The sequence below is a fragment of the Lissotriton vulgaris genome, chromosome 5, assembly GCF_964263255.1.
Source record: "Lissotriton vulgaris chromosome 5, aLisVul1.2, whole genome shotgun sequence".
NCBI classification, from domain to species: Eukaryota; Metazoa; Chordata; class Amphibia; order Caudata; family Salamandridae; genus Lissotriton; species Lissotriton vulgaris.
This window is the reverse complement of record NC_141693.1, coordinates 207,947,734-208,091,912: the sequence shown is the minus strand read 5'-3', so window position 1 is coordinate 208,091,912 and position 144,179 is coordinate 207,947,734. Positions and strand designations below refer to the sequence as shown.

The following is a 144,179-nucleotide window of genomic DNA, read 5'->3' as shown; positions in this document are numbered from 1 at the left end:
TCAAATTTAAGGCTCTCTTCCTCTCCCACAAAGTCTTGCACAGAGTTGGCCCGGATTTTGTTAAGCAATCCTTTGAATGGTATGTTCTGGATAGATGCCTACACTCTGTTGGGATCTCAAAAACTTGTAATAAATAGATTCAGGAATACCAACTGGGGAGTTTTATGTTATTTACAGCCAAATAATGGAGTGCATTAGAACAATCCCAGATCTTCTTCAGTTTAGGAAGAACCTCAAAACATGACTGTTTCCATAAATCATCACATCTCAATCTCTACTTTTTTAGATCAAAGCGCCTTGACACCTCCGGATAATTGTTTGCGCTGAATAAATCCCTATGAAAATAACATAACATAACATAACATAACATAACATAACATAACATAACATAACATAACATAACATAACAAGAGTGGAACAAATAAAGAGTGTTGGGTAAGTTCCATGCAGACACCGTCGTAGCAGTGTCAGCCAGCTGAGCTGGAAGCCTGCTAGCCATTCAGTCACCCATTGGAGTTGGTAGGCAAGGAAGTACAAAACAGTCAGCAAAGCGTTTGAGCATCAAAGCAAATTGAGTGTACATCTCTAAGATAAAGGAGCAGGTCGTCAGCAAAAGAGAGATGGAGTGGATTCCGTCACCCAGGGCAATGCCCCAGTCACCACTGTGCTGCTGAAGTGCAATTGCCAGTGGCACTATTGCCATGGGAGAAGATCAGTGGGGAGAGCAGACAGCCCTGATGGGTGCATCTGCATATGTGAACTGCCTCTGAGATAAGGGGGCCTATTTTACCCTGGCTAGTGGCTGGGTGTATAGCAATGTAACCAATTGAATCAAGGAATGCTCAATACCAAAGTGCGGCAGCGTTTGAAACAGGAAGGCCCACTCCAGAGAGTCAAAGGCCTTCTAAAGGTCCAGGCTGCCGGCCAGGGTCATTTATGTGGAGAGTACTTCAGGACACGAAAGAAATACCTTAGATTAAGAGTGGTGTTGTGGGCCAGGACAAACCCGTTCTGATCCAGATAAATGAGTGCGGGGACTAGGTCAGCTGGCCGATCTGTGAGGATTTTGGCCAGCACTTTATAAACCATATTAAGCAGCACCAAGGGTCTATACAAGCCCAGTGCAGAAGGATCTCTGTCCGGCTTGGAGAAGGAAATGAATAGCACTTGGCGGAGGGCGGAAGGGAGGCATGAGACTGATAAGACCTCTTCATACAGTGTTTGCAGATGAGGCACAAGGATTGGGGTATATACTTTGTAGAATTCAAAAGGCAGAAGATCCAGGCCCGGGGCCCTGCATGTGGCAAGGGCACATATTGCTTCTTGTAGTTGAAAGACTGTAATGGGATCTTCAAGTTCTGTCTGTTGGTACGGCGTGATGCAGGACATGGAAACAGAAGAAAGGAAGGAACCGATGTAGCTGAGGTTGACATTGGATACTGACTGGTATAGTGAGGTATACTGGCACGTTAGATCATTGTGTATGTCACGCTGAGTGTAGAGCAGAGTTTTCAGCAGCAGATCTCAGCACCATGATAGGGTGCCTCGGTTGGTCTTGGTGTGTAAAATGTCAACTAGCTGCCAGTGCTGAAACCAGTCCTGTAGCACCTAGCTGTTGAAGGTTGCGGTTGTGCGAGACAATGGAGGGAATAAATGATCAAGGTCAGTGCTCAATATGCAGTTGAGGTTGGACCCTAAATGTCACTGAACCCCACTCCAGGGGGACAGTATCTCACACAGGCTGTAGAGAAACAAGACTTGGCCCGTGTTAGGTGCACATATAGTGCCTATGAGGATATGGCGACCATCTAAATGACCCTTTACTTATACAAAGGAGCCCTCTGTGTCTACAACAACACCATCTGTCGTGACAGGGACCCCTGTTTTGACCCTTATCAGTACCCCGCTGGCATAGGAGGAGAAATTGGTGGCTAGCCCCTGACCGCGCCACCGGCTTTGGAGCTTTGTTGCTTCAGTGAGTGTAAAGTGTTTTTCTTCCAATATCGCTACGTGGGTGGGGTGACTTTTGAGATATGAGTAAACAGCATATCGGCAGGAGGGGTGTGCATTTCTCACAAATTCCAGGGGATAACGTTAGTGCAGGTTATGTTGTTGATGGAGGAGTATGCAATGGTCAGCCAACTCACACAGGGCAATAGGCCAACACATGGGCTATGCTAGCAACATTTAGGTGTGAGAGACGGTGTTGAGTGCCACAGCCCAGAAAAAATTAACTTAGAAGAAAACCAGGAAAGAACAATGAATACCATCAGAGCAGAGCGACAACATGTGTCCACCCAAATTGCTGAACAATATGAGTCAAAAATGGCAATACATACTGCGATGAGGGGGCAAGGAGGCAAGGTGCAGCAACCGAAGATGGGGTACTCAATGTGATGAGGATGTGCATGCATCAGCTAGTGTTGGGTGAACAGTTCTCTGTCAGGACGTCGTGGTGGTGTACAGGCTAATTACATTACATTAGCAAAACATGAAAAAGAAGCACAGAAACAGTTCAACCACATGCCAGCTGTAAAGAAATAGAGGTTGGATGAAATACAGGTGAGTGCACAGTAGGCAACAGATATTGCAGATCTGTTGGGTGAGATCCAAAGGGTTTTTCAAAGTGTAGTTCAGATAATATTGTCAGCCATCTGTGGGGGTCTCATCAGGGGAAGGGAACTGCTGAGTCCACCACAGAGAACCATGTAAGAGAGAAGCAGTTGTTGCTGAGGGCCTTGGTGGAGTCGTCATCGAGTTCTGAGTTCTGGGTAGCCTCTCAGATCGTGGCTGCCATCTGTAAAACATGGCACCTTTCTAGTATTAATTTCTCCAGATTGGGGGCACTTTTGGGCTGAGGAGAGCGTTGTGGTTGGCGTCAGCTCCGTGACTGAAATCTCCAGTGGGCTTGCCAGGCATTGTTGTTTCCAGTGGAGATTGGTAAATAATTGCAGGTTTAGATGACTCCAGCAAGTCCCAGGCATCCCTCAAGGATTTGAAAAAGTGCTTTGTCCCCTCAGCAACAACCCGAAGGCGTGGAGGATACAGGAATGAGTATTGTAAGTTCAAGTCACATAGATAATGTTTGACAGTCAAGAAGCAGTTCCTTTGTTGTTGTACGGCCATGGTGTAATCATCGGAAAAAACTTAATGCGGGCATTGTCAACCGTGTCCCGAAATGTCACTGTTTCCCATAAGATGGAGTCAGAGTAATGAAAAGGCAGAACAATAGTGGTCTAAGATTATATCCGGGTGGGGGGTTTACATTTCGGACACGGTGGGCCTGTTCGATTGAGAAAAACTGTAAGAGGGAAATTGGAGGGAGCAGGCCGCGCAGCCAGTTCTTCACATATGCAGCAGCATTTTGCCCCTCTACGCCCTCAGGGAGGCCAGCCATGCGGACATTGTTTGTCCTGGAGCAGCCCTCAGGGATCTGTACTCCAGAATGTGCACTTGATCCACTAGTGAATTTAGAGACATTCCACCTTCGGCTGAAGTTTGGCAGGAGCTTGTTCTACAGCCTTGATCTTGTCAGCAAGTTTGTGGTGGTCTGCGTCATGCAGTGTGAGGTTCGCTGCCACATTATCAGTCTTGCCTTCTTGAGAAGCACGATGGCTCTCCAGGTAAGCCTGGGGTCTGTTTACAGCTTCCAAGATGATGTCCAACTTGTCCCAAATAAACTGGGGATGACTGGAGAGGTCCGAAGGGTCAGGCTGCTAGCTGCAATGTTGTTCGTAGAAGAAGGGAATGAAGTTGTGTTCTGGATGTCCGAGTGAAGGTGCTCCATGGTGGGACAGTGTTGACCCATGTATGATCCTTGATCTTCACTGCTTTGTATGTATCCCAGGAATTCCCAATCACTGTGCCCTAACATTTTGATTGAATTAAAGAAAACTGCATAAGTAATTTATTCATTTTTGGGTAATTCGTTTTCATGCTGAGACAAGATTAATCAAATGTATATTGTATTTTCTTTTTCAAATGGAACTCAAATGAGTTCAAGAGAATTGGAAGGAGTTAAATGTATACCGATCTTCATATTACTAGATTTAAAGTGTATTGAAGAACCACACCAGCCAACTATAGCTCCATCTGAGCTGATACTGTTTGCAGTTTCTCCCGGGTAAGGACAACTGTACGAAACATGGAAAGTGACATTTCTGGCTAATGCGTGTTGCCCAGTATAGGGAAGTGTTTTTTTTTTATGGTCACCCCCCACTTTTGCCTTCAGTGCTGATGGTTTTGACTCTGAAAAGCACACTGGAGCTGATGCCCATTGCCAGTGACCTGTCCCTTAAACTGTTAAATGTGAATTGGTAATCCCAATTGGCAGAGGACTTTAACCCCCTTAAAAGTCCCTAGTATATGGTACCAGTGGTACCTAGGGCATGGATGTTAAAGGAGTCACCAGGGACTGAAGCACTGCTTGTGCCAGACTGATTAAATTTATGGAAGCAGGCCTGCCATTGCAGACTGCATGAGCAGTGCAAACTGCTCAAACTCTACATTGCCCTCACCATGTGTGGCAAAGTCAATGCACTATTTTTAAGCTATGCCAGTCACCCCTAATGACGGCCTTCTAAAGCCCAGGAGGCAAGGTGCATTATATTAAAGGTGTGGACATGTAAGTGCAAGCTTAGTTGTACCTATAGTGGCCTTTACCAGTAAAGGACACTATAAGCGATAGACAGTCCATAGAATAACATGGGCTGGCACCCAAGCAAAGTCAAGGTTGGTAGCTCCATTATGGCACTGCATACATTTGTCATCTTTGATTGCAAACAACATGACACGAATCTAATGTTGAGAACGATGTGGCATACACCCAGGTTGCTACCTTAGAGGTTGTCCACCTTTTTGTCCCAGACTTCCTGTGCTTTGGCTGGTAGCAGCAACCAGGTTTTAACCCCCTGCCAGGAGGTGTGAACTCTCCCAGGGCTCAGAAACAATGACCTGGATGGGAAGGAAGTCACACCTACTTTCTTGAAAGGCTGGCTACTAAAGGAGCACATCAAGGCAGTGAGCTTCATAGACTTCACCGCCTGTGATATGCAACCGGGCTGCTTCCCAAAGAAGGAAACAACCCTACACCTGCCTGTGGCACATTTGTACCTGGGCAGGCTGGAATATTATGTAGCCAGGAGGTGTACACCCTCAGAAGACTAGGTACATCTCTAGGGTGTGCTACCTGGTCTGTACAGCTGAAAAAGACTTTGGCCATTTTCAAAAGTTTTAGAATAGTGGGTTCTAGGTAGAAAAGGTGACTTACACCCCTGGATGTGGTAACTTCAGGGGTGGATTAGCCGCTGGGGCTACTGCCCATTGGCCACTTGCACCCACACCCCTAATGACTAGAAACCTAGGATTTAAGGGCTACACCAGAACCTCAGTTCTATTCCAACTTGCCTCAGAGAGGACAAAGAAGAGACCCAAGTCTGGTTTGACAGGGCTTGCCCAACCCAAAAGAAGGAGACTCCACATCTGTGGCAAAACTCCTGGAACTGCACAATTGAGGCTCATCCTAGGCTTAAGGTTAGTACCCCCAGTGAGACGGACCCCTATGAGAACCAGAAGCAACCTAGAATCCCTTGGACTAGTAGCACTAGTTCCCTGCATACAATGCTGCATACTTGAAGAATTTGCGGCCTTCAGGCCCTCCGGAGGATCACCCAAATCCAGATGGTCTAGGGCATTGCCAGAACTGTAGTCCCGCCCTCCACGAAGTTTCAGGGAGCTACTGTGTTCCCCAGGAACTCTTGACCATCGAAGTAACTATCTGCTGTGCTTAACTCTGCCAAGACTTGTAGTCACCAGTGCGGAAACACACCCCTTCACTCTACGCAGCTTCAAGACGGAGCTCCATACAACTTTCGTCCGACGTCAGCAGCGGTTCAGTTGTTGATATTTTACACCCTGTTCCCCGCAGCAAAGTACCGGGTAAAAGCAGCTCTCCCGCGGCTCCCTTTTGAGCACCGGGGACATCCGAGAGAAATCTGCATCCGGCTCCACGGGCCAATAAAAATTTGACTGACTGTTGTGGCTTGGTCCTGGGACTTGCATCCCCTTTACCTTCATGGGTACCACACAACTTGCCCTGCAAATGACCTATTGTCACAAGAGGTTTTTACCATTGACCGCAATGATAAAGGTTCACTGTATTATTTTGCACTGATTTTATATTGCTTCTGAGATGAATAACTGGTTATATGTATCTGATTCCATTTGTTTTGGTGTCTGAATTAACCCCTCCCATGCTCATGACGGAGCCGCTCCGTCATGAGCATCGGCTGAGCTGTGCTCATGATGGAGCTGTTCCGTCATGGCCCTGCCGCCGCGCCTGCGCGGCGCGTTCTATTGAGCGGGCGGGGCCATGACGGAACCGCTCCGTCACGAGCGCAGCTCAACCGCGGCTCGTGACGGAGCGGCTCCGTCACGAGCATGCGAGTGCTGCTCGGCCCCCCCGCCCTCCCTAGCGCTGCGGCGGACTTGCCGCCGCAGCGAAGGGGTTAAGATAAAAATCTGCTTTGTTTTCATAAATTGGTGTTGGATTTCTTTCGAGTCATGTCAATTACTTCTCGTCCATGTTGGTATTCTGAAATGCTTAACACATCTCACTCTAGTAATGCATGACTGCTCTTTGTCACACTATCAGGGCTGAGATAAATATTTAATATTGTGAATCCAAGATACCTATTTGGGGTTTGTGAGAGTATTGCATGGTGAGGCCTAGCCAGCATCATCACATACTACTTCACCTTCCTACACCCAGAATAACCCCATCCTCTTTTCTTTAAATATAAAACAAACATAAGTTGGGATACAAATCACTTCCTTTGAATGGACCATGATTATTCTGTTCACTCAGTCTCAAAAAAGTTTCCTTTTTGTAGAAACACTAATTTGAGAAACTGGCTTAAAATAATTTGACTAGTCAATAATGATCAGGTATCGATCCCCTTAAATTTTAAAACCTCAGTTGGGGACTTTAGATCTGAGCATGATGTTTCCTTTGAAACCCCTTGCATGCGGGTTAATTCCCCCCGCTGTGCTAGGGGAGGAGGGGCGCGCATAGCCCCCCGTGCTCATGACGAGCTCAGCTTGTCATGAGCCACGGTGACGCTGGCACAGCAGGGGAATTAGCCCAACGTGCAAGCGTTCCAACGGTCATGACGAGCTCAGCTTGTCATGAGCACACAAGCACCGTGGCTCATGACGAGCTGAGCTCGTCATGAGCGTTAAAGGTGTTAAGAGGGGATAAAAAGCTAATACCCATAGGGCCTATCGTTGCCCATTCACAGATGGTGGCTAACTGGAAGTCCGCCCATATCCTCTAGGGTTCTTGCTGGGTGGTGATGGTGAAACAATATATTGCTTCCTAGAATATCATCAACTAGAATATTGATTTCTTCTGAGATATTCAAAGAATATGGGATAATCTGCACCTAGCAATCCTCTGGACAACTATTTAATTTATTAATCCATCATGGGTAAGCATTGGTCTATTCAAATTCTTAAAGAATGGAGTTAATAATTTGACTAATATATTGACATAGTTGTATATGTTGTGTTTATGTATTTTTATATTCTTGCATTAATGTAATTGTACCTTTCCTTAAAAATTATGAAAAAAAAATTCCAAGGTTGATTCTTCCAAAACATACAGAGATGCAGAGCTGCATGCCCTCTATAATGATAATGATCATTACATCTTATAAAACAGTTGAACTGACGAAAAACTGGCTATGGACAAGGAAGCAGTCCAAACTATTCTGGATGCTACTAATCAGTTAACCAGATATCTTGAAGATTTCAACTCAGTATCTTCTGTTACCAAAGATTTGTGGAAGCCTTCTGAGTCTTAGTTGAACTTGCTTGAACATGCTATCAACATTTGGTGACTTGGAAACTTTGCGAATTTCCCAAAACAGTCATACAGACAATTACCAAGACCTTGGCAGTATCAGTGGCTCCAATAAACCAGTTCACAATCATAATAACCATTGTTTCTGCCTTCTATGAAATAGAAGCACACATTGCACACATGTACAACTGCTATTACCAACCTTCAAGGCCCTCTTACCACTCTTGACATAGTGAATTCTCACACTGAAACCTAATTTTTGAGGCTGATATAGAACCACCAGATATGTCTGATGAAACATTGCCTATTTCCTCTGAATCACTTGACAATGCTCTTTCTCCATGTAGAACACCTCGTAGACCAATGAATTCCAATGCACATCACCCCCATGTTATGAATCATCTAGAGATCTGTTCAACATAGTAAACTAACATAAATACAATGAAGACATAATTCGAACAAAGACTTGTAATCTACCACCTCTTTACTTCATACTAGACCTCACAACAGAGACTGTGATGAATTTGAGGAAGGGGAGCGTGACTTTCTGGAAAACAATGTACACTTACTCAAATAATGTTACTGCACATGCATGGTGGGATCTGGGGTGCAACTGGATACATGACATTAAATAAATCTACATTTCAAGTTAATGTTTAATAAATACATGTGTTGTCATGAAGGTATTATGTGTTATCTTATTCATATGTAAAAACATTGCCATTGTGTAAATTTGGTGTACTAATTATTATTGTATTAAAATAATTCATATTTGCTGAAGAGTTTCATTTCTATGAGAAGTAGGTATAGAATGATGACGTATGGCAGATTTATTTCCATTGAAGTCTCTAGAGGCATCGACATAAACACAGGACTGAGGATAACGATAAGAAATTAATTCATGAGAGAACCACTTGTTTGTCCACTTTTAGTCTAAGTCGAGTCTCCTACATTGTTTTCGGAAGGTTTCTGAGGACATCAGAAAAAGAAGCCAAGGACAGGGACAATGCAGCCTGTGTTCCCAGAAGAGATTAACAGTGTGCTATTCACTGAGTATGTGTGTGCCTACACTGAAAGAAGACTCTGGGCCCTTAGCTGCTTTGCAGAACCTTGCTTCGTCAGGGCCACAGAGAAAAATACTCCGTTGCCCTGATGGAGGTGCCACTTGCCAAACTTAGAAATGTCCACCAGCCCAGCAAACATTTCTTGCAGGAACCGCAGTCAAAGTGCTTCCTGTCAATGCTTTCTGAGTTTCACGGACATCTCCGTCAATATGATGAAGCCGTACTGTAAACGTACTTTTTTTTTTGTTTTCAAAGAGAACATCCCAAAGCGGGATTTTCTTTCTTTTTGAAAAAAAAATGCCACCCTCACCATGGGAGTTGCCTTTAAGCACTTTTCAATTCCCCTTACGGCCAAGTTTTGCCCGGCAGCAATAGGCATTGAACATCAAGTGTATGTACACCCATCTAAATTAGATGGACGGACATATGGACAAACCTCCAATGGCCCTTACTCCATCGGGCCATCTTCAAACCTATGGTCTTCCTGATTCAAAATCGGGTTGGCGGACCATAATGTTGGTGGGGAGAGAACTATTTCACCATTGCCAAAGTTCTATCTCTGCCAACATTTCAATCAGGCGCCCTCTCAGCAATGTGCAATGTTTAAGCACATGACCACAATCTGTTTGTTTAGAGAACTGATATGAGAATATTTAGCTCTTTGTTGATTTGTGATCCCCAAGACTGTAGCCTGCAGTGACATTTCAAACCAAATTGTTCCAAGAAAGATAAATAATTATATCTAATAGTATTAAGGTTAATCTATACTACTATTATAAAGAGAGAACTGTGTCCTTTGAGGCAAGGTAAACTCGAAAAGTACACCACCAATCCAAACACCCAATACATCTTTGAAAACGTCAGAGCAAGCAGATGGACATAGGCTATATAAGAAAAAAATATATATGTTAGAAGGGAAAAGTAATTTTTAAGGAAAAGTAGTCCCTTCGAAGTAGTGCCAGCTAACGACGTGCGTGCTGACATCACGGGTCGGCGGCCAGGAGCGCGGAAGCCGGAAGCAACACCCTGCGAGGGCCGGAGTGCGGAAGTGACACCCTGCGAGGAGCGGACAGGAGTGCCGAAGCAACACCCTGCAAGGTTCGGAGCGCAGAAGACACACCCTGTGAAGAGCGCCCAGGAGAAAGAAAGCGACACCCTGCGAGGTCCGGAGCGCGTAGGAGCGGCCAGGAGCGCGGGGAGGACCGTCGACATCGACATGTCCAGGGGAGCGCGGAGTAAAAGCGGTTAGGAGCGTGGGCAGAAGCGGCCAGGAGCAAGAAAACGGGAGCAAGGAAACAACACCTGCGCACGTGATGCTGGTGAGTACGCTCTGCTGCTCCCGCTGCTGGCCGCTCTGCTGCGCGTCTCCTGCTGCGGTGCTGCCCCCAGCCCCCTTCTGCCCCGGACAACGTCGGGACGGGCTGCTAGTACTGTACAATTGACTGTACTCTCCAGGCCGGTAGCTGGCTGGTTTGGTCTTCACACCGGAACTATGTTGGAGCAGCTTCCAACAACCCATATCTTTCCCTGCTGGAGAGTGAAGTTTTTTATTTATTTATTTGAAAAGTTTTATATAGCGCGAACAAGATCTTTACAGATATCAGAGCGCTTTACAAGACAAGGGGGTGATAGAATAGTAGTACGTAATAGTTGAGGTAGTTAGGTACAGGTGCATAGTTACATAGGTATGTCACAATACAAGAGGTAGGTCAAAATAGAGGTAGTGTAGGTACAAGGTGCATAGTTAACAGGTGCGCCACTAATATAAAAGTACAAAAAGAAGGAGCATATACTTGTTTAAGCGTTCTCAAAATGCTTTTGGAAATAGCAAAAAGGTAGGAATAGTTGAGGTAGGTGAGTACAGGGAGCATAGTCATACAGGTGGATCAGTAATACAAGAGTAGGAATAGTTGAGGTGGTGTAGGTACAGTATGCAGAGTCAGACAGGTGCGTCAATAATATGGAGGAATACAAAGAGGGAACGTATACAATCAAGTAAGTCGATAATACAAGAAATACACAAAGTCCAAGGGGTCGGGCAGGTAGTAGGAGCTGATTCTTGAGAAATACCGAATAGTAGATCATGTGTATTTAGCCATTAGAACCGCTTTTACTTCTTTCTTAAAAAGTTTGTTGGAGGAGATAAGCCTGGTTTCAGGAGGGTGTGAGTTCCAGATCCTGGGCGCCATTCCTGAGAAGGAGCGTTTATATGTTTTTTCCTTCCGAAATCTACGAGGCTTCAACAGTAGATTGTTTGTGCTTCTAGTAGTTCTAGAGCCACCAGAGATTGTCAGCTTTTGAGTGAGGTAGGCGGGTGAGTTCATGTGTACAGCCTTCTGTGTTATGCAGGCGATTTTCAGATGTATTCTGGCTTCAAAAGGTAGCCAGTTCAGGGATTTAAAGTCAGGGGAAATATGCAAGTGTTTTTTTGAGCCAGTGATGAGTCTCGCTGCAGCGTTAAGGGACGCTCTTAGGGGTGCCGTTGTAGTTAGTGGGAGTCCGAAGAGGGCGGTGTTTCCGTATTCTATGTGCGGGACAACTATGGATTGTACCGCAGTTTGGAAGTCTTTGGCTGGAAGGAAGGGTTTAAGGTTTCTCAAGGTATTGATTTGGAAATTCGCTCCTTTGGTTGCCTTGCTGATGTGCTGCTGCATGTTGAGATTGGCGTCAAGTGTTATGCCTAACGATTTTGCTGAGTCTACGATGATAGGTTGTACATTTAGAGCAGTTAGGTGATTAAACCATGTTTGAGCGGTAGAGATTTTTGCGGGAGGTGCGATCAGGAGGAACTCGGTCTTCAGCGCATTGAGTTTGAGGTGATTCTCGGCAAGCCAGGATTGGGTGTTTCTGATCGTGGTGTTCAGAAGCATGATGTCCTTGGGAGATTGTATTTTGAGATAAAGTTGGGTGTCATCGCCATACATGTGGAAGTGCACGTTGGATGCTTGTAACAAGGTAGTGAGAGGTTCCATGACTAGATTGAACAGTGTTGGGGAGAGGGAGGATCCTTGAGGGACACCTAGCGAAACAGGTACCGGAGAGGACATCAGGTTGTTGCTTTTGAATCTCTGAGACCGGTTGTGTAGAAAGGAAGTGAACCATTTGAGAACAGTTCCAGAAATGCCCATTCTTGTGTTTAGTAGTTCGAGTAGGTTCTCATGTTTAACTGTGTCGAATGCTGAAGAGAGATCAAGAAGGATGAGGAGGCAGGTATCGTTTTGGTCTAGGATTTGGAGAGCGTCGTCAACTATGTGGGTCATAGCAGTTTCGGTACTGTGCCCTGCTCGGAAGCCTGATTGATGAGTGTTGAGGAGATCAAACTTATCTATGTGTTTAGACAGTTGCAGCTGTACGCATTTTTCCAACAGTTTAGCGAGGGTGGGAATATTTGTAATAGGACGGTAATTGTTTAGATCAGAGGGGTCTGCTGTTGTTTTTTTTAGTAGCGGTGTGACTTGACCGACTTTGAGGGCGTTCGGGATGGATCCTTGTTGAAGAGAGCTATTGATAATCTTAGTCCAGAGTGGGAGGAGCAAAGGGATAAAGTCTTTTACAGCGTTAGTAGGGAGGGGGTCAGTGAGGTGATTGGATGGTTTCAGGGTGCTGAGCAATCTGCTGATTTCTTCTTCGGAGAAGGTGCCAAAGGATGACCAAGTAGCATTATTCTTTGGTTCAGACATTGCTGTGTGTTGGGGGTTGGAGTAAAGGATTGCGTCATTGAGGAGATCGCTTCTTATGTTGTCTGTTTTTTGGTTAAAGAAGGCAGAGAAGTCTTCACAGGAAGGTGTAACGTCCATGGTACTAAGTGTCTGGGTTTGTTCTTTGGATTGTGTTCTGATTAGCTCAAACAGTTTTCTTGGGCGGTTTTTTGCTTGGGCGAGCTGGAGGCTGAAGAACTCTCTTTTTGAGCGTTTTCTTTTCCTGAAGTAGGCGTTTCTCTGTTTCTTCAGGGTTTTTAGGTGCAGTGCAGAGGGGGCTGATCTCCAGGTGCGCTCTGCCATTCGCATGGCCCTTCTATCTTCATTGAGGCTTCCGTCATACCATGGGTTGGAGATCTTGGACGAAACTCTTTTCAGTTGCATGGGTGCGGCCTCATCGATTATTGTGGTCATAGCATTGATATAGTGGTCAGTCAGGAGTTGAACGTCCATAGCACCGGAAGGGGGAAGTAGGAGATTGCAGCTGTTAGGCGGTAAGGAGTTTGGGTTGAGTTTCTTCATATCTCTTTTCCAAACTTTGGGCTTAGAGGGTTGAACTGGGTTAAATTTAACCTTTTCATTGATAAGGAAGGAGATAATATGATGATCTGACCAGTCACAAGGTTGGATTGACTCAAGTTGAATAGCGTCCTCTTTGGAGATGATGAGGTCGAGGATAGAGCCTTTCTCATGGGTCGGGCTATTGCATATTTGGGTGAGATCAAGGGCGATGAGGAAGTTTTTGAGGCTCTTTACCACTGTGTCGCTGCTGTCATTCCAATGGAGATTGTAGTCGCCAAGGAAAATTTGGGTGTTTTGCCGTCCTGAGTTGGTTGAGATTGTGTCCATGAGTTGTTGGGAGAAGGAGAGCTTGTCCCCAGGTGGGTGGTATATGATGTGTAGTGAGCATACCGGTTTGCTTTCGCTGATGACATCCAGACAGAGGTATTCACAGGAAGTAAGGGAGGGGGCGGACGCTCTAGTAACTGAGAGGTTGCTTCTGTAAATACAGGCAATTCCACCGCCTGTCTTTTTGGACCTGTCAAGTCTAATGATGCAGTAGTTGGGGGGGACTAGGATATCCATGATAGGTGTAGAAGAATCAGACAACCATGTTTCAGTCAGAATGGCTAGGTCCGGTTCTAGAGAAATGATGAGATCGGCGACCCCCGCAGAATGTCTTTGGGCCGATCTGCAATTGAGAAGTATGCATTTGAGTCTAGGGGTGTAGAGGGTGGTGGAAGGTTCTATAGTGAGGGGTACATTTGTGAGGTTGTTGGGGATGGAGCCTCTGTTGTTATGCGTATGGTGCCTGAGGGGGTTGGGGATAATCATTGGGATGGACAGATGGTTGGTGGCTAGGCGAGTTTGGGGAGCCGGGACGTACGAGTGGAGAAGGGTGTGTATGTCATGGTCTGAGACCGTGTTGGTGGTGCGTCTGGGGCGGTTGGTGGTATTGCGAGCGGGGATAGAGGTCCAGCGTGGGGGGTGTTGTGTGATGAGGCGAGTAGGAGGTGAGGAGGAAGTGTTGTTAGGTGTAAAGGTGGTATTTCGATTGGTGGTATTGCGATTGCGATTGGTATTGCGATTGGTGGTATTGCGAGCGGGGATAGAGGTCCCGTGTGGGGAGTGTTGTGTGGTAAGGCGAGTAGTAGGTGATGGGGGCGTGTTGTTAGGTGTACAGGTGGTGGTGGGAGGGGGGTGTCTGGGGTGTGTGGGGTGTGTGATGAGCAACTCTTTGATGGTGTGTAGTTCTTCTTTCATTTGTGTGCCAATTTGTGGGGTATGGCGATTAGTAGGTGATGGGGGCGTGTTGTTAGGCGTACAGGTGGTGGTGGGAGGGGGGTGTCTGGGGTGTGTGGGATGTGTGATGAGCAACTCTTTGATGGTGTGTAGTTCTTCTTTCATTTGGAGAAGAGTGGACATAATCATGTCCAGCGTAGTGTTGGGTGCGGAGTTGGGGAAGGGTACTGATGGTGAACAGGCGTGTAGGTTACTGGGGACGGGGGGGAGCCGAGGTGGAGAGGTGGAGCTGGTGAGGGGGTTGGCAGTGTTAGAGCGAGGATTGATGTTAGGGTTGGTGTTGGCGTTGTTGGGCAGGGCATCAGTGCAAAGAGGGAGGGGTAAATGGGGGAGGTGTGGAGGCTGGGGGTTGCGGGGGTGGAGGTGGGATAGTGGGGAGTGAGAGTGGGGGGTGAGAGGTTGAAGGAGGGGTGAAGGCTAGGCGTGACGGGAGTGCTAAGTGTGGGGGGGGAGATAGGCGGAGAGAGAGTCATGTTGTGTGGGGTGCAGTTGGGGGAGGAGGGGTATGCTGAGAAGATTGGTGTGAAGGATGGGTCGGGAATGCATTGTGTGGGGGGGATATGGGAGGAGAGAGAGTCATGTTGCGTTGGGAGCAGTTAAGTGAGGCGGAGTGTTTTGAGAAGCTAGTTGGAGGTGTGAATGTAGGGTTATATGGGGGAGGGGACGAGGCAGTGGCGATGTGGGGGACGCTAGAGGAGGTGGTTTCGGCGTCTAAGATTGGAGGGTGTGAGATGTCTGTAGATGGTGGGCGAAAGAGGAGAGTAATGGGGGGAGTGAGGAGGTGCGTGTTAGCATTAGTCGGTGCTGTGGGGTCCAGGGTGTCGGGGGTAGAGTTAGGGGGTGCTGTGGAGTCCAGGATGTTGGGAGTGAAGATGGGAGGGTGTGAGCTCTGAGATTTAGAGAGGTATTCTTTGAAGGTGGGGAGCAGGATGTCTAGTAGGTCTAGGTTTCTATCTGTGGATTGGAATAGGATGGTGCCGTTGTTGTAGATGGTGATGGTTGCTCTAGCAGGATAGCGTTGTGATGGTGTGATTGAGAGTGTTACACCATAGGCATTTTTCCTGGTGGTCGAAACGGTGAGTAGGGTAAGGAGTGCTTTTCTCCATTGTGCTCTGCGTGTCGTGTATAGGATGATATCAGTGTTCTTTGTACCATTGTTGGGGGAGAAGTAGGTGTCTACAAAGGGGGTTTCAGGGTGGGACGTCAAGAAGTTGTGCTTAAACTTTTTTGCGTTTTTTTTGGTGAGCCCGGGGGGGTACTTTATTTTATATGTGTGTTTGCCCAAGGGTTCCATGTTGGGAGTAGGGGGGGAGGTGGGTAAGGGGGTATGCGTGGATGGATGTGGGAAAGGCGCTAAGGTGTGAGCGAGGAAGGAGTGGGTGCAATCGTAAAGGCGTGTGAGCGGAGGGGTGGTTATTTAGACTAGTCTGGTATGGCCGCTTCATTAGGCATCATGCGGTGATGAGGATTAACTAGCCTAAGATGGTTTGAGCGTGTAGATATAGTACCGTGCTGTGGAGATAAGATAAAATAGTAATAGTAGTATCACCAAAGAGGGAGACTAGCTAGTCAAAGATGGCCTCCAAAAAGGAGAAGGGGAAACAGGCATAGAATTCCTCTGTCTGTTGTAGTTACAGTTTAGTTTCCCTTTCCAGTCTGAGGCAGGTCGAGTTAATCCTGTTGCTAGGGGGGGGAGGAGAAAGTCTTATCTGTTATTGGAGAACCCTGGCCGAGATGTTTGTGCAGCCCCGTGGACATCTGGAGGCCATGGTGGTGATTTATAGCTCCCGGTTTATGGCCACGGCCATTTTGGGCGGTAGAGAGGGGGAATATAGAGTCAGTCAGCAGATACAGTTTGAAAGCGCATACCTTATATTCTTAAAGATTCCAAACACGATGAACCAGATCCACAGTGTTGAACCAGGCTGTAGATCTGTGCAGCAGGCAGGTGCCCCCATCCACTCCGCATTTCAGGCACTCCAGCAGCAGCGCTGCACAGTGGTTACTCAATCCTGGAAATAATGTTGTCGAGGGGATGAGGGACACCACGTGACCTGTGTTTTCAGCCACCGTGCATTTTAAACTCAAACTGAAAACCAAAATGCCAGAGTGAGGCTTGCTGATGGCTACAACCCCACTACTGGCAAGCGATGTCACATACGGCATGGAAACACTCTTGGCAGTTAGGACAGAACGGGGGCTGTAGAATCTGCAACATCTGATGTTACAGCTATTCTCATGAAAACAGTACTGTTTAAGACATCATTAGTGCGACCATGGATGCTTTCCTCATAGGGTTTACACGCCGATAGAAAGAACCTCTCACGGGGTCATTCGAGGTTATTTCCAAGCTCCTACGGTTTGCGTTCCACTGCAGCGGCCATTTTTATTTTTTTAAGATGTTCGGTGGAACGCATGCCGTGGCTGCTCTTTTCCTTCTTTCCTGAACATTTACCCTGGTGCTTGTCCCCACTTACAGCAGCGATAGGTTGTCGGCGGGTAATTGATGGGCCCAGGATGAAGGGAGGAAATGCTGTCGTCCAGAATCCGGCAGCCGATGGAGCTAGGGCGATGGTGTCGGCTTCGGGAGCAGGAGCCCTTTACGATATGCACAGACCGGTACAGGGGGGGGGTGAGCTTCAGATCGCCGACCCTCCCGAGGCTCGTCGGGAACAGGAGCCCTTCAAGGAATCCACAACTCCGGTGCAGGGGGGGGGGGGTGAGCTTCAGATCGCTCATCGACCCACCGTAGGCACAAGACTCGTCGGGAGCAAGAGCCCTTCCCAGGATCCACAGACCGGTGTAGGGGGGGGGGAGCTTCAGAACGCCGACCCGCCGTAGGCTCCGTAGGAATCCACAACTCCGGAGCAGGGGGTCGGGGGGTGAGCTTCAGATCGCAACTCCGGTGCAGGGGGGGTGGGGTGAGCTTCAGATCGCTCATTGACCCACCGTAGGCACAAAACTCGTCGGGAGCCACAATCCGGTGCAGGGAGGGGGGTGAGCTTCAGAGCGCCGACCCTCTGTAGGCTCCGTATGCCCAAGACATCCGAAACGATGATCAGCAGTCGTCCGTTGAGGGTGGTGATGTCTCCAGGTGACCCGGATCGAGACGAGTGGCTAGCAGGCTCCAACCATCCGCCGGACAAGGTAGGAAGAGATAAAAAGATGCTGGTTACAATCCTGTTACTTTTCGATAGTTCGGTTCCATGGAGCGGTGGGTGGTGACAGGGATAAATCCAACAAAAGGGATCCCAAGCACTGGGAGCTCTTAGTGAGCTCCTGCTCCGGCGGCCATCTTAAGAGTTAGTTCTATTGCAGTCTTTGCAAGCTGAGAGGAGCTGAGAGTTGCTGGTGAGGACATTGGAGGTTGGCAAGGGACTCGCTCTCCCAGAATCCTGTGTTGCCACAGCTGTCATTCCTGCACCGTGCACTTAAAAGTACTTTACACCTCCCGCAGGAGACAGGAGGAGGCTGGGCTGGGCCACTTCCTTTGGTCTTCGGTCTTTAGCCCTGGCAACATTTACCAGCTGAGAGGAGCAGATTCTGGAGCACGAAGGAAGGATCCAGGAACTTTGGAACCCCCTGCTGAGGCAGGTAAGGACTCTACTGCCTTTTTTTCTCTATCTCGGGTTACTCTGGATGTTATACTGCTGTGGTGTTAGCATCAGCATAAGCATATTCCATGTTTGACTATTGGGGGCCTTTTTTACCCTTAAATTTTCTTCATCTGCCCTACTGCTTATGGCACAGCACCATCTGGCAACTTCTTATCCAAGCCATATCAAGCTTTACAGGGATTGGAGTTAACCCTTTAGTATATAGTTGTAATCCATTGTGGCCCGATTGGCAAATAATCATGGGGAAGCAAAAGGCAGCAGGAGGAACTTCCAAAACACCCATGAACACAGTGTTAACCATGGACGCTTTTTTACAAAGAGCTGTCAGCGTCTTGAATAAGGGTATCCAGCTAGCTTCCCGACGTCTTTCCCTTTCCCCCGTAAACCATGTACTCAATGCCCCCCGAGTGCCTCTACCCTCACATCTCCAGATCATTCTAAAACCACTGCAGTCCAAGACCAGTTGTTCATCGACTTGATTGAGGGCAGGGGAACTGGTTCACATGCAGATCAAGGTACCTTTCAGATATTGGACCGGGGGTAGGCTCAGCGACTTCTGCGCAGGTTCCTGAGGTGGGCAAGGGACCAATAGCTAAAAGGAAGTGCTCTGCAATCGGAAGTAGCACCAAACAGTGTAAGAGTAATGGAGTGCACCCCAGCTCACCTGACACCCCGGTTATAGCTAAACCTGATCTTATTGCCATGTTGTAGCCCTTTGTGGCCTCCTTTACAGCTGTTCTGGCCTTTAAATTTGATCCTATTGTCCAACGTCTTTCAGCATTAGAAAGGTACCTTATCACCTTGAACACATCCCTTAGAGTTGACCCTGGGGAAGGAGGTGAAGGGACCTTGGCTACAACTGCTTCATCCATCCCAGTGTGTTGCAGTGTGCAGGTGCGTGACATCAGGAGCCGCGGCCCCAGCTCCAGCCCAAGTTCTTATTGGAGTCGGGATTGGATGGCATCACAAATCGTACACGCTTATCTTCACTGCCTGCACACCCATTGACCTTGGCTACAATCCTGAAAGAGGGGCCACTTCCTAGCCTAGGTGCAATTTGGGAGATGTCATGAGCTGAGCAGTTACAACGTCCTGAGGAGAGGTAAACAACTTTTGTCATGAAGCATCCAACAACCCTACCTCGTGTTCAACCTCTCTATACCTGCCACCTGAAGCTACACATTTCGTAGTGATCCTAGCAAATGTCCCAGTTCTCCATGCAGGAGCAAAGGAAGATTTTGGCCAACTCAATAACAAAGTGGAGCATTGGTTGAACTCCAACTCTGCCCCAGGTTTGGCAGTGGAAAGTCAAATCATTATGTTGTGGAGTGTAAGCTGGGTGGGAAGGGCCAAGAAGGTTTGGAACAGTGGTTATATTGTCATTACCTTTAACAATCCCCAAGTTGTGGACTAGATATTTGCATTGACCTTGCAGCCCTACAGTATTGGATCTACTTTGGTCATTATGGCCCTCACCCTGGGTTACTTCTACAGGTCCGTGACCTACCCATTCTTCTCCAGTGCCAGGAATTTGTGTAAACCCAATGATCTGGACCAGGAGTCAAGGCAGGACTGTGCCTCCGGCATTGACATATACCACAGGTTTGCACAATTGGGATCCCTAGACTGTTACGACGGACTGCCTGCCAGAGCCTTATCAGAATCTGAGTCCCTTTTAACCCGGAAGTAAAATGGGTCCCTGGGGCAGGTCATCCCAGCTTTATCCGAATGCAAATGTATCCATCCAAACTGGATAATTTATATAAAACGGTACAATGTAATATGCCTGCAGGAAACATGGGCCACCGTCAACAGCTTCTTTATGGAACGCTTTAAGACATTCTCTGTACCGGTTACTCCCTATAGTGTGTTCAGGGCTCAAGGGGTTCTGGTCAGTTTCATCTCCTTGGCTGTCTGTAGCAGTCTTGTCGTGGTGCCCACATATCTGTCCACTTTGCAGGCATTGTTGTTTTCCTAGGGGACCAATACGTTGTGGGTCATGAATATTTATAATGCTGTACCCTCCCTTGCTGAAGATTGTAACATCTCTCAGTTGATACTTTTCTGATAAACCAGTGCTTGAAAAAAACTGAGTTATACTAACTTTGCCATTGCTGGATATTGTAATATCCACTTTTGTGGGGACTTGAAGCGTGAAGCGATCAAAAACATGGGATGTGCATAATTGTCCGGCCAGCATATGGAGCATACGTTACAGAGTAACTTACTCAATACCATTGGAAATGAGTTTGAATTAACATTAGCCATGAACAAGGTGCTCCCAGAGACTAAGGACATTAACCCCAATTTCACTGGTAGAGGGTGCAAGTAATTTGTCTGCACTCCCTTTTTTCCTCGCATCTTGGACTTCTCCAACCAGGAGAGTGTGAATAGTGACCATAACCCAGTATGTATGTCTATTTCTTGGCGGCCTCCAGCTGCCAAACTCAACAGGGCGTTACCCAGGGGGTCATTGACAATGACGGGTGGTTTGATGGGACTGAAGTGGATATAGATTTCCCCAGCCCAGTTCTATGAGTCTCTCAGTATCAAAGGGAGTTTGCAACCTGCACAGGCTGCATTGTACTCACCAGGTTCTCTAATTGAGCCGATGACAGATGACAATAACATTCTGTTAGATGCCCAATTTGGTTTTCGCCCTTGTTGTTCCATGGTGGACCAGAGTTTAAACCTCTACATGGTTCTTAACAAGTGCACTGATGCGCAACCCGCACTGTTCACCTAGCCTTAATGTCTCTGCCTTCAGGATTCAACCTTGTCAACAGATCAAAGCTTTGGCAGATCATATTGCCTCTAGGAGTTAGCCCAGACCTTGTCTGTTTTTTTAGGGATCTACGCAGAGTCACTAAGGCGGTGGTACAAAATTCCAAAGATCTGAGAGTCACCTGCCAGTTTTCAATTGAGAGAGGGGTCTGACAGTAGTGTATCCTAGCCCCCTTTCCTTTTAACCTGTGCATCAATAATTTGGAGCCGACCCTCTGGAAGTTCAAAACTGACTGTTCACAGGAAGGTCGGAGGAGTCTGCCAGTACAATTGTACACACACAATGCCGTCCTCATGGCTAGGACAGCTAGGGGACTGCAACTCTTACTGAACTACTTTGCCCACTTTATTGAGGACTTGGAATTGCTGGTCAACAACAACAAATATTTAGTAATGCAAGTAGGTTCACGCTCTAGTAAACCTTACACTTTTGTGTGAAGTTGACGCTGGTTCCTAAGACTGATGTCTTTTCATATTTGGGGGTAGTGTTTTACGCCACTGTGAGCTGGCGTCCCCTTATCAGCAGAAAAAAGTGGACTTTGTTAGGGCCAAAATCTTCATTTTCAATTTTGCATCTAGATTGGGCAATAGACCCATCAGGGCACTCCTGCAGATCTATAAGGTCAAGTGTATCACTAAGGTGGCCCACGGTAGTCTGATCTGGGGGTATATGGAGCAAGAGGAACTTCAAACTGTTGAAAACATTTTATTAAAATGTATTTTATGCTTACTGCAGTGTATCCCCTTTATTGTAGTCCATGAAGAACTGGGGATGGTCTTTCTTTCTGACTTGCTATCTTACCGCTTCCTATCACCGTGGATGAACTTGTTGTTCAGGGAGGGAATCGCTCTACGCAAAGATATTTTAACTGACTACCTTCCTCTGGATCAATATTACCATATTCCCTGGCTCAAGTTTGTGAGGGATTGATTCACAGATTTGGGAAGGGTCAACCTATTTACCAACACTGGACCCGATTCACAGAACTAACTTAAGACAAAATCCTAAACTTACTACTTTTGGTATTCACACAAGTTAGGATTTTGTCTTAAGTTTGTCTTAAGACAGACTTAAGACAGACTTCAAGACAAATCCTAACTTAAGTCTGTCTAAAGGCTGTCTTAAGTCTGTCTTAAGACAAACTTAAGACAAAATCCTAACTTCTGTGAATACCAAAAGTAGTACGTTTAGGATCTTGTCTTAAGTTAGTTCTGTGAATCGGGTCCCCAGAGAGTATGTGTAAAAGACACAAGTACTAGGTAAAGGAGAGCTTCTTTAAAAATCGCAGCTGGACAAGAACGAATGGGAGCTGAGGAAGCCCAGTGTGAGTAGGTACTTTTTATTGAAAACTGTGCCATCTACTGAGCCATATCTTCTATGGCTTCAAAGTATGACCACTTTTTACTGACAAGTTTCCCCTTGGCCCACCCGGGACTCATAGAGACCAGAGTCTCCCACCCATGTGGCTGTGATGGGAAGTCTACACAGGACATGATGCATTTTTTAAAAAATGTTTTGCAGTTTTTATGAGGCCCCAAAGAAAGCAAACTTTAGACTGGTTAGACCTGCTTTTATTTTTTTTTACAAATGCTTTCCAATAATTCTGTGTTATGTATCCTTAGCTTCTTGAGGATGGCGGTCAGGTTTAGATCTAGTTCTGACTAAGCTAAATGGCTGTGGCTATTAAGGAACTGTGGTGAATGTTGTATATGATTGTTGTAGTTTGTGTCATAGTCTGCTGTATTATTCCTGTAATCTAGGGGGCCAGCGTCAATGAACTGTATCCCTCAAGGCATTTTGGGGCATATTTTCAATGGCCAGCGATAATTATCGCTGGCCGTGCTTAGCGATAATTTTATTATATCAGGCTATCTCGGGAATTTATCACCCTGGTAGCGCGTTACTGCAGAGATATCGAGGTTATCACCCTTTTGCAGGGAACATCGCTAGTTTTCCAGCGATGTTCTCTGCAAAACAGCGATAATCTTGCTGATACGATCCACAAGGTCGTATCATCATAATCCACCCCAATGTCAGGGATAGGTAAGTCTGCATTTTAGCAGACGTTAGTTTTTGGAGGAAACAGCGGTTTTCTCCAAAAACTAACGTGTGCTAAAATGCTGGGGCAGCCTTGTAAATATCCCGATGTGAACATCAGCGATATTTGCAAGGTTGTCCATCCGGGGTACGCCCAGTGACGCCCACTTTACATCTCATTAGAGATACAAAGGGAGGCATGGGAAAAAGGGTGCTAACATGCGAATATGATAATGATGATAATGATAATGATATTGACATTTATAAAGCGCACGAATACCAAAACGGTGTCTTGGCGCTGAATGCATGTTAGCGCCCTCTTGTAAATAGGGTGATAGTTTTATCTCCATTTTTTTTTGTCTTTCTAAGCCAAAAAAGCGGAGATAAAGCCCTTGTAAATATGCCCCTTAGATCCTAACCTATCATTGGCTCTACTTTTTTGGATATAGACCAGCACATAATTTGTGTAAATTGTTGGATATGGTAAACAATGTGTACCACTACAAGTCTTTTATATGCTGTTTACTGTGTGGTTTTAACTTAACACATTTTTGTTTTCCTTTTTTGTCGTAAACATTGTACATGGTTTCAAATGAATTTGATGATCTTAAGAGAAATGTGGGTAGGTATAACTGTACAGCAGACTCCTAGCTGAGGTTTTCGTTTTTCCCCTTCAATTTAGACCTTAGCTCGAAATGTAAAACTATTACTAGGATGTCTTAGAAAGGAGTGTGATGAAAGGTTTAATATCATCATTTTATGAAGAATTTTTATAATGTACTGGAAATTATATTGTCATCTATTTATTTTATTGCAATATTTTTTCTTTCTTTGCACTTTTATGGTCTATTTTGATAAATATAATAGCGTTAATTATGATGATGACTATCCTCAGCAACCCAAGTAGTTCAACCATTGGGCCGGCGACAGCCATCTTGTTGTAGAAGTGAACGTCAACACATCTTAATATCTAGGAAGTGATAGCACTTTGCAGTTGAGAGGGATACTGGAACATTTGGCATATGCATCATTTGTCAGTCAGTCCACTGTATGTAGCACTCACTCATTAATCAGACACAAAAGAATAAGACACAAAGATAGAGCTTTGATTTTAATTTAGATATTGTTAGCACCGTGCAGATATATCACTTCAGGCAGTTGGTAACGGGATGAAAATAAGCATGCATATCAGCGGTTGTCAGCAGTAGTAATAGTAGTGAAGGTTTAAGAAAGGGGCCTTTGTGCCTTTCAGATCATTCTTGCCAGCTCATGAAGGCGGTCTTGGCTCGTTCACATCCCCTGCAAGAGAAATAGGTTGATTGTAGTAGGGAAGTGCAGAGCTGACCCCTTTTCTCAAAATGTCCCTGTCCAGTTGACTGGTTGGAAATGGTTTCTAGTGGCTCCATTGGGTGAAGAATAATGTTTAGCTCTGGCTTGACTGTGCAGCTGTCTGTCTGCATGACCTATTGTTCCTAGTTCTTTAAAGTATAAGTAGATAAAGAATGGGCTTTGACTCTTCACAGGAAAGTATTGCTCTCTTGCTTCATGCTATTGCCTGTTTAGTGTACCATTCCACCTTCTGTATAGTGCCTAAATTACTATGCATGAGTGACTATTTTACATCTCAAAAGTACATTGGTTTGTCAATTATTAAATTATTTCTTTCATAGATGCATTCTATATGGAACCTCATAATTGTATGTGTTATTTCCACTGCAAGATCTGTTTATTCTTGCTTTTAGTTCATATACATAGGAATTCGCTTACCCGTCAGGTACTGGTAGACAGAACGGGCATTACCTGTGCAGTTCCATCTACCAATTGAAACACCTAATATTAAAATGTTTTTGCTTTACCATGCCAATTCTTGTTCAGCAATACCATTTGTAGTTTTTAATGTCAGTTACGTGCATCTTCGATAGATTGGTAAAAAGCAGAGCAGATGCTTGAGCTTTACAAGCTCTCTTTTTAACTGGTTGTTGTTTTGTGGCTTAAGGCCAGTCTAGTGCCATCCACGTGTGGGCATAAACTTACCTAGAATTCTCCAGGGACGCAGTCCACTGAAAGAAAACAGAGCAGAAAAGATATTAAATGTTCTGTCTCCATCACCCTCTCAACTCAGACAGACATACAATAAATAGAGCATTTCCACCCACCAGATGAGATGGCTCTGAGTGCTGGGAGCGGGGGAGTGCAAAGTACCCTGAGCATTATGGGTGTGTGGGTTGGCAGGTGTGGGGTTGAGGTACTGACGGTGAAGCACATGCAAAAATCTTTTGTGGCCTACTTTTAGAATGTGATGCAAATGATAGAACACCACCAATACATCAAGATCACTACTTCAAGAGGCGCTATATCATTGGGCATTACATTTGTTAGTAATTCATCAGGGGTAAGTAATGAGGAAACAAAGGAAGGACAACTTAAGTAAATACACTGGTTTTTTTTTTAAATAAGAAGGGTGGGGCTCCTATACCCTCAAAAGACGTAATGTCTCGCAATGTGGTGGTGATGATGGAGTGTACTATAGGTTAATGGTACTTAATATAGTGATGTTCAACCTTCTCCCTTTCACGTATAAACATAAGGAATATGGAAGTTGAAAATGCAATCCTTAGGAACCTGCCTTCTCAACTGCAGAAAGTGGTGCAGACCAAGCACCCATCCTAAAACACCTGACTCAACTGGGGGCAGCGGACGCAAAGGAAGATGCCAGCATGAAGAACCTAGGGGGACAGAGTATGGGCCCCAGCCGACATTCATGGAAGTCCTTCCACAGAATATGGTGTGGTTTAGGCTCCTAGGACCTATAGATTCTCTGGTAAAGGAATTGCCAAAGATATCTGTGTCACAACAGAAGCCCCATTTACTAGTAAACAAACCATTTAAGATATCATTTCCCAAATGCTGAGTGAGCTGTGACATAGCCTAAGGTTTGCAGTGTATTTCAGTATATTCCGATCTCATTGCAAGACCGGAGGCTACCATTATGTATTATTCTTTTAATGCAGCCTTTTTAAAGGTACATCACAAGCAAAGCTCTAGAGTGTACAATGTTACGAAGGCAACAGGAACACACAGATCTGCTTCTTTTAAATGCGTCTTCGAGCAGATAAGTTGTCTTCTCCTTAATCTCTATGCCTTCTATTGTTATTTGGCAACACCCTTCATTCGCATCTCTTCCTGGTGATCTTGCTTAGCAACGTTTTACATCAACAGCTGTCCTCCCTCCTGACGGTTTACTGATGATCGGACGATCAGATTTGCTTCCTTCTCCATTTCAAATTTGTGTTTTCTGGCTCCTTCTCCAATCCAACTGATTTCTAGGCTACCATTTACAATCCCTGACTCCTTTAACCTAAAATCTAAAGAGAAAAAAAAGACATTCTTTAACCTAGATCTACTTCTATTATCTCCTTTTAACCCCTTTTACCTTGGGTCTTCGGACCTTTTTTTGCTTGATTTAACCTAATTAGTGGTTATTTCCTTTTTTCTTATATGTCTGATGTCGAATCTGACAACTCTCAGGCCCAGGCCCCTGCTCCTAATACTAATGAGGAGCTCATTAGGAAAATAATCCAAAAGGAGATGCATTTTTGTATGAGCGAGACTATAAGTAAAATTGTTGCTGGTAAGAGATCCTTTCCCGATCCTAATAACCCCACTGCTCTCCACGGAGGGCACATTGATGAGATTAAAAAATGTGGGGGTAAAAGATTAAGATAAAGCAACAATTTGGAATGAGAGAGCACACTAGGAGGTCCAAGCCCCTCAAATCTATTGGGAGGTTTACGCACCTCACAAACTTAAGGAGGACTAAGCGCCTCAAATACTAAGAGAGGCCTACACGCCCCAAAAAGATCATGTGTCCATAACGGCACAACTTATTCGGATGCCCTAAACAGCTCACACTTTCCAAGTGCTCTAACTGATTCCCTCTTAATTGATGATGAACATGTTACAAATTAATCCTTGGATGAATATATTTTTTACTTAGACCAAGTCGATAACAACAACGATTTTGACCTCTCGGAAGAGGAACTAACCTCCTCCCCTAAAGAGATTATTTATGATCCCATAGGCTGGGAAATGTTATCCCTGATAATATTTAACATCCTAGGAGTTCCCAATGGTGGCCCCAAAAACACATGGCCAAGTTTATCAAGAGGTGGATAAGGAACGCCCTTGAAAGAGAGGCAAGGAACATCCTGAAGGCAGAATGCCCAAGACCTATGGTCTAAGATACATTTTGTCTCACTCCTAATTTGGACACTGAACTTATCAAGTTCTTATTCAAAATGGGAAGGGACCCTAGGAAAGGGATGGCGCTCTCCCTCAAAAACTGGCAAGATCGAAGGCTTGACATGCTTGGCCCTTTATGCCAAATGATCAACCTAATCGAGGAGAGCTACATCAATGGTTCTTCACCCAACATTGATTTTTTAAGAGGATGGAGCCAGAGAACATTTATCCTCCTTGGTAATACAGAGAGAAGGAAAGTAGTTTTTATCAAAACCAAGCCCAAGCTCTGCGACAAGGCAGAGAAAGAATCAACAACCAATTCCAATGGCTTCTTCTTTGGGAAGGATATGATCAAAGGATTGGGTAAATATGTGGCAACCTTCACAGCTTTGGATAGAGCACAAGCTACCATGCGCAGAGTCTTTAATTTGAGAGTTTTTGGTAGGGCTGGCAGAAGGGTTCGCTCTGCCGGCTGCCACTACCAAAGACCCTTCTTTAGGCAACAAATTTTCAAGCCAAACTTAATGATTCAACAATTAAGAGAAACATAAATTGTATATATATTTGTGCTTAAAAATATTGGCTTGTTGTTGTGAATATTGAAATTCCAACTTTTTGTGATTTATATATATTTCTTTGTGGTTGTTTGTATTGGTTTGAGTGAGAATGAATGTGGATTGAATGGTGAATCAAAATGTCTTTTTTGTAAATACAAGTTGTGAGTTTTGATAAATAATCTAATTGTGTTGTGTACACCAGATTTTTTAAATTTGTATAAATAATTCAAAAAGTAATCACTAAAATAGAAGTGATCAACTGTAACTTAAAAAGAATAAAAAAGAATAAAAAGTCAGATTAATAAACATACTGTCTTATCCGTATGTCTTGACCAAATAATTGTCTTATTTAGAAATAGCGACATTGGCATTTTTTCTGTTTATTACTAATGAGTTTCAAAGAATCACTTCAGGGGAGGTCAGTCATTTTCAAAATGGACAATATGTCGGCCGTTGCCTACATAAATCATCTAGTGGGCACCAGGTTAACAACATCTATATACATCTCTGTATAGTAGTTTTTCTATGACTAAGCAGGGTAATTAACAGGTTACTTTTAACTAGTCTAATGGTGCTCATTTCCACCTCATCAACAGAATCAGGGATTGAGGTGGCTGGCTCTGAAAATCACCGCCGAAGCCATCAGCGATTGTTCAACTCAACAAACCAACTTCTCTGATTAGATGGAATTTTATTAAGTAATCAATAACTGGTCCAGGATTGTTAGTGTGACGGATTGGTATTTACTACCACTGGCCTTCAGTAAATGGGCAAGGGCCATAGAGAAATTCCCAGCATGCATTGCACTTACCGGTTCTTGGCGGGTAAGTGATGTAGCCCTCGCCGAGCCCCACTGTTTGTACCAAACTCTTAAAGTCTTCTAAACCGGAGGTCGGGATTTCTGGCTTTCTGGCTGCAAGCAGAATTCAGAAAGACAGACAAAAGAACTGATGACAACGGGGTTCAGTCATAGAGGGTGCTATTACCATGTGTTTTAACACGTCACTTTAACTTACAACGCACAAAGAAAGCCATTGGATGTTTTACATTTTACATTCTGATTCACAAAATTAGAATTAGATGAATCTTTGTATCTAAAAGTGCACCATCAACAGAAAATGTGCCAGCACTAGAGGCTTTCCACAGTTGTAAATTTAGAGTCGGGGGCTTATTAACATAATCAATCTGAGATAAAATCCTAACGTTACTACTTTTGGTATTCACAGAAGGCCTTTAGTCATAGCAAAGTTAGGACTCCTAACTTTGCTACTTCTAAACTCAGATAAAATCCTAAATGTACTACTACTCGTATTCACAGAAGGCATTTAGTAGTAGTAAAGTTAGGACTCCTAACTTTACTTCTACTAAATGCCTTTTGTGAATACCGAAACTCGTAAAGTTAGGATTTTGTATCAGTTTAGTAGTAGTAAAGTTAGGAGTCCTAATTTTACTACCACTAAATGCCTTCTGTGAATACCAAAAGTAGTAAGTTTAGCATTTTATCTCACATTAGTTCTGTGATTCGGTCCCAGGGAGGCTTATGGGGCAGCGTTCTGGGGAGTGTGAATAACAGATTGTGAGTAATCATAAGCAGTCTGTTAGTAGTTTCCAACCCTGCTAATGCACACAAAATTGCAGGAGTTAGGCATCCGGAGGTTGGGCAAGGAATAGGTACACCCTATAAATACACATTTGTATTACGCTTACTCAAAGTGGAATGTTTACCAAACGGAAAATCAGCTTGCATAGACATGGGACCGGGTGTCATACATGTCCATGAACTCGATTGAGGTGGGATTTGTCTCTGTTTCTTTATAATTCAATGGGAAAAATAAATTTCCCATTTTTTTTCTGAAAATCTCCCACTTTCCTGTTCCAAACAGTTGGCATGTATGCGGAGCGTACATAAAAATTTGATTTAAGCGCATCGTCCCTTCAAGTTCCATGAATGCCTGACAATTTTGAAATTATGAAAATTGCTGGGGTTGATCTACGCTTCAATAATGTACCTAGGGCCCGATGTAGGTAAATCCCATTTACCGATTTTGAAATACCGAATTTTACCGATTCAGTATTTCAAAATCGGTAAATGGGATGTAGGTCCCAACATCTGGATTCGTTACCGAATCCTTAACAATTCTTTAATTACCGATTCGGTAAATACCGAATCGGTAATGCCCATTCATTCCTATGGGCTTTGAAGCCCATAGGAATGATTAGGCATTACCGATTCGGTATTTACCGAATCGGTAATTAAAGAATTCACAAGGGTGCAGGGGGTGTCACTTTGACACCCTCTAGCACCCCCAAAACGGGCATGTGTGCAATGTGGCACACAGACATGCCCTAAGGGCACGTCTGTCTGTCACATGGCACATGTGTACATGCACAGATGTGCATGTACACAGGAATCGGTATTTTACCATGGATTTGTATTCCATGATAAAATACCGATTCTGTAAGCCATGTGCCAATAGAAAATTGGCTACCCACATAGCATTTTCGGTAATTTTACCGAATCGGTAAATATTACCGAATCGGTAAATATTACCGATTCGGTAATTATTACCGAATCGGTACTTATTACCGATTCGGTAATAATAACGATTCGGTAAAATTACCGAATATGTGCACCTACATCTCCCTAGCCCTTTACCGATCGGAAACGGCCGAAAATCAGTATTTTCGGCCGATTCCGATCGGTAAAGGGCTACCTACATCTGGCCCCTAATGAGCAAATTGTCAAGGAACAGTCTGTGAACAGGGCTCAGAATTTGGAGTGGAAAGAGAGAGAAGTTAGTAAGGCTTCTGCAGTGACGCACAGAAATAAAGGTTATATGACAGGACTGAAGAATTAAGGGGTGTTTGATGAAATCCCGAAACTAAAGAACGTGAAATGAAACTGAGAAAAAGTGTAACCTAGGACTCATGCCCTCTGACCTCTGCCACGCACATTCCCCATGATACACCGTCCTTCATCTGTTTTCTTCAAATACCTGTATGCAGTGCTTAATTTGAGCCAGTGGTTTCTGGATCAGCGAAACCAGCAGGCAATTCACAACACCTGCACTTAAGGCAGTCTGCCACATGGTGTTGATGTTTGTCTAATTTAGAGATGAGCACAACTATAGTTGTTCTTTTGATTCTATAAACATCGACAATGTCTAATACCTGCCACCTACACCAGTCTTACAGCTTTGGGGACCTGCAATAGTCTGAATTGTCACACTTGTAGGAGTGTGATGCTTAGTAGTTGTGTTGGTACTGTCATTGGCAGCGCTGGCAGGGGAAAGGGTGGTGCAAGCTGCAGTGGCCTCCTGACGAGGGCCCTGGCACTTATTTCTTTTTACACATTAATCACTGCTTGTCTGTTTCAAAATGCATCATCTTTCTATGTTCAGAAGGAATTGACAGTGCTGAGGATAAGCTGAAAAGTGAAATTTGGGCTCAATGTACAACAACCAAATTAACAGATTTGGGACTCCAAAACTCGGGCATGAAGGGGCATGGCAGGCGAGTGCAGGTGATTGTTTTACATATATTTGGAGAGCACTTTTTTAAGGAAACAATTTATAAAACCTTGGATTAGTTCAGCTGAAATTTAATGCTATTGGGTGGAAAATGGTTTACCGCAAGGGTCTCCAACCTTTTCTGTAATGAGAGCCACTTTTGATCACTGAAAATTGTCAGAACCCACTTCAGAGGGCCACATGGCAAGCAGAAACTACTAGACACAATTGTGGGGTTTGATGTCTTTTCCCGATGTCCCAGACCCAACATACTGTGGGTCCGGAGCAACTGGGCCAAGTACCCCTTTAGCACTTGATTCTCAGTTGTGGCGCGGGTCGATAATAGCTGCCAAGTTATCAGATTGCTTATGTGTGACATTTCCCTGGTTTCAATGCCCTTATGAGTGACATCGAACGGCCATTTGTATGACACTCAGAATGACAACTCCTTGTCAGTAAAATCAAGCCATAAACTGCATTTAAAGAGTTGAATAACAAAATGACAGCATTTTGAGCAACAAGAAGCTCTCAAAATAGATTGAAACAAATGCAAAACTCCTGAAATGAAAGGTCACTGACCTCCAGCCTCTTTCTAAGATCACAGTACTGCAAAACAACTGCGGCATCATCATTCTTTGCATAAAGACACACCATGAGTTCACAAGGGGCATTTGTAGCCACATGCTTGGACATGAATCGTGTGTTAAAAATATTCAATTAGCACTGAGTAAGTTGTAGAGATCAGTGTGTCTCAAAGTATAATGAAATTTTGAAAAACTTGCTGCTGTCTTTCAAAACCATATAACACTGGAAAGGCAGCCTAGCAGGTTAATTGGCATGCTGCAGAGGTGAATGAGGTTCAGTGCAGAGAAAGCACACTACTCACCTGACTAGATAGTGCCACTAGAAGTATCTAGGGAGTATGCCTGCCAGGATCAGTGCTTGCCCACAGTGTTTTCCAAGGTCTCTGCCTGGTACGGGCAGAGGGGGCACCAGGCTATATTAACAGTCAGATTTATGTAAGCAGATGATCTGCAGGTGGTCCATTCCTAAACTGTCAGAAAGCTCACCTGTGTCTGCCAGCCAACCAGACCAGAAAGGAAATATCCCCGATGCCAGGTGCCCCGAATAGGACAGAATATAGGCCTGTCACCAAAATAAAAGGGGCCCCCATTAACAACTGAAACATCTAAAAGAGTGGCCCACATTTGCAAATTGAGGCAATTTTGAACTTGTCAAAACACTTTAACCCCTTGCGTGCCTATGACGAGCCCAGCTCGTCATGAGGCACAGTGGAGCTGTGCTCATGACAAGCTGGGCTCGTCATAACAGCCGCGCCACTCCCCCGCACGGCCAATTCCACACCTGTGAGGACCTTCTACTGGAGTGGGCGGAGTCATGATGAGCCCAGCTCGTCATGAGCACAGCTCCCTGTGCCTCATGACAAGCTGGGCTCGTCATGAGCTGTACGGCGCCGCGCGCGGCCACTCCCCCCGCGCCGTGGGGGGATTACCCCCACGGCGAAGGGGTTAAATAGGTGTTTTTTAAGGTACAGGATTGTGGTAATGTCATGGAAATCAACAGTAAAACCCGGCATACCAGACCCAACAAGCTCACAGGTAGCTAAAAAAAATCAGTATACTCTCTGACCTGTTACACCTCCCCTTTAGAGACAGTACTTGTGGCTAGCGAGGCAAGTAAAAAGAAACTTACCGCCTGTCACCTCATAAGCTTTAGGGGTTTTGCAAGGTATGAGAGACTACGTGTATTTAAGGCTGCTGCAGTTAGGGTTTGTTGTTTTATCTGGAAATTAGCAGTAAAACTTGGTGCACCAGAATCAATAGACATACAAACAGCCCAAAAATTCAGCCCATACACTGACCTGCAAAGCTACCCCTCGGGACTCTACTGCACAGGTGGCGGGCATTACAATGAAAAACGAAGCTGCCGCCCGTCACCTCATTTCCTCTATATATGTTTTGCAAGGTATTGGTGACGTCATCTTTGTACATTTAAGCTTGCTGAGGCATGTTCTGTATTGCAGAGAAATCAGCAGTAACACCTGACGCACCAGACCTAATGAGCCCACAAATAGATAAAACAAATCAGCTCACACTCTAACTGCCTCAGAGGACAGTCTTGGCAGCAGGAGAGGCAATGAAAAAGAAAGCTGCCTCCTGCCACTTCATAAACTGTATGGGAGTTTTGCAATCACTCTGTGTGTTTGTGCTTGCTGCAGGCAAGGACCAGCTTGGTGTAATATCAGGGAAAGTAGCAGTAAAGCCCGGTGCACCAGCCCCAACAGGGCCACAAACAGCCAAAAAAACAGCCCACACTCTGACTGGTCACACCAAACTCTCTAGACTGCACTACACCGGTGTCACGTGAGGCAATGAAAAAGATAGCTGCTGCCCACCACCTCAATGTCTGTGAGGCCAATCGACATACTCCATTGTCACAGCAAAGTGTTTAGGTCGAGCCTATAGCGTCAGCGCGCATGCACTGCTCTCTCTGCGAGGCATACAGCAATGGAGTATGCAGTGGAAACTCTGCCCACTCTCCGCCCATGTTTTAAATTGGCTTGTGTCATTGTCTTTCATAAATGCTGCCTTCTGATTGATTATGAGACTTGTTAGTCCCTCCTTATTATGGCCATGCCATCATTTGTGCCCTCCCATGGTTACTGCCCCCTTTACTTCAAGTATTACAAGGTAGGGTACAAGTTATTTAGACTGTGAGCACTACTTTGTCTGTGCCTTCTCGCCCCTTTCTCCCCCTCATGCCGCCCGCACTCCTGTTTTCCGTGCCCCCCCCCTCTCGTTGTCTGTGATACAATGCAATAGGTCTTGCGTAAATGTAAGTCCTATTGCATTGCACATGCTTGTTTTTGAAGCAATGGAAATGCTTCAACGTCTGATTTTTCCAGTTCAGCTGCAATTTAGTTTTTTGGCCGGATCGCCCCTTTATGCAGCAACAGTAGTTTTAGAATGTATAATGTGCCCGCCAGGACATACATTCTTTAAAGCTTTCAGTTTTCAATAAGATCATGCATGCATTTCTGTGAAAACTCTTGTACTGCCTGGATCGGTAGCAATTTGTTTTTTTTTAAGTTCAAGTTTATTGAAACCAAATCCAAAGAGAAGTACAACATGGCAGCATTTGGTCTGATGCTTAGTTTTCAATACGATCATGCATGTATTTATGTGACAACTCTTGTGCTGCGTACAATGCTGGGATCAGTAGCACATTTTTATTAATCGGTGTATTGGTAACATTGGTCTGATGCTTAGTAACAAGAAAATTCACTGTGCATTCTATGTATTAAAATGTGTACAATGCTAAATGCATAACCTGAAAGATTGACTGCATTTAGTACCAGTAGTATTCGGGTTTCCTTGTTAGATAGAACGTGGTGATTGGCTCGAAAAAAACGTGGTGTTTGTATCCGAAAAAACTGATATTCTGTAAAGTATTTTTGCAGGAAAGTTGTAATTTGTTTTCAGTGGATCACTAATTTAAATTTTTTTAGGATGAGGTGAAAATAGATGGTAGCGATAAGAAACCTGGTAAATATGCAATAAGTTGCCACCAATCAGCTAATATACACGTAATAGCAGTTCGTGGTTTCTGAGTTACTGTTTGGGCTGTACGTAGACTTTTCCCTACAATTGTTTTTCTTCTCTTTGCTGATGAAGTTTGTCTCACTGTCAGATATGCCCGTTTGTACTCTCGAGCCTCTGAAATCTTTTAACCCTGATAGTGAACTTCCTTTGCCTTACCTCACCACTATGTTATCCCAGTAAGTTTCACCTTTAATGATTAAGACTCAAGCACGAAACTCTCTTGCTTTTTTGCTTTTTTCCATGGCATTTTTGTCTACCAAATACATCAGTGCCATTTTGTTAATTCTCATTCTGTTTCTTCTTCTTTACATTGCAGTCAAACTTCTCTTCTGGCTAGACATTGTCTTCGCTCTTTCTTTACTGCGGATGACTTTTGGCTGCCGTTTCTACAATTATAATGATCTTTCCCCCACATGCATCATTGTTTCATTTTGCACTTCCTAATTTGCGATTTTTAGGGAATCGTAAATTTGGAAATGCAAAATGGGATGCATGTACATTTGTGCAAAATATTTGAGAATCAGTAAAAATCGCAATTTTTACCGATTCTCAAATATTATGCGAATTCCAAAGTGCGAATTCGCACTTCCCATTGTTTCCTATGGGCTAAAAGGCCCATAGGGATCAATGGGAAGGCTTTAACAAATTGCGATTTTCATTTTGAAAATCGCAATTTGTTAATGCATTTCATGGGTGCAGGGGGGGGGTCCAAAGGACCCCCCCCCTGCACCCCTGAAATGTATTTTTCGCATCATGTTACACACACACATGTCCTAAGGACATGTGTGTCCGTAACATGACTGCTTAAAAAAAGCATTTTTAAGCATTTTTACACCTTTTCCAAATTTACCAAGTGGTTCAACCACTCAGTAAATTTAACCCCCTAATTGCGAATTCGCAATTTGAAAAATATTCATGCATTGCTTTTAAGAAATCGCATATTTGCGATTTCTTAAAAGCAAATGCAATTTTAGAAATCGCAAAAATGATGCAAATTCTAAAATTGAATGATGCATTCCAAAAAGCTATTTTGGAGTCGCAAACGGCCGATTTTAAGGAATCGCACCGTTTGCGAATCCAAAATACATACAGCCTGATTCATCAATCTTCCGTTTTGCGAGCCCCTAATAGCGATTCATAAGGAATCGCTATTAAGACCTTGCAAAACGGGATTCATGTAGGAATTGCTAAATAAATAGCGATTCCTACACAATCCTTATTTGCGAGTAGCAAATTGCTAATCGCAAATAAGGAATACTCCCCTTTCATTCCTATGAGCCAAAAGGCCCATAGGAATGAATGGGGAGTATTCCTTATTTGCGATTAGCAATTTGCTACTCGCAAATAAGATAGCGATTTAAAGGGTGCCAGGGGTGTCCAAAGGACACCCTGTAGCACCCCTTAAATGCAAATTGAAACAGGTGTTGCGCACACACATGTCCAAAGGACATGTGTGTGTGCAACATGCAACTTAGAAAAATGCTTTTAAAAGCATTTTTCTAAGTTTATGCTATTTACCGAGAGGTCTGATCTCTCGGTAAATAGCGGCCCGAAATTGCGAATTAGCAATTTAAAAATGGTTGATGAATTGCATTTAAGGAATCTCAAATAGAGATTCCTTAAATGTAATTCCTCGCAATTTAGCGAATTAGCAATTACCGATTTTTGCATTTGGGATGATGAATCCCAAATGCAAAAATAGCGCTCGCAAAGGGCCAGATTCTCAGAATCTGACCCTTTGCGAGCCGATTTCGGCTTGATGAATCAGGCTGTTTGATGCATGTGGGGGAATGTTCTTTTGCACCATCAACATCATTTAATTTCTTATTCCTTCCTTTTCTCCTTGCCTGTTTTCATCCAATCTGGTGATTTTTTTTCTCCTACAAGTCTAAGCTTCTTCTGCTGACCATCTAAAATCATCTGTTATTAACTGTCTAACCAAAATGTATTCCCTTTTTTTTTTATTTCGAGGCTAGAGTCAGCTCGCATGCGCTGCTGTGCGAGAGTTGCAGTATTTACTCTATGGGCATTGATAACACCCCTGGCTTCCCTTCCCATTGGTTAAGTGTGCTTTTAGAAAGCCCCTTCCTTTCAGTGGCTAATTTTATCATTTGTCCTGCCTTGCTGTGGGCGGTTCCCATCCCTGGCGTCTGGCCCTGTTACTGTAGAATTGCTCCTCATTTTTATTCCATTAGGTCGTTTGACTTCTTTTTCTTTCTGTTTCCTTGTTTTTAATTGTAAACAGTTCTTCATGCACGTTCTTGCATTTCCCTTTCCAGCGTGGCACCCCAATTCATCCTTAAAATACACTGCACGTATGCGTCACACAGCGAGGAAAGTGTGCACAGCGCTGATAATTCCAAATGCCAGCTGGTATATTGATGACATCAATTGTATACACGCATGTGAGTAAAAATATCATTTGTGGTTGTGTTAGATTTGAATAGTGTCCATAACTTTGAGAGCACTGAGAACCATGCTCACCTCGAGGCTCTTATGTTTATCGTTACTTATGCTTACAGTCTGCGCTACGGGGACGTCACGTCCTGCGGACAGAGTTGTGGTTATTGGTTTGTGGGAAATCATGCGCTCGCAGCCAGTGCTGCTTGCTCTCACCGTGGTTCAGTCAGCTGCAGTGAATCAATGATCCCCTGCCTCCACCGCGAAAACAAATGGTGAGGGACACGAAGTGACTACTGTCACTGGACAGGACTCACTGAGGAGGTGGGCGGCAACCTAAATTGCTGTGCTGGCTCGCAGCCTATTCCTGCCTCTCGTAGTCGAACCTCTGCGAATTGGAAAGTAAGTCAGACAGTCTACAGTGGTGAGTGCAAACACTCAAGTGTGTATGTTCATTCAATTTGAAATTCAGGCAGTACACGATTAGGGTGCAGGCGTTTCCTTGAGCGGGCGGGGCCGCATCGGCCGTTGGACGCGTGCAGCACTACGAAGGTAGTGCAGGCGACGGCCAACGGCAGCACGCAACAAGTTAAACATCAGACATCCGTTGCCCCACAGGTACGTGCACACATGATGTCAAGTACTTTTGGTGAGCGCAGCCAGCTTTCTGGCGGCTGTGTTTGGGGCTTGGTAAAGTGTTTCCTTCTATCATAGGTACAAGGCATTGTGAGCACCAATTAGATAGCTATGATAATTAAGTTTAAATGTAATTATAACATGCATCTTGTTCGTTTTCCATTCTTTTTTTTACCTGAAAAGTACCTGCCACGGGACCATGAATTTGCTCTCCTTGCAATTCGCGACTGGATAGCGACTGAGCCTAGCACATCCCAGTGATTTTATTCTTCTGGGTCTGAAAATGTTTTTCTTGCCACAATTATTCTACCGGCTTTTGGTTCTTCATCAACCTCTTAACATCACTGAATGGGCTTCCTTACTCCAACGCGGTCTCCTACTGATATAGGTATTCAGTCGCGAATTGCAAGGAGATCAAATTCATGGTCCCATGGCAGGTACTTTTCAGTTCCTACTTTATAAACACAACGCACTCCAACGAAGGTCTCTTTAAATTTTGAATCCATTACACATTTGTATTTACCCTTGATGATAGTTTTATGAAATTTCTGAAAGCCTATCCAAAAAGAATCCGGTCCACATATATTGAAAGTGACAACCGATGTTAGACCGTTGATTGAGATTAAGAGAGAAAACTGTCCTGAAGAAGGTAATCATCTGTATGAAATCACCGAAACGCAGCGTCAACCTTTGTTTTCTTGAATTATGTACTGTATTGATGATTGCTAATGAAATGTTTTAATGTGTAATTTGTTTTTAAAACTTTGTGTAATAAATTGCTTCATAATTATTTCTACAAACCATACTTTACTGTATTTTGTTGTTTGAGTGACCCTTTATATTTAAATGTATATTGCACATTTATAATGTATTTGAAGTACTTGACAGAAGTTAGAGCAGAACCAGGCAAAATCCAGTGCGAAATACAATCTTGCGCGAGCTCTAGATCACTTCCTCCCAATTTTCGTCATCCAAATCACTGAGGTCCCCCCCAGTCCTCCAGCACCGTCATTAAAGGATCAGGGAGTTGTTTATCAATTTCCAGTAGATAGTAGAGATTGCCTTAACTGAGATATGGTCTGTTAAGAGTCAGTCCTCTAGATGTGTATCCTTTGGAAGCTGCTCTCCTTCCTCTAAGTGTCTCCGGAGGGCATGGCCCAATTGGATACATCTGTACCTCTCTGAGTCCTGTAACTTAAATTTTTGACTTGAGGCATCAAAAGTTATAAAGGCCTGATTAAGCCAGACATTCCCCAGTTATTCTATACCTATTAACTCCATTTAGGGAAGTTTGTCAGACCGCCTTTCTCATGGAGTAGGTAGCTGTGCCATTGTGGTGTCATATTTGTGAGTTTCCCAACCCAGCCCCGAAAAACCTGTGGCCTCCTTCCATATGTGGACCACCATATGAGTGTGATGTAGCAACTAGGGGTGGGTGAAGTGGGTGTAGCGGGGCAATGCAGATTGCCACGGAGACGGAACCATTCTCCGCACACTCTGCGTAGCTTCACTACATGCCACCCGCCGCCTGCCTACCTCCTGCCCGCACTATTAAAACATTATAAATAAGAATTTAAAACACCTTTCTTTAGCGGTGGCATCCCTGGGCTTCCCTCCTTTTCCATCGCGCCTTCTTCTGGGAAACTGTGCATGCGCAGGCACCTGCTCATGCGCTTTCCTCGTGAGAAATGCGCATACGTGGGCGCCAGTGCATGCCAAGTTTTCAAGAAAAAGTCGCAATGGAGGAGAGAAGTCTGGGGACGCCGCTGATAAGGTAAGGTGTTTTAAATTCTTATTTATAATGTTTTAATAGTGCAGGCGATAGGCGGGTGGGAGGCCAACTCCACTTCGCCCGAGTATGCGGAGATTTGCCTGTTCCGCCTACTTCGCGGATCGAGGAACAGACAAAATTCTGCACATTCTGTGGGCGGAACGGAGTTGCCTGCCCACCCTGAGTGGCAACCCTCCTCTCCTCCCCCTATGGAATAGTAGTTGAACAGTGGTAATGTGTGCCAGTGCCTGACATCACCTCTACAATTGGGGAAGGAGATTAGTGTTCAAGAATTCCTTTGGGTTCCAGGTTATTTGTATACCCATATATTAGAAACCTGCCCGCACAATTGGTGCCCCTACAAGACCATGGGAAAAATCAACAACTCTGACCAATTAATACAATAGCCCTGATAACTACCAAATAGGTAAAACATTTGCAATACCCTATGAATGGAGGAAGTTGAGTTCGTCAAATAAAAGATAATATTGTCCGCTTACAGAGATATATGCATTCCTCTCAGTCGCCTACACGGTGTACCCCCTCCAAAAGCAGGTCTTGCCGAATCCAAACAGCAAGTGGCTCCAAGGCCAAGGCAAATATCATGGGAGAGAGGGGACAGCCCTGCCTTGTGCCCTTCTGTAAGAGAAAAACCAGAGCGACCACTCCATTGACTCATACCTTATCCAAGGGCTCTTGATACAGGAGTCAGGCCCATGCACAGAATGTTGGGCCAAAGCTAAAACGTGTCAGGAGAGCAAATAAGTAATCCCATTCAATACTATCAAATGCCATTCTGGCATCCAATTACATTTCCAATGCCGGATCTGCACCCGGCGGCCAGTAACTGACAACACACCACATGAGCGGAGGAGAATTTGACAGGTGCTCCTACATGGCATAAAGCCCGACTGGTCCGGGTGTACAATCGGTGTTATGACTAAATATAGTCTGGATGCCAATACTTTTGCCAGCACCTTTACTTCAACACTAAGTAGGAACATGGGTCTGTACGAATAACAATCCACTGCTGGCTTGCCTTTTTTATGGAGAACTACAATCATGGCTGTCCTCTGGTCCTGGACCTTACGCGCTTTACCAAATATGGCTTGCATATGTAGGACTATCTTATCAGTCATTCCTTTAAACAGTTCTATAGAAAGTCCATTCTGCCCCTTGCCTTCCCGGACTGTACATCCCTGAATGCAGTAGTGAGCTAGCTCTCGGTGAGATCTGCCTCCAGTGCTTCCTTTTCTTTCCAACTTAACATATCTAGCGGCATGTTCCCAAGGAACTCTGCACAATCTGTGGTAGATCTAGGCACAGTGAACCAGATTCATCATTGAGTAGTTTTGCGAGTCTGAAATAGCGATAAATAAGGAATCGCTATTCCAGACTCGCAAAACGTGATTCATGTATGATTCGCAATATTTTTTGCGAGTCCTACTGATTCCTTATTTGCGATTAGCTAATTGCTAATCGCAAATAAGGAATAACTCCCCATTCAGTCCTATGGGCCTAAAGGCCTAAAGGTCTAAAGGCCTAAAGGTAAGACTCAGCAAAAGAAGAAGAGAATAGGAATCAATGTAGTGGTAAGACTGATTGTAAGCTTCTTATTCGGAGACACCTCAAACCAACATTAAGAGGAGACAAAATGTGATAATTAGCAGGAGAAGGAACATCTAGAGAAGGTTCCTTCCGTTTAGGGAGATGGTGGCACAATTATAATAGCCAGGAAAAGTACCAGACAAGAGTAAAAGGTGTTGGGAAAGAGGCAAACATGAAGAGCCAGATAGAGACAATGGGACACGCAGAGGATATTGCAGTCCAATAGAGAATGAAGATGTGGACTCAGAGGAGAGAGTAGAGGAAAGTGAATTGCAAAATAAAGAATTTTGCAAAGTCGGAAGGTAGATAGGATCAGATGTGCGTTAGGTGCACATAGAGCTGTCTGATAGTGCTTTGAATGTTCTAGGATGTTCCTCTGGGATGCTTCCCAACATACGTACCAAACAGTCTCACCATCAGGCAAGCAGTGCCGAAATCCGAGGTTCCTTGCGTGTACTCTATGAGGCTATCATGTAAGTCCCCCTTAACGAATCGGATGTCACTCTTCTCGATAACTGAAAATAAGACAAGAGCTACTTACTTGCAAGAAGTTTGGAGGAAATGGTTTGCACATTTCATTACATTTTTGAGACAACATTGAATTGCAGGTAAAAATAAATCTGCGAAGTAGGTTAAATGAAATCAATAACAGTATTAAAATTTCTAATTTCTTAAACATGCTAAAAATAATACTGTTCGTGTGCAGAAATAAAAGAAAATTAAGAAGGTTGACGGCACATAGTGAACGTGAAGTCTAAAAAAGAAAGTAATTATGGAAGCACTGCTTTTCAATAATGCCAATCAGATCAAACAAGTATTTACTCCTAACTTAATATGCAGATATGTTCGAGACAAACTGGGAAATATCTTATACTACCACAGTCAGAAGAGCATCTTACAGTTAGTCGTACCTGTATCGAGATTTGCATGGGTAGGACTCTGTTGTGGTGTATAATACAAACTTATCTTGTTGGTTTTGACTAAGTCAAGTGGAGCATGAACAAGGCAGGGATGACGGAAGATGCAAGGGTAGGCCAGGCATGAGCATGTGTGGTTTATAGCCCCGTTGATGATGGTCGGCCTGGAGTTAATTGTGGGAGTATTGGGCTGGAAAGTATATGTTTTCTTACTGCTTTGAAAACAGAGACAGAAGATGGTCCTGAGATGAGCATAATGAGAAATGTTTCTAGTGAAATGTGAGGTGCAAGTTGACAGACACATTTATGATCAATTCATAAAACATGAAACCTTGGGATGCTCAACATTAAGCCATGTGCTTATCCACAACAATTTCACTTTTTGAGATGAAAGCTGCATCCCTTTCCACACCACAGAGCTTTTTGCTTATAATGGTACACAAAAGCCATGTTCATGGGGGTATGCGAACACGTCTGTTATTATTTATCGAAACTTGCCTCCTTCTACCTCTCCACACACAAAAAAATACTTGATAAAGTTATGGCAAGTACAAAAGCTCTTCCTATTTTAAACCGCCTACTGCTCGTCATTGCTCCAAATGCAGTAACCGAAGGACCTTCTACAAGCGGTCACTGGCCCGGCCATGCTTGGTATGAGGGCTCCATTCTGTCCAGCTTATGAAGCTTTCTGTGATTTACCATAACCTCATCCTCCTAAACATGATTAGAAGTCTCTTGGCAACCTTATGATCATGAATAAAATCAATAACCTATGAGGTATTATAACTGAACTGAAGAAACAACGTGCTGTTGTTATAATCCATGTTATGAAGAAATTATTCAGAGCCTCCTATAGGGGGTCTTCAATTTTTTTTAAGTGTCAGGTAAGGGCCAGTACAAGGGTCGCACCTAGGCTCCACTCCATTCAGGGCCCTTCTCTGTTATAATTATACATATTTAGATACCACAAGGATGGACTAGCTTGCTGGTGTGATATGTTCTTTAAGAAGCAGGCAACGTGGTCTGATAAGCTGAAACTATTGTGATGTGTGTCCCTAGATATTGTTAACTTTCCGAATTGTGTGATGACTTTGGCCAGCTGGATTGAAGGTAATTGCCTGAAACTTAATTCCAGTAAGACTGAGAGCCTGCTGTTTGGAAAGCACACCCAATCCTGGAGAGATCATTCATGGAGGGAAAGCCAGAGGCTCACTCCCTCACCTAAATCATCTCTAAAAACTTGAATATTTGGTTGGACGATTCCCTTAGCTTTGAGATCCAAGTGAGTACTCTTGCTGGCACCTGTTTTGGCCTTAAACCAATTATCGTTTTTTTCCAACCTCACATTCAACAGCTGATCATTCATTCACTTATCCTGTCGGGCCTGGACTACTGTAACATTCTATATTTATGTGGCAATAAATCAACCTTAAAGAGGCTGCAGTCAGTCCAATATGCTGCAGCCAGATTACTGTTCTCCCTCCCTGAGTTTTGTCCTGCCTTTGGGCCCCTTCAGAAGCTCCACTGGTTGCCTGTTGAGTGTATTCAATTTAAAGTTCTTTGTACTGAACACAAGGGGCCCGATTCACAGAACTAACTTAAGACAAAATCCTAAACTTATTACTATTTTGGTATTCACAGAAGTTAGGATTTTGACTTAAGTTTGTCTTAAGACAGATTTAAGACAAGATCCTAACTTAAGTCTGTTTTAAGTCTGACTTAAGTCTGTTTTAAGACAAACATAAAACAAAATCCTAACTACTGTGAATACCAAAAGTAGTAAGTTTAGGATTTTGTCTTAAGTTAGTTCTGTGAATCGGGCCCAAGATTACTAATGCTTCAGGTGCCCCAATCCTTTCTGCGCTTATGCAGCCCTATCTTCACACCAGAGCCCTCTGCTCTGCTGAGTGAGGCCTGTCTGCGACCCCTCATTTAAGAAGAAGAAGACCAGGAGGTCGCTCTGGCTCTTGCTCTTAGGAACAGTCTGCCCCCCTGAACTAAGGAACATGCAGATTCACCTTTGCTTCAGGAAAAAAACGTAAGACCTGGGGCAGCTATGCCCTCTAAAATTTGTATTAACGTAGCACGAGACATCATTTGTATGTTAATTTTCCATGATCTGCCCAAGCTACCAGTAAACCAGGGCCCTCATAATGTTTAGGACCCAGGCCCCAGAGAAGCTTGCCAGAAGCTATGCACTTTGCTATGCACCTTGCTCAACCTTTATTTCTACAATGTCTAGACTTGGAATCACTGGTGGACCTGGTGTAGTAAAAACATTCCACACACTGACATCACAAGCTCCATGCACTCACTCACTCACTCATAAAGACAATAGGGAAACACTGGACTCCACAGCTATGTTTGTGTTTCCACAGATATTGGTAACATCACTGCTTGACCCCGCCCTTCCAAGTGATACCATGCCGGCCTGGTGCATTGCATGAAAAGGTGTTTACTGTGGACAGTTGATACTTACCGCTTTTAGTGTATTGACCGGGTTTGATTGTGTAGTAGGTCATGTCCTTACCCAAGCATTGCAAAATTCTGGAAAAGAACACAGATAAGTATGCATATTCATTAGCAAACGTATTACAGACGAAGAATACATTCCTTCTTTCTTTGGCACATGTCTTAGGAGATATGTGAGTGCTTGCTCTCTAGGCGTAATGAATACAATTCTGTGGACGTATGTTTCCATGTGCTCACCCTTCACAGTAAATAAGTGTGACATTTCTTATTAGGCCCTGTGATTATTTGTATACCTAGTATACCGGGTAACAAGTCCTGGTAAGTGAGTATGCACTTACTCATTACTCCTAAAAGAGAGTACTTACTCACAGATCACACTGGTATAACTTGCATGTACTCAACAGCTATAGTCAATTAGTGTGCTTATGGTCAACAAATTCCTCTAGATAGGTGTGCACATTCACCCTAATTTCCACAAATGGTTGTGTTCTTCGCAATGCAACCAATATATAGTTGTGTATCTACTCATGAGTGCCCGTGGGTAAGGGTATGTGTGGTCATTAATCTTAATGAACATGTACACACATGCTCTCAGTGCTCACGTTTATATATACCTACTCATTTATCCATGTGGTTAATCTGTGCCTACTCATTATTACCGGTAGATCATTTTATTTACTTAATATTTTTTTTATGTAGGGCACACCTCACCTTCGCAGGTTTCGAAGCACTTTACTTGGTATAGTATAGAAGGCATTGTGAATAAAGTATATATCATTTTCTAAATGATTATATACTTACAGTGACTCTGGAAAACTGTGTAAAGGTTGGAGAGCCATAACTTTACATTTAATTTAAAATACACATTTTTAGCATTGCCTTTAAGGTGCAGAAGAAAAAGTGCACGTATTTACATCCTTATATTCCTGCTTAACAGATACGATTATCGAAGAGAGATTCGCAAGACAGGTAAGACTGACCCAAGCATAAAAGGTGAAAGGAACCCTAGATAAAAGTCTAAATACCACAGCATTTTCAACATAAGATTGATTTCCAGGTCTATGAAGGTGATTTGGTAAATATTTTACAGGAGAAAGATCTGTGGGGATAGTTACCCCGAAATTCATAGTTGGGGTTTCAAATCTCTCACATTGCAGTATTATGGGGAACAGTTGTAATTGTAATTGCACAAAATAGCGCCTACTACCCCTGACGAAGTGCTTCTCGGAGCGTAGTACCCTACTCAGGAACCCAAAAAGGACTATTGGTGAATTAGTATAGGGAGATATGAAATTATCTGGGGTGGACATGTGAGATTGTTATTTGAATTGAAAAAGGATAGTGGAGGGAAAGAAATGGAACAGGTTTGCATTTATATAGCGCTAGCTACCCCTGATGCAGTGCCAAATCACTTTTTCGCAGGTAGCAAGCTTCCCTGGATTCCAAACAGGATTAGTGGGTAATTAAGGTAGGGAAATATGAAATTATTTGAGCGGTAGACATGTAAATATGTTAGTTGGATTAAAAACTATAGTGGACGGATAGAAGAGGGAAGGGTCAGGAAAGTCTTTCCTGGAAATCGTAGTAGTAGTAGGAGGTTTGGGGTGAGAAAATGGGAGGAGAAGGGGCAAGAGTCAGAGGGAAGGGTTTAGAAAGGCTTGTTTGGGAGATAGTAAAAAAAGTTTGAGAGGAATCAAGGAGGGGGGGGAGAGGGAAGAGTCTAGAAAGAGTTGTTTTGTAAATCATTGTAGTAGAATGGGGTTTGGGATGAGTCAGAGAGTGAAGGTAGAGGATAAATTAGGAGAGGTATATGGTGAGAAATAGGGTAGTACATTGGCGAGAGTAGTAGAATGGGGTTTGGGATGTGTCAGAGAGTGAAGGATATATTGAGAGAGGAATAGGGTGCGATATAGGGTAGTAATAGGAAATGCTGAATTAGAAGTAAAGTAATAAATATAAAGATGCATCAGTACATGGAAAGTATATATGTATAAGGAAGGTAATATATGTAGATTTAAGTTGTATTTAATATTCTTAGACTTTCAAGTGTTGCAGTACTTTAAGATAATTTATTTGTTTTTATAAATTATATTTTTTTGTCAAATTCAATAGTGAAGCAATCGTAGATAGATAGCTATGATAAAAATTGACTTATTTAAGCAGTGACCTATATACTAGGCCTGGGAGTGAAACTCTGCTTTGCTCACAGAGTTTGAGGAATTTGGACGCGGTGGAGCACGGGGTTCCTGGCTTCTGCCTTTCAGGCGTGAAGTAAAGTTTTTTGTTTTGTTTTCCACTCAAGATTTGGTTTGGCACTCACTCGCGATCGCCACAAGACTTCAAGCTCGCTCACACCACCGGCTAACTCTCGTGAGACTTAGCGCTTACTCACATAGTTCTGGCCGCGCAGATCGCAAACTAAGCACTCGAGTGGCTTTTGTGCTTGAGAAGCAGCTGAGAGGCTTTTCCAGTGGATTTTCTTCCGCAACTGGCCGTTGGAATTGTATTTTTTGTGCAAGAAGCCTTTTTTTCTACTCATTTTTCCAACAGGAAGGAAGTGTCCCAGAGACTCCCTGTTCCTGTCTAGAAGGCTCCTCACAGTGCTTTGCCTATCTACTGGTCACATTTCATTGGGATTTGGAACTGGAAGGATCACTCTCCTTGTCGGCTGCATATATACCATTGAATTTAAGGATTTTTTGTATTTGAGATTTCACAAATAAGGGGCAGATTATTTATGATGTCATTCAGAAACTCCTCTGACTGAACCGGTTACGGAATAGTTTTCGGCTGAATCATGTTCTGCGTGTCTGATTGACCTTTTACAATGCTTCCCAACATCGTTCGGTCAGACTTGCATTTACTTCAATGGGAGCCTGTGTTCAGAAAGAGAACACAGGCTCCCATTGAAAAAAAGGGGTGGTTGGGGAAAACCTTGCACCATGTGTCAGGTACCCCATGGTGCTTGCCACATTGTGCAAGGTTGGAAAGAGGGGTTCCCCCATGGGTCTCATCCGAAGGCCTCAGGGTGAAGGGGGCCTGCAACGGGCCCCCAAAGTCAGATTCAGACAGCCGTTTCGTGTTAGGAAGACCGAACTGGAACAGCTGTCCGAATCGGTCTGTATAATTTGAAACCGTGTCCATAGAGCTGTACGTTTCGGCTCAGAAAGACCCGGCCTGTCGAAATGCCTTTCGGAACCAAATCAGACAGCCCGAATGGTTTCCAGGCATCGTAATCAGATGGTTGGAAAGGTGTACGATTCGGTTGGAAACATTGCTTCCAAATCGAATTCTGAATTCTAAATCCCATTTGGAGCCTTTCCGAACTACATCATAATCGGCCCCTAAGTTGAAAAACTGGTATATAAGGGTGTTGTATGTTTGATTGGGGGCATGCACCTGGATTTATTTGCACTTTTATTAAATTTTTACATTTATTGCGGTGGGTGGCCTGCAGTTTCAGTAAGGGCTAGTTATTTTTTTGCATGTCATTTTTGGTTTTTTTGTAAAGGAAATATATTGCATAGTTTATCACATGTTCTTCATGTTTTTATATAAATTAGCAATATTCATTCAGTTCACTATGTGGCCTAGTCTGCCAATGGCCATCAAGTCAGTAAACCCAGTAGTAGTTATGAGTGGATGAAACAACATTTCTGCTGTGTCTGTTGAATCATTTAGGCCATGGATGGCATTGAATTAAATTATAAAATGGTATGGTTTTTGGGGGAATTTCATATTTTTTTTCTGCAAACAGTGTATAGGCGGGGTAATCATATTTGATGCCTTTAAAAGATGTGTGTTATTGTAAAATTTCTTAGCCCAGTTAATTTTTGTTTTTGGTATTGCTGAATTCATGCTCTTTTTCCTGTGTTACCATGCCTCCTTTGTCTGGCCAGTGTGTTTGCCATTGGCCACCATTTGTTTTTGTTTCCCATGCCACGTGGCCAGGGGCCATTTTTAGGCAGAGTATATGAGATCTCTTGTATATACTTTAGTATATACGTATATGTGTATGTTCTTTGTGGGCTCTGAAGATCAGCGCTAGGACTTGTCTTCTTCCACTTAGGGGCTTTTTTTCTGTTCAACTGCCTCTATTTAACTGTCTTGATAGAGAACGACCAGTAGATGTCAGTAAAATACCAAAATTGCTTTCTGCTTGTTCAACTGCCTCTATTTAACTGTCTTGATAGAAAACGACCAGTAGAGGCCATCAAAATACCAGAATTGCTTTCTGCTGAGGGACTTTATTTTTAAAACATTTCTGGCAACTGCCTCTATTTATCTTTCTTAATAGAAAACAACCAGCAGAGGTCAGGAAAATACCAGAATCACTTCAGCATTCTCTCGATTCTTGTCCATAGAAATTGTCTTCCACAAGCACCCGTAGACAATAATATTTTTTTCAAATCTTGTATATAACTACCAAAGGCCCTGATTTCATATTAAAAACAGAGCTTTGGAACATACCATTTCCAGCTGAAAGGCAATATTTCTCTCCTTGTGTTCCCATACCTCGCGTGTCATGCAGTTTAGTGCTCATTTTCCCTCCATGTTAAAGAACAGTAGACAGTAGAAGTTTCAGCACCCAGGCTAATGTGCTGCATAGCTAAATACCTATAAGGTCCCAAAGGTGAGACCGATTGCATTGCAAATGCTTGTTTTGTATAGTCCAAGTCCATAGGACTGTATGTGTTCTTTTTTGTGGCCATTAGGCCTGGGCGGAAAACTACGCTACGCTCGTGGAGTGTGCGTAGTTCACGCAACTACGCGCTACGCGAATTGCATGTAGCACAGTGCAAAAATGCTTTGTGGGCATTTTTTGCTCACTCGCAGTCCTCAACGTCAATTTGGTGACCACGAGTGAGCAAAATCAACATCCCGGCGAGACTTTTTCCTCATTTGTGAACGGCAACATCAAGTTGCCGATCGTGAGTGTAGAAAATAAACCTCCTGGAGAGATTCTTAACGCGGGAAGGTCAGGTTTCTCGCAATGAGAAACTACCAGTCCGCCTTGAGAAAGCTGCTGTTCGAGTACATATCTACTTGAGCGGCAGAAAGCGACCACTCACACTGTGCATTATGCCGTTTGCAATGATTGCACAGCGTGGACAAGCATCCGGCACCGTGCAATCAATGCGAACAGCATTTTCCCTACCACACTACGCAGTTCGCGTAGCTACGCGTACCTTGCGTAGTACGAAACACGCTTCGCCTAGCTACTCGTAGCGCTACCACACAAATTACTCCCAGGGTTAGTGGCCATGTGCTTTTGCTATAGGCCTTCATGTGTTCTTTTTTTCCAGGCCTACTTATCGGGGCAAACTGGGACGAAGAATGTTGGAACGGATTCTTCTCTCTGCTAGGCTCGCAAAGGCAGCTGGAACCCAACATTCCCCGGAAACCATCCGATGAACACTGAACCAGAGACACCAGTGCTCATCCGATGACCTCAAGGGAAGGGGGTTTGGGAAAACACAATAAACTATAATAAGAAATTAAAATAAGAAGGTAAAATAAAGAAGGAAACAACTGGTGCACGTTCGTGATGGTGGAGAAGCAAACTCTAGGTCACAGAATCGGCTGGGACTCTTGCCTCAATAGGAGACGGAGAGGAGACCAGCTTCTATTGTGATTGAATGAACAGTCAAAGCTATAAACAACAAACAAATGACAAGTCATGCATTAGCTTCTGTATTATGTCTGATGATGCCTTAACTTGAGGCAGAAAAAGCAGGAAAGACACACACACACACCTTGCAAGTTATAACTCTTTGTTGTAGTACCATGCATGGCTTGGGAGCGTTACCAAGACCTTATTACAACGGCACCACAGCGATATCAGTGAGCAATTTAAAAGAAACAACAAATATAAGCATGGGCTGAAAATTCATTCCGCTCGCTGAATTTGCGGATTTTACGCGATTTCGCAATCCACAAATCTCGCGAAATCGCGGTAAAATCCGCGAATCAGCGGGACGAATTTTCAGCCAAGCACTTACAGGGTTACAGCAGCAGGTGCAAAAGTTGAAGCTAATTTTTTGTAACCGTTTATAAAAGGGTTACAAAGAAATTAACTTCAACTTGGGAACCTGCTGCTGTAAGCCTGTAAGTGCTTCCTGGCGCCTCGAAGGGTAAACTTATACAAGGGGCATCGGATGCAGGGCGTGGTGTGGCAGGCAGTGTATGGTCGTGGCTGCCTCGGTGGGGGACTGATCCATAGGGGTTGTGACGGGGCATGGTAGATAATCAAGGCTGTAAGAAAAGATGGGCCGGTGTCAGGAAAACCGTGTCCATAGGCGACCCTAGGGCGGCAGAAGAGGGTGTAAAAATTTGAAGGTAGGTTGAACTTACCAAAAACGGGTAAGGCTTGGCATGAAGTAGAGGCCTGTTGTGGCTGCCTGGGTCGGACAACCGATCCACAGCAGTAGATAGAAGGTAGTGACTCATTGGGGATGGTTACCTGGCCGGAACTCTAAAAGAAGGTCAGAGTCAGGGAAATTATGCAAGGGAGGAGAAGGGGCAACATGGCCAATATTAGCGGCGTACACACCACATCCTGACATTGAAACAATGCCGAGGATGCAAAAAAGGGGGTTGCTGCACTGTTCCTGTATAGGGACAGTGCAGCAACCCCCTTTTTTGCATCCTCTGTACTAGATACGGACACAAGCTGTTACTGGACCTTCCACCACTCTGAGTGGTAATCAGTGTCCGCTGATCAAGTGATCTATTTTCCTCCTTCCTATTTGATAAAAATTGAAACAATGCCACCAGGAGACTTACTCACACAACACAAATAATTGTTTAAAATCTGTAGAAATTTGACGCAATTCGTCATGAGGACATTTACAGTCCAACCAGCATCCAATGGAACTCAAGCTCAGGGTACAGCAACTAAAATCACACCACAAACATTACACACGGTAATGGGCAAAATGCCCATGAAATGTGAACAAATGCCATTATGGGTAGCTCAGAAAATAACTCAGCTTGAGGCAGTATTTACTAATACTACCCCGTATGAAAAACACAGAATGCTAACAATCTGCGTGCCCATGGAGATAACACCACAAGTAGAGGGTTGTACCACTTGGGGTACAGTCTTTGCTTCCATATATATCAGAACTCATGGTATTCCTTCATTAGCAGTGATACCAGCTGTATTAAGACAAATACAAAGTGAGTACAGAGCAGAACCTGCACTGAACTTAGGGATGAAGTTACTAGGTAATTATGCCCCAGTATCAGCTATAACATTAGCTAATATTGGGGGGTAAGCAGCTTCAGTGGCAATTCGCCAATGCCTAAGGGATTTCAGTCCTTTAGAACAGAACATGAACTACGCAAAATGATTGAAACTGCATATGCAGAATTAGGCAGAGACAGTTTGGGTAGGAAAGCTTTAAAACTACAACTGATGGGCAGTTCTGAAAAGGACATTTCCAAGCAGACACCTACTTCAACTAATAGAAGTGCGATAATAAAAACAACAACACTTTAATGGAATCAGATCTCAATCCCAAGGTAGATCTCCTTCATAGGAGCCCTCCAAAAAGAGGTAAAACCTTAGGAATAGGGATAACATTAGGAAACCTGACAGGTATCAGGATCCTGATACACATGTCTCTCGTTCCTTTCAGGGTTCATCGAAATACTCCAAGAGCGTACAAAGTCCAAAGACAAGCATCACGCTCATGAATGCACTTCTAAAAAAGAAGAAAAGCCAAAGCAAAAGCCACAGTTCAAAAAGAAGAAAGTTGCAAGTCTAAAGATCAGACATGCCCAGAATTCTGAGGACTCGACTACTGAATGGGGAATGGGCTCTGACAATGCTAGACGGTGCGGCAGAAGTAACAATAGCCCACCAGACCCTGATGGAACTTCTGGTGACAGTGGATTTGAATGATTTTATCATGGTGGAACCACCTGATACTAGGGTGAGTGTCCCACTAAAAGTATATGAAATAACGCTCCAGATGGAGGGGGAGAAAGGAAAGTGAGAGGTATCTTTTGGGAGAACCTTACATTTGGCTATGACATTTTGTTAGCTGAACAAGATTGGCCGCCAGCATTTGTCATGGATTGCCCAAAAAGAGAAACAGTAATTATGCCGGCATTCTCAAACTTTAATCCCAGGCACTTGCAACACACATATGCGCAGGAGTGGGTGGTAGCCCAGGCTCCAGCCTTATCCAAAAACCATGTTGGATGGGATGAGGATTAAATCCACCACATAATTCCTTTAAAAAATACTCCAATTGCACAGAGGCAATATACAGTAAAGCAAGAAGCTAAAGAAACAGGTCAGGGAGATCTTACATGATCAACTTGAATACCAAGGGGTGATTGAAACGTTCACCTCTATAATGAGCAATCCTTTGAGATCTGACAATACATATTGCTTAGTTTTAGATTACAGACATTTAAACACTTGCACTAAGACATTTGCAGTCCAAAATGCACACAGTGCTGCATTAATGAATAACATTGTGCTCAAAAAATATAAAACAACACTTGATATCTCAAATCCTGCCAAAATATAGCACCTGAAAGCAGGTATTTGACAGCCTTCTAAGCCCTAGGGACCCAGCGTCAATTTTGTTGACCACCCCAGGGGTGTAAGAACAGCCTGAGGTTGTTTTTCGGCCAGAGTAACTTAGTTACTCCAAATTTGGATGAAGAAGAGGCATTATCTTATGTGGATGATATTCCTTTAACAGACGATGACCTAGAGGAACACTTGAACAGAGTGAATACCATAATTTTGGGATTTGCATCTGAGGGCTACAAATGTAACTTTAAACAATAAAAAAATGCCCACCTTTAGAATATGAGCTTTTAAGTGACGGGAAAAGCCTAGCAGCCAGATTTTTAGAAAAATTCTTGCTGCTCCAACCTCCAAAATCATTGAAAATTTTACAATCAATCCTGGGATTCCTAAATTTTGGTAGAACATACGTTTCCGATTACACAGCAAGAGTAACACCTTTCTAAGACTTAATGGAACCTGATTGGTTACAGGAACACACTGATACACTTCGTCCCATACAAGCTGACATGATTGCTTCAAAACGCTTACAGACACATGTAAATGTACGCAACCTGGTGATCGGGATAATTGTGGGTCAATCTGGGTACACCTAACTAACATATAATGAACTTCAAACAGTACCAATTGCAAACAAATTACAGTTGTACACAAATGCTGAGATGAGCTTTGCATCTACAGAAAACATTCTAACAGCAGTACAGACTGCTGTAGTGAGAGAAAGAGCACTGGCTCAGGGGAAACAAATATTAGTAGTGACTCCAGTTCCGGCCTTAGAAGCTACAACAAAGGCTAGTGTTCCTAACGCTAAATCCTTACATCCGAGATAGATACAATGGGCCAATTCTCTCACAAGCATTCCTGCAATACAAACAGGAATATCCTCTACCAAATGAACTAATGCCTCTAGATCAGTATGAATATATCATTTAACTGACAGATCTGCTCAACCAGCCATAGGGAATAAACAACAATGTAGCGCTGCTTGTGCAATCGTTAAAGGTTGCATGCAGGATGGAAAGTTCCGCCCCAGCTGCACAAAAACACAGTCCCTAGCTCACTTAATTTCCACTATGGCCCCCAGGGCCTTGATACCCATAAGGGTGAGTAGTTTGCGCTTTACAAAAAAATATAGATATACATTATGTGACTGATACTAAGTAGTAAGCCATGTGGACTCCAAAGTAGCAGACGCCCTCCTCTCTCTACATACAATTCAAGAATGAAATGTCTACATCCACATGCCTCAGCAAAAGCAAACTATGATTTCAACAAATTCTGATGCAATTCCAACAATTGATTTGTTTTCTTTGGATCCAAATGAATCTGAAACGACGCCAGCCCAGAAATTTAGTTAAGTTATGTTAAAGACTTTCTGAACTTTCTCAAAAAGACTCACCTAGTATCACCTTGGTTAGAACTATGGAAAATTACTGGGGTGCTTTTCTTTCTTTTCTGGTTAGGCTTAGTAATAGTTTTATCATTCGTATTAGAGACTTATCATCAGTGAACATTACAGCAGTTCCTATACCTTATGGTATAGTTTGGGCACAATGTTGATTTCGATGTATTTGGCCCGACCAAACTTTTAAAGATTCTACATTCATTTAAAATATCATTAAGTGATATCATTACCTCAAGTACATTTTCCAATGATTGGGATTTTGAAACTGTAAATAACATGTTGCCTGATTTAGAAAAATCTTTTGCATTTTCCAATAGTGAAACATTGGAAGGAACATCAGATTATGAATCTATGTTTTGTTTTAAACATTATGGTCATCATTTTTTTGCATAAATCTGCTAATCCTAGAAGTGGGTTCACATATCACTAGTGGGAACATTGTCCAACACCGCCGAAGGGCAGTTCAAAAACGTTTACACAAAAGTTTCCATATTTTTCAGGGCTTAATATGTCTGACCCAGCCTCATATTATTATAAGGTTGCACCAACATCAGCAAAGAAAAATATGCTAACAAATACCAAGGAAATGTACTCTGCATCCTTTACTGCCCAGTTGTCCGAACAAGGTTTCAACTTATTGAAAGACACAATAGACTTAAAATCAGTCTGGGGTACAAGAGAATGGCAAGTGCAGGGAACGGAAGCTTTATTTAAAGCATGCCTCATACCTCAACAGATCATGTTTTTGAATGAGACAGTCTTGCCTTGGACTAGTCGAAGAAAAAAGACTTGAACACACCTCGGCTGCCAACACCATCACTGACCGAGGGTAATGAAACATCATAAGAAGGGATTGCAATAGATGACATCATGCAAAACAACAGATCAGACCCCGATTGAAAGAAATGGTTGATTTGGCCCACAGAAACCAATAGTTGTCAGTCAAGATTCATGGGTAAAACGGAAGGGTTTAGTATCCATAGGCCAGATCCACGTTATGTACAAAGACAACATCCAGGAGAAGTAACATCCTACAGTGTTGGGAAGTTGTGCCTCGATTGGCTAAAAACCTCAACACTCACACAGGTGAAACAACACTTATCCTTACTCACACAGGATGTAGATCTTAGGGAAACAACATCAGAAATGTTTCATGTATGCTGGTATTTATGTTGCCTACAATGAAGTATGGAAAATATAACAACAAAAGGCAGCAGAGAGATTATGGTAAATAGACCGTATAAACCTAGAAAAATCTCTAGCAGTGGTAGACAATGGGTTAACAACATTGACCTCAGGGATACATTCCTTATGGAACATTGTATCTTCTGCGAAATACTGGAACAAGATTTGGCCATATTACAACACTGGCAATCTCAATTACGTTCTATCATGTTGTTAAGTTGGCCACTGCAATCTTTGCAGGCTATGTTCCTTGGCCTTTTATCAACAGTACATCTCTGTTTTCTGAATGCAATCTAACAGATAAGCAGATAGAAATGGCACAAAGGGGAGCAAAATATACAATGCTGCGCAATGTAAAACTGGATAGGTTACCATTTACAGTGGCGTAATCACCGTCCACGGAATGGCTAATCCATGGCCCCATAACTCTACCGGTCACTATTTTTCAGTTTCAGTATTGCCTTAAACAAAAGCAGGCAGGCAGATATGAAAAAATGGGTAAGGGCTACAAAAAGGAATCATGGGAATTTCCATACAGATTTTGATGCCGAAGTGGGAACCGAGAGGTGTTTCTTAGTGGTGGAAACTGTGAAAGTGCTTTAAGTGGATCACTCATATGTCAGGATATATTGCTGCACAGAGTTTGTAATGGTTCTGTAGCAAACTTGTCCTGTCATCTGAAGGGTGCCCCAGATGCAGTGATTACTCCAGCATTCAGGCTACTTTCAAATGGGATTTACTTGATGTTGAACAATCAAAGCTGCTGCAGAATGCTCCCCGGCATCGCATATCTGTTAACCGTGTCCGCCAAGGTTACTTGTATGCTAGTACTGTTTCCACAGACACATACAGTCAGTGAGGGGTCGTTATGGCCTTCACAGAATGTTTCTTTAATCTGGTTTGGTACTCTAAGTAGAATGAAAGCCATGCTTTTACAGAAGTCTGTGCCCTTAGCCTCCGCTCGAGAGACTTTTGATCTCCAGATCGTAAGGTCTTCAGCAGAGATACAGGCTCTTATTCATAGTAACTGCCCTTCTTAATTGTGCAGAAATTATAAATCCTATCTTTAATATGACTGATACGAGTGGCATTGTTCACTTATTTAACACCATAGGTTCTGGACTTTTAAGCACATTTCAGACGGTACTTGGAATTATACCAAACTTCATACACTCCGTATTTGGAAGCATCTTTGGAGGACTTCCGCTGATCCTGTTTCTAATAGCAGGTATCCTGATTATCTTCTATCTGCTATGCAATGGATGTCCAGTCACCAAGGAGATGAAAAAAAGCACTCCTAGAGCGGAAATACCGTGATCGCATGGTACAAAATCTAGGCACCCCTCACCTAAGAGAACTAAGTGCATCTTGGTTCTTGACATTTTGACCGGTCTGGATGGACTCTATCCTACCTGTCCTCTGATGCTTGTTTTGCAGAGAAGAATTCATGTTAGACCTTTGTTTGACACTCCCATCATGTGAGCAACTGGACGTGAATGCTCTACTGGACCCGATAACGACCCATGTCCTGCAATGTCCTCAGCATATTCCATTGTTGATGGTGGCATTCCTTGAGCCACCACAGGCAGTAACTGCACCTGTTGGTATGGACACCAACTCCTCCACTGACACCCAGGCTTTGGACGGCACCCAGGCTGCCCCAGCACCGGCTGCGGACAGCGTGGAACATCATCTGTGCTCAATTGACGTTCTCTGCGAGGTGCTACAGGGGCCGTCTACGGTGGAAGCAAGCAATGGAAATGTTGCGTCTACCAGCCAGGACCCATAAATATGTGACTCATTTGGCTGGACATGTGCTGGGAAGAAATTCACCCTTTTCTAAACAACCTCAAATTTGAAACTCAAAACAAAATTGACATTCCTTTTATTTATTGGGCATATATGGCTTTCTAATGCTTATAGTGCATCAGACCATAAATACAAACATTTCAAAGCTAGGGCTTGCATTATTTTTTACATTTTTTAGTTTTTAGAAATGTCATACAAGTCTTTAAACATTTTAGCACAATTAATGTTTTTAAAGACTTTCTTTGAGGATGCGTACCACTGTCTAGTTAAGATTAGCTATACGTTTCTTAGTTAAATATGTCGTCCAGCCGGAAGCGGTGTGGGTGTTATATTTCATATAGGTACCCTATATAGACTCGGGTGACATTATAACCTTTCACTTATATCCTTCCCTACATTACATACATAACGGTTCTTGGGGACTGACCTTTTACCCAGATATGACATTGCAGTCGGAACTTGGGATTTCCATAGATCGATTCTCATACATTATGCATGAGGCTTCTTGGAATAACAGCAGGACTAACAGCATGATTACTATCTCCTGTATAATATCTCTGTATAAAGTTCAGGACCAAAGTTATCCTTTAGGCCGACACAGTAACACAGCAAGGTAGGACCCCTGGGGAGCCCTATGGGTATACATACATCACCTCTTGCTTAGGAAGATAGAGGAGACTGTGAATTCCCGGTTGACACACTGACTAGAGACACTGAGGTTCCTGCATGCAGACGCTCCAGCTAGCAGTGGTCTAACATCCCTCATGGGGTGTCCAACTCGAGACCAGGATGGGGTCCCATATTCTCTCATTCTCAGGTAATGGGTTGGACTACATCCTAGAGGGATTCTTGGAATAACACCTACATAGATGCTAGGTACATTTAGGGACATCTAGTTAGGGAATCATTGTAGGAGTATGCACCTTTTATCATGTGTTCCATATATTTGCATGTATTCATGATTATTGCAAGATGGTAGAGCTATCACATCTGTTTACTTTCCTAGTGCTTCTATTCATATATTTATGCTACTTTCTAATGGTTGTTGCAGCTCATATATTGTACACTAGAATAGAAACTGTTCAATAAATCCTTATTGAAATGCCCAGCCTGTTTTTTCCATGTATCTCTGAGACAAACTAGGTGAGCTCGAGTGACTGAGCTAAAAGTAGTATATTGTTTCCACGATCCAGGGGGATCAGGGTTGTCATGTTCTGAGGTTGCCAAGAACTATTCTTTACCTGATAAGAGGAGATTCTAGTGGCATTGTGAGCTAGCTGATACAGACAGGCTAACGTATCTGGTAGGGGTGCTTGGAATAAGTCTGCCACCAATCCCACAGTTTATGTTATCCAAACGCGCAGATCCTGTATCTATACTACTATTATAAAGCGAGAACTGTGTCCTTTGAGCCAGGTAAACTTGAAAAGTACACCATCAATCCAAACACCCAAGACATCTTTGAAACCCTCAGGGCAAGCAGAAGGACATAGGCTATATAAATTAAAAAAATAAATGTTATTTACAAAATTTATATTAAAAAAAAGTAGTCCCTCCAAAGTAGCTCCGGCAGCGACGTGCGTGCTCACGTCAGGAGCACTGGGAGGAGCGGCATACGAGGAGCAGCGGACATGGTGAGGGGGAGAAGCGGTCACCTGAGGAGCAGCGGACAGGCCAGCGGCGGAGAGGTGGACTTGGCGCGGGGGAGGAGCGGCGGCGGACAGGCGGTGAGGAGCAGAGCGGCGGCTGAGGTAAGGCTCCGGGGACAATGTCGGGGCAGGCGGGTGTCGGGCCAGGCGGGGGACGAGGAATTACAACAACACAGGCGGTGAGGAGCAGAGCGGCGAGGAGTGGTGAACTAAGGAGCGGCGGCTGAGGTAAGGCTCCGGGGACAATGTAGGGGCAGGCGGGTGTCGGGCCAGGCGGGGGACGGGGAGTTACAACAACACACATCGGCTGAGGAAAGGCAATGTCAGGGCAGGCGGGGGTCGGGCAGGCAGGGGACAGGGACTAACAAGGTGACGGGTGGAACATTTTGAAGGCAGTACTGTCCGACCTCCATTGACTCAGGCCAGGCGGGGGTCGGGCCAGGCGGGAAAACAGATTGGCTGAAGAAAGGCAATGTCGGGGCAGGCAGGGGTCGGGGCAGGCAGGGGTTGGGGCGGGCGGGGGCACGGGCTGCTTGCCAATGTCGGGGCAGCGGGGGTAGGTGAAGCCTGAATGCTCCCGGACAAGGTCGGGACGGGCTGCTAGTAGGGTATATAGGAACTACACAACTAAAGAAAAAACTGAAATTCCTAAGATACAAGCAAGATTACGCCCAAGGAAGGATACTGACATTAGGAAGGAAATTCGATGATGCAATCCGCTAATACAAAAAAGTGGGAGTACTTAGAAAGCGGGAGCTGGCAACATCAGAATCAGGATCAGACAACTACTCAGATTTGAAACAAGCTTCCGAGGACCGTTTTTTTGGCATTCCAGCCGTCAGGGTCAGACTGATTTGCATATGGCCATGTCTGAACTTGGGTGGTGTGGAGTGCAAAAAAACGATGGATTTAGGCCCAGATCTCTGTACTTGGGTGAATGTATGACATTGTTCTGCATTCTGTTCATCAACTGTGATTTTTGCATTTGTCACCCAGAGTGGGATGGGTATACTCAGACGTGAGTCCCATGCTCTCCACACCACTGGATTCAAGCAAGCCGGGCTGAAGACGGCTGGAATGCCAGAAACCGGTCCTCGGAAGCGTGTTTCCGGTCCAGGGAAGGCATGGCTTGGCAGTTCGGGCTGGACTGTTCCCATGAGGCACAGGGTCAGACTGATTTGCATATGGCCATGTCTGAACTGGGGTGGTGTGGAGTGCAAAACAACGATGGATTTAGGCCCAGATCTCTGTACTGGGGTGAATATATGACATTGTTCGGCATTCTGTCCATCAACTGTGGTTTTTGCATATATATATATATTTTTTTTTTGCAGAAAACATATCCCCTCTCGAAATCGGAACAAAACCAAAAAAAAACACAAAACGAGGAGAGGTAGAAGAAGGAAACGCAATGGCAGCTACTCCAATGGTCACCCGCAGCAAAGGCAGGAGGGAGCATTGGTAAACTGTGACAAAACGATCAGTAATCTCTCCGATAGAAAATCAACATCAGATGGAGAAAAAGTACTTAAAAAAGGCTTGACATTTTGTCCCACTGCCAAATTTGATTTAGTCCAGACAAGAATAGATTTATTCAAGTATGTTCGAAAGCTTAAAGTCCAGAAAATGTTCGCACTACATGCCAAAAATGAAGCCACAACTGGAGATGGAGTAAATGTTAAGGGACAGTGACTTAGATACCTTAATGACGGTACAGACACTGGCTGATACAGAGGATATTCCAAACTCCATTGAGGGCTTGAGAGTCGCAGGAATTCAACAACAAAGAGACCCAAGCAATTGGAAGAAAAAATCAAGGGTTCTACCTCAAACTCCTTATGATGCAGTGGACGTATTCAATGAAGCGGTCCTAATGGACTTACAGAAATTGCCACTAAAAACAACGGAAATGGACACAAAGAACTCAAACATCACAAGGAAAGAATGGAAGGCCATCAAATCCCTCAAGTCCGACCCATACATCAAAATAAAACCTTCGGACAAAGGGGGAAATGTAGTGGTGTTCAATAAAGAAAAATATAAGGAAGAGGCAATGAGACAGCTAATGAACAGGGACTGTTACAAAACAATATTAAGGACAGAATACGTGAAATGTACCCTGAAGTATCAGAATCTGTTGGAAGGGTGGAGGGATGAAGGGATGCTAAATAAAAATGAATTTGAATATCTATGCTGTGAGACACCAGTGATCCCCACCTTCTACCACCTTCTGAAGGTGCATAAAGATTCAAGAAGTCGTCCTGGCAGACCCATAGTCTCCTCAATCAGTAGTCTCCTGGAGAACACTTCTAGGTTTATAGATACTTATTTAGCTCCATTTGTTAAAGATGTATCCTCTTACGTTAGGGACACCCAGGACTTCCTAAGATTGATTAACAACATTACGTGGGAGTCAGACATGCTTCTAATAACCTTGAATGTAGCCAATTTATATACATGCATAGGCCACAAGGATGGCATTTCAGCCGCCACCTGGTTTCTGAGCATCAAACCCTTAAAGTACCATCAACACAACCACATGCTCATAACGATGACAGAATTCTGCCTTGAAAATAATATTTTTCTATTCTCAGGGACTCTGTACAGACAGACACGTGGGACAGCCATGGGCACGTGCTTCACCCCTAGTTACGCGAACATTTTCGTTGGCTGGTGGGAGAAGCACGTGACCTGGGGTGAGGCAATGAAGGCTGGTTGAACAAGATTATGATTTGGGCAAGGTACATTGACGATCTCTTTGTCATTTGGCGTGGTGACCGGGCCTCTACTGAGGAATATGTTGCCGCGCTGAACGACAATGAGTTCAATTTGAGATTTACCAGCAACATAAGCAACACCTCAGTGAACTATTTGGATTTAGAGGTCTATGTTACAGGAAATGCTCTACAAACACGACTATACAGAAAGCCCACAGCGGGAAATGCTGTGCTGCATGCAGCAAGTCACCATCCCAAAAGTTTGATACGAAACATACCTTTTGGAGAACTGCCCCATCTTAAGCGAAACTGCTCAGGCGGGGGGGACTTCAAAAAATCTAAGGATGAGGCCTATGCAAGATTTCAAGAAAGGGGCTATTCAAAAGCAATATTCACTGATGCTGCCAAAAGGGAAGAGAAAATAGACAGGAAAGATCTACTGGTGGACAAAGTGAAACAGGAAATGGAGGGTTCTACACGGATGATTACCAATTTTAACATCAGGTCATGGGTACTAGTGCAGGTGTTCAACAAAAATTGGCATATCTTATAAATAGATGCCACCCTGAGAAGAGTCCTACCAGCACATCCGTCTATAACATATAGACATTGTCAATGACTAGGTGATCACCTAGTACGAATCCATTTTGAGAGTCCAGCCAAACCAACAGCGATGACAACCATAAAAGGTTTTTATCCATGCCTTCGATGTAAGGCCTGTAAATATAGCAAAAAAGATTCAAATATGAGGGAAGACCGAACAATCCACGTCCCACAAGAGAAATGTCCAAATTTCTCAACTGCAATACAGACTTCACGGTGTACTGCTTGGAATGCCCTTGCTCCAAGAGATACATCGGGAGTACTATCCACCCAACGAAGAAACGCGTATTAGAGCACATGCGTGCCATAACAAATCGGGACAAAACATATCCTGTGGCACACCATTTTGAGACACCTCAAGGAAGTGACAGGGACCTTCTTACATTCTTCTGTCTGGACCAGGTAGACAAAAGAGAAAGAGGGGGTGATTGTGTTTTAGAATATAAATACATCATTGATTTGCAGAGTAAATGGCCCATAGGGCTTAATAATGATGACAAGCTATGGATTCATCTGTAAATCGGCTTCAATAAACAAAGAGAATTAGGATGCTAGCACAGAAAGGAGGAGCGGACACCTACAGTAGAAGGGACCATAACATAACAGAAACAGGAAATGTAGAAACAACTTCCCTCTACTCCAAGTGTGGCTACGCTCTTAGAAGTGATTAAATAATATCTCTCTTTTGCACAATATGCAAATATGGGAAAGCCCAAACAGGGCAAAAAAACAGCTGAGCAAGCCCATACAGGGCGGGATATATGGGGAACGGTTTGCTGACAAGCATTTATATATATATATAGATGTATTTATCAGCAATGGTATCTATACTTTTGCTAATTTAGTCTTTTTTGCATGGTATATTATAATTATTTATATCCATAGGATTGGTATTACTAGTGCATAAAGACATACATCTTAATGTTGTTTAAAGAAAATTAATAGCTTTTTTTCTTTTTTCTCCCCGTAATGAAATTGTCTTTTTGAAATTTTTAACACTTGCACTTGCACTTTTTTTTATCATTTTATATAACACAATGACCCAGTAAAAACATGCTGTAAGATGGCCGCCATATTGGCATTCATGCTAGTAGTCCACTTTCACTGTTCACTGGATGTCCGTGTAATTGCATGAAATAAAATGGTCGTTTTCTTTTGCACACACCAACACTGACGAAGCCGTGAGGCGAAACGAGTCTGTTGGAGGGGTAGGAGGTCTGTAATAAACACTTTGGAAACCAGAGACCTGCGTGCTTTCCTTTTGCAACATCGTAATGGATGCTGATGTGTTTGAAATATGAGGAAAATATAATTACAATGAATATTTGTAAATTAAGTTAAAATTTATATATGTGTACATCAACATACACAAATACATATGTATGTGTCTGTGTGTGTATTTAAATAAGAACATTTATATATATATACATATAAATATTATTTAGCACCTTGGCTACTAGGGGGTTTTCCCGCTGGGTGCGGAGGATCCTTGATACCCATTGTTCATGACAAGGTCAACTCGTCATAAGCACAGGGCAGGTAAAACCCATGACGAGTTGACTTTGTCATGAGCACTGAAGGGGTTAAACATTAAATTAACCCATTAATGTTACAAGTTAAAATGTTTACTATTTCTAACGATCTATACCTATCTATCTATCTATCTATCTATCTATCTATCTATCTATCTATCTATCTATCTATCTATCTATCTATCTATATGTGTGTGTGTGAACAATATTTTTGTATATATATTTTCCATATCAGTGTATAACAATTTTTTCCCCATATTTTTGTACCTGCCATTACATGTATAAAAAACGATATTTGTGATCGATTTTTTTTACTCAATATTTTGGTAGCACGGTTTTTATTGTTTACTTTAGATATTCTGTCAGTGAACCCCTGTGGATACTCTTCCAGGAAGAAGGACTACTGTTCTGCTACAAGGACTCTGCTAGACTCCTGCTCTAGAGGAACTGCTGCACTAACCTGCTGCCTGCTGCCCTCTTGCCTGTGGAAGAAGAACTGGACCTGAAATTTCATCTTGAACTGAGGACCCCAGAGTGTCTCCAAGGACTAGCCTGCTGCCCTCTTGATCTGAGCCTCAGGGGAATAAAAGGTTCCCCAACCAGCTCCTTTACCCATCAGCAGCAGGTCCCTGACATCCAAATGGTGACCCTCTGACCCCGGGGTCCTTGGTGGGGCTCAGTGAGCTTAAATCAAGCTTTTGGGCTCTTTGTTACAGCAAACGGGAAACATCTATGACAACGCCGGCATTACAACGTAGTGCCTTTACAACACAGTCAGTACCACTGTGACATTACCATGATTTCCATTAGAACGCAAGTCATTACAACAACTTGCTTTAGGAAATGCAGTGCTTAACTGGTGTTGGATTTTAAGTCCAACACCTTCCCTACTGATACACCAACTGGAGTTGAAATAGTAATTTAAACTATTCCAAAGTCCAGCACTTCCCTAAAGCAACTTGCGTTGTAATGGAACTCATGGTAACAACACAGTCGTGGTATTGACTGTGTTGTTATGCCACGTGTTGTTTTGGCATGTGTGGTACCAGATGCTATCCCCACAGATAGGCCTGTTCTCACCGAGACCATGCCGCTCACACTGAAGCCCAGCATGAGCTGCTGCCAGCCCTTCTCTTTGCACAGCAGCATCAACCGCCCGTGGATCACAACATGAAGTTCCTGCCCGCCCAACAGCGGGTACATAACAGTGGGCTGAAGAGTGGAATTTGCTCTCTTTTTAATTGAGACTTCAATATGAACACTCAAAGTTCAGTGAAAACGGCTGCTTACCAATAAAAATAATAAAATGAAACTATGTTTAGCTCACTGTTAACTAAATTTGTCATAGGGCTAAATATATAGGGCCCGATTCACAGAACTAACTTAAGACAAAATCCTAAACTTACTACTTTTGGCATTCACAGAAGTTAAAGTTTTGTCTTAAGTTTGTCTTAAGACAGACTTAAGACAAAATCCTAACTTAAGTCTGTCTTAAGTCTGTCTTAAGTCTGTCTTAAGACAAACTTAAGACAAAATCCTAACTTCTGTAAATACCAAAAGTAGTACGTTTAGGATTATGTCTTAAATTAGTTCTGTGAATCGGGCCCTACGGGCCTGAATTATAGTTTAACAGATGGCATACTCTGTCACAAACGTATTATCTTCTATATCACTTGTAATATGATTCCCAGGATATCCGTCACTGTCATTTTTGTAGTGAAATATCTTAATCTGCCATACTGTAAATCAGGTCCATACAGTATAGCAAATGACAAAGCACTACGCTCTAACCAAATGAGCATTGCTATTCTTATGAAGGAATACTGATTAAGGGACACTGAGAGAGGGAATACATTCAACAGAATAGCACCTGTTTGTGTGAAGGGGCAACCACCCATATGGGTGAGTCTGAAATGTGGAACTTACAGGTAGGACATGGTGGAAGACCTAAGCAGTCATGATTGTGTATATTGTAGAAATTCTTCCTGAAGAGGCTTGTGCTCACTGGTGTGTCTATATCTAGAAATAAAAGCTTAAAGCAATTCTTTTCATATTGGAAACTGGTGTAATTTAGTCAAGTGGGATAAATAAAATTCAGAAAATTTGAGGGATCCTAGATACATGGTATTCCCATAATACTGCCTAACTGAGAGTGTTGCGTGGATATCCAACTTATTGCCAAGTGATTGTATGGAAGGAAGAGCTTTTGTGAGCGTTTGCAAAACAAGGAATCATGCGGCAGTCAGCTTGTTGATCTGGTATACAAGATATACTAGTCAAACACAATGCCCAGCTGACAGAGCAAGCCCCCAGTGATGGGGGTTTGCCTGAAATTTTCGAGTCACCAGACAGAGGTTAAGAGTTAGAGGAGCCACCCAGAGGCAACACATCTGACTTTTCAGCGTTCAGTTTTAAAGAGTTAGCTAACATCCACTGGCCTATGAGAGAGACACAAAAATCAAGAATGTATTTACTATCACTATCCACCATGATCCTGCTATCCTCTAAGGCTGTAACTAAACCTGCCAAACTGCAAAATATATAGATATATTTTGTAAGCATTGTGGTTTGTGGAGAAAGAAGGGAGATAGGGTGAAAGGTTTTCTATACATGTGCATCATCATTGCTTTTTAATAAACGCAATACACAAGAGGTAATCAAAATAAGAGCTTGAACAGAGGAATTGAGAACTTGACAAACCACTGAAGCAATTATGGAGTTGGAGGGGAGAGCCTTTTTTGTTGTTCAGGCTAACAGTGCAATTGGCTAAGTAATTACTGTGAAAAGCTGTATTGTTGGCTGACTGTGGTGTTAGCCCTGGTCAAGCAGAAACCACAATCCTTGTCAAATTAAAGCACAGGCAAACTCCAAATTGGACTGTGCTGAACCCCTTGGTAGCTTGGCACAGAGCAGTCTGGTTTAACTAAGAGGCAATGTGTAAAATATTGGTGCAACGATTCAAAGAGTAAAACGGTGAAAACATCATATGAAAAGGATCTCACCCCAAGTAGAGAAATCCAATCAGTAGAACTGGGGTAATGCATTTTTAAATAATAAAGTGTAGAATAGCCTCCACATCTATCTGGTCATGCTCGACTGGGTCAAAGTCAAACGTTCAGGCCGCCCACGATGGCGTGCTGGTCAGATACAGTCCTAGATTAGTCTTGCAAAGAGTTCCGTTCATGTTGGAGAGGGCCCCAAGGAGCAGGGAGAGTGTTATGGGAGGCTGTTGGTGTGGTGCTAAGAGCTGGTCCAATTTGGTGTTTTCCTGTGCCTGTGCCTTAACCACAATCCTTGTCAGATATTTCTGAAAGCCCGATATTGTTACCTACAGGTAAACCACCTCACGTTTGCACAAGTGATTCTGCTTTTAAATATCTAACTCATTTCTGCACAATTTATTGTTTGTGAGCCTCCCATGGCATGATTAGCATGTCTTATCCAAAGAGGAGCTTTTGTATCGCAAGAATCAAGCATTGCTCCAATAAAGTGGTGAAGAGACTTACCGCTGGGACAGAGGGGAGCAGCAGGCTACAGCTAAGATTATAAGGATATTGGGATAGTTAGCTGAAATACATTTAATAACCATGAATCTATGCTAACAATTTCTGAAACTTTACTCAGAGCAAAAGGTTGAATTGTTAATCAGTTAATGGGGCTTATCAGTCGTGGAAGCTATACTCAATGCAAACGTTTGAATCGTATAGATTTATAGAAATGTTAAAACTTTCACATAAAATTAGTTGTATCAAATGTCCACCAATGTGTACAGGTTCAAATTAGTTTTGACATGCATGCACATCTAAAACTGAAAACATTACGCTCTTAAAAAAAACCCTCTCAGCCCCCTTTATAGGCATACCCATTGATCATTGCCTAGCCAATAGGCTGCTAGCTCTGTTCAGTGCTTTGACCAACACTTACACATAATAGCCAGTGGCAGCAAACACGTCCCCGTTATCAAGCAAGGAGAAATTGGTGATGGGCATCCTCAGCATTGCCTTGAACATATTTACTTCTGGACAGTCTGATGCTACTGCAACATTGTACCATTTACCTAGAAACTGAAAGACAGAGAATAATCAAAGGCTGCAGAATATAGACAAACAAAAGCTTGCGGGGCAAGAACCCCCTCTACCGGTGCTCATAAAACCAGCAAGAAAAGTGCTTCATATTGAGGGCATGGCAGAGTTATGAACTGGCAGTATTCTAAACACTGCTTCAATAAATTAGCACAAAGAATCTGCATTGCTTCAAAGTTACTTTACATGGTTCTCCTTGGATGGATCTGCACAAGATTTGCCATGCTGAACCCAAATTAAATGAGCATTGCTTTTCATAAGTGTAGCGAGTCTTGCACTTTATTTGAAGCTATAGTAGATTCGAACTTGAACGGGATAGTTGTAAAAACGTCTGTTCTCTCCCTTGATGAGATTCTTGGTCTTTTGCACTATTGTATAGATTGACACTAATGTCTCTTATTGACGTACATTTTTGTAATGAGGCGGAAAGAGAAAAACAGGGGTGCAAATGCCAAATTCATAGGGGACTAATCGATAACCAAGGGGCACATCTTGGTTGCACTTTAGCAAATGTTGTTTTGTGGAATATTATGACAAACATAGGTTCAAACATTGGGTAGCACAAAATCACCTTTTACGTTCTATAAATAAAATAAAAAATGAATTAGCAAAAAAAGTGAAAAAAGAAAAGATATTAAAATACACAAACCAAGGAATTATGAGCAAATGGAGAAAAGAAAAAGTAACAGAATGCGAAAGATATTTGATTCTAATCTTGATGTTTTTATGATTATTATTCACGTTTGTGATGATTTCAAATCTATAACATTTATGATGTTTGAACTAGAATGTTTATGCAACAAATTATAATTTGGAAAGTATTTCGTTTAAGTTGATTGTACCATATGAGTGACCCTCCTAACAAAGGGAGAGGAACAGTGTATTGTGTATATATATATATATGTGTGTGTGTATATATATATATATATATATATATATATATATATGAAAATCCACAATTCTGCCAATGAGCAAGGTCGCGCACTCAAGGAGATTCAGTCATGAAGGTATTTATTCACCGAAAATCGCTACGCGTTTCGACACACCAAGGTGTGATCAAGACACCTTGGTGTGTCGAAACGCGTAGCGATTTCCGGTGAATAAATACCTTCATGACTGAATCTCCTTGAGTGCACGACCTTGCTCATTGGCAGAATTGTGGATTTTCATTAAATCATTCGGCTATGGGTTTGCCGAATTTTCGCGCCACCTGACGACGGGAGGAGGTACCCAGAAAGACCCATATATATATATATATATTACAAACAAAAGACACCGCACTCTGGAATCCGATATTCAGTTTAATTTACACTCACAACGTGACAAAGGCCATGCGAGGCTGAAACTCGATGGTGTGGCGTTTTGAGTGTAAATTAACTGAATATTGGATTCCAGAGTGCAGCGTATTTTGGTTGTAAATTAATTTAGGGCTTGGATTTGGCTCCTACGTCTGCACCCGTTGTTATGTGTGCTGAAAATCTAAATCACATTGTGCAGCAGCAATGCATATATGAAAACCAAATGGGACTGAAATTCACTCAAAATATGAATTCGAGAGAAATTGACTTCCTGGATACTAAGGTCTACATTAAATCCAATCAAATCCACACGACAGTGTACAGAATAACAACTGCGACAAATAGCCTGCTCCATGGATCAAGCTTCCATCCTAATTCTATAAAAAGAAGCATACCCCATGGGGAGTTTTCAAGAATGAAAAGAAATTGTTCAGAACCTACGGAAATGGAGGGCAAATGTGAGGACTCCAGAGCACGATTTCTGAAAAGAGGGTAGAAATGTAAACATATAAAATGTGGTGAAGAGAAAGCGAGACAGAAAACGAGAGCGCAGACCTTGGTGAACAATAGAAATTTAAAGGAGGATGCGTAAGCTCAGTTAAAAGAAGCACCACCACGTCTAATACTAACCTATAGTAAAGAAAGCTTTAGGATTCAACAAATCCTAACAAAATATTGGATTGTAGTAAAGAAGGATCCTGATATAGTCACAATGAAAGGAAACCACCCTCTTATTTCCTACAGGAAGGCCCCATCGCTTTCTGACACATCAGTGAACAGCCACTTCGAAGTGAAGAAACCTGAATCATGGCTGCAAATGGCCCAGAAAGGCTTTGGCAAATGCATCACTTGCAAAGTGTGCAAGATTGGAAAAAATCTAAAGTTACTTGAAGATCCCAGGGGAAAAGTCTTTAAAATCAGACAGACAATTCCTTGTGACTCAACATATGTAGTATACCTGCTTGAGTGTTTTTGTGGCACGAGATATATAGGAAGTACTATTTGTCCGCTTAAACAACTTCAGATTTTTTAATATAATTTCTTTGTACTTTTAACTAGTAGTCATATTTCTAGAGTGATGGAGAAAGGGGGCAGGCCTCTGTCAGCTGTCAGCAATCCCGCTGTGTGGGACTTACTGGAGGTAACAGGTGGGATTCTTAGCCCCCAACCAGCCTCAGCCTTCAAGTGGACTTCATCCCCAATCAGTAGTGCGCCAGGAGGCATGTTTGCAGAGCGGTGGACAGAGAGGGCAGGGGCTCTGGCAAGCTCTGAGCAATCCCTCTGTGTGGGCTTTCATGGAGGTCACTGGAGGGGTTCCTGACTTGCAAGGACCCTCTGCATCCAAGGGAACTTCATTGCCCAACCAGTAGTGCACCAGGAGGTGCATTTGCAGCGTGCTGTATAAAGGGGTGTGACCAAGGAGGGGCTGTTGGCCCCCAAGGACCCTCAACAGTCAAGGTGACTTCCTCCCCCAACATGTTGCATGCCAGGATACCCTGCTGCAGGGTGGTTGAGAAAGGGGGCGGGCCTCCTGTGACTTAGCCCTGGACCGGGCTTTTAATTTTTTTACATTTTTATTAAGGAAAGGGGGCCTTGTGGTCTCATTCTCCAGATTGATTCTCGCCCTGGGGACCCCCATTCCCCCAGAGCCAGGCCTTTCTGCAGTGGGGGAGGGGGCTACCTTCACATGCTGATTTCATCCCTCCGGCCCAGCCTTTTTATTTTTAATTTTTATTTTCTAATCAGGAGAGGGAGCCATGTGACCCATTCCCACGGAGCCAGGCCTTTTAAATTGTATGTTGTTTTATGGGGAAGGGGCCATACGACTCCCTCTCCATAGGCTGATTTAGTCCCCAGGGACCCCATCCCTACGGGCCCGCCATGTCTTCTTGGTGCCCCTTGGGCTCCTAGTCTCCACTGGGACAGCAGGTGAGCCTGTCTGCCCCCAGGCTCCGTCCCTTTCTTCCCGCCTCTTGCGAAAGCAGGCACTGTTTTCAGACACAGGGACTTGCTAAACATGCAGGTCCCTTTGTCTGAAAGCAATTCAACTCTGCTTCCAGCAAGCAAGAGCATTTTGCCACCTCTCACTTGCTGGAAGTGGATCATTTGCTGTGACTTGGCAGGAGTGCTAAAACTCCTGCCAAGCCACAGTTATGACCCAGGGGTGGACACTCCGGGACTTAGCAAGAGCCGGCCCTTAGGGGATGGCGGTTCCCAGAGCCATCTATGACTCCAGGATGTATACTTTAGTGTCCCACTCCATTCTCTGCTCTAGGCCCTTCAACAGGAGGTAGCAGTCCCCCGGGCCATGACGGCCCGGGAGGGGACCACGCGGCCCCCCTTTCCATTTTGTAAACAATAAGTTGGTCCCAGGGAGGTGGTGGTGTCTGGGGAGAGTCCCTGAGGCCCCCCATTAGAAATAGACTAGCCCAGAGGAGGTGTTTGTCCCCGAGGCACAGTGGTCCATGTGGCCCCCAATTTCTTTTTTTACTATAGCCCCAGGGAGGTGGTGGTCCCCAGGGCCTAGAGGGGGTCCAAAAGGCCCCCTTTAATAATCTGTAACACCCGGGAGGTGGTGGTCCCTGAGGCCCTTATGAGGCCCTAGGAGGGGGGCCGTTTATCCCCCGTCCTTTATCTTTTAAATGCCCCTGGAACCAGGCCCACCTGCAAGAAGCACTGTGTTTCCTTTTTTAATTTTCGATGTGAGCCACGGATGCAGCTTGGCTCCTGCCAATTGTTTTTTTATACATGTTATTTTTTCCCTGGTGGTGGACCCCCCAAGAGGCCTAGGGGGGTCATGATATTCCTACCCTGATACCCTTTTCTTTTTTTTGCACTTTTTTTCTGGGACCCAGTTCCAGCCGAGTCCGAAGATGGCTGCCAACACTTCCTGGTTTGAAGTGAAGTGTGTGCTGCCAATCAGATCTCAGCACAAGATCAGGATGGTTCACGGATCCTTCACATCCTTATATATATAATTTGGATATTTCTCAATGTTTTAAAAACTACTGAACGGATTTATGCCAATTTACAAAAAGGGCACTTTCTGGATCAACAGCCAACAGCTACCTTTCTGACAAATTTGATTTAATTCCGTTCAGCAGTTTGTGCTGTAGTGGTGTCTAAAATATCTTTGAAATTAACATGGAGAGAAAACGCTTTTTTAGACTCCCCTTTTTCTTAGCCCCGCCTGATGCATCACCATGAAACTTTGAAGGCAGCAGCTGAAGTGAGTATTTTATCATGCTAACATGAATTCAGTGGCACCACAAGCACAGGATCCTCGTCTGGGCATATGCTTCCCACTTAGGGCAACAAAAACAAAAGGAACAAATGATGGAAGGAATGTTGAACAATGCAAACATTTACCATCAGTCACAAAGATCTGAGGATAATCCATTGTTCTTTTGTTCACCATGCCACCCCAGTTTGGAGCCAGCCATATGCAAATCAGTCTTGACCCTGCTCCTCATGTAAACAGTCCAGCCCGAACTGCCAAGCCAGTTTCTCCCTGGACTGGAAACAAGCATCCTGGGACCGGTTCCGGGGCATCACCCTCATCAGCCAGGCTAGCTTGAACCCGGTGACGTAGTGAGCATGGGACTCACATCTGGGTATACCCTTCCCACTTAGAGCGACAAAAGCAAAAGGAGCAAATGAAGGACGGAATGCTGGACAGTGCATGTACCAGGGTGGGCACCCCGGGACATACCAGGAGTTGGCTCTGGGGTGTGGGAGGCCCCCAGGGCCCTACATGGCTCCAAGAGGAGGGCCACATGGCCCTCTCCTTCAGTTTGCATGGACTGGCCCTGGGGAGGAGGTGGGCCCAGGGCCCGTATATGGCTCCCTCCCAGTTTTATATATTGTTTAGGCCCCAGGGAGATGGTGCTCTCCAAGGCCATCAGGGGTCCATATGGCCCCCATCATTTGTTAAAATTATTGCCCCAGGGAGGTGGTGGCAGTAAGCCCTGGAGGGAGGTCCATGTGGCTCCCATCCGGTTTGTAAATAAAGCCCCAGAGAGGTGGTGGTCCCTTAGGATGTTGGTACAGTGCGGCCTCCTCCTTTTTTTCAAAATGTCCCCCGGACTTGGCCCAACCCGAAGGCCCTTGTCAAAATAAATGAAGGACAAACATGAAATTAACAACCTCTAACCACTCCCTTAAATATACAGAATACTACCCATACCTCCAAAAATACATATACACAACCAGATATCTAATAGAACCAAATTACTAGAGACAGAAGTCCTTTGATAATGTTTATTTACTATTTTTACCATATAACAAATTACAACCTAAACAAAGACAATCATGGTCAAAAATCAATAGTCAAGATTTCAATATTTTTTTCTTTCAAAATTCTCCTATATTTCATGAATTTGTATACACAAATGACACCTCACCATCATTGACACTAACATCACATAAATACATCAGACATTCACACCTCACCCTCTCTCATACATAACACCTCATCAATAAAATCAAAAACATAAAGATGACTGAGTAATCTCGTATTTGATTAACAGTGCAGTATACGTTTTGATAGATTTTTGTAGACAATAAAGCAGAAAGAAAGAATCTTACATTGCAATACACAGTCAAACAGATATTAACACGTAATTTTTAATCATGTTTCCATTTATTCAACATGAGTAGTGCCGACATGCGTTTCGGTAAAACACCAATATTAGGGTAACACCTTCCTCAGGGCAAAGAGAGAAGAACCGTCAAGTTAAAACCAAGGATGGGGGAGGGTGCCAATCCAATACAGACACTGGGGATATAAAGGCTCACATTAGAACAACATTTCATCAGAATAAATAGGAATATCGTCCTACACCATCATTCACCGTATGCATATATCTGGATAGTGGCAAAAGAAAAAAGTAAGGGAAAAATTGTAATAAAAAATAATAAAGCCACTTGAAGCATCCAATAAACTGTGCAGGGTGATAGTTACCAAACACCAATAACATAGACAGCAAAAGCCCAAGCATTAAAATTATTGTGAGACCCTCAACAGTGTTGTTCCAGCAAAGGCATGTCTCCCATTGAAGTACTTAGTCACTTATCGTTACATCATTGGGTCTTTTCCTACACCAGGAGAAATCGTCTCTTGAATCTGAGACCATAAATGATCCATCATGTGAGGAACAAAGGTTTAAAAACAGTTTTTTTCTTCTTAAGATGCAGGCCAGAGTAGATGTGTTGCAGAGTGCACACTGAAGGACTAAGCTTCTCCTCTCTAATGAAAGGAATAATAATATTGTGCCTCAGCCCAGACCTATGAATACCTTCTAAAACAGAAACTAAGGACTGGAAAAAAGAGTCCCATATGACCAAAAAAGGAGTGTCCCATTTGATTTAATTTTACTTCATAAAGGGATCCTATAAAATAACCTTTTGGTCCTGACGAAAGCCATTGACCCATAGGGGGCAAAGTTGGCAGGAACATGTTGACCTGGTTCTTCCAGAGATAGATGTGAGAAACACCTAATACCTCTCTTTTCACATCTCGCATATTTTAATCTTACCACTACCTTTGATTTTCTTAATAAAACGAGTCCTTCATAAAGGTAGGAGGTATTGTTAAACCTTTTTTCCTCACATGGTGGATCCCATATGGTCTCAAATTCAAGAGACAATCACTCCTGGTGGAGGAAAAGATACAATGACACCCGACATCGCCATAGCCATCCCGGACGGCTACAAGATCGCCCACAGAAACCGCACCAACTGAGTAGGAGGGGGGATCGCCATCATCCACAAGTCCAGCCTCAATGTCTCGACCAACGCCGACGACACCCTCAGCACCGCCGAACACCTGCACTTTCAGATCCACACTGATCCCAATACCACCCTCAGAGGAACTCTGATCTACAGACCCCCGGACCCCGGCCACAGTTCAGCGAATCCATCGCCGACTTCGTCAGCACGCACGCCCTTGCCTCCACGGACTACATCCTCCTCAGAGACCTGAACTTTCACCTCGAGAACAACAACAATTCCACCACCCTGATTGATAGCCTCGCCAACCTCAGACTCAGACAGCTCGTAGCAACACCAACCCACTCTGCCCGCCACACGCTCAACCCCATCTTCTCCGCAAGCTCCCACTGCTCCTTCAGTCACACCACCGAACTCCACTGGACCAACCACCGCTGCATCCTCTTCGCCTTCCGGAAACCCACCACGCACCACCGCACCCAACAGATCCCCCACCGCAGCTGGAGCGAAATCACCGAAGACCAGTTAAACGCCGCCCCCGCCAGATGTCCACCCTCTGACCCCACCGCCGTGGACCTCAGACGCTGGATCGATGACTGTGCCAACACCCTCGCCCTGATCAAGAATCCCTCCAACAGACGCACCAATACGAATGGCAGATGGTTCACCGTGGACCTCCAGACCTCCAAGCAAAACTGACGAAAACTGGAGAGGAAATGGCGCCACGAAAAGACACCAGAGAACCAAACAGCCCACAAGAACGCAATGTGCCAACACCATCACCTCGTTAGATCCGCTAAAAAGACCTCATTCAAAGACAACAACGCACACAACAGCAAAGAGCTCTTCAACATTGTGAAGAAACTCTCCAACCCCAGCTCCAACACCAATGACATCCCACCATTGCAAGACCTGTGCCATTCCCTTGCCTCCTTCTTCCACTGCAAGATCGCAGACATCCACAACAGCTTTGACAACCAGACCAGCACGGCACCCAACAACACCATAGACCCCACAGTCACCACCCACAGCAAACCCCTGCTCGCCTGGACTAACATCAACACCAACGACACCATCAAAATCATGAGCACCATCCACTCCGGCTCCCCGTCAGACCCGTGCCCCCACCACATCTTCAACAAGGCTAGCACTACCATTGCACCCTATCTCCGCAAGGCCATCAACATCTCTTTCGAGGCCGCGACCTTCCCGGAGAGCTGGAAGCACGCCAAGATCAACGCCTTGCTTAACAAACCCAAGGCAGACGCAAGACCTAAAGAACTTCCGGCCCATTTCCCTGCTCCCGTTCCCGGCGAAGGTCATTGAAAAAAATCGTCAACAAACAGCTGATCCGCTACCTCGAGGAGAACAACATCCAGGACCCAACCCAGTCCGGGTTCCGCAGCAACTACAGCACCGAATCGGCCCTCATCGCCGCCACCGATGTCATCAGGGCTCTGCTGGACAACGGCGAGACCGCAGCCCTCATCCTCCTGGACCTGTCAGCCGCCTTCGATACTGTATGCCACCGCACCCTTCGCACTTGCCTCCATGACGCAGGAGTCTGAGGCAAAGCACTGGACTGGACCACCTCCTTCCTCTGAGGCAGAACTCAGAGGGTCCGCCTCCCCCTTCCTATCTGAAGCCTCCAAAATCATCTGCGGCATATCCCAAGGATCATCCCTCAGCCCGACATTGTTCAACATCTACATGGCCCCGTTCGCCTACGTCGCTAGACTGCATGACCTCAACATCATCACCTACGCCGACGACACACAACTGATCCTCTCCCTCACCAAGGACTCTCTCACCCCCAAAACCAACCTCCATGAAGGAATGAAAGCCATCGCCGGATGGATGAAGAACAGCCGGCTGAAGCTCAGACAAGACGGAGGTCCTCATCCTCGGCTCCACCCCCTCAGCCTGGGATGACTCCTGGTGGCCGACCGCCCTGGGAACCGCATCGACACCCACCGACCATGCACGCAACCTGGGATCCATCCTCGACTCAAAACTATCCATGACCAAGCAAGTCAACGCCATCTCGTCTTCCTGTTTCAACACCCTCTGCAAGCTCCGAAAGATCTACAGGTGGATCCCCACCGACACAAGAAGAACGGTCACCCAGGCCCTCGTCACCAGCAGGCCGGACTACGGGAAAGACCTCTACGCAGGAGCACCAGCCAAAATGCTGAAACAACTGCAACAAATACAGAACACCTCTGCTCACCTGATCCTCGACATCCATCGCCACAGCCACATCACACCCAACCTGAGAGAACTCCATTGGCTCCCCGTCAACAAGAGGATCACCTTCAAGCTCCCCCCCCATGCACACAAGGCACTCCACAACACCGGACCATCATACCTCAACAGACGACTCTCCTTCTACACCCCAAACTGCTAACTCTGCTCTGCCGACCTCCCCCTCTCCACCATCCCCGCATCTGAAGAGCAACCAACGGCAGCAGATCTTTCTCCTACCTCGCCGCCAAGTCCTGGAACGCCCTCCCCATCCTCCTACGGCAGACTGAAGACCTACTAACCTTCAGGAGACTACTCAAGACCTGGCTATTCGAGCAGTAGCAGCAGCCTCTCCCCCCCAGCACCTTGAGACCCTCGCGGGTGAGTAGCGCGCTTTACAAATGTATTGATTGATTGATTGATTGAATGATGAAACAATCAGTGGCAAAGTATGCCAACGGGAGACATGCCTTTGGCGGAACAATGCTGTTGAGGGTCTCACAACAATTTTGGTATTGCCCCCCCCTCAATCTCAACACAACTCTTCCACTCCTTGATTTTGCATTTTACATGTCGTATATTGCAGTCGTGGATCGGGCACCGCAGGATTGTAAAATGTCTCTTTATGAGGTACAGAGTATTGAGCACCATGAAAGAAAAGGAAGCCTACTTGTTTCTACAAATGCTCTGAACTGGGCAGATTGGCAGTAGTCACTCTGTAGTTATAGTAAGGGTGACAAGAGATAGGTATTTATTTTTTATTTTTTTCCCTTTAGAACTGTGCACCCATTTAACGAATGTGCCTGGAACTTTGCAGACCTGCTTCTCCCTTTTTATTTAGGGAGTACTGAAAGTTTCACAACGTTTGGTCGCTGGGGTGCAAAGAAAAAAGGGGAGGTTCCAAAACAGGCTTAAAATCGAATGCATTTTTCCACAGACGTTTGTATTTCGCATAGCGCAAAAAACCATCAGCTGGATTTTTATGAAATTCTGCAGAATTGGATAGTGAGTGGTGCAGATGATTATTCTGGGTACTGCAAGCAAATCGATTAAGTAATATTTAGTTACAAGGTATTTTTAGCTATATCTGTGTCCACATTAGTACCGCATTACAATCTCGGTACATAGTCATGACAAGGGATAATCTGATTGGCTAATGAGGACAAAAGATTCATGGCAGCCATGTTGCTTTAGACACTCTTTTTCTCTGCTTTGGAATACATATTAACACTGAGTGTTATTGAATGGTTTAGCCTTGTAATTGTACCAAGGTTGCTATAGTTGTTATATGTACAGTTAAAAATTTTGGAAACCTTTTATGTGTTGTTAACATTCATGGAGTACCGTGGTATGGCAGTGCCACTCTAGAGGGTACCTTGGTACCATAAACGTTTTTTTAAAAAAAAGAACCTATACTGATTGCTATATTGATGCTCCTGTGAGGTTGGCTATTTTATTATAACTGATTATTTTTAACTTAGATATGTTGTAGTAAAAGCTGGCACATGTTATTAATGAAGATGTAATTGCCAGTTGTTGTGAAATGGATACCATAGCATGAAAACTATTTGAAATGGTAATGTGGCGGTCATATTTGGAGAGCATGTTGTAATCTTTTAGGAATGCAGACACCATTATATTGATATTTATATACATTTCTTCACACTTCGGAGCATTTTTCACACGGTATTTCCATTATATCCGTTGGCAAATATTCGAATACACAAAAGGGGTGTGAGGAAATACACTCATTAAATATGTTAAAGTTGCTTTCATCTTAATGTCTAGTTTCACAGTTGTGAGGTGACCAATGTTATTACCTCCACAATGAATAATCATAACATGTGGGTTGCTCTCAATCACTAAACTGCGAAATTAGAAGTAGAATGTTATTCCGCCTTAAACCTATTTACCCCGCCCATGTGATTTCAACATTTGGTACATCTAAAGTATGCTCTATTCCTCTTCTTTTGCCATACCCTCTAGCCCAAAAAATGTAACTGTGTCCAATTATCCACAAACAGAACATTTTTTTTAACAAAATACCTTTAAAAGCAGTTTGTCTAGGCAGCAAAGTAAAAGCTTTATGCAATAGCCTACAACTGTGTCAAATGATCTTTTAGGTAACATATTATACTCCTGAAAAGAAGCATGCAGATTGGCTCTATACAACACTGGGCGTAGCTCAAACAGTACAACTGGAGCCCATTAATTCTTAAAAAGACTAGAAAATTAACTTTTAACATACTACGGAGTACACACGGCTATTTCAGTAGAAATGAAGGCCATATGACCATGGGAACTGTTTGAAAACATAATGTTGAGGTGATATAGGGCGGACATGTGAGTATCTTTTAGGAATGCAGACACCATTTTGTTTATTTGCCTTTGCATTTTTTCATACTTTGCAGCAATGTTCACACAATATTTCCATTGTAGCCTTTCGTAAATATTTGAAATACACAAACAGGATGTGAGAAAATAAACTCATTAAATATGTAAACGTTGCTTTCACCTGAACTTCTATTTTGACACCTGTAAGGTGACCAATATTATTGCCTCCACAATGAATAATCATAACATGGGGATGCCCACAATCGCTGAGCGAAGGTAGGATGTTATTCCACCTTAAACCTTTTTCCCCCACCCATGTGATTTTAACATTTGGTACATGTAAATTATTCTCTATTCCTCTTCTTTTGGCATACTCTCTAGCCAAAAAAATATAACTATGTCCAATTATCCACACACAAACTATTTTCTTTTACCACAACCAAATATATTCAAGAAGCAGTTAGTCTATGCAATGAAGTGAAAGCTCTGTGTAATAGCCTACAACAGTGCCCAATTTTATGGCAAGACCGGAGGCTCCTATTATGCTTTCTAATCTTGCATTTAATTGCACAGCAGCCAAGATAAGCAAAAAACTACAGTTCCCAGAGGGCCAGAGAACAAACTGGGCCATGGGAATGAGAAAAAACGAGAATACAGTAGCCAATCATAGAGGACCTATTAGATAAAGACCCTAACTGACTGCGCAGCTTCCTCTTTTCTTGCTGCTCGCAGTCAGATAAGTGTCTTTATCTTTGCTCACAGTATTATTGTGTTTGGTTTCATGCTTATTATGACCGTTTTGCTGAAATTTGCTTATATTTGTGAAGCGCGTCCTCGCGCTCTTGCTTTCACGCTCTACGCGTGTGTTTTTCTCTGAGCTCCGTCGCTTTGTTTTCCTCGCTCTCCCCCCCCCCCTTTTCTGACTCTCTTGGTCGCGACCTAGCGCGCGCTGCTTCGCGCGTCTTCACCGACCTCTCTCACCTCTTGGGGGCTTCTCCGGTCACCGGCTGCTTAGTGTGCCTGCATTTTCAGTTCTGGTGCCTTGCTTCCTCCGTGTGTGAAGCCGTCTGACGCTCTGCCCGGCCCACCTCTTAAACACGCCCCTGCTCAGAAAGTTAACCCTCGCCTACCTCCTGTGTTTTCCTTTGGCCCTTTCTGTCACGGCCTGGTTATGGAACTCAACAGTTCCTCTGAGGAAGTCCCAGCCCAGGACTCACAGACCTTCAAGAAGGACTTGAATAAATTTATTAATAATTCTGTGGAAACAGCTGTGGAAGTATCCATGAAAAGAATGTCTAAAAATATGGAGAACTCCATGTTAAGCATCATGTCCAAAGTATTGGCCCAATCTGCGGGGGAAAGCAGAAAAAGAAAGGTGGAACACTCTGCTCAATCTCGTGTCCCTAAAAAAGCGTCTTTGATTAGCGAGTCTTCCTCGCTCTTGACTGAGGACTTAGTTCCTCCCAGGCCTCCTACTAAGGAGGGGTTTGTTGGCTCCGAGGGCAAGCGCAAACAAAAAGACAAACATGCAGAGTCTCCTAGGAGAAAATTGGTAATTTCCACCATATTGGACACAGATGATGATGATGATGCTAATTTTGATGACGCTGATCAATTATTTGACCTTTTTGACACTAATGACCCTTCCCCCCCTTCTAAATCTTCTAAATTGGATTCTTTTTCTTTTGAGCCTGTTTTTGACTCCGAAGGTTTTCCCATGTTTGATCCCTCTACTATTCGTCATCCGAATTCTACCGAATGGCTCCCTTCTCACCATGTTGGAGAGTATATCTCAGCCAGGTTACGTCTCCCTCTGGAGGCCCCGGTAAGGGCCAGACTCAAATCTGAATGTCCTAAACCTTCTCTCCCCGAAAAAATCACTTTGGTTCCTTCCATCGATCAACCTCTCCTCACCTTCTTTTCTAAGTTTGGCAAGGACCCCCGCAGAGGGGTGGACAAGGCTTGGTCCACTTGCCAAGACAAATTGTTGGACATTGTAGGCCCTCTTGCCCGTATTTTTGATTTGGCGGAATCCTCCCGCCTAGAAGGTTCTGAACTTTCTGCTGAAGAAATCTCCATGTGGGCTCAACGCGCCTTCTGTCTTCTTGGAAATGCGAATTCCGCAATTACTCATGAACGTCGCAAGGGTCTCCTGATTAAATTGGATCCTAAACTTTCAAATCTGGCACCCATGGATCCTGGCCCCAAGGCGAATGGTCTCCTTTTCGGAGAAAATTTGGTTCGTGATCTTAGTAGATTTGTTTCTACTTTTGCTTCTTTGGACAAAGCCCAGCAAACAGTAAAAAAGGTTTTCGCCCCTTGGGTTTTTGGACGGGCCGGCAGAGGTAGGAGCCGCTCTTCCGGCCGTCCCTACAACCAAGGCTCCAGAGGTTCGTCCAGCAACAATCAGGACTACAAACCCCAATTTTACCCCCAACGTGGCCATGGCTTCAGAGGGAAAGGTCAACAAAACTATCGTCAAAACTCCAACCAACAAGGTAAGCCTTTCTTTTTCCCCTCCTGTGGGGGGTCGCTTAAAACTGTTTATTCAAAAATGGTGCACTCTCAGTTCAGACCCTTGGGTCTTAAGCACAGTGCAAGGCTACCTAATAGAATTTCTTTCCCCTCCCGTTCAGTCTTTTCTCCCTCCCCCTCTCATCTTTTCAACTCTCATGGCATCTCAGATTTCAAACGAAATCGAGGCTCTACTCCAAAAAAGAGCGATTCAACTTTTTCCCTTCGACTCCTCAGGCTTTCTAAGCTCCATTTTTCTAGTCCAAAAGAAAAACAAAAAGCTCTGCACGGTCATCAATCTGAAGTGGTTCAATCAGTTTGTGGTTTACCGCCATTTCAAAATGGAAACCATTTTACATCTGAGGGACACTCTTCGCCCCAACGACTGGATGGTCCGTCTGGATCTTCAGGATACTTACCTCACGGTTCCAATTCATCACTCTCAATGGAAGTTTCTTCAGTTCCAGTGGGCAGGTGTCAACTACTGTTTCACCTCTCTTCCCTTTGGCTTATCATCCGCGCCCTGGTGCTTCACAAAACTCTTAAAACCAGTGGTCGCCTATCTTCGCTCTCTTGGCATAAGACTAATTATTTATCTGGACGATATCCTCCTCATGAATTCCGACAAACAGTCTCTCCTCTCCGACCTGCTCTTGACTCAGTCTCTTCTTCTGGACCTGGGTTTTCTCATCAACACGGACAAGTCCTCTCTGATTCCGTCTCAGAACACGGAATTCTTGGGTTTTCTGGTGGACTCTGCTGCAGCGTCCCTTCGCCTTCCTCTCTCCAAAGTTTCCAAAATCAAAGCGGAGATTTTGTCTGTTCTTCAGTCCTCTCTTTTGTCCCTCCGATCCCTAGCGCGGATCGTCGGTCTCCTCTCCTCCTCCATTCAGGCCATCTTCCCTGGCCCTCTCCATTATCGCGCTCTTCAACGCCTAAAGATTCGACACCTTCGACAAGGCCTCGCTTATTCGGATCTCGTGGCTCTAGATCCCGAGTCCCGCACCGAGCTTCAATGGTGGATAGACCATTTAGATGCGTGGAACGGGCGCATTATCTTCGCCACTGCCCCAGATCTAGTCTTAGAATCAGATGCAAGCCTGTCGGGCTGGGGCGCCCGTTGTGGACCAATCTCGACTGGAGGTTCATGGTCTGCCGAGGAGTCGAAGTTGCACATCAACTGTTTAGAGATGCTTGCAGGTTCCTTTGCGATCAAAATCCTTTCCAAAAACAGGATTCACTGTTCTATCCTCCTTCGTATGGACAATGTTTCTGCGGTCCGCTACATCAACCATCTCGGCGGAACAAGGTCCAAACCCCTGGCGGACTTAGCAAAGAGTCTGTGGGAATTCTGTCTCGCCCATCACCTTTCTTTGACAGCAGAGTATCTCCCTGGAGATCTCAACAGCGTGGCGGATTGGCACTCAAGATTTCTTCGAGATTCCAGCGATTGGAAGCTCTGTCCATCCGTCTTCCTTTCTCTTTCCCATCTTTGGGGCCCTTTCTCTATCGATCTTTTTGCATCCCGGCTCAATTCCCAATTGCCCCGGTTCTACAGTTGGCGCCCGGATCCCCTGGCCTTGGCGACAGACGCTTTCCTGCAGGATTGGTCTCGTCATCTACATTATGCCTTCCCTCCTTTTCTGATGATCAACAGGGTTCTTTCTCAGGTTCGTCGCCAGTCTTCGTCTCTAGTTCTTGTAGCCCCTTTCTGGCAAGCGCAGGTGTGGTTTCCGACTCTTCTCGAGATGGCAGTGGACTTCCCGGTCCTTCTTCCCTCCTTCGGGGATCTTCTACTCAATCCCCAAGGCGACCAGCACAGTCTCATTCTCGACTCCTCCCTGCAACTCTCGGCCTGGAAAGTTTCCGGCCTTCTTCTTCTGACGTCCTCATTTCACAAGAGGCTTCGATCTTTATCAGCCAGGCCTGGGCTCCTGGAACATCCAAAGCATACAGATCCGCCTGGTCTCTTTGGGCAAGCTGGTGTTTGGAAAGGGACCTCGATCCCATTTCAGCCTCTCTGAATTTCATCATTAATTTCCTTGGTTCACAAGCCAGTGCCGGTAAAGCTTATCGCACTATCAATCTCTATCGTTCAGCCATTTCTCTCTACCATTCCCAAATTGATGGTAAACCGGTGGGTGCTCACCCTATGATTTGTCGTCTACTCAAAGGTGTACGTTGTGCGAAACCACCGTTGGCTAAGTATACCTCTTTATGGGATGTTACAGTGGTTTTTAAATTGTTTACTAATTGGCCTGACAATTCTGTTCTTTCACTCAAGATGCTATCTGCTAAACTTACCATGTTACTGTGTCTAGTTTCCATTAAGAGAGTTTCTGATGTTAAGGCTCTAGATGTTTCTGCTCGCCAATTCTCTCCTACAGGTGTTCTGTTTCAGATACGCAGACGTACTAAGACTCATTTGGATTCAGTGTTTTATCCTTACTTTCCAGCTCATCCCAAATTGTGTGTGGGACAATGTTTAAAAGTGTACGAACACCGAACTGCTGATCTCAGAACGCCCTCTCTTTCTCAACTCCTTATTTCCTTTCGTAAACCCCATCTTCCTGTCTCTTCTCCTACCCTTGCCCGTTGGGTCCGTTGGGTCATGTCTCTTGCCGGAATTGATGTCTCCGTTTTCGGGGCTCATTCGGCCAAGGGAGCCATGGCTTCTACAGCCTTTTGGTCTGGCTCTCGTCTGGAAGACATTCTGAGATCAGCAGACTGGTCAAATGACAGTGTATTTCGCATGTTCTATTGTAAACCTGTTCATACTGTGGCTTCTGATGTGGTTAATATGCTTTAAACAAGCATAATAGGAGCCTCCGGTCTTGCCATAAAATGTAGATTTTTCTAGTATTCATGACGGAAAATCTTAATTTTATTAAAGACACGGAGGCGAGTATTATCCCGCCGCAACATTATTAACATTTGTTCTCCCTCCCTACAGCGAATCCAGCCCTGCCTCCGGCTTCATCTTAGGAGATCTACCCTTCGACTCCTACGATCCTCACCTCCGAGTTCTCCATCTCCAGTGCTCCCGGATTCTCCTCCTGGTCTCCTGTTTGGTCTTCTTCCTTGGATTCCTCTTATACAAGACTTATGTTCCTGGACTTTGGCTATATCCTTAATATTATTCATTTTCCCTTTGTTTAATGACTATTCATGACCTGCTCGCCAGCGAAAAGAGGAAGCTGCGCAGTCAGTTAGGGTCTTTATCTAATAGGTCCTCTATGATTGCCTACTGTATTCTCGTTTTTTCTCATTCCCATGGCCCAGTTTGTTCTCTGGCCCTCTGGGAACTGTAGTTTTTTGCTTATCTTGGCTGCTGTGCAATTAAATGCAAGATTAGAAAGCATAATACTCGCCTCCGTGTCTTTAATAAAATTAAGATTTTCCGTCATGAATACTAGAAAAATCTACAATATCTTGTTTGTATCATGCTATACTTCTGAAAGAAGCATGGTGATTGGATCAATATAACATTGAGCTGCAAACACAGCCCAAACAGTACAACTAAAGCCCATTCATTCTTAAAAAGACTAAAATGTTAACTTTTTATATACTACAGAGTTTTACAGCTATTTCACTAGAAATGAAGGTAAAATGAATATAATCACCAATACAGTACAGTATTACAAATGTACCACACTAATTATTTGTGATGTACTTTGAAGGTGGTTCACAATGGTCCTCCAACTCTAACTGACTTTAGTCACCTGATAAAAGTATCTAATTACATAGTTTGTTATAAATACAATTTTATGTAACACTAATACCTATTGTATTATATTTAGAAGCATGCTGATTACTTCAATATAACATTGGGCTGCAAGCATAACCCAAACAGTACAACTGAAGCCTAATCATGCTCAAAATGACTAGAGTGTCTACTTTTAAGATACATTAGTACACACAGCTATTTCAGAAGAATTGAAGGTCATATGGCAACATTCCCGAATACAGTACATTATTACCAATGCACCACACTAATTATGTGTAATCTGAGTTGTGGTTGGTTATACGTTATCCTACAACTCTAACTAACCTTAGTCACATTACAAAAGTATCCCATTATATGGGTTGTTATAAATAACATTTGAGTGTAACACTAATACCTACTGCTTAATATTTACCAGTAGGCTACCAAAATAGCCCAATAGTTCTGGGTTGCTCTTTAGCTGTATTACAGCTGTACTTGAACAGAAGCTTCAAGATACAATTATTTGTTTCTAAGTGTTTCATTATTAGAGGAATAACAACACAGTTTATTTGCATCTAAGTTTAAATTAGAAGAAACTGACATTATATTTATTGGTAAACCAATGTTACATATACATCAAATGTTTACATTATACTCCATTTTACTATGGGGCCGATTCCGATCCGGGTCGGAAGGGCACCAAACGCAATCCGGCCAGAAAAACTACGAGCCGTATGCGTGTTTTCCGCCCGACTCGTACAGCTGTACAACCAAGCCAGTACGATGCGAGCTACGTGAAAATCACCGACCGAGTCGTTTCCGGGTCCGAACCGCTCCGTACGTCTCAGCTGTAAGCTAACCAAGGCGTGCAATGGATGCGATGTACGACTGAGCCAGTCGATGCACACGTCGGACAGCCGGTGCGAGCCGAAGTGTCCGACTTGCAAAACGTCCGGGAAGTTGCCTTTGGGGTTCTGCGTTGGACCCCCTGTGACCGCAGCCCTACAACTCGGACACAGGGGGAGACCCAAGGGTCTCGCCAACACAGGCATGTACGGTGCAGATGGCACAAATGCGTACCCACTCTAGGGGGTGCCCTTGCATGAGACGGACCCATTCTATCAATGGGAGCCCATGTAGGCGTCGTACGACCAGCTCCCATTGACTTCTATGGGAGTCCGACCGAACCGAGTCCGGCAGCATACGGCCACATTGTACTCGCTCGCTCGGACTGCAGGACTCCGGCTCAGTCGGAAAACACTCCGGATCCAGCTTGGTTGGAGAGCTTTTCAACCCAGATCGGAATCGGCCCTTTTTAGTCATAATACTCTTTCTTTTGCTCCTTATTTTTTGGTACAGGTACATTTAAAGTTGCCATGATGCCTTTAAAAAATTACATGACAAAAATGAAAATGTACTCTAAACTCTGTACATATACTACATACTACATGTCATTATGTGGCCTCGCATGATTGATGACTTATGAAGAAATCTTTCAAAGTTTACAAACTTAGTGGTGACCAATGCTTGTTTGCAGTTACATTTTTAAAAGGGATGAAAACTTCCAAAATCTGTATCTCTGGAACCCTCACGTGGATTTTGAAGATCGAGGTCTTTAAAAATTCCTAAAAATACTCTTCAATATGCTAAATTGGTGTTGTGTCTCATTCCTGGTCTGTGACTTTCTTATTCCATTGTGTGGTGCTGTTCAATGCTTTACACTAAGGGGCATATTTATGAGCCTCTATTGCCACAACAAAGTCACATTCAATGACACTGTGATGGCGATAGGGGCTTCAACTTATTTACAAGGCAATATTAAGCCACTTAACGTGGCTTAACGCTTCCTTGTAAATATGGCACCCTTTCATGCTGTACTTAGCTTGATAGGGGAGGGCAATGAGTGTTGTAACGGGTGTTCCACTGCAACACCCATTGATTTTGACTCTGCCCCCTATTTACAAGGGTGGCATAGATAGGAGGCAGCACCAAAATTTAGACCAGGGAAAACCTGGTCTTAAACAGGCAAAACTAGGAGATCTGCTTTATTTTTCCTCATTTTTTTCTGTTTACAGAAACAGCAAGTTGCCATTGACACCTTCCTGCACAGAAACAATAAGAAGATAACATTTTGCAACTTCTATGTGTGCGGCATTAAGCAGCACACATAAACGTTAACAAAACGTCATTTACAGATTGTTTATGTGCAGAAAGGGACACCTTCCTGCACATAAACAATCTTACACTCAACGCAGACACCCTTGCACTATGGTGCAAGGGTGCCTGCCTTGCCACTAGGCTGCTAAGTTTAGTGCCAATGCTGGGGGAAACGCAGGACTGCACTATATTGTTATAAATATGGTGCAGCACTGCGTTTCTGAATTGGCTCAGTGCAGCGCTAAGCCAGGGAGGCTTTATTGTAAACCTGCTCCTATGGTCCTTTGCCAAGCCTTACTGCTCGCAGTAACAGCTTTAGGGTTGATTTAAGGTTACGTAAATGTGACTGACTGGACCCAGTTTGGTATTTGCAAGTGTACTCCATGATAAGGCCCCAAAGCCATATCATATGGTATGCCCAAATCCTCACATGGTGGCCTCCCACTATTTCCTCCCTTCCCGTTGTGCTAGTTTCTTCAAGTTTTGATATTTTTGCATAGTTGACATATTCTCACTCTGCTCCAGCAACACTGTAGTCATATACTAACAAAAGAGTTCCTCTGCTACTTGTTCTCTTCTGGCGTCCCTATTCACTGTTCCCGCATTTGTTGCCATCATGGCTTAATGGGTGGATAACCAAATATGTAACAAGCCGCTTTAGTTGCCTCTCAGGCTTAAATAGTCCTTGAGCTTCACAAGACGGCCTGCTCTGATTTATAGAATCATATTGATTTAAGCCTCTAGGGGACAAGTGCTTACTTAGAATATTCTGGTTCTCCCCCTAAACTTGGGAACTACCCAGAGTTCTCTGCTTTCTTTTTTGTATAATTTACGTTGCACTCAAAGCCTGAAATGGTATTGTTTTGAGTGCTTCCTTGTGTCTGGACAAAGGTAAACCTTTCTGAAGCGCTGTAGTGACAGCAAAATACAAGTCACAGTTTGCTTTTCTTTATTCCAGTTTAGCTTGAATTATATTTTACCAATCTTTTGTAAATAACTTCAGATAAGCAGCAGGAGACTTCTAACTAGTTATAAGTTAGGTTTATTAAGTTACAGCAGCGCAACACACCTCGCCAGCTGACCAGATCATCAACCGACAAGTGTGGATTATTCAAGTACCACATAGAATGTAAACAGGCATTCTGGGAGGCTAGTAGGAAGGAACATAGAGGGAGGTGTAATGACAGCAGGTGACCATGTTGGGAGGAGAACTAGTTTACTACACATCCTCCTCCTTTATCTAGAAAATACAAATGACCACAGATGGCCATGTTGGGAGGAGAACTAGTTTACTACATATCCTTTTCCTTTAACCCCTTGGACGCTGATGACGGAACCGCTCCATCATCAGCTGCAGGTGCGCTGTGCTGATGACGGAGCGGTTCCGTCATGGCCCGCTCGGAACGCCTGCGCTGCGCAAATTCCGCACCTGCGCTGAGCGTTCCATTGAGCGGGGCGGGCCACGACGGAACCGCTCCGTCATGAGCACAGCTCAACCGAGGCTGGTGACGGAGCGGTTCCGTCACCAGCATGCGGCTGCCGCGCGGCCGTCCCGCCCCCTTAGCACTGCGGCGAAATAGCCACCGCAGTGAAGGGGTTAACTAGAAAAGACAAATGACCGCAGATGGCCATGTTGGGAGGACCATAGGTTTACTACACATCCTCCTCCCTTATCTAGAAATTTATTACACAGATTGAATTTTTGAACTCTAAGTTCAAGAAAATAATTCTTTCTGTATTTTCTTACATTTTCTGATACTGGACTCCTTATCTCAGTACTGGGGCACTGAGACCCCGTTGCAGGAGCTTCTTCTTGGTTCTCGAAACACTGTCCAAACCATGGAACATTTGTTCCCTCCTGGTTCACAGACAAGGTTAAGAGCTCCCTGACCAGCTTCCAGATTTGGAACGTTAGACCCTGTTCTGGGTCCTCTGACCCACCTCTGGTCGCCATACCAGTCATGGGCTTTGCGCTCTCTTGGATGACTTATGTCCAGTCCTTGTCCACTCCTGGACAACCATTGTTCATTTCTTGATGTGGGATGGCCTTTGTCCACTCCTTTGACCTCTTCTAGTTTTGGGACCTTAGTCCTCAGCTGGTACTCGGAGCTGTGTGTCCTAATGATTTCAGGGCCTTTGCCACCTACTGGTTCTGGGACCAACATCTCTGTCTTATTTCTCTGAAGTAGGCTCGCTTTCACTTAATTGAACTCTATGCCCTGCTCTTGGGCTCTCTGAATATGACAGGTGCTAGATGTGGGACGCTGTTCAGTGTCAACAGACCCCCTTCTGGTTCTTACCTTTAACCCCTCTTTGTTCTGAGAGAACATTTATTTCCTGCAGGTTCTGTTTACCGTTGATTCTTGGACGTTTGTCCGCTGCAGATTATGGATCCAGTTTTTGATCTGGGACAAGCTTTTTCTCCTCTAGGTTCTCAGTCTCAATTCTAGGTTCTCAGGCACGTTTCTGGGATCTTAACCAAGGAATCTGCTCTTCTTTACCTAGAATTTTCATATAGTGATGAACTGGCTGCTGCTAGGCTGAAATGTCCTTCTCATGAAAATATGGTCGGTATTGCTTGTCTGTCATTTTTTGGAAAAATTCAATAAAATCATTTTGAACTAAAACTAATGGAATGTTTGCTCTGTTCTTGGGCTCTCTGTTCTAATTCTAGTTTATTTTTTGGAAAAAAATACTGAAAAAGTCCACAAGATGGCACTGTTGCCAAACTGTTAAAGTCACATATGAGTGAAGTGTAATCTACATGCGAAAAAACGTGAATCTGATTAGCCTCTCACAAAGGTGTGTCCTTAATAGGAGAATAGACATTACACTTCCTTTCAAAAATTTCGCCTAGCATACCAGAATGAGCATCTTCTAGGGAATAAAGCACAAGTCTGTTGAAAGCATACGTTCGCTTACCTTGAGTTTGGAATGGTGGCATAGGGTTGAGTGACAGGCAGTAACAAACGCAGCACATTTTTACAAAAAAAAAAGCTCGATCTTGGGAAATGAGCAAGTATTGGGAATTTGTAGGCAATACGAATTCGATAGAACTTTGCCCTCTCTCTTTGCGTGCTGCACAATCATGTGGAAATCCTCTTTTCTCCGTTGCATTGCTCACAATTTTTACTGCCTCAAGTATTTTGTTTGCTCACAATTGTCACTATTACCTTTACTACCTCATGTATTTTTGGTTGCTCACAATTTTTACTACCTCAAGTATTTTGTTTGCTCACAATTGTCAATATTACCTTTACTACCTCATGTATTTTTGGTTGCTTACAATTTTTACTACCTCATGTATTTTGTTTGCTCACAATTGTCACTATTACCTTATGTAAGTAACGTATGCTTTTGTAATCTGTTCTTTTGTAATGTTTCTCATTATGTTTCATTTCTGTTCCTAATGTGAAGCGCTCTGACGCCTTCGGGTAAAGTCTGCGCTATATAAAAATGCATAAATAAATAATAAATAAATAAATAAATTGTGTTCCCGTAACCATAGGAACGCGACAACAAGATGGCTGCCTGACGCCGCAAGATGTTGCCCCTAGACGCGCTGGACGCTCCTCTCCAGCCAGACATCAGTAAATGGGACAACGTACAGACGCTGGACTTGCGACAATGAAAACGCTGCCTCTCCGCTAGGACCTGCGGAGATTCTATGACGTGGAAGGTGTAATGACAGCAGGTGGCCATGTTGGGAGGAGAACTAGTTTACTACACAATCAAAGGCTATAATACTGTGCCTGTAGTGGTAAAAGGCTTTTATATTTTAACAGATCAGCGTGGAGGGTACTAGCTAGTCCTATGATTAAAGACTTTGATGATGAACAAGAAAAAGCCTTTGCCCCTTTCTAGTTTAGCATGTTTGGCACTGCACTCATCCTTAAAAACCTTGCGAGAAAAAAATGGCCTTTGAAGTGAGCAGATTCAGATTGTCACTGGTGTTATCGGGTGCTCTAAATAGGAGCTGCTCTTCACCTAATTGGGAACTGCCCACAGTTCTCTGCTTCCTTTTTTGCATATTTTATGCAGCTCTCTAAGGCTGAAATATTCACTGAAAAAAACAAAGGTTACAGGGACATTGTAGTTAGGCTCAGAATTTACTCATACAAAGCCAGTGAAATTTGTCAGTTATAGTTATGACCTCACATATTACATCACTCAGGACATGGTCAGTGACATCATTGATGACATCATTGCAGTAGGTTAGTATACTTCTGTAAGTCTCACACATTTTTACAAACCACACTCATTAGATGATGTCATCAGTGATGTCATCAGAGGATCACTGTCAAAATATGCAAGGTCAATCAATTGATCTGCAACAATAATGGAGCAAGAATATGGATGTCAAGAATATCGACATCCTATCTACAACATGGTAAGTACAAAAATATTGAGAAAAAGAATATTGATGTCAAAAATATTGTTATTAAAAATATTGTTTTCTTAGTTAAAAATATAATGTAAAATAAACTAAATAATACTTGCACAATAAAATAAATATAGTTACAATATTTTAGAATGTTTAAAATTAATAAGTAATATTCATAATTTAATAAAACATTAATTAAACATATACATATAATATATATACTTACTTAATAATCAGTTTGATTAATTATTTTATTAATTTATGAATTCTTAAACAATATTAAAAATAACAAATACATCTATACACATAAAACAATAACATCAATACAAATTAAATAATTATTTATAACAAATTAAAAAAACTAAATTTACTTTTAATATTTTTTAAATTAAATATATACTGCAATAGCTAAATTAATACAAAAAATATTAAATAGTGGAGGGAATAAAAATACTATTTCAGCTCCAAATAATACAACAGTAAGGAAAATGTTGGATAGCGTAGGGCTTAAAATTACTATTCCCACTCCAGGGAGTGCAACAGTAGGGAAAGTGTTGGATAGCATAAGGGTCAAAATTACTATTCCAACTCCAGGGAGTGCAACAGTAGGAAGATGTTGGATAGCTTAGGGGTAAAAATTAACTTACTTATAAAGAAAATAATTGTTTTAAATAATGAATGATTTCATTATTAAATAAATATAAAAGATTACGAATACCAATAAATAATTATCAGAAACGTAACTACCAATGAATATTTAATTAACACTAAATTACTAATAAATACCAATAAATATTAATTAATATAAATTAATTACCAAAAAAAAAATATCAAACCAAAATATTCTTCATAATGAAAAACATATTAATTAATAAAAAGTAATTAGCAATTAAAAATATTGACCAACTACATATTTTTCTATACCAAAAAATAATGTTTAAAAATTAATTTTACATTTATAATCACTTATTATGATATTAATTACACATATCAAAACATAATATTTAATAATATTTAATTACCAATTAATGACTAATCAACAATTAGTTAATTTTCATAACTAAAAAATTATAATTTAAAATATTTACCAATTAATAATTAATGTCCCAAAATTATTTATCAATACCTAACAATACATGTAATAATTACTTAATTAGATTTAAATTACTTCCAACACTATTCCCCTATAAATGCACAACACACTCCAATAATAAATTAATACACTTAACATAATTATCAATTAATCAATTATTGAAAAATAATTACCAATTAATAAAAAATAATTAACAATTAATAATTAACAATAAAATAATTATTACTTCCAATAAATGAAAATACATTATTACTTAATTACAATTAAATTACTACCCACCCTATTCCTCTGTAAACCCACAACCCGCTACAGAACTAAATGCAACATTTAAAAAAAGAATATTTAATAATTTCTACAAATTATTAATTAATTTGCTCTAATTAAATTACTTCCCACCCTATTCCCCTATAAACCCACAACCCGCTACAGAACTTAAACGCAAAAATTAATTTATAATTCCTAAAAGTTAAAAGTTAATTTACTATAATTAAATTACTTCCCATCCTATTCCCCTATAAACCCACAACCCGCTAAGGTACTAAAACACAAAATTGCCACTGAAAAAACATTATCAACATATAAAAATTGTATACATATATTTTAAAACTAGTAAAACACTTAACAAAAAACATATAACACATACATATTAAATACATAATAAAATATATAACAATAATTTAAATAACGATATTAGTAACATCGATGTATTTGATATCAATATTACTAACTTCAATATTACTTACATCGATATAAAAAAATCGATATTACTTACCTTAGGGTCGATATTCTGTCCATCGATATTCTTAACATCGATATTCTGTACCTTCGATATTATAAACTCGAAGTTAGTGTAGGTCGATATTTATTTTTCGATATTTTGACTGCTCACCGTCATCAGTAATGTCATTAGAGATATCATCAATGATGTCATCAGTGATGTCTCCGACTATGTCATGAGTGATGTAATATGTAAGGTCAGAAGCAGTGCATTGTGGGGGTGTAAGTTATAATTAGCTCAGGTAACTATAACTGCTGAATTTCACTGGTTTTGTCTGAGTGAAATGTTCAACTAACTATAACGTCCCTGAAAAAGTTTTTCCAGTGAATTTCTAGAGTAAAAGGCATTTTACAAACATCCATGCACCATGTGCCAGGCATCATGTGGTGCATGAATGTTTGTGGGGACACCACATGAGCCTAAGCCTGGGCGGTGAACTTTGCTCCGTCAGTGGAGTTTGTGGAGTTTTCTGCACTCCGCACTCTGTGTAACTCAAGGAGTGTAGGAAACTCCGCTTCGTACAGTAAGTTTGCGAGCGTCAACTGCCGTTCAAGTAGAATTTCTACCCGAGCGTCAGAAATACCAGCACAAACTGCAGTTCGCACTGCACTCCGAACACTCGCGGAACTTCGCAGAGTTTTTTTGTAACTTGCGGAGTTTGGCGTACCGAATCTCTGCAAACTACGCCCAGGCCTCAAGGTACGGGGGCCCCGCTAGGGGCCCCCAATGTCCCATTCCTGATGGCTTTTCATGGAAGTCGAACCACCATGAAAAGGCAATCGGAAAGGACCTTTGTAATCCCCATGGTGGTGCCTGTGCAGACACCATCCCTACTGTAGGGAATATGATCTCACCATTGGCCCAACAAGCTACTTAACCCCATTGGAAGCATTGTTTGGTCTCTTGACAGATGCAGTCAGACCGACTGCATCATAATGTGGTGGTGGATCGCTCTGTTGGATGTAGGTCGGAAAGCCACCAACGGCCTGTCGTGGCAGCTCGACCACCATTCTAATGAGGCCCTTAGAGTGCACATTGAGCTATGCCTCATGTTTTATTTGTGAATTTTAACAGCTATTACAATGCTGGGGCAACTTTTAAAGATCCATTTCATTGTAATGAATTAAAAGGTGTATTTGTTTATTAGTTAGGACCTAGTTTCCACAAGAGAAGCCTTTTTTGTTTTCATAATAACTTTAGCGCCTTTGACAAATGTTCACAAAATTTACAAAACTAGTCTGTAACTCACTTCAGTTGCTGTTTGGCAGAATGCTAGATCTTGATGAAGAAAGAGTGCTTTTTGTAATTTGGGTATATCTGTTTTGTAGTTTGGAGTAATTAAAAAAAGGGTCCACAGATACAACAGATCTCATGCTGAGATTTGATTGGCTGCCACCACTTCAACCAAGACCCAAAACAGATCTGCTACAAAATAAAAAATTGACTGTGGTCTACCAGGCTTGTTTTTTCCCGCCTTTTGGGTGGACCAGGTCCTGTAGGGCGGGACAATAGATATATTTAGAGGAGGGGGGCTGTGTGGCCCCCTCTCCCAGGCTGATTGTGGAGGCGGGAACCCCATCCCTGGTGTTCAGCCTTTGAAAAACAAGTAGGAGGGGGCGTGCAGCCCCTCTCTAAGGTCGATTTTGGGCCCAGGGACTCATCACTCAGGCCCAGTTGTAATCAAAAAGGGGAAGGGGAAGGGGCATGCAGCCCCCACAATGGGTCTATTTCAGCCCTGGGGATCCCAACCACTGAGGCCGGGTCATATATAGAATGGAGAGGCAGGCAACATGGCCCCCCTGACCCATGCCGAATTTGGCCCCAGCGACCCCATGCCCTGGGGCCTCGCCACAACTACAAAGGAGAAGGGTTTCTACCTTAGACAATTATGGCCGTGGGAACTCCATCTGCCAGGGCATTCTCATATGCTATGTCCCGAGGTGTCTACACACTGAACATAGTGGTTTTCCTGCTGAACTGGCCAGAAACCTGTGTTTTCTCTCGCTTGGCGGGAGTACTTTCAAAACTCCCGCCAAGCGGGAGCAAACACCAAGTCCACTGCCAGTGGGCGAGAGCATGAAAAATTCTCCTGCCCACTGGAAACAGACTTTTCATCTGTTTCCCTGCCCGCACTGGAGCAGACAGGGAAACAGATGAAAATAGTACTCCCACCCACAGGGAGCAGCATTGTTGGCTGCTCCCTGCGGGTGGGAGCAATGCTGGCTCCTGCTTGAGGCTGGAAGCCAGCTGAGGCTGCTGGTGCCCTGGGACTCTCCCGCAACCCCCAACCATGGTGTAATTGGTGCCGTGGGTGGGCACCAGCCCACCCATCCTATGTTGGCAAAGCCCCGGGGATGGGATCCTCAGGGCCGAAATCAGCCAGGGGGTCCTTGTGACCCACTTACCACTTTGGACAAAGACCGGGCCCTGGGGGATGTGGTGCCCCCGTCCCCGATTGCAATACGTCTGGGCCCCAGGGGAGCTGTCCCTGGGGCTGAAATTGGCTAGGGGTGGGGGCTGCTTGCCCCCATAAATATAGTGGCTGGTCCAACAGAGAGGGGGAGGGGAGAAACTTAATGAGCAAGTCAGGTCAGTGCAGGCCAGTGGCAGGAGCATTGGGGAGCAGAGATGAGCATTGAAGGAGCTGGAGTGAGATTGGAAAGAAAAACCAAACAGGATGGGCGAGGATGGTGGAAGATACAGACAAGCGGGGTGGAGCTGTACAAAGAGTGTGGACGGCAGAGATTTGAGGGGAAAATAGCACATTAAGGAGAGAGCACATTAATACAGGTGCTCTAATGGAGTGCTTAAAAGGAAAAGAAAAAAGTAGTTTCCTAAAATGTCATCCATGGAAGGATACTAGTAAACCAAACAAAAGCTTGGTAAAAAGGTTACTAGGGCTGGATAAATGCACAAAGAGGAAGGAAAACCATTGAACAAGAAGCAGGTAAATGTAACTGAAAAGAAATTCAATCAATGATAATCAATAGGGTAACTCAAAGTCTAATGTCTTGGCATTGACTGGCCGATCATGGATCCCGAGGAAAAACGTCCCCTGCCGGGCAACCCAGGCACCACGTGCACAGCCCCGTTTGCCTGACTGCCTTCCACCTGCATCTAAGCCCCACCAACTTCTGGGCCTTCGACTTGGGCCAGGTGACAGGAGCGCTCGCTGGGACCTGGTTCTGTGACGGCCTTGGCTTGCTGGTTGGGACCGTAGACTGAGCTGCCCCATGCCGACCTGCGCCTGCCCTGCTTGAGCGGAGCTGAATCACCTGTCTGAGGTGTCCGCCCCTATCCAACGGCCGGAGACTGAGGCCCGCCACCATCTTGGCCTGTGACACGGTCAGGCAGCCTGAAGCTCCGGGAGCTGGGCAGCTCCATGCCAGGCACTGCAGGTTAGGTCGCCATCCGGGCTGGTCTCCATGACCCTATGGTTGTCTTGGCCCAGGCTCCCGCTGGTGTCCCCTGCACGACAGTGAAGCTGCAGCCTGCTGTCCCCTGCTGGTCTTGGCAGACCTGAGACAGCAGCTGCTGGCCTCTGCCTTTCCTCTGTGCACAGCCCGAGGCACTGGCTGATCTGGATCTCCCTTCCCCCCCTGCTCTCTGACCCCCTGCCACTACGTTCAGGCTGATGCAGTCCTGACCTCCGCTTCTCATCATAGACCGCGTTTTGTCTCTACTATTTAACTTGACTCTCACCGAGCCAAGGTCGCTGGCACTCACATCGCCCAATAGTGGGACTTCGCCCAAACATCCCCGCAATGCTCTACCCCCTGTGTTCCCTCGGCCAAGCTGTGCGTTCGGGGCTCTGAGACACCAGCCCCTTCCCGTGTTAATCAGTGAGATGCAAGGACAGCTCTGCATCCACCGATGTCGCTGACCCCAGTTGCACCCACGCCGGTATTGACACGCTTCTCTGAGTACTAAGCCCCCTGGCATGCCCCTGGCCATTTCAGGGATGCGCCGTTTGGCCCTGGGCTTTTGTGCTGTGACTCTGGTGCCCACGATCAATCGCACCCGCCCCCTGCTGCTGAGGGGATCAAGGATCCTGCCGGTGAGAGCTGTCTGCTCTCACTCAGAGGATCGTTGATGAATGGCCTCATGCTCCAATCTCCAAACGCTGATTTTGGAGTAAGGACCCTGTCTCCCGCAATACTGAAATCCTGCAATACTGAAAGCTCTAAAATGGCCGCCCGCCTCTCTGGAACCGCAATTTTCTGTCTCCTGCAATACTGAAAGCCCTCGATTTTCCCTCCACACGCTCTCTCTGGGGTTATGACTCCATGAATGACTTCAGGCCCCTGTCTCCTGGATATACTGAAATCACTAAAATGGCCGCCCCGCATCTCTGGAACATCTTGGTCGAGTGCTTGACCCCTGCCACCATTAACATCCCCTCCTGAATAACTGGGCACATTGTTTGACTCTACCATAGCTGCAAAATCGGCCCTGTAAAGAAATCGTCTGAAAACCGGCCCTGGCAAAGAGCTCGGTCGCACCCCAGGGGGACGGCTGAGCACTTTGCCAGGGCCGGTTTTGGTTCTCAGTCCGACCCTGCTTTTGGGTAAGGCTGGGTGAATGGAACGGGCGCAGCTCCGCTAAGAGGTGATGTGTACACTATAAACGCCATGTACTGCCCACTGCAGGATGTACACAGTTAAAAGGGGTCATAGTACACAGTTCCGCAGACTACATTTACACCGTGCAGAGGGCACCCTGTTCACAGAGAATGCTCACCCCACACATGCGCAACAGACACTATTTGCTGAGCAGTGAAAATGTGTTTTTTATTAACAATGTTGATTATCATATACATGTAATATTTCTATATTGTACAATCATGCTCTAATATATACATTATGTAATCTTGAACTTACACTTAATGTACATATTGAAGAGACAATGGTCCTTTGCTAATATTTGCACACAATAAAATCAATTTTCCATGTTTAATACTGGGCTTTTAAGTTTTACATTTCAAAATAATTTTAATACACCCTGAGTGCTTTTCTTCTTACAAATTTCTCGCCGAGTTGGTGATACAGCGTGCGCAAGGTAAATTGTTTTATTTATTTAATTACTTACCTTACTCCTGTCCTTCGTATGTCGGATGCTACTACCCCCCACTCTGTCCCTCTGCCGCCCCGCCACCCGCAGCACTCCCTCGGCGAGCCGCCACTGTGTTTGATGTATGTCACCGTACCAGTTGTCCTTTCTCGCTGTCAGTGTATGAATATTTAAATACCAAACAATAGACCACTCATGTATCAGCATATGATTAAGACTTGTGTGGAGTTCAAACGCATTATGCTGTCTGCAGTGCCATGATTTAAAAATTGTTACCAATATATTGGTTAGTGGGCCTGCATGCACTTTTGGAAGGTGATGGGCGTGTTTTCTTTTGGAATATGATTCAGAAAAGGGGGTGGTGATGAACAGAGTGTCTGAATTAAGCAGACCACTCTTACCCAGTCCAAAGATCAGGGCTTGATCCATCACCGTTATTTATCTCACTGCACCATCCCAGCTCAGAACCTGGCTATATGCAAATCAGTCTGTCCCTGGCCCAGTGCATCATGGGAACAGGGCAGACTAAACTACCAAGCCAATTCTTCACCAGAAAGGAGACAAGCTACCGGGGACCGGTTTCTGGCATTTCAGCCGTCTTCGGCCCGGCTTGCTTGAATCCTGATGGTGCAGTGAGAAAGGGACTCATGTCTGAGTATACCCTGCCACACCTATAGTGACCAAAAACGATTCAGAAAAGGGGGTGGTGATGAACAGAGTGTCTGAATTAAGCAGACCACTCTTACCCAGTCCAAAGATCAGGGCTTGATCCATCACCGTTATTTATCTCACTGCACCATCCCAGCTCAGAACCTGGCTATATGCAAATCAGTCTGTCCCTGGCCCAGTGCATCATGGGAACAGGGCAGACTAAACTACCAAGCCAATTCTTCACCAGAAAGGAGACAAGCTACCGGGGACCGGTTTCTGGCATTTCAGCCGTCTACGTGGAAGGGTATACTCAGATGTGAGTCCCTTGCTCATTGCACCATCAGGATTCAAGCAAGCCGGGCCGAAGACGGCTGTAATGCCAGAAACCGGTCCCCGGAAGCTTGTTTCCTTCCCAGTGAAAGAATTGGCTTTGTAGTTTGGTTTGCCATGTTCCCATCATGCACTGGGACAGGAACAGACTAATTTGCATATAGCCAGGTTCTGAGCTGGGATGGTGCAGTGAGCTAAAAAACGGTGTTGGATCTAGACCTGATCTCTTGACTGGGTGAGAGTATTCTGCTTAATTCAGAAACTCTGTCCATCACCACCCCTTGTTGTTTAATTATTTTGTCCACCATAAGCGTGGAAGGGTATACTCAGATGTGAGTCCCTTGCTCATTGCACCATCAGGATTCAAGCAAGCCGGGCCGAAGACGGCTGTAATGCCAGAAACCGGTCCCCGGAAGCTTGTTTCCTTCCCAGTGAAAGAATTGGCTTTGTAGTTTGGTTTGCCCTGTTCCCATCATGCACTGGGACAGGAACAGACTAATTTGCATATAGCCAGGTTCTGAGCTGGGATGGTGCAGTGAGCTAAAAAACGGTGTTGGATCTAGCCCTGATCTCTTGACTGGGTGAGAGTATTCTGCTTAATTCAGAAACTTTGTCCATCACCACCCCTTGTTGTTTAATTCTTTTGGAATATTGCAGATCTGATGCACCTAACAACAGGCCCGACTCGACAGGATGGGTGTACGTTTGCGTCAAACAACATATATATATATATATATATATTACTGTCTGCCAGTTACCAATAGGTAGTTATAGTTAAGAGGTAGTTTCCATAGGAAGAGAGTTTTTTGATTTTCCATTAACTTTGGAGTTGTTTGACGAATCCTCTCAAAATTTTCAAATCTAGTTCAATGCTCACTTCAGCTGTCTACAGAATTTGAGGGGAGTCCCAAAATGTGTTTTTCCATGTTAATTTCCATAGGAATTTTTTAAACAAGGCTACAGCTCGAAATTTCCAGTTGTATACATAGGGAGGAAGTGAATCTGTGACCCCTCCAGATCTCGTCCTGAAATCTGATTGGCTGCCAATACTTCAAAGCAGGAACTGTAAATCATACTGAAAATGCAATAAAAAAATAAGGCTTGGGCTCTTGCGCCCCATTAATTATAGGCCCCAGGGTGGGCCAGGTACCAGGGCATTGTAATAAAGGAGGGGATGCATGGCGCCTTCTTCCTGGGACTCATTGATGCTCCTGCACCACCACCTGCCTGTGGTTTCTTTTTAAATAAATGTGGGGGAGGCATGTACGGCCTATACAGCTGCCCTGGGGACCACCACCTCCCCAGGCTTGTTTATTTTTTGAGTGGGAGCCTCACAGAATCCCCCCATCCCCAGGGATTGCCACCTCCCCGGGGTTTAGTCTTAGAATAATGCAGTGGCCGCATGAACCCCCACAGCCCCGGGGGTCGCCTCCTCCCGGGAGCAATGATGAAAAGTAATGCGGTGGGTCCATGAGGGACCCCTGGAATCCAGAGGACCACCACCTCCCCTGGCCATAAGCTGCATTGAATACAGGGTTCTGTGTGGGCCCCGCAGCCCCGGGTACCACCACCTCGCCGGGGCAAATTTGAAGATTAGAGGGGGCCACGCATCCCCCTCCTGGAGCCATAGATGTCCCTGGGGACTGCGACCCCTCAGGGCAATGTCCCGGGGTGCCCACTCCAGGGACATTGTTGTTTGCAATGGTGGTGCTCCCGCCAAGCCATAGCAAATGCTGCTCTGCTTCTAGCAAGCAAGAGCAGAACAAATGCTCTAGCTTGCTAGAAGTAGAGCAGAATTGCTTTTGGACAGAGGCAGCTGCATGTTCATCAGCTTCCTCTGTACAAAAGTAATACTGACTCCTGCAGGATGTGGGGAGCTGGCAGGGACCGCAGAGGCCTGCAGGCTTCCCCCCTGGTCCCCAACCTTTACAAAGTGGGTGCCCTTGGTGGGACCAGGGCACTCACTCTACAGGCCGGGAACTGTGGAATGTGGTCTGTGGGATGTGGTCTCCAGGGACTGAATCGGCCCGGGAAGAGAGCAGCGTGGCCCCTCCTAGTATTTTTTTTAATAAATAAAAAGAGCCCAGTGGGAGGAGGAATTCAGCCAAGGAGGCGAACCACATGGCATCCCTCCCCATTACAAAAAGGCACAGTCCTCCACCCCTAAAAACAATAAAAGCAGGGACTGGCTGTGTGAGTGACTGTATGGGTGAGTGAGTGGGTGGCTGAATGGCTGTATGATTGAGTGATTGGGTGTGTAAGTGGCTTTATGGGTGAGTTAGTGTCTGTTTGAGTGGGTGTTTGAGTGAGTTGGTGTGTGAGCTGCTGTATTAGAGAGTGAGTGTCTGTGTCACTGGCTGTATTGTGAGTGATCGGATGTGTGAATGCTTGTATGGATGTGTGAATGGGTATGTAAGTGGTCATGTGGGTGAGTGAGTGGCCGTGTTGAAAGGCTATATGGGTGAATGTTAGACCTAGCTTTTCCAGCGGGTTTAGCCGCAGGCTTATTGCTTTTTGGCCTCCTGTTTTTTCTCCTTTTTTTGTTGGTTTTAGGGTTCTGGGCACTTTACCACTGCCAATCAGTGCTAAAGTGCACATGCTCTCTATGTAAATTGTGAATTTGGATTGGTGTTTCCATGATTGGCTTGTTTGACTTACTACTAAGTCCCTTGTACAGTGCACTGTGCGTGCCCAGGGTCTGTAAGTCAAATGGTACAGGTGGCCCTGCAGCACCGATTGTGCCACCCCCTTGAGCAGCCTTTCCAAGGGTGTCAGACCTGCCACTTCAGTGTCTGAGCTCAGTCTCCACCACCATGTTGACCTGGTAAGTATAAACACTTGCCAGGCCCTGACCTTCCCTTTTATTACATGTGAGTCATCCTTAAGGTAGGACTAAGGTACCCCCGTGGGCAGGTTGCAGTGTATGTGAAAGGTAGGACATGTAATGGGGTGTGTGACATGTCTTGATAGTGAAAAACAATGTATTTAATTTTTCACTATTTAATTTTTCACTACCTGTCTCATAGTATAGAATGGGGAGTGATTTGTATCATCTTACAAGTATTCCTTATCATTGGGACAAGATAAAAAGTTGGAGTTTAGTATACCAGAATATAAACATGCATCTTTTAGTAAAGATAATTTTATATACTGTGTATTTGAAAATACCCCTTTTAGAAAGTGGGTATTTTCTTGATTAGCCATCCTGCGTGCCTCTGCTGGTTTGTGGATTGACTATCTATTTGGCGTGACGGGCAGGGGGGTGTATTCACTGTATACAGCCACTGGTGGGGTGATGTGTGTCCTGCCTTTCCTGAATGAGTTAGGCCTGGGCTGAATAGACCTGGGCTGCATTTAGAGCAGGTGGAAGAGATTTTCATGCACCTGAATAGGCATGGTCTGCCTTAAACAATGCAGTCTCCACCTCCTTCCGGGAAGCTGGACAGAACTGGTTTGGACTAAGCAGAGAGCCTCTATGCCATAAGAGAACAAAGGAAACATGCTGTATAAATAATGCGGCCCAGATCCCAGAACTTAAGACCATTTCTGGAATTCAAGAGGAACCTTTGCCAAGGAGAAGAGATGGAGAAACTGAACGAGAAGTACCGCCCCTTTGCTGTGTGCTATCTGGTGTTGGCCAGCAGTGGCTGTTTATGCCAAGGAAAGGACAAGGACTTTGCTGTGTGCTGTGCCCCCTGCTTGAGGAAGCTCACCTAGGGCTCGAAGTAGAGCTTGCCTCCTGTTCTGAAGTCTCAGGGACACACACACTTAACCACTAACTCCCCTGAACTTCCTTGCAGGACGTTCTGACCTACCAAGAGGTGCCTGTTGCTGTTTTGGGCCTCGGGTGGTTGTTCCTGCCAGTTGGGAGCTGGAAAAGAGATGCAATTAAGAAAGGCGCAATGCATCTGCATCCGTTTCAGACTCATCGCTGCTGTGCCGCTGAAGAAACCTACGCCTCTGGGATAAGCCTGTATGCTCATGCCAAGCTACCAAGGGTTGAGCAGTGGTTGCTTTAGAAGTATATGCCCCTTACCCTAACTAGGAAAAAGGGTCCCTAATTGGACAAAGGTGCAGACCCTTTCCAACTAGAGACCCCCATTTCAAACAGTGAGTGAGTGGGTGTGTGAGTGGCTGTATAAGTGAATGCGTGGATGTGCGAGTAGTTGTTTGGGTGAGTGGTTGAGTGAGTGGGTGTATGAGTGAGTGAGTAGGTGTGTGAGAGGCCCTATGGATGAGTGAGTGCTTGTTTGAATAGTTGTATGAGTCTGTGAATGGGTATGTGAGTGGTTGAATAGATATATGAGAGGCTGTATTGGGGTATGAGTTGGTGTGTGAGTGAGTCTGTAGACAATGTCATCAGTGATATAATTTGAGATGTCATCAGTGATGCCACTTACCATGTTATGAGCGATGAAAAATGTGAGGTCATAATCAATGCATTGCAGGGGCATATGTTATAGTTAGGTCGGTCAGGTAACTATAACTGCTGACTTTTGATCGTTTTGTGCGAGTGAGATTTGAGCCTAACTATACCATCCCTGTAATCTTTGTTTTTTCAGTGAATTTTAAAGTATTTTTAATTCTATTTTCTAACTACAATGTCACTGTATCCTTCCCATACCACATTAAATAGAGACATTTTTAACAATTGCCTTGCTTCTACGTCAGTTATCTCTCTATCCTACTCTCTGGCATTGTGTCTTCTCAGTTTCTGTATTTCAGTATTGTCCGCATCATTGTATTTGTGTTTAACATGTCCTGTAATTGTTGTAAAGCGCTCCGAGACCCATCGGTCAGGTCAGCGCTATATAAAACTCCGCAAATAAAAAAAATAAAAAGTAGCTACCTATGTGGGAGGAAGGACTTTTAAGAGAGAGCTTTGGTGCCTCTTGACGTTGGGACAGACATTTTGAAGCTGCTGACTGCCCAACACATATCTGATTGGAAAGCTTTCAAGCTTCCTTTCCCATCTTTAACTGCCAGAGTGAGTCTGTTTTAACTCTTATTGGAGGGATTCCCTGAACCTCGATATTGATATGAAGCACAGTGAGCGATTGCTCAGAAACTCTGAATACTGCAACATGTTTTGAACAGTAATTTCAGGAGGGGTATAAAACAATAATAGGTTTAGGTTTCAATTCCAGTTGTTATCAATGCTCCGAACGAAGCTTATTTTGCCTCACCTAAGTGTTCATATCAGCATTTATTGCATATATCATTAGGAGGGAAATATTTTTGTTGTCTTGAAGAAGGTGGTGTTATCCTGCACCAGTCTCACATGTTGGAGAATTTTTATTTTTTAACTTTTACAATGTGCTACTTTCACGGATTCCTATAAATTAACATAATTTTATGACAAATGTGAATGTCTTATGTGTTTTCTCTCCATTTAATCTGTATACCTGCATAACTTCTTATGATCTATTTTTAGATTGATTTTTATTTTGTGGATGAATTTAATGAATATATTTTATATAAAATTTGATAATAGGTATTTGTTTCTGTCTCTTTCAAGACTAGGTGTATGAATGTGTGGTAGTTGAAGAAGTTCTTTGATAATTGAGGTGTGCGATTTTAGGTCTCCAAGGGAATTTATTGGTGACTGGAAGTTTCTTCCTTCATCGTTGGTTCTGTTTGTAACTGTATGACTCTGTAAATATACATGTAAGTTCCAGTATGGATTGTCTCTTGAGTGTGTCAGTGACTGAGTTTTTTTTTTAACTGATTCTCTCACTGCTTACATAACTGCCAGATACATAAATGTTGTGCCAGTGCATACGAGTGAAGGTTTAGATGCTTGAAACACTGAGTGAGAGGATGTATTAGTAGCTCTACCCTTTCATGTGTTTACATCAGATTTAACTCTATGTAGAACATAGGATGCCTAAGTCAAAATATGCAACTGACACAGTGCTTGTAGCTCACTGAAACTTCTAACTACATATCTTTGCTTTTATGTACATAGCAGTTTACCTTATAGTCAGCTGCAGGCTACCTTATGAGTCACTATTAAGAGTACAATAGCAGGTTAAATCTTGTCAACCAGTTTTTTAATACCAAGTCAGTCCAGCAGTTCAAATCAATGCACAGGCTCAAATCCTACGACAAGTACACCACTGACGTACAACCTTACAAATGAATGAAATATACCATTTGCAGATAAGGTACCAGAACTATATATAGCACATAAAAATATTCACTAAACCATTTACAAAATTTTCAATCATCTAATTTGAAATACAAAATTGAGAACAGAAGTTGTATTACTAAAGCCTATCTATGATAGTCTCCACTTCTATATATCAAATACTTTTCTAATAGTTGACTAGTTCCACATTCACTTCACTTCATCTGTAAACAAGCATTTTCAAATAATGTATGTGTATATTATATACCTAATATTTGCAACCTAGTACTTTAAATTATCACTCATAACAGTCTATTTTTTACAAATCTCTTCAATATTAACATACCTGTTAATTCGCTTAGTGGATCCTTAAATATTGGCCCTGTTTCACTTCAAATTTCTTCTCAGAGAAACATATTAGTATCTCTGGAAGTAAAAAACAGTAATGGCAGTTTTTCCCTTTTTTTCACTGATACTCATATGCAAAGAAAATTAAAATATTCTGTTCATTATTTCCTACTGTTATACGTGTTTGGTTTGAGCCAGGTACATTGAGCTTTCTAATTTGCTGTTTTATCTCTTTTAGCTCTGTATTTCCAAGGCGTCTGATTTCTTTTGCTCTGTTATGATGTTCTTAGTTGTATTAGGATATCAAAAGCTTCCTGGATCCTGATGTGGCCACCCCTGCCACGCAATAGTGCTTTGTTTTACTTTACTTAAATCCATGTTGAACAGCAGCACGTGCTGCTCTGCAACATGTCAAAAATACATTTACACCACCAAAAGGTCTTGTGTAGATGTAATCTGTTGCCATTGCTTGTTTTGTTTTAGTGTGGTCATGATTCACATCACGGAAGCAGTCCATATATATGATAAAATCTAACATAAAATTCGAAAATACACGATTTGTTGATCATTCCATCTTTCTGTGCAAAATACAATTTATCTTATAAAATCTAAAAGAGACTTTGGTTCTATAAACATTTGAAGACTTTTTTAGCTTTGAGCATAAACCTCCCAATAGCGAATGCTATGTCCAAATCACGCATTTCATCTAACAGATCTACAGCTTGTGCGCGATTTTCGATACCATACTTTACAAAGATTGGGCGTAAGAACATTGTCCTTGCATCCAGGACCTTTAAGCAGTCCAATAATATGTGCAAAATATTGCATGTAGTATCCAGAATACAGATGAACTTTTGATTCAAGGATAGCTCTTTTTACCCTGTTGTTACCATAACAGTGTTTGATGGCAATACTTAACCTTAGTAATTCATTTCTGAGCCAACGATTGGGAAGTACATCTATATATGGGAACTGTTGTTCATTTTGTCATGAGTTAACCATAAAAAACACAGATTTTTTTCCCCCTCAAGATATTGTCGATCGTGAATGCGAGATATTTATTTCCCTTATGCCCTTAGTTCCCTCTTAGCAGGCTCAATTTGTAAATTCTGTGGGCACAACTTGACTCTCATGTCTCTAGAACCCTTTGTTATGGTTTTCCTCACCCCCCTTGCCCACTTCAATTCAGTCTGCAGTTTCTCATTTTTGCACCACTGTGATATTTTGAGCTCCTCTCTGTAGCCCAGGTGCTGCCAGAGTCTTAGTAGCGCAATGAATGCCATCATATCCCATGATACCATTCCGGTCTCCAACCTTACAGCCTGGATCATTGCAGACCTGGGAAGTGACAGTACATTTTTTAAGCACTTCCCCTCTTCAACATCCCACCAGCAGCGGTCCGTAGTGGGATGACCTGCAGGGTGGTGATTTGGGGAGGGGGAGGGTTAAGGTGGGGGGTAGTAATGTAGGGATTACGGAGTTTTACAGGTAAGTAAACATATAAATAAATAAAATGAATTTTGTTGCGTGCACTGCATCGCCAAATGTGATGCAGTGCACGCAACGGAATTCGTGATGGCATGGCAGACTTTGGGAAACGACATCATAGATTCCAAACCCTACAGTGTGTTGGACAAAGATGTAGCAGGACTTTAAGTGGATTGGGTCCTGCTGATACTCAATCCTTCCTGACAGTAAATAAACAAGACATTGTCACAAGTCCCGACCATACCTTATATTTATTCCATTCACTCACCAGAAAAAATAAAATACAACTAGGTCAGATGAATTAAGTTTTATCATTTAAAAATTATAGGAAATAAATGACCAACAGACTGGACGAGCATTCTGCTTCTTTGACAGACGGGAGACAGACATTTGTCTAGTCAAATGTTTGTCCAGCAGAATCACTGTTCATTTCTATGTAAATATGTTGCAATAAACAGACGTTTCCTGCCTCTCAAAGTTGTAATATGCTTTTAGTTGGCTTGGAAGGGGTGCCAGAGGCTGACATTATTTTCTTTTCTCCTCCTAGAGCACTTAAGGTGACATACATGGTGCACCCTCCTTGGTCTCTATGTGTCCTGACTGACCTGTTAATAAAAACTGCAGAACTGCCTCTTCATCTGTGCCCTCCTTACTGCCATGGTATGACCCAAAGAAGTAAACAGAGGTGGCTTAATTTGTTTTCTTTTAAAACTACAATTTAAAAACCTGGCTGTTCAACCTTTCAGCTTCAGGGTGGTCTTCCCTCAAACGTTTGTGTTTACCCCTCTTATTTTTGCGGATCCCGTTTTTGTTGGTCTTAGGACTCTGCACAATTTACCACCGCTAACCAGTGCTGAAGTGCTTGTACTCTCTCCTATAAACATGGCATAATTGGCTAATACCCAAATCACTCATTTAATTTACTTGTACGCCCCTAGTAAAGTGGTATTACATGTGCCTAGGGGTGGTAAATTAGAAGGTACTAGTGGGCCTGCAGTACTGATAGTGCCACTCACTTAAACAGCTCTTTAAACATGTCCCTGGCCTATTATTTCAGACTGTGTTTGCAGCTTTAAACTGCCATGGCGACCTGGCAAAATAAACCTCTTGCCAGGCTCAAACCTTTTTAGTACATAAAAGTCAACCCGAGGTAGGCCCTGGATAGCCCAGAGTCAGGGTTAAGTGTATTTAAAACGTTGGACATGTACTTTTAAATTTTACATGTTGTGGTAGTGAAAAACTCCCAAATTTGTTTTTCACTACTGCAGGACCTACTCTTCTATAGGATAACATTGCAGTTACCTTATTACATTTTTTCAGCTGTAACTTCCAATTGGGTGCAGGTAGTCCAGGTCGAGATTGGTGTCTAAATAATTGAAACTAAAAGCCCTCTTTAATAGTAAAGTTGGATTTTCAAACACAATTCTGAAAATGCCACTTTTAGAAAAATGGTAAGTTCTTGTCCAACCATTTGGTGTCTGCTGTCTGTCTCCTGGGCCACAAGACTAGGTGTAGGTGGCAGTTGGTCTTTGTGTACTGTTCCTAGACAGTGAGACAAGTTTAAGCTAAGTCCGCTCTGAGTTAATGAAGCTGTCACCTACCACGCTTGCACATCATAAAGGGCCTGCGTGGGTACTCTCACAAAAGGTTTGAGGCTAGTCTAATGTGACCCCAGACAATCTGTGGCTAGGGCAGGGAGGCAGAAAATTCCAAGCACCTCTGGGGATGGAATCCTCTGGAAGCTTCTTCCACTACAAAGTGGGTCTCAGGTATAAATAATGGACCTCAGGCATCAGCTCTTCCGTATACTTCTGGACCTGTGGACTCTGCCAGGAAGAAGAACTGCTCTGCTGCTGAAAGGACTGCCACTCTGCTGGACTTCGGATCTGAAGGACTGCTGCCCTGCTGTGCTGACCTGCTGCCCTGCTGTGTTGACCTACAGCCCTCTTGCTTGAGCTAGAAGGACTGCATGTCTAAACCCTGGAGCCCAGAATGACTCCAAGGGTTAGTTGGCTCGCTTCCTGATCCGATGCCTCAGGGACATAACAGGCTTCCAACTACTTTGCACCCAGCACCTGGACTCTGCCGTCTGTGAGTTCAACTCTGACAAGTGGTGCCACCCCATTCCTCCACCCTTGAAAGTGGGCCTAAAGGTGTTCTGCCAGCCTGTCTGTGAACCCAGCGGAACAGAAGCATCTCCTTTGCTGCACCACCCAACCCTGAGCAGAACCGACGCATGGCCTCTGCTGTGTGGACTCTCCCAGCACCAGGATTTCACTTAGCCCTCACAGTCTGCAGTTCCATCGGAAACACCACAGCTCGATGCATCCCCAACACAGGCTTTCACATTGCAAGACTCTAGTTGATGACGGCCTCGACGATGATGCAGGACTTCACATCACAACCCACACAACCTCTTCAGAACCAGCAAGTGTGCAACACATCCTCAAAAGAGGGCTTTGCATCACAACCCTCCTCGTCGATGGCCTCCTCGACTACAGTGCAGGACCTCAGAGCTCCTCAGAATCAACAATGCACAACGCAGCTCCGACCAGAACGCTGCATCGCCTGCTGCGTGACGCATCCTCAACGCAGGACTCTGCAACTCTTTGCACCAAGATTTCAGGTTTTGCTGTTCTGCAGGGCTAACTGGGTACCTGTAGTCTGGCCACGCTCCATTGCAGTTTGCATGAACTTGTGACCTTCTTGCATGCTAGCATGATCAGCTTTTTGCTTTGTGTTTTTTGGCACTATTTTCACTTATATATTTTTTAATTGCATATCTTAGGTTCTATCGATTTGATTTCTGCAATTTTGTCTTACATTATTTATTAAATTATGCTCTAGTTTACTAAATTGGTGTGGAATCTTTCTTGTGTTGTGTCTTCACTTGAATACTGTTTAGAGTGCTGCATATATCCTCTACACAGTGCTTCTACGCTAAGACTGATTGATCTGTGCCAAGCTACAAGAGGGTTGAGCACAGGTTAATTTAGAGTTTACTTGTGACTTCACTCTAACAGGGAATGGTGGTTTCACCCTCCCCCAACCAGTAACCAATTTCTGACTATTATTACCACTGATTAAGATCCAATTTCTTTCTTACGAATATCTTCCGCAAAAATATTTGCTCCTTACTGTGATCTATGTGTTTTCTACACCTACTCAGTAGAACAAGTGCCTGTAACTGTTTACATATAAAGGATCGAACATTACTGCATATTATGCAAACTGATAAGCCTACATCATTGATATTTACATCCATTGTTTGATATTCATTACAGCCTTGAAGGATAAAACATGTGTTGGCTGTTTTTCGATTGGAACCCTATTGACTCTTATTAACATTGATTATGTACTGAAACCCCTGTACATAGGAGGGAATTGTACAGATAAACACACAATGTAGCAATTTGGACATCTATAAATTTCTCTACGTTTACTACTGTGTGTGAACGAAGTTACTGCACTATCCAATTGCTTCTTTCAAACACATAGATCTATATGTACCTTACCTTGTTTTGCTTGTGGTTTGTTCTACATGTGAGGTGCTGCCAAACACTTATCATATTTTGATTAAGGTCTTTTTTGATGTTTACGGGAAGGAAAGTGTACGTAATAATAGAATATTTTTGGTGATGTGGGTATGAGTTAAGGTGTATTGGAATGGGTGTGTTACATTGTACTACCAGAATACCTGAGGCGAATCAGGATTGAATTGTAGTGCACCGGAAGGGGTGTGTTAAACTCAAATAACAGAATACAATTTTTAACTCAACTAACACATCTAAGGGTATAGTTGCTATGGTGTCTGAATGATTAAACCCTGATAAATTGATGGTAAAAATACATCCTACTCAATCTTTTTGTGAAGCACTCAATTCATTATTTGTCGAAAAAATTAAAATAAATAAAGACAGCATCCCTACAAGCTCTCCTTCTGCAAATGTACCTGTTTTTGATAGGAATCCTAAAACACTGGTCAAGCCTTTTTATTAGTAAGACACATTTTAATGACCTACTGGCTAAAGTAAAATCAGGTGACCTGTCTAGTACCGGCCCTACAAATTGCTAGAATAAGTGTTTTCTCTTTTTCCTGACCTTGCTTTATCCTTACTTATTAACTCCCTAATTCAAGGTATAGTTCCTAGTTCCTTTAGGAAAGCAATAGTGGTCCTACTTCTTTAAAAAAAACTGATGCTGATCCACACATTCTGAATAATTACTGCCCCATTTCATTGCTTTCCTACTTGGCTAAAGTTTTCGAATCACATATTGCCAACTGTCTTTGCTCCTTTCTTGAGAAAAGCCATTTTCTTAATTCCCATCAAGCGGGCTTCCGCCCGGCCGATTCAACCGAAGCAGGGATCCTGTCTATGTTGGATGACATGAGGGAACAGGCCAGTAAAGGTACCACACAGGCACTGGTACTTCTCCATCTCTCTGCAGCGTTCAACACGGTCAATCATGAGCTCTTGGTGGACCGTGTCGGGGGAGCAGGTATACAGGGCACAGTGCTTGACTGCTTTGTCTCTTTTTTAAAGGATCGCTCTCAGTTGGTCTGTTTGTCTCCCTTTGGTTCTCCTAAGGTCCAACTGAACTGTGGTGTGCTCACCTCCCTACATCAGAATGACTGCCTGTTAACTCAAATTTAGACAACTTCTGAAAGCCTGGCTTTTCACACATGCAGACTAATGAGATACTGAGCTGCAGGTTATGTTCCTATACTCAGCGCCAAGAAATCAGATGTTGAACATGCGCTATAGAAATATTTTTAACATAACATACCAGTATATTTTAGGTGATCCAGAAAAGAATAAAGGTGCATTTGAAGAACTCTGTATGCAGGAACAGAATATTTGGGATGGGAAGGGAGTTGGTTAAGCTAACACCTGCATAGCTGGGTGATTCAGGAATGCACTGAGGTGCATTGGATGAGATGTGTTACTCTATGATATCAGAATATGTGGGATGATTTAAAACAGAATAGAGAAGCATTGGGAGGAATAAGCAATACCAGAATGCCTGACGTGATTCGGGATGGAATTGAAGTGCATTAGAACAGGTGTGCTACACTGTCCTGCCAGAATATGGGGTGATGATTCTGGATTGAAATGAGAAGTGTTACTCTGTCATCCCAGAATTGCAATGGTAATTTTAGATTGGATTGAGTGCATTGGAAGGGATATGTTACCTTTCATGCTGGATTATCTGGTGGAGCGATTCAGGAGTTAACTGAATGCATTGAAAATAATGTATTAGATCTCACTCTAGAATACTGAGGGTGACTAAGGTCAGGGTTGCATTGCAAACAAAGTGGTGATAAACAACTGTTGGAGGTTGTTCATTATCTTTACGTACCTCATATTTTCCCAGGTTTGAGATCTGTGCAGCAGATTAACGGAGTGATGATAGTTACCTTATTTGTGTCAAAGTTGTCCATCACTGGAATGTCCATAGCCTGCACCATAAGCAGGCTTGAGAAGAGCAGACCAAGGCTCATCCACATCGCAAACATGATGGTCTTCAAGGTCTTGAGCTCTCTGCGACACTGAATCTCTTGTGACTGGGGCACGGATGATCATTGGGCTGCACGCTGGACATTTATACATCTCACTACAGGAAGTAAAGCAGGAAGGGCATGCGTTGCCAAGTCTTTCTTATGCAACACCCTGCACTAATGCAGACAGAAGAGATTTCTTGATGCCCGATGTTCACATTGATGTTGTCGGACACTTGACTCCGCCTGATAACACAGCTTAGTTTCTGGCATTTGCACTGATAAACCACAAAAGATTCTAATTTTCTTTTATTGTTTTTCAGAATTTGCTGTTCCAGTGTGTCTGCTCCAAAAGTGGGTAGCGGGTAAAGTAAAAGTGGGGTGTATGATCATAAGGTGATCACTTAATATTAATTGCGGCCCAGTGCAAAACATACATGTGGGGCACAGAAACATAGATGCGAAGTATGAGTGGCAGTAAGACCACATCCATGGAGAGATTGTCACATATGGAGATGACACATTCCTTTAAGGTGATCACATGCCAAGGCAGTGCGAGAATTATCATAGTACTATGGTGCAAAGGTGAACTTTACTGAGTAGATGTAAGCATCTGGAGTTCACATCATTTGTGGCATAAGATGTGAACCAGTAGAACAGATTTATTCCTCATTAAAGGATAATTTAAGGCGACATGAACGCTATGAAGATTCTGAAGACAATTTTCTGAAGTCAAATTGTGTTTCTGCTTCGGCTTGATATTGAACAGATGCATGTTTGGACCTTACCTTCGTCATCTTGAACTGAACCTCATGGTTTTATGGTAAAATATTGGAAATGTTGCCTTCAGTGACATATGCTGCTTTGGTGTGTGCTCTAGACCGTTCCTCCTCCATCCTAAAGAGATAACAAATCCAAAAAAATGCATCAAAATAAGTCACTACATCACCTGTAATGGCCATGTTATGAACTTGAGCAAAGTCTTCTAGAATGTAAGTAAAGTAATCTATTGCCATACCCCCTCTCATTAAATGTACCGATCACTGGTCTGTCTCACTTTTCTTCTTACATGGAGTTTCCTTTAACAGTAATCCACCACCAAGTCTAGAAGTCCCAAATCTACACAGTTGCATCTTTTATAATTTATTAGAGTGGTGTAGTACCAGAATATTGTTGACAGAATATTGTTTAAACCATTGGAGTTAAAAATAGAAACTCTAGACCATTATTCTGTATACTATATTCTGACATGCAACCAGTTAAAATGTCATGTATACCCCAGAAACAATTTTCTGTAATAACCAGGTGAACTTTAAGAAGTCCTTAACCTATTTTTATGTTACAACCACTTCTTGTACTTTCTAGGTCAGACATGATTGATCCTAACACAGTGTGCTGATTGTTTTAAGCTCAGGCCCTCAATGATTTTTATAAATCTTTATACGGTTTAGGTGTTCATCAGTCTTAACATTCATTTACTACTTGAAGAAATTAAATAATGTTCTACAAAATCTCTACAGTATTTCTTGGTTTTCATTAGTTTAGCACTGAGTGCATAACACCGAACGCAACCCTGAATAAAACTAGGTGCAGAGAACAAGATCTTCTGTAGCATTTAAATTCAATTAATCTTGTTTAATAAAGTGCTAATATTTTCTCAATGTATCTGGAAACTGGAAGACATCACTTATTAGGTTAATACCAGTCATCATTAGAGATTGGTCTTTTGGGTTCATTTGCATGGCACCACACAGTCAATTATGACCCCCCAAGGTAGGTATTATGTGTGTTGTTATAAAGAAGTCCAAGTCTTCAAGTAAGCCTTCATTTAGATTTATTAATACAGCAGAGCAATGAGCAACATTAACTGCCGCTGCTCCGCTCAACTGCCACCAACCTTTCTGTCCACAGCATTCCACGCCCCTCCTCATCTCACAACATTCTTTAACCATGGAAACATCACCAATCCATGGTTAAGCCCCAACAAATCCTTCCCCTTATAACATTGAACAATAAGGTTATAACGTATAACAACATTAGAAATGAAAATGCATAATCCAGCTCCTACTTACAATGATAAAAAGAACTAAGACTCAAGAAAATAGGAAGAGAATAAAAAACAAAAAAATCTATTTAAGGAGTGAACAAAATGTAACTTCAAGCTCAAATAAAATCATACTTGAGGATTAAAACACAATAAATCAGAGAGTGCATCCTTAAGCTTAATCCATCATTAACTCAGAATATAATCATGGTGTTTACTCAGCAGCTTATTTTCCGTTGATGACACTCGGTTATCTGTATTTTGTCTCATTCATCTCATTGTTCACCTCAGCCTTCACATTCTTCCTGCTAGCACACACTTTGTCATGGGCTATTGCTGATTTGACTTTATTCCATCACTTGCCATTCTCTACACTTACCACACTCTTCCTCATTTCTAACACCTTCTTAGATGCTTAAAACCTGAACTCCCCCTTGGGTAAAATTCTCAGAATCTTGATCATCACATAATCTCCTACTGCCACCTTTACCATACTTTTGTGCTTGTCCACATATTTGTCCTGGACTTGCAACCTTTTTCTACCCATAACTTCTAGCTTGGACTTAGAAACAGAAACATTTCCAATTCACTGCCTTAACAATTTGGATGCTGGACCCTACCTCTCAAAACAAAAAGTGACACATCAGTGTCTTCATGGGGTGTGGTGCAAACAGCCCATAACAACTTCCTCAACTAAATTTACAGTTCAATCCATTGACTGCCGCCAACTGTGCATTTTTCATGATTGCTCTGTTAAATCTCTCAACAAGACCATTACTCCTAGGCTGATACAAAAAAGTTTTGGTGTGCTTGATTGCCCAAAATTTTAAAAATTCTTTGAACCATAGAAGTGAATTAGCACTCATCAAGAGTTTCTTCTCCAACAAAAATGGACTCCAAAGATTCTATGACCTTAAGACAATGGGGAACCTTCACAAACTTCCCCTTAGGCCAGCAGCGGTAAAACATACAGCCACTATGCCATACTCAAACATGCCACCAGAAAGAAGCATGGGACCAATGATGACAATAGCGAGCCTACTCCTGGTTTTATTGTGTACTTTTGCAGTCTCCACAGGACTTGGAACAGTAACCTGCGACTTGTCACTACGCGCACAACTCATGCAGTTCCTCACATAATGATATAAACTCCTGTCCAATCCTGGCCACCAAAGATTTCACAATCTTTCTCTTCATTGCATGCATACCTATGTACCCCTTGTGGGCTCAACCCAGTACTTTGTTCCTCATTCCCCCAAACACCACTAGAACGTTTGCCTGTAGTAAGAGACCATTGACAAAGGACAATTTCTCAAAAACTTGTTTGTAAGTGTCACTTGACTTCCTTTCTGACTTCCATCGTGACTACCCTTCAAGAGTGCAACCCTGTACCTGTTTCATCACCTTGGCAAAATTGCACACAGACATCCATTCATCCTTTGATATGGCACCCTCAGAGTGACTCTCAATAGTGCACACCAAATCCGCCTCACCCTAACACAATCTGTCTTTTTCTACATATTACTCACATCCTGGGTCTGGTGGTTCAGTGGACTAATGCGTCCATTGCAGGGGCCTGTTTTCGGCCTCATGGTCACAGGTTCAAATTCCGGCGGGTCCACTCAGCCTTTCATCCATCTGAGGTCGATAAAATGAGTACCATTGAGTTGGGTAACAATAAAACATCTGTTATTCAGCGCCAAGACACCTACAGGTAATCGTGCGCTTTACAAATACACCTGTTATGTTATGTTATGTTATCCAGGACGGTGAGATAGACAATCAATCAACAAGTTCTTGGTGCCCAGTATGTACTCGGCCTGATAATCATACTCATGGAGCTTATATTGCCATTTGGTAATTCTGGGTGTTGCACATGCCGCACTGTTGGAATTGGCACTTTCTGGTTGGCTGGGGCAGTGTCCTAGCCAGGCAGAACCTACCTCTCCTGTCCGGGATGGGTGATTATACTTACTGTATAACCTCATCTCACCCTTTGGTAGCTTGGCACTAAGCAGTCAGGCTTTTCACAGAGGCAATGTGTAAAGCAGTGGCACAGCACTCACACACAATATGTATGCTGAGCATCACAAAACAGACTTTACATGAAGTTTATGTAAATAAAGTTTGCATTCAACATACACATTCATTAACACAACATGAACATCATGTATGTTTGGGCATAAATCACATTTGGACATCTTACTAGCAGTACTAGGCCCAACCATGTTAAAATGGCAACAGTAGTATGCACACTTGGGAAAGATCCTACTTTACCCCAGTATCCTTATGAGGTGCAAAATATTGTTAGAAAAAGGCAAACCCTGGCAATTACTACAATTAACTACCACACATTTTAAAGGGTGAACCCCAGGTCACATCGATATCAACAATGTGTACACACAGAGAATTGCAATACTTTTATACAGCACAGTGGGCCACAGCTGCAGGGGTAAAAAACAATGGTAAATGTGATTAATCACAGGCGGTCTTCATGCAGTCACTCCCACACACTCACTCAGCACCATTACACAGTGTAACGGATATCAGGCAGGTCTGTATGGAACGCATTCACACACACACACACACACACACACACACACACACACACACACACACACACACACACACACACACACACACACACAAACACACACACACACACCAAAATAATGCAGTGTAACTGATATGCGGCAGGTTAGTTGATAATACAAATGCAGATGCCGTAGCCCAAGCTCTCCTCCACCTTTCAGCTATCCCTGATTACCCTACCTGCACAGGGTGGAGATTGAGAACCTTCCCCTTGATACTAGACCGATTGCAGTCGGAGACATACTTAGTCAGGTTCCTAGGGAAGAAGATGGGGGTAGGTAGCAGGGCTAATTTGGTGGCAGTCGACAAATGGCGGTTTGGCCACCACTCTGGAAGTTCACCCACAGTATGCAGAGCAGAAGTGGGCTAAGGGCGATAGTCCTTCAATCAATGAGAAGTGTTTCACAATTGTCCTTCCGGCACCATCCCAGTTCTGAAAAGGACATGGGGGTCACACGGTCTCTTGACCCACTTCCAATTGCTCTCTAAAACATTTCTCAGCCTAGTCAATTACTCTCAACACCCAGGCCTGATCAAGTCGCACAGAGGGCATAAAAGGAACAATTAATGAATGGGGCTGAAGTAGGGGAGCCCCTCGGAAGAAAAAGGCACCCTGTTAGACACACATCAATCAAAGTAGCACCCAGGCAATACGGGCACAACGGAACACAAATCTGCACCTCTGCACCTCTCTAGAAATGAGGCACAACGTCTGGTGCATGTTGATAAGAGTCACACCAGACAGTTCACACACACTGAAGAGTCACAAACTCAGTACCTCCCTGGAAATGAGGCACAAAGTATTATACTAGGGGTGCTCTAGTGGTGGTGAAAGATTCCCTCAGGATTGGCGAGCATAAGGGCAACTGCGCACCCACAGGCCTGCAATGGCAGGCTTGGTATATCTTTCAAAGGCTAATCAGGTGGGTGGCACAATCAGTGCTGCATCCCACTATTACAGGGCACTTAAAGGTACAACCCCTAAACCAATCAAGTAAGCACCACTTTCTAGCATGGGTAGAAAGGGCCCAGGAGCTTTCACACTAATTACTGTGGGAAAGAGCCCAGCATCCTAAGGCCACAAAAAGAAAATCAGCATACACCAGGAGGAAAAAAAGCAAAAGGTTTTATGGAAGTTCCCTAAGAACGGCCATGTCCAACACCAACCCTCAGTAGTAAACAGCTGTACCAGGGGTTTGTGATCAACATGTACAGTGAAGCGTGTGCCCCCAAGTAAGGTTTGAAGTGGATGAAACCCCACCAGCATGCCAGGGCTTCCCTCTCTATTACAGAATATGATGACCCCCCTCAGGTTTCTGGAAGCAAACACAACTACTTATTCTCTGCCTTCCCTATGTTACATGAAAACTGCACCAAGTCCCTTCTGGCTGGCTTCAGTCATGATCACACTTTCATCTCAAGTGTCAAAAGGCTTCAGCATAATAGCATACACCACCTCTGTTTTAACCAAATTTAATTCATGATCGAAATCCACACTATGCACAAATGTGTTATTCTTTTCAAAGGGCTTCTCATACTGTATGTCTTTTTTACATTCCTGGGATAACTCTTGTGTAAAATGTAACTAGACGAATGAAGGATAATAATTGATCTTTGTTTTTCAAGTGGATGGAAATCTTCAATGGCCTGAGCTAGGCTTGCCTTAGGTTCAGCATCACTGGCTGACAAATTGTATCCTAAATAATCAATGCTGAAAGTGATACATTTTCATTTTTCTGCACTGAATTTCACTCCTCTTCCTTTCAAAATGGACAACACCCAATGTAATCACTTATAATACTGCCCTTGGTCTCTTCCCGAAATTAGCACATCATCCTGAATTGCAACAATACCTTCCAGGCCTTTTAACAAACTCTCTAGTACCCTTTGAAATACTGTAGATGGTGATGGCACCCCGAAGATTATGTGCTTAAGTTGATGTTAGACCCTCAGGGGTTATGAAGGATGTAAGGTGCCTGGAGTCAGGATGTAGGTTGATCTGATGGCATGTGAAAGTCATGTTGAGCAAACAACATTTTTTGCCCCCTTTAATGTGGATAACATTTCTGTACTATTGGGTAGGGGTGGCAATTAACCCATATCTGATTTGTTCAAGTCACGAAGGTCCACACACATTCGAATGGCTCCATTAGCCTTACAAGCTAAGACAATTGGTGCAACCCAGTCATAACATTTAATGGGTTCAATGACGCGCTGCCAACATAGCTTGTACAATTCTTTTCTTGACTCAAAACGCAAAGATAAGGACACTCTTCTAACCTTATGCATAAAACCCTTGAACAGGTCTACAATCTCCTAAAATATTTCACGGTAAGCAACCTCCCATGCATTCTTTCCTATGAAGAGAATTTGAACATACTCCTTCCTTAGTATTACTTGAGCTAAATTGTTGGGATCTAATACTATTTTTTGCTAGATAAACAGCAACTTGTGTGATACTGTTTTTAAAACTAAGTTTCACCTGAAACTCTCTCACCACTTCAATGGGTTTGCCTCCATAACCAATACGGCGGATCACTGAGTCCTTCAGTTGGGCTCCACTAAATTCTTCTTTCCACTATTTTTGCCCAACTACACGAATGCGGATTCTGAGTCAGCCATGATATTACTCAATTAGTGGCATTATTAGCATAAAGGTATTTTTATCATGTTCAAACATACACCACACACTACCTCATTCTGCTCATCCATGCTCACATCCTTGACTGTTAACACTTCACCTTCATCTCTTGTGGAAACATCTTTTTCACTTAATATGCTAGATTCAACCCGGTGCATTTTGTTCTGACCCACCTTGCTTGATGACCCACAAACTCTACACAGGACCGATCAATGGTAGGACATGGGCTACCATTTCCGAAATTAGATGTGCTTTTACACCTGTAACACTCAAGATGTTTAGAAGATTCCTTTTTGTTAAATGTTTCAGTCAATTCCACTGTTTCCTCCTTTTTCCCTATCTTGGAGTTGCTATTAACAGATAAAACATTCTGCGATTGCGACTTGGCATCCAACATCATCATGTATTCCATGTATGAATTTGTCCTTTCAATTCTTGTTGCAATTTCCATCGATTTCTCTATCATTGACTTAGCGGAAAACCATAGGGGCTCTCGGACCTTTTTATTGTTAGTTTTTTCGACTTGTTAATTCATGATCATTTCCTCCTCAAAGGCATTATATTTCCGAGACACTGCCAGAATTCTTAAAGCTCCCCACAAAACTGTAGCCAATTCTCCAGCATTAGGAGTCTTTTGTAGAATTTGAGCCTTTCCATGATGACATTTTAGCAAGCTTTAACCCTGACGTCTAACGATTTTTATAGCAGATGCATACTCATCAACACCACCTTCATCATCACTGTCACCTGAAAGAATTACCTCTTTGGGAATGTGTTTTAGTATTTTATGACCTTCAGAGCCTAGACAATGCCACAGCATGGCAAATTTATTTTTTATAAATGATGTACGCTCCTTGTGTCAAGATTTGCTTCAAAGCCTTCTCTCCACTGTTCCCAGTGTGACTCAGGGGCCGTCGGATTAGCTGATGAGCCTGGAGGTGGATTCGCTGATGATGCTGGAGGCGGAACTTTTGAATACTGCATTTTAACAGTGAGACTGACTACAAAGAATGTATCAGGAGAAGAGTGCCACTGCTGGCGATCTCTATGTGAAAGTTAATAATGTCTGCAATAATTCTGAATACTTAAGACAAAACACTTGCCTCCTACATAATGTGTAGTTTGAAATGTATCTGGAGAAAAGGCAATCTGAAATGTTCGAAGATGTCGGCGTGAGTCTTCATCTCCTCCCTTGGTGTCGCTGAATCCTGCATTTCTAGCTGCATTCCGTGGAACTGATAACATCTTCGATGGTGAATTCACCGAACTTGCCTGGGAGTCCCGACAAAAGCGCTACACTGTATTGCACACCCCTGCCTCTGACCTGACTGCATCGGCCTTGACACTGTGGCCGGAGCCCAGGTGAACCCGACGAGAGCCGTCAGCTTGCTGGTGGTCCCACAGCCGTAATTACAGCACTTGAAGCGACCGGAGTTGGATTTGTGTGCCGAGTGACCTTGACGAGCTGCGGCAGAGGAAAGGTGACACCAGCTCCAACATTGACAGTCTGCTCTGTGCTGTCTTCCGTTAAGGCTGCGCATGAAATGGCGGGCGTTCCTGCAACCGGAGGAGTAAAGCAGTATTAATGTTAAGAGCCTACGTCTTGATGCCACATTAACATATGTCACTAATTGCCCCACTTGATACACGGGGATATAGCAAGCTTCACAGCGATCTGGCAGCAAATACAGCTACTTAATCAATGCCTGCAAGCCACCAGGACTGCCAAAGGCTCACCTAAAATGGCGGTGAATGGCACAGAGTAACAGCTAACCGGCCGGAACAAACAGGAAAAGCTACTGTTTTACGCTATGGCTAAAATCGTTAAAATCACTAAACACACATGAATGCAGAGCGGTTTGCCTAACTAGCGCTCTAACTGCAAATCCGACGCTGAGGGCAGTATTAAAACGACAGGACTAAAACAAGAAAAGTGATAGCTCAGTCTGCATGTGATATTAAGACCAGGGAGGCGTCCTGTGCAGTTTCTGGATTATAGTCTGCAGCTCAAGGAAATGAATAATATCCAGTTGTCATTTATGTGGGTATTGCAGGATCCTGTGTAATACTTTGAACCTGCTTTTCTGATGCCTGAATTCAAAATGGCAGATACCAGAGGTCTACATGTCTCTGGCCTCAGTTATGCCTGACCATAAAATGGCCACTGTTGTAATGTGACATTAACAACTTCATCCTGGTTTCTACGTTCTCCTCAATATAATATCCCTTTGCCTACAGACTACTACTTTCGGTGGACAATAGAAGACCTGTGCCTAACAACAGGCGACCTATAACTTGCAACCAGCAAGACGTTCAGCTTATAGTCAAATTAAAAATAAGCAACCGACCTGTGCCTAACAACAGCCGACCTATAACTTGCAACCAGCAACCAGCAAGACGTTCAAGATGTTCAGCCTATAGTCAATTTACAAATAAGCACCCAACCTGCACCATCCAACCTGCATACAACTTCCTACTCGCAACTTACCTCCAATCTACTAGCCACATAAGCACTACAATCACCCTATTGCCGCAAACATGGGTGAAAAAGAGGCCAAAAACCTTGAGACTTAAAGCAGAACCGGCAAATCCTGATTCTCCTACTAAAGGTAGGCGAGACATCAACGCAACAATGGACACTATATTGAGTACATTTGCTGAGGTCCATGACCTTGCAAAGACAACGAAGGAAGAAACCTCTGCAATTGGGCAGGACATCAGAGATCCCAATGCAAGATTGGCCGAGTCAGAAAACAGAATCAGTCAGCTGGAGGATGCAGAAATCAAAGTTGGTAAATCCTTCAAAAACTTAACGATCACAACTGACTCTCTAACAACCGGCTGTCGGAGTTGGAAGTTAGAAATAGAAGAGGGAACCTAAGATTTTTGGAATTCCGGAAGGGGAAGAGGATTCCTCTGGGTCATGCATCTCCTTCTTGGAAACATGGTTCACGCAGGCAAATAATCTATCCATAAACAAACCCTTGGAATTCGATAGGGCCCATAGGGTCCCGACCAGACCTACGCCACACCAGAAAGCATCAAGGCCAAATATCTGCAAGCCTCTTCGCTATCAGCAAGTGGAGCAGATCACGACCTTCATGCGCAAGAACAATCATATCTTGTGGAAAAACAACAGAATCTATATCTCTCAAGACAACAGCAAAGAAATAGTCGACATCAGGAAAGGATTCCTGGCACTCCGCCCTAGACTGCGCTCTTTGAATGACCAATTTGGCTTTGCTGGTCCAGCTAGATTTCGGGTGATGATCCAGGGGTCTCCTCAATTCTTCACAGACCCTTAACTTCTGACGAAATTCCTTGATGGACCAGATGACAATGTTATAGACATAGCGAAACCGAGCTCCTCCAACGGAGGCTCTTAGTCACCATGCTCTTCTGTATATGAAGGTTTATTGATTCCTCACCTCTAGAGGTTTATATAGTCTGTACGTTTAGAGTTAGATCTTTCTGTCATTTCACTCAAACTAGTGAATAGCTCAGGAATCTTTCTTGAGGTATATCAAACTACTTGTAGCTAGTTAGAATAATCTAGCGTGATCACTACACCTACCATGAATTAATTGGGGCTTCTAGGCCCTTGGGCTCTTCACTATGCCCATGAAGGCAAGCTTCTAGACCAATAATCCAGGTTACACTATTGTTCAATTAAGTATGTTCTCATATGTATTCAGTCCGTTTACGTGAATGCAACTCGCTAAGTATTTTTCAAGCTGCACCCACATGTTTCTGCTTATGTTTGTTTCAGCTTTATCCGAACATCACCTATCCAATTTTAATAAGCAGTGTTGTATCTCGTTGTGATCTGTTCGGTCATTGGCTCCACTAGTTTAAAATGTTATTAGCGACTACCCAGGGGAGATGAGCCATCTCCCCTCGTAACCATGCCTACTGTGCACTTTCAGGGTGGGATGGGAGGGTTTGGGACTGGGGTGGGATGGGATGGGGTTTTGGAACTCATTTTTCTTTTCTTACTTTTCATTTTATGTTATTTTGTTCACTCTGCATACCACTTCTTCCACTAGTCAAGTGCTCGTATTCTCTGCTTAATTACTAACTCACGTAGTGGGTCTGGTAGGAAAACTCACAAGAAGTGTATAGATATAAATGGAAAGACTGATCCAAAAAAGTTCATACTACTGCTGATGTACTTTGTCATGAACAGGTGCCTCTATTATCCTATTGATATCATTGCACACAACAGGGTCCTCATGATTAAGCTGACAACCCAACTATGACATCGTTACCCTCAACAGTTCCATTGGTACGTAACAGTTTTAAGGCATTATCATTGAATGTAAAGGGCATTAATCAACCTATCAAGCAGAAAAAGATACTCAACTATGTCCAAAAACAAAAGGGAGATATTGTTCTCCTTCAAGAGACGAAGATTGATTTGAAACAATTCAACTCACTTAGAAGTAAAGCGTAAGGCGAGGTTGCAGGTTCTGAAGCTTTAGGTAAAAAAAATGAAGTCCTGACTTTAGTGGCAAGGAGATCCAATATCGATATACTATCTAGCACGTCTGATACTAAGGGGAGGTGGGTTTTATCAAAAATGTCGTAGAACAATAAAGAATTCTATGTCACTAACATCTATGCCCCTAACAAGGACAAACCAGACTTCTGGAATGAGCTAAGTAACCATTTCCAAATGATTCCAGATACTGCAATGCACATAGTTGCTGGCGATTTTAACTTACCCCTTGATCCGACATTAGACAGGGACTCCCGATGTTCCTTTCGACCCAATAACTCTCACAAAGCCCTTGTTAACCTCTGCTAACGTTTTAACCTGATAGATTCCTGGAGACTACACAACCCCTCTGAAAGGGACTACACTTTTTACTCAAAACCACATAACACCTACTCACACATTGATTATCTTCTCCTCTCTGGCAATGTCATCTCTAGAATTGAAGACACCTTGATTGAACCGAGAGTTATCTCTTTGTCCCTATCTGTACTGAATTCTACCAAAAAGAAAAACATATGAAGGTTCAATAATGAGGTATTAGAAAAAGAAGCCCACAAACAGATTATTGAAGGAGTAATAATGGATTATCTTAAGAACAACAAAGATGGTGAAACCTCGTACCTTGCACGCTGGGAAACTCTCTAGTGCACAGTCAGGGGAGAAATCGTTAAAATCAGAACGGCAATGAATAGGGAATACAAGAGCAGCCTTGAAAAACTAGAGCAAGAAATAGCCATACTTGAAAGAACACATATTATCTCTAGGGATACCTCACTCCTAAATGTAATGGTGCAAAATAAATATGAATATAATAGGATAGTTAGCAACAGAGCTGGCGTATGGTTAAACAAACAAAAAAGCTCGAAACTATGTGAGTCTAATAGGGCAGGGAAGAGTCTTGCTTTGTACCTAAAGTTTAAACTGCAGAAAAATACAATTCAGAACATTACGGACCAGATGGGGCTAGTTCACTCTGACCCAGATAAAATCGCAGACACTTTCAAAGACTTTTATAATACCCTGTATAGCAGAAACCGGGATCTTGAAGGCTCTAGGACACAAGACTACTTAGACAAATGCATGCTTCCAGCACTAACAGAACAAAAACAGGCAGAGCTCAGCAGACCGCTCGCTTCCCATGAAATAGATACTGCGATCAAGACTCTAAAAATTGGGAAAGCCCCGGGCCCGGATGGGTTTAATGCAAAGTTTTACAAATGCTTTTCATCAGTTCTAACCCTTCCTTTATTAAATTTATACCAAGAATTCTACACTTCTGGCCAAATTAACGGTACTCCGACAGAAGCCATCATGGCTGTGATTCCTAAGGAAGGAAAAGATCCAACACTCCCAAAAAATTAAAGACCAATTTCCCTGATTAATTTAGACTGCAAGAGATATGCTATGATCCTTGCCAAGCGACTCCAAAAATTTCTACCCAAACTGTTACACCCCTCACAAGTTGGCTTTCTAAAGAATAGACTCTCCAGTGACAATATTCGTATACTCTCTCATATTTTGTAAAAGGCTAAACTGACGGACTTCTCAACAGTTGCTATCACCTTAGACGCGGAAAAGGCCTTCGATAAAGTAGACTGGTCCTATTTAGAAGCGGCTTTAGGCAAATTCAATCTGGGGAAGGACTTTACGCGCATGGTCATGGCACTATATCACAACCCTTCAGCTAAAGTCAGAGCGGGTGGATGCCAATTGTCCTCCTTTAAAATAGAGCAGGGAACTAGACAGGGTTGCCCTCCTTTCCCTTCTCTATGTTTACTTGCAATCGAGCCCTTTCTCTACCACTCTAGGAATAATGACCAGATCACAGGGGTCCGCTTTGATTATCACACAGTCAAAATCAAAGCCTATGCTGGCGACGTTTTGGTGGTATCCGAACATGCTGACTCTGCCATACCGGCACTAATGTCCTCAATAAGAGATTTTGCAAAGGTTTCAGGGTAAAAATTAAATAAGAACAAGACTGAAGTAAAACTATTAAATAGCTACGGCAGCAAAGAAATCAACGGTGATTCCGGTCTACTGTGGCAACCTAAATGCTTTAAGTACCTAGGCCTGGATTTTGAAAAAGATCTTATTACCATCTTAAAAACTAACGACAACTCCCTATATAAGAAAATCTCTACTCTGCTTGATGGATGGTCCCCTAAATTTCGGTCCTGGTGGGATAGGGCTGAGACGCTAAAAATGATGATCACCCCCCTAGTTAATTACTTAGCCAGTATGCTCCCAATGACGCTGTCCAATGATTTCCTAAACAGAATATATAAGCTTTTTAGCACGTTCCTGTGGCATGGTAAAAAACCCAGGATATCACTAACCAAGCTACAACTACCCAAAGATAAAGGTGGTTTGGGTCTACCGAACTTCAGAAACTGGCATATTTATGTAAACAAGGTTCCAATTGGTTAATCCCCCAGACAGACTACACCCCGGTCTGGTTGGACATAGAGAGAACACTCTCAAATGGTATACCTCTGACCGCGCTCCTGACAATGGATGTTTCCACCTTTCCCCACTCAAAGTACATTATGCTCAACACTAAAAGGGCCCTGTTGCGCCTAGACAAACTTTCCAAAACCAGAATCAATAAATCCAAGTTGACTTCCTTCTGGATTAACCCGAGCCTATTGATAGATGGGAGATCACTGTATTGGGAACGCTGGTCTAAAAATGGAATAAATCTAGTCAGGGACCTCTACTCAAACGAACTATCGTTGCCTTTCTCAGACCTCCAGAATCGTCATGATCTTACATCACTGGATTTTTACAAGTTCTTAAAACTAAAGTCCCTTCTAACGCTACGCTCCATCAAACCCAGAGACCCCTCGATAATCCCCAAGATGACACAACCAGTGAAAACAGGACACATAGTTTCTCAGATACACAAGCTTCTTTCTCCAAATCCCCGTAAACTGCACGAAAAGTGTGAGGCAAAATGAGAATCTGAACTTAATTCCTGTAACATCCCATTTGAATGGGAGAAAATTAATTTGACACCATTCACAAACAAAATATCACTCATACTGTTGGAGACTAAACTGATGCTCATAAATAGGACATATTGGACACCTGAGAGAATTTTTAAACTTAAACTCAGCGATAGCCTAACGTGCTGGAATTGTAAATCCCACATTGGTAGCCTTGCCCATATGCCCTTTTACTGTCCGAATCTACAATCATACTAGGATAGGATCTACAAGTACATAAATAATACCTTCCACATCCTCCCCCCTAGGGACTTTTCCTACATCCTACTAGGAATATTGGATCCTAGGATCAAGGACTTGAAGGATCGCTACCTATTGGACCTTATGGTAACTCTAGCATGTAAAGTTATCCTGAGTAATTGGAAATACTCCAGTGCAGTATCTTTTAGAGCATGGCAGGAATGGCTCTCCTCCCTTAGAGGAGCTGATAACGAATCTCTACATGCTTCCCCTGGCGTAAATCCCGCAAGAAACTGTGGAAATCCCTTGATGCCTCCTATGCATTCTATGATCCCCCATGAATACCTCCATTTTTGCCTCAAACTGGTATGCCTTCTGGAAACTCCTTCTGTATCGTACCTCCGCTATTACTCTGTGGAATATGTTCTTCATGCTTGGTAATCTGTTAGACAAATGTGAGTGAGCAATACAGTTGTACAATCTCCTATCTCATTATTATTATCCCTCCACACAGCTGTCTTTAAATTATAAGGACATTTCTTTCTGGGGCCAGCGTCCACTGCAAAGGTCAATTGAGGACAATATCAAGAGTTTTTTGAACCAGGAAGAGTCTTGGATCCAACCCCTGCAGATCAGCATTAACACTTCCATCGTGCAATATAATGCAATGTAATGTTTATTTATAAAGCACAGTGGTGACCAAAAGAGGTATTGTGGCACATAATCAGCAGACGCCAGATGCAAAGATTTAGTGAAAAGTGTCAACAGCCCCATTTTAGGTTGTTTCTAAAAAATTGTGTTATTCTTTTAGCTGTGGAGACAAAGCAGCATACTGTTACAAAGCAAGGATGCTAAAAACAAAATGAGTAACCTATGAGGAAAGTCTTGAGGACTTACAGAATATTTTTTAGCCATGAAGCTTTTAATTGGAGGGTCCATGTTGGAGTGTGAAAAGAGATATGAGTTTGTCAATAGTGTGGGAAGATGCCAAGAATGGCACAATAACAAAGGAACATAGGGAAAGAAAGCACCCTTTTGACAATAATGAGCCAATGTAGTTTGCAAGACGGTGAGTAACTTATTCCCAATGGGTTAGACTGAGGAGTATAATAGCTTCAACCTGGATCACCAGCATTGGGGCTGAAAGGTAGCTGGGCATCCAAGACAGGGTGCCTGAGTAATCCATTCTGTAAGAGATAACTATCAAAAAGATAGATTTTCAGACATTTTCTAAATTGACAAGAGTTGTAGCCAGCTTGAAAGTGAGGGGTAGCAGATTCCAGTTTTGTTACATAGGATGCTTATGGCCCCACTATCTGTGATTTCTTTTTTAATAAGATAGTAAACATGTTCATCTTTTGCTGTAAATAAAAGGCATCTGGTCGGCCTATTTCTTTGTATACGTCCCATTAATAAATAGTACCATAGTTCATAGAAGCTTGATGAGCAGCACAGAGTATTTTGAAACAGTGCTTAATTTGCCAGAAAATGAGTTCCGGTTCCCAAAGTTCTGCTCATAAGCCCATGGCTTGTGCGATTAAATGTCGACGCACTGAATGTTAGTCTTACATCCACCTCTTAACTCTTTAATCCACTGCAAGATACACCCTTTATCTCATTATTGCAGCTTACTCCTTTGCCTTTTGTGATGTTTTCCCCAACTTTCTCTTACCCTTTCTGTGTTTTCCATCTCTTGCTCTTGGCCAGTGTCTGATGAGGAAAAAAAGGGCTGGAGGGCCCCACCGGCAAAAGCCAGTTGAAATTAAGCACTGTGGATGCCATTCTTTTCTCCATCTTTACTGGGACCCAATGGATCTGCCCTCTGTAGGGTGTGATATGTAAATGTACAGGAATTTATATAGCGCAAATCACCGATCGGTTTCTAAGCGCTTGCTTAGGGAACCCGTCCTGGTATTCCCCTGTGAGATAACCCCTGCAGGGTATCCGCAAGGTGAAAGCCAGGCATCCCGCCGCGAGGGGCCGTTGTGGAGATTAAGCGAGCTATTGCCCAGAGTCGCAGAGTGTGAACCCGTGAATCGAGTAGGCACCGGAGCGAGAATTGTCGATCCCATGGACATTTTAGGACTCAAGACCCCGCCGAGCCGGGAATTGAACTCTGGCCCCTGGCTGACCTCTGCTTCCAGGTCTGCCTCCTCTAACCAGTGAGCCACACTTCTCCACTAAATATCTGCCCATATGCCACATTCAAAATTATTCGATTTGCTGTATGTAATGTGAATGAGGTCATTGATATTTTATTGACTGAAGCAGTTAAATTGAGGCCCGCCTCAAGTGAAAACCCAGGCTTTTAACAGATTTTTTCCGAATGGAGCAGGGGGTTCGCCATAACCGACGTCCACCAGCTGTTGGACCAAATTGAGGTAGCGTAGCCATGAATCAGTACCTCTTTTTTGTCAGGTGTTCAGTTTTAGTGCATTCTCACCCTTCCATTGGCCACTATTGATAGACAGTTTTTAATTGCACCAAGATTAATGTTGGAGTTTGCATGGCCTTCGAATGTAGTGGTATCATCAGCATATATCATAAAAGGTATCTGAAGGAACAAATTAATTCAGCTAATGGTTTGACTTAAATATTGAGCAGTGCAGGGCTTAGAGAGAAATCTTGGGGTACTCCACATTTAATATTTTTAGCCTTGTAGAAAGAGGAAACAAAGTTAAACACTTGAGAACTTTCCTTGTTCAAGTAGAAAGCTAGTCAATTCAAGACTGCTCCCCAAAACAAATTTATGAAGCATTTTTCAAGACTAACCTGTGTAATAGTATCAAAGGATGAAGAAAGGTCTTTAAGTATAAGAGTGGCAGAACCGTCTCATCTTTAAGACCTTAACAACATCTGTTACCAAGGCAGATTCAGTATCATAAAATGACATACGATCTGATTTACCCTCAGCCCAAAATGTCATGTTACTCTAAGTAGGGTAAAAGAATGCTGTTTACATAGGGCTTGATTCACAGAATGAACTTAAGACTCAATCCTAAACTTACTACTGTTTTGGTATTCACAGATTGCACTTACTACTTTTGGTATTCACAGAATTAACTTACTACTTTTGGCATTCACAGAATGCACTTACTACTTTTGGTATTCACAGAATGAACTTACTCATTTCGGCATTCACAGAAGTTAGGACTCCTAACTTTAGGACTCCTAAATGCCTTCTGTGAATACGGAAAGTCTTAAAATTAAAATTTTTCTCAATTTAGTAGTAGTAAAGTTAGGACTCCTAACTTTAGGACTCCTAAATGCCTTCTGTGAATACCGAAAGTCCTAAAATAATGATCTTTCCCAATTTAGTAGTAGTAAAGTTAGGACTACTAACTTTAGGATGCCTAAATGCCTTCTGGGAATACCAAAAGTCTTAAAATTTGGATTTTTCTCAATTTAGTAGTAGTAAAGATAGGAGTCCTAACTTTACTACTACTAAATTGAGAACAATCCTAATTTTAAGACTTTATGTATTCACAGAAGGCATTGTTTTAGACATGCTGGAACTTCCATCATGGTTAAAGACGCATTGCAAAGCATAAAAGGTAGAACCAATTGCATCAGGGACACCATGTATATGTCAAGATAGAAAAGTGTCTAGAGGGTATCCTGATTTTATCAAATAAGCTAGTTCACTGACTTGTACTACAGACAGAAGTTCAAAGTCACTTAAGGAATGAGACAGAGATATCCAGACCATGTTGGTGGCCCTCAAGAATGGAGTTTAGCTCTTTAGAATTATGACAGATTGTCTCCTGATGAGAGTTTGACAAGGTATTACACATATATTGGGGGTCTTGGGGCTTATTTCTAATACAGCTGGGTTTCAAATAAGAAGGTGTGCACAAATGCTAAATAAACTGTATAAAATAATGTTTTGACCTGGGAAGCAGAGCACATTACAAATGTTCAATTTTAGGACTATATAAAACAATCTGATTCAGTGTGAGACCCTTAATGTGGGTAGGGGTTTTGGAAATAATATTGAAGGCCTCATTTATGGCAGAGCTGCAAGGAATCTTGCTGCGCTGCCCTATGTCAAAATAAAATGGCAGGATGTGATATGGCGCGCTCCTGTACTTTTCCCCAGCACACAATGGCTGCCGTGCGCCAATGCAGGCACCCTTGCCCAGTGGTGCAAGGGTGCCTGCATAGTGGGGCTGATTGATTGTGTGTAGGAAGGGGCACCTTCCTGCACAAAATCAATCAATCCAGCCAATCTCCTTTTTAGATGGAGCCTGGGCAGCATGCATTGCGCTGCGAGGCATGTAGCATTGAGTTAGGGATGTGAAGCTCCACCCACTCTCCACCCATATTTCTAATTGGCTTGTGTGGTTGTACTTCAGATTCCTTCATTGCCTTGTTAGTTCCTCCTTTGTACTTGTTTTCTTTTGAAAACCTCCCATGGCGACTGGCCCTTTCACATCTGTTGCGACAGGGTATGTTTGAATTTGTCTGTAAGCACTATTTTCTTCGCTACTGCAGCCACAACGTGCTTTCCTTATATTAAGCGCACGTGCACTTTCTGTTTCAAAGCTGCTGTTCCAGAAAAGAGGAAAAAACTAAAGTAGCACTTCACCTGGCCCACTCTGTAAAGTGGCGCCAATGTGTTTGCGTGTGACGGTAACCAATCTGGTCTCTTTGTGGACACTATATTTTGCTTTATTTAGGTATTTTCCCAAATTTAGGACCGTTTTTTCCATTTATTTACCCTTCCATCCTGAGGCTGCAGGTTGGAACAAAAATGGCAGAGAAAGATGACATTTTAACTAACACTGGGCTAAGTACTTCGCTATGCCCACGGAGTGGGCGTAGTGTTGCCTACTTCGCCCTTTGCGAAGTAGGCGTAGCAGGCAACACTACGCCCAGTCCGTGGGCGTAGCGAAGTTGCCTGCCACCCGCCTCCCTCCTGCCCTCCCTAAATACTTAAATTACCTTTAAAAATGAATTAATAACCACTTACCTTATCCGCTGCATCCCCGGGGCTCCCTCTTGTAATTGCGCTGCCGTCTCGGATACTAATGCGCATGCGCGGCCGCCCGCGTATGCGCATTTCTCGTGAGAAATGCGCATGCGCGGGCGGCTGCGCATGCGCATTAGTATCCAAGATGGCGGCGCGATTACGAGAGGGAGTCCCGGGGATGCAGCGTACAAGGTAAGTGGTTTTTAATTCAATTTAAAGGTAATTTAAATATTTAGGGAAGGCAGGAGGGAGGCGGGTGGCGCGTAGTGGGGCTACGCGAAGCGCGTAGGTGGGCGTAGTTTAAGGATTGTTCTATCCTTAGTTCTTGGTAGCTTTGCTCCTTTTTTAGGGTTTTTAGGTATTAGTTTAGGGTGGGATGTCTTCGGCTTAATGTGGCTTGGAGGGCATTGTGCCATTCTCACACTGCCTTTTTTGTTTTGGCATGTTGAACCATGGTGCTGACATTGCTGTTCCACCATGGTATTTCGAACTTGGTTTGGCATCTATTGCCAGAATAGGGCTGTCAGTCAAGGCAAGTGTCTTCAAAATATTCTATTGGTGGACTTACTTTTTGCTTGTGGGTCTGATAGTAGAGGGATTGTAGTAGTTAGCTACCTCTGTGACAGATGCATGTGCTAGGGCTATTATTTGTTTTAATTTTGAAAGCAAATAGGCAATTTTTTGGATATTCTACACTTAGGGCCTCATTACGATGTCGGTTGGAGTTTCCTCCTCCCGTCACCAACTCAGAAACAAGACCGGCGGTTTCTCCCGACCGATTACGATCCGACCAAACACTGTTCGGTCAGATTCCTATTGGCTCATATGGGAGTTTGTGTTCCGCCTATGGGGAAATTGGTGGCGTGCGGAAAACTCTGCACCCAGTCGCAGGCACCCCATGGTGCACACAGTTTTACAGTGGGATCCCTTAGGTAACCCCTTGGCCTCCAAATGTAGGCCGCAGGATGAAGGGGGCTGCTAGGGGCCACAAATGTTACTTTCCGCAGCCTTTTCATGTTGGACAGGCCGACTCGGAAAGGCTGTTGGAAACCAACATTGTAATCGCTCAGTCAGAAACCCAGATGGTAGAGCTGTACGATGCGGGTCTGACCGACACAGATTCTCTAAGAGTGGGTCGGAACCGATTTGGAAGGACCGTGAAGTTTACAAACCGACCGCGAACATCATAATCGGTCTCTGGGATTGTAAACCAACGAGTCGGTCGGAAGGGATCCGACACAGCCTAGGAGATTCCGACTGTCGGGAGGAGACTTTCCGCCCGACATCATAATCGGCCCATGAGTGCAGATGTTTAGAGGGGTCTCCAAATGCTTTGATTGAAGTGGTAATAACAGCTTTGTATGACTGTGTAAGGGTAGATTTTTAAGATAGTTTGTATCTATGTTTGTGCCAAGTCTAATATTATTTTTGGGGGGGAGTAATTGTTAGCCCATATTTTAATTTGGATTATTAATTCATGGTTTGTGTCACTTTGCTTGTTAGGAAGGAAAGCATATATTAGGGTTAAGTTACTGTTATGATATGCACCATATATGGTTTATATTTGTGTGGACAATGGCAGGCATGATTTAAAAATGCCATCCATCAACCTCATTTAAGTTTGGCTTAGTCTGAGGTGGTAAATCTCCAGCTGCATATATTATTATTTTCCAGTCAATATTTTTATTGACCTATCGGAGAAAGGGTTCTTCAGTATGTGTAATGGTTAGTTCTTCAGGACTATATGTGTCTTGTAGGGGCAACAGGGTTTCCCTTGTGGATTTTATGGTTCATGTAATTATTGTTTTTAAAGTGGAAGTTTGTAGCATTTGTCCTGTGGTGTGCTTAGAAATTGTGGGCAGTATATTTTTTTACATTCTTGCTTTGGGTTCCTGGGAGCTAGTGCTTGCCTCTCTCAGGTCTTATAATACATTTCTTACTTCTATCACTGTACTACTTGAGGGGGCGGTGGTTGTGCTCCCTAACATTAATTACAACCTCATGTCTTGTTGTAACCCTCACATAATAAACATTTGTGCATTCCCAATGTATATTCGCTGTGCTTGTGCTCACTGGTTTGTTTGTATATCCAATGTGTGATAATTTCTTTACTTTCTGGGCATTGTGTACATGGCTATTCCTGACATTGTATCTGGAAATGATAGAAGTATATGCTTATAACTTTAAGTTTAAAAAAAGTTTGCTATTTAGATTAAACATTTTAAAAAACATTTTATTGTTTACATTTGCTGTGTTGAATTGAGATATTATTCAGGCGGTGGTTTTTAGTCTGTTGAATAGAGAAGGTCTGTTTTAGTTCATTATTTGTAAAAATAGTCACATTTGGTGTGTTAGGTTTTTAGTTTGCTCTTTAACCTTAAGGGTTTTAGAGATTTTAACATTTAATTCCATTGACTTACATTTTTACTCTGTTGGTAAAGTTTGTTGTGTAAGTTGGTGTTTTTGGCCAGCAGACCAGCCTTCATTCTTGTTTGTAAGCTTGTACTGGCAGCATGAGTTTGGAGATATAAAGAGAACACTTTATTTTAGTTGTTTATATTAGGTTAAGCATGAGGCAAAAAGTTTTGTTTCATTTTTATATAATATTTTTTTTTTACTTACTTTCCGATGTAGATGGTTAGTTTTGTGCAGGGCAGATCCTTAAATTAAATGTACAATCAGGCAGGATGTCGCTTAACTGTAGCTGTACCATTTTTGCTGTAAGGTTTTGGTGATTTTTCTGCCCCATTTTATAGTGTTTCGTTAATTACCTAATGAGTTTTTTTGGTTACTTGGGCCTAATTACGAGTTTGTTGGTCTGGCCAACCAAAGACCGCGGCCTCGTCCTCTGGAAGACCACAGCCGCCATATTACAAGTTGACTGCGGTGTCCGCAGTATTGCTGCACCAGTCTTGCTGCAGTAGTGACTACTTTACCTTGCATATCGATGCCTGTGTGAGCATAGCATCTGCATATGTGTTGAATGCACATATATGCATGAAACATGGTATAAAGAGCACTTTCCTGTGTATCGCAGCAGATGGGATCATATTCCTGGGGTGAAGATGCTGCTGTGTAGGGGGTACCTGGAGAAAGGGATCAATATCAAACTCAGATGGGGAGAACATCAAAGGGGTGAGTATGTACCCAAAATCTTTAGTTTCTGCAGACCTTTAGAAAGCAGTTCAACCCCCACGGTCGGCTCATCGGAAAGACAATTCGTAATATGGACAGCGAAGAGATGTTTCCGTACCGCCCTACGGCAGTTGATTGTCCCCTACCATGACCACTGGTGTCACCGGTGTGCTTGCGGGACCTGCAGTTCACCCACAGTCTTAGCAATCGCAATAATCACATCTCGTAATACCTAGTAATACAGCGATCAGTCTGCCGAGCTCGGGGTGGTCGGACCATGGGTACGGCGCTCCATGGACCTCCAAACTCATAATAAGGCCCTTACTTTTTCATTTAATTTTATCAGTTAGGTTGGGTTTAGTTTACATTTTTAATCAGTTTATCCCTTATTTAAGGGGCACTAATTTAGGTATGTGTTTAAGTTTAATGCATGTTTCGATGTTGTAAGGTTATTTTTTATGTGTATATAAATTTATATTTTGTATGTTGAATTAATATTTTCTTTATAATATGTTTTTAGATTTATATTTTTTATGTTTACTTAACAAATTATAGATTGCAGGTAGTGTATCATGGCCATACGTGGAGGTTAAGTTAAAAAAAGTAAATCTTTAATTATCTATATGTACTTAAGTTTACAATATTGTGGTGCTTAATATTCAGGCAACAATATTTTGGCAAGATGATGTTAAAAAAACTTGATGTTCTGGTTCATTGTCTACCGCAACAAGAACTCATACGTATGTCCTCTGAACTTTTCTCTTGTCACTTTCCATTGAAAGCTAATCTGACAGTCTAATTTCACCATATACCCTGACCATGCCCCCTAAATTAGCTTCACCACCAAAATCTCAAATCTCACCAGGACAAAGTTTTTCTAACCGTCTTTAACTTCCCATGTGGAAGCCTTCCTTGACTTGCTGCCAAGCACCAACATAACATAAATCAATGTATACACTACCCAGGACAAAGGAAACACCATGCACTGTGTCTACATATCTATAAGCTGCCACCATCTTCTGCACCTTGATTGGTCCAATCACACTACCATCGACTTGTCCTATACTTTATCAGCCAATTATGGTCAAAACAGTGTATACACTCTTCAGTAACTGTCATCAAAATGCCCTCCACAAATACCTAAAAATCCTTGCTGACTCATGAGACCCAACACAAATGTTGAGATTCTACTACAAGACATCAACAGGACCGTCCAGTAAACTTCTGACATTCAAAACAGATTCAAACCCAAGACTGCTTGGTATAGCCAGATGTGCATCAACAGTAGACAAGCCACCACATGCTGGGAAAAGAACTCAAGATGCTGAAAAGCTCAGTGTCCCTTGCACCCTGAAACTACTCTGGCATCCTACGTCTTCCCCAATGACACTTCAGCTTCTTTAACCCCCACCTCCTACACTTCCACAATGATATTCCTACATCATTTCCTGCTGCATACCTACACCTTCATTAAAGCCAGCCTTTCTATTCTTTTTCCCATATCCACCTTTCCCTACAGTCTGCAATATGAAAGCTGTCCACAACAGCATTCCTAAACCAATCCCTACAGGCTTCATTCTGACACTTTATCCAATGGTTCCCTACACCTTTACAATTTTCCCTGTAGAAGATGGCATAGTTACATACTTTTCTCAACAGCCACAGTCACACGTTTACTAATTTTTGCCTCACAGGCAGTGCTTTTATATCCATCTTCCACAGTTTATTATTAAACTATATCCCTCAACCTATGTTCATTCACAAAAAAGTCTAGCAAGTAATCCCCCCAGGATCACCATGGTTTTATCCCAATATTCAGGACTCCCACAACACTGAACAAAAACTTATGGTGTCACTACATGGGTTTTGTGATCAGTCAGTGCTTCATACAACCTTCCTTTTAGTAGAAGATATTGCACTGTCCCCTCTCAGTAGGGAACTGCATGGATAGGCGAGCACTCATCTTTTGACCCTACACAGCTTTCTCTTCATTAGGTGATCTTCTTCCGTTTTCCATGATAAGGTGGTCTTACCTAGCTTCTCCTCCTTATGTGGTCTCACACAGCTTCCCCCTCATTAGGTGATCTTTCACAGCCTTCTACTCTGCAGTTGCTGGTCTGCTGAGAAGATAAGTTGCTTGACTATGGCAGGAATGTCAAGCTTTGGCATAAGGCAGCCTGAAGAGTGCTACATTTTCAAGTTAGCTACTGACTTTTCAAAGGATAGCTGTTTAGGTGCACTGTCAGGAAATTGACCTCAATGTGGATTTCCTGAAACTTATTCTACAAATGTAAGTATTCTAAACAAATGTCCTGAAAGTCATAGTGAAGGTTTTATGATATTATGAAGCAAGACCAGATGAATAAGGCCATTTTCTGTTTGAAGACCCAGCTATTTTCTAAATCACAGGTTGTGCAGTTGCAGTATGGCTTTTTGACATGTTTGAACCCCATTTTGCAATTTGTAGAAGCATTTCCAACTCGCAAACTGGGGTTAGTAACACATTCGGAATTGCAATTAAGAAGGTACGGGAAATGGGTGGTGTCTTTTAATTGCAATTGGGTGTGCTATTTGTCAATGACTTGCTGCTGTAGTTGCAAGCCATTGAACAATTACTAACTCCTCAAAGAAGGAGGCAACAGATATATAAAGGGGAAACAGCCCTCTTTGGATCGTTTACCTTTTGGCAGTCGTGCTGGTGACCTCAAGGAGAGCAGCAGGCACTGGTCCCCAAACAGGTTTTCTTTGGAGCAGCACTGGTTCATTTAAGGCCACCATCCCAGTGTTTGCAATTCTTCAAGGGGGAATCGCAAATAGTAATCTGTCTTATTACTATTTATTAGGAAGGTTGTTTTGGGATCCTCTGTGACCAGCTATTTTGCAATATAACATATTTATATATAGATTGCATTGCCAACATTGAAGACTGGTCACAAAATATAATGTGCAATTTGCTGCCACCTTTCACAACCAGTCTTTCAGAACATCTGCATCTGAGTACTTAGAGGTTGGGCCAAAGTGTTTCCTAAACACATTTTCTAGAATTGTTGGGGGCACTTCCTTTGGTTTTCCTATTCTAAGGATGATCAGGCACAGCTCAATTGAAGTGAAACAAAGAATGTTTGTTATGCTCACATGACCGTAGAATCTCGGGAGAGTTTGGTGGTTAGGGGATATGCCTTCATGGCCTTTGGCTGGTATCTTTGTGCATCTGGGCATCAAAGAAGTCAGGGTCTGTGCATTTTTCCTTTCCAACTAATTTCGAAAAATGTTGGTAAAATATTATGGAGTGTCTGGCTCAGCTCTTTTGAAAGTAAGCATGGTCCTCAATATTAGATGCCATTAAAAGCACTAAAGGGCGGGCCAGACACAAGGAATCAGTGGACATCTCCTTACCTGGTGCCTCATTTGTAATCCAGCTCTTCTAAGCCATATCTGATAACTTCCAGCTGCTGGCAGGAGCACAGGCCTCCCTTGTTCACTGTCCGCTTCAAGGTCTGGCTCTTGGCCTTTTCAGATGTAATTTCAGGTAATAGCATACACACCCTTCCTGTGATGTTTTGGGAGATATACAGTATTGAAGTGGGGCTTGCCAGCTATCGTCCACAGATAATCCACTTCTTATCTAATAAAGATATCCATAAAGTTAGGTAGTGGTGCCATCTGTACTTGGCCAATCTACCAGTTGGCAAAACTAACCGTTCGATTAGCAGTGGTGGGAAGGGCACACAGTGCAAAAGAAATGTACAAAAGACTTTCATTCTGGTTGCAGTCAACTACTGGTTATTCTTGCAGCAGACACCGCCTGATGCTTTGCTCATTGAGATCTATAAACCTGAAGCTTTGGTCACGTCTAAGCCCAAGATTGTATTTGGACTTGACTTTTCCTCACTTTCCTCAATCTTCTAATACCCACTACTTCTTCCAAGGGCGGGTAATCCAATAGGTGCCAAAAGCCAGAGACATGGCAAAGGTGTCATTGCCCCCAATGCAAAGAAAGACAATGTGATCACTAATGTCTGTTTAACAGTGAAGGACAGCCATACATAGAAAGAGAAAGTAAAGGAGAGAAAATAGAAAGAATGCTAGAAAAAGACTAGGAAAGTGAGAGCAGGAGAAACAATTGTAAAACGCAAGTGAGAAAGGAAGAATGAAAAAGGAAAAGAAAGCAAGAGAGAGAGAGAAAGCATTTTTTTAATGTATTGCAATCCTGCTAAAATATTTTACTGCCTTTGATTTTAAGGAAAGACACCTCTGACTAAGACTTGTCATCAATACTTTTGCAGGATGAACATTTTCTAATTGTGCTCTAATGTGAGGAGTGTATTTATTGGAAATTTAAGGCTGCCTATCAATTAGCAGCACATTGTTTTTTAAGAAAAGAGAGGGTTGCACGTTGCTCCTGTATTGTTTCATTTGACAGCTTCATATTCCAAAAGTACTACTGACAGACCGTGAGCTTGTCCAAGACTGCCTGCGAGCAACCAGTAGGCGGCACTTGACCTGTTGGAGATGCCTGCCCAGAGACCCACCTTATGCAAATTAGCTGTGGACTTGCTCCAATAATAAGCAAACTGCCAGACAGACCAGGTTCCCTCTAGATGGAAACACAAGTAATGCCAAAACCAAGTACTACCTTCCTAGGTCTCATCAGTGAGATATAACTTCAGTTTTAAGGCACGGTGAGCAGGGGACATACTCTTGGTTATAATATCACACTTACGGCGTATTCAGCAAAAACAATATGATGGAAAGAACGCTTGAATTAATCTCTGCCACTAGTAGTTGCTCTGTGTCACATTAAAGACCATTGCTTTTGTGCCCCTGGTGCCATTCTAGATATAGACACACCTTATGCAAATTAGTCTTGGTCATGCTCTGATAGAAAAAGTCCACCTCAGTTGGCTGCAGTGCTCTACGTCACTGGAAACAAACTGCATCCGACTGAACAAGTCCGCCGAACTAGGCTGAAATTGGTCTAAGGTGGCATGTGGTTTGGTTCAGAGTGAATCTGGCTTGGCTATTCAGGTTAGATTGCTCCTATTGGAGCAGGACCAATGCTATGTTAAGGTTATGTTAAGGGATTTTTCTAGAGCGCTCTGACAACATATGTTTCGTGGTGCTGATTGGATACTAGAAGTTACAACGGGGGGGTTTAGCAGATTTGTGAGAAAAGCCTGGTTTTGAGAAACTTCCTAAAATGAAGAATGGAATTAGAGGTTTTAAGTGAAAGCGGTAAAGAGTTTCAGAATTTGGGGGTCAAGTGGGCAAATCTTCGGCCGCCAAATTTTGTACGTTTAAAGGAAGGGACAACCAGAAGTCGAAGATGAGTGGATCTCAGATTGCGTGTCGGGCAGTAGGGAGTGATCAGGGATTTCAGAAAAACAGGGGAAGGGCCAGTCAGAGATTTGAAGGCCAGGCAGCCGATCTTAAAGGCTATCCTCTGGTTGACTAGCAGCCAGTGCAGTTTATAAAGTAATGGTTTAGCCGACTGCCATTTTGGGATTTTATAGGCAAGTCTCGCCGCCTGGTTCTGAACAATCTGGAGCCTAAGAAGAAGGGATTTAGGCAGACCGTGATACAGAGAGTTAGAAAAATCAAGGCGGGAGAGCACCAAAGCGATCAAGGCTTGAATCAAGGCCTCAGGAGTCAAAAGATGAGCGACCTTCCGGATCCTGCAGAGACTACCGCACCCACCTGGGACTTGAGAGAGAGCTCAGTGTCGAGAATGATCCCGAGACTCTTCACATATCCAGCAGGAACAGGTGGAGCACCGAGCTCTGCTGGCCAGAACTGGGGACCCCAATAAATGGAGCTGTTGCCAGGTAGAAGGAGCTCAGTTTTTCCAGGATTCAGCTTTAGCTGATTCTGGTTCATCCACTGCTGGATATGTGACATGACCGCTTGAAAGTTGGTGACAGCATCCGGAGTTTTGAGAGGGAAAATGATTTGCAAATCGTCCCCGTAATTAAATACGGTGACGTCCCACCTCCTCAGAGAGAGGATCAGCGGCTGTAAATATAGATTGAAAAGGAGGGGGAATAAAGATGAGCCCTGGGGGACACCGCAGTGTGATGGTTCCTTTGTGGCCCTGAAAGGCCCCAGGCTGACCGCCTGAGACCTGCCAGACAGGAAGGACTTAATCCAAGCAAAGGCCGATGCTGATTTACATCTGGCTGTGTGTAATCTGAGGCGGCTTGGTGGGCAAAAAACGGTGGGCCGGGATGTTGTCCCACATAATTACCAGTGGCTGAGATTACTTTAAGCATTCCATCCACCACTTTTTGTATTTCTCACTTCTCTGCCCAGTGTGACTGCAGTGGCGCTTCATGCATCTATTTTCGGTTCTGTTGCAGGCTTACTGGATCGGGAACTGGCAGACACTCCAAAGTATTCATTGACCATAACGAATCACTTTGGGGCAAGGATGTATCCTTGGATCTAGAGAGGTCGACCCCGAAGCTAGGGACCCGGGTTTGAGTATCGGCAACGACGCTCAACATCCTGTGATTCTGGGCAAATAACTGTATCAAGATTCCATTTTGCAATTTCTAAATAGCGATTTTTAAGGAATCGCTATTTAGAAATCACAAAATGGAATGTATGTAGAAAATCGCTATTTTTTAGCGATTTCATAATCTTCCTTATTTGCGAATTAGCATTTTGCAAATTCGCAATTAAGGAATAATTTCCCATGCATTCCTATGGGCCAGGAGGCCCATAGGAATGATTGTGAAAATATTCTCAATTTGCGATTCGCAATTTGCTAATCGCAAATTGAGAATAATTTCAAGCGTGCAGGGGTGTCTCAAAGATACCCTGCTGCACCCCTGAAATCTACATGTGTGTGCATATGCCCTGTGGGCATGTATGTGCGTCACATGCCACCTTCACAAATGCCAAATAGGGCATTTTTAAAAGAATTCGCAAATTACCACCAACTACAAGTTGGTGGTAATTAGCGAATTCTTAACCCAAATTCGCAATTTCGAAAGCCTAAATACATCGCATTCAAGGAATCGCAAAATTTGCGATTCCTTAAATGCTTAAGCAAAATAAGGAATCGCAAATTTTTGCGATTCCTTACTTTGCGATTTTTTGATACGTGTCAAAAAATGCTAATAAGCCTTTTGCGATTCGCAAAGGCCGGAATTCACAGAATTCGGGCCTTTGCAAATCGCAAAAGGCTTGATACATCTGACCTAACATAAATGAATGTGT

At 43.3% G+C, this 144,179-nt stretch overlaps 1 protein-coding gene across 1 annotated transcript; it reads right to left on the bottom strand.

Annotated features, from left to right (window-relative positions):
* Positions 1–23,978: 23,978 nt before the first annotated feature.
* Positions 23,979–68,109, bottom strand: LOC147710505 (uncharacterized). Its single transcript, XM_086920014.1, has 6 exons — positions 67,976–68,109; positions 44,608–44,675; positions 41,613–41,726; positions 28,476–28,577; positions 24,900–24,925; positions 23,979–24,164 (listed from the first exon to the last, which is right to left on the bottom strand). Exons 1-5 carry the CDS (start codon positions 68,059–68,061, stop codon positions 24,900–24,902), a joined length of 396 nt encoding a protein of 131 aa, XP_086776140.1. The 5' UTR covers positions 68,062–68,109; the 3' UTR covers positions 23,979–24,164.
* Positions 68,110–144,179: the final 76,070 nt, after the last annotated feature.

What these genes read in the sequence shown, in the direction of transcription:
- LOC147710505 (XM_086920014.1), bottom strand. Translation starts at nt 68,061, where the DNA reads ATGTTCAAGGCAATGCTGAGGATGCCCATCACCAATTTCTCCTTGCTT. An exon ending in GCTGCCACTGGCTATTATGT is followed by an intron (nt 44,676 to 67,975) that starts GTAAGTGTTGGT and finishes GTTCTTTTCCAG; the next exon opens with AATTTTGCAATGCTTGGGTA. An exon ending in CGGTCAATACACTAAAAGCG is followed by an intron (nt 41,727 to 44,607) that starts GTAAGTATCAAC and finishes TCTTATTTTCAG; the next exon opens with TTATCGAGAAGAGTGACATC.